Source organism: Cryptomeria japonica, chromosome 11 (genome assembly GCF_030272615.1).
Source record: "Cryptomeria japonica chromosome 11, Sugi_1.0, whole genome shotgun sequence".
Classification (NCBI taxonomy): domain Eukaryota; kingdom Viridiplantae; phylum Streptophyta; class Pinopsida; order Cupressales; family Cupressaceae; genus Cryptomeria; species Cryptomeria japonica.
The window spans coordinates 35,743,372-35,887,550 of NC_081415.1; positions in this window are offsets into that span (position 1 = coordinate 35,743,372).

The window sequence follows — 144,179 nt, forward strand, 5'->3', positions numbered from 1 at the left end:
CAATTTTGACAGTCCAATTCACTTGATGAATCCTCCTATTCCTATAGTTAATATCTTTTGGAAACTTCCTCCCTCGAGATGGGTGAAGATGAAATTTAATGGGGTAATGAAGTCTAATCAAGGTCTGGCTCGTTGTGGGAGAGTATTGAGGGATGAAAATGGTGGGATTGTTTTGGTGGTGGCACTCCCTTTGGGAAGTCAAACAAATCAACTAGCTCAGGTTGTTTCTTCCTACCATGGTCTTAGCCTAGCCTCTCAATTAAATTATTAAAAAGTATAGCTTTAATGGGATTCTAAGAATATAATTCAATTTCTTAAGGGGTATCAAAGTCCTTTTTGGACTATTGATACTTGGATAAGGCATCCTACAAATTTCATCCATTCATTTGAAAATTGTATCATTTCCCATGCTTTTAGGGAGGTTAATTGTGTTGATGATTATTTTGCTAACATGGGGATCCATAACAATGCTAGAAAATTATGGATTAAGGAGGATATGTTGTCATTGACTGTTATGGATTTGATGGTGTATGATGGGCTGCACGATTGTGTGGGAAGAATTTTTTAATTTTTATGGTGAACTCTTTACATTATGCTTTTTGTACCATGTTCCCTGCCTCCCATGCATTTTTGGTATTTTTCATGTTCTTGCTTGGACTTGGATTTTTTATTTTCCTTAGTCTCTAGGTGGTAGTGTAAAGTTCAAGGATTTTAGAAAGAGGGGTGAAAGGAACTGTATGGAGAAAGTTAACTATGAATTGGTGAATAAGAATACTACTATCTACCAAATTTTGCAAAAATGGGATTCTACCTCTTACTTGGAAAGGCTACATGGGTTTGACCATAAATATTTTAAAATTTTTGTCAAAGGTTTGAAGGAGACTTATGTCCTAGTGTGTGTCAAGAGGATTGACCTCATGAAATATCTCTCCTCTGAGATTACTAGCATATAAATCGATAGAAAGAAGGTCTCCAGACATAGAAAGGCCTCAAAAAAAGAAATGGAAAAATTTACCAAATGCAAACAAGGGAAATTTCGAGTTAGGAAGCCAAAGAGAGGCTTTAAAATGAGCTCCATTAAAATCCTTTGGGTTGTTGTTATAAAGGTACTCATAGATTATTTATCCCTTCGTGGTCATTTTATGAACATTTTTAGGCATCATTTTCAGCTATTAAATCATTTAAGATATAAGGAAAGGATATCTTTTCCCTTTTATCTCTTATCTTTCCTAAATGATGAAATCAACGATTTTAAAAATAACCCTAAAAACCTTATTCTACATGAAGGCCTCATTAATTTCATCATGTATTATATAAAATCTCTACCTTCCCATTTGAGGAGTAAGCCTAATATTTCTAAGGATTTGACCACCCAAAGGATGAGGAGTTAGATTTTGTTATTTTGAAGGATGAGTGGTGGGAAACTAAAGAGGACTTTGATGTTAGGGTGGTAACAAAAAGGGGGAATCCTAGTAGTAGTAAAGTTCATAAGAGGCACAAAACAATAAAGAACTCCCTTCTTTCCTCTAACTCTAAGGAACAAAGTGATTGTCATTCTTCTCCTTCAAGAGATTCTAAGGATAAATTCCTACTGATAGAGGTAGTAAATCTGCATTTCCACATTAGTTGAATTTTGATTCTCTTCAGCTTAATTTGGATAAGGAAAAAAATGATGATGTCTTGGGTCTTTCTAGGGATGTGATAGTGGACACCTTCAGGATGTGGTAGTGGACACCTTCAGGATGTGGTAGTGGACACCTTCAGGATGCACAAATGATACTTTCATGAGATCAAATAACTATGCTTTAATATCGGGTTTATTTAAGTAAGACTTGATGAGAGATTGGTGCATTGTTACTTGTGGGTTGATAAAGAAAGAAAAAATGTGTTTTCATCTCTACAAAAGGCTATAAAGGATCTAGCCAATTTGAAATTGGATAATGAAGGGAATATTGTGGCTCTGAAAGAAAAAACTTAGGATATCAATGCCAACATGGCAAAGCTAGTTAATTTTTGCCACAATGTAATTAAATTATTTGCAAGCAGCATGAGGATTTTGGTCAAAAAAATAGAAAGGTTGCAATAAGGTAACTCTTAGTTCATTGATCTAGAGGAGAAAATAAATTAGAATGGTGTTGAAGAGGACAAGGCCCCATCAAACCATACCATGGGTCATCTCAAGAAGGTTTTTGATTAGTCTCTGAAGAACTTGTAGGGTATCCAAAAAAATTATCAAGAGGAATCCCAACATGTGGCCAAACTAGTTGAGGCCTTGAAGAACCTTAAGTAACTTTTCATCTTTTACCTTTTCTAGTCTTGGCCTACTGCCTTATTGGTTATCTGGTCTATTTCCTCTATCTTTTAGTTAGTTTCCATTTTATTATTATTTTGTTTATGTTTCATTGAAGGCCAAATTTTGTATATAGGTTTTTAGGTCCTGTAAAACCTATTTGACCCTTTAATAAAAAATAAATAATTAATGTAAAATGATCTGGAGTTGATACTAGTCAGTACCAACTTAGAACTAGTTAGAAACCTTTGTTCCTCTATTTTCCTAGATCTATACACTAACTTCTTATTTCCTTTAGAGATACCCATTGTTGCATTGAACACTCTTCTATTCTCTATTTCTTCTACACATTCCTCTACTCAAAATATTGTTCATACCAAAAGAAATTCTTCATGTTCTGCCCACAAAAAAATTATAGTCGTGTACTTTATTTCCACTTTTTGTTAGTTGCTATCCCTTGTAAAATTTCATCTCAATTTTAAATTCAAAATCACCAAATTATATTTACTCTATTTATAAAATAATTTAAAATTATATTACATCTTAAAGATAAAGAGGGAATAAGATACAAAAATACCTCTGATGGGCCTAACTAGTCATAGGTGGGTTCTAATAGGAGGGGTTGAGATAAAAAATTAGTAAAAGGACACATATTGAATCTCTTCTAGACCACTTGCATTTTCAATCATTCTTTGAAATGGAATAACTATAGAATAGTGCCATCCTCCAATATTGAGTCTAGAAATAGCTACATTTGTAAGACTCATTTTCCATGTCTCACCAAAACTATATAAACTAATTGCTACAACTATTTTTGTTTCATTCTCCCTTTCAAATAGTTAAGTCACATGATTCACTTGATCATGTATTCAAACAACATGGTGAGGGAAATATGCACATGCACAAATTTTAATTTCTCTTATATCAATAGAAAACTATTAAAAAATAAAGTGACTACACCATTATTTTATACTTTCAAATAAAATTAATATATTGAATATTTATTCACTAGGAATCATCTTTGTTGCATTTAATTTTAGTTTATAAAGTTAAACTCTCTGAAGCTTGTAAAATACTTATTGAAATTATTTACACTCAACTTCCTATAAACAAATTAACAAAATAGTAAGGTATTTAAAAATTATAAAACTTTTCCTTCAATCTAATACTTGTCAAAAGTATTCATTTGAAAATTGTTAACGATTTTATATCTTAACTTATCTTATTTTATATCTTATCTTATATTAAAAATTGATGTTATGATTTATAGGAAGATTTGCAAGGCTCCATTCAAGGATTTCTTATTTGTAAATATATATTTTACTTGGTTGTGATGCCAAGCTATATTTAGGTAGTGAAATTTAATAAATATAAAATATTTTTCAAACAATTATTAATTAACAGATAATTATAATAAACTCTTAAAATCACGTTGTATTATCATTATACCATAATAAAAATGATATTTTCTAATAATATTTGTAAATGTTTTTGAATAAGGGAAAATAGGTTTTGATGGGCCCCTGAAACCCATTACAACTGAAAGATCATAAGATATACATTAAAGTGCAACAAACGCACAAGACAATAACCAAGAAAAGGACAATTGATGAGCAGAAAAGCCACCAAACTAGAGAGAACTAAAAACAAACAAGACCAACAGAGAAAGAGCCCAAGTTAGGTTAAGTTCTGAAGCATCTCAGCGGCTTCTAGCTCCATTTGTTCTATATTATCAGTCGCTTGCTTGATATCATCAATTTCCTTTCTTTGGCTTTGCATATTTCTAGTGCTCACACAAGTTCTTCTACCAAGCCTTGTCTCCTTATCATTAGGGGTATCTTTCTTCAAATCAATGATATCCGTAGAGGCCTTATCCCCATGGTCATTCACAAGATTACCAATAAGAGGCTTCATACTAGTAGAGGCGGCTTGAAGGATCTTATGACTTTGCTCCCCAATATTCATGAGTGTGTTCTCAACTCTTTCGAGTTCTTTTCAATAGCCCCTGCTCTGTTCTCAAAGATTTGGAAGCTATTCCGATAAGCATTAATGATCTCCTCACCATTACTAATAGCTTTGATAAGATCATTGAGATATTCAGAGAGGGAGTTAAATTTACCTAGGCCAATAGCTTCTAGGGTCTCAATTTTTTAGGCTTCATGGGCTTGCTTGTTTTTTATGCCAATAATTTCCTTTTGCAGGTAGAGGAACACCTTGTTGAAGTTATCCGTGCCATTTTTGATACAAAGGTCGATATCTAGATGATGTCCTTCCTAGGCCTTGTCTCTAGTAGGCTCTAAATTCACCTCAAGAGTCACCTCCCTGACATGAAAGCTCTGAGCTTCTCTCATAGCCATGTCTAGACCCTTATCCTTAGAACCAGTCATGAGAGGCAACCGATTGTTGGTTCCCACATCCTTATTTTTTGGAGTTTTCCTTTTCTTCTTTTGGCTCAAGAGGATTTGGACCTCCTCACTTTTAGTATCCATGTTGTCATCAGTCTCATTTTCCTCCTCATACTAGCTATCATCATCCTCCCCCCTCTGCTTCCCTTTTGCTGACCCTTTGTTCTGTAGCTCATGCCCTCATTTTCTATTTCTCTTGCTTGGCCCATCAGTTTGGTAGTCATCCTTTGCCTCATCTTCCATGTCATAGCCATCACCATCCTCATCATCAGAGTTGTCCAAATCCTCTTCCGACTCAAAAACCTCATCAATGTTCAGATGGATGGTAGTATTATTGATGTGATTATACAAAATCACCATCAGACCTTCATGCTTTGTTGGATTGGTATTGGGGTTGGAAATTGCATCTTTTAACCTAGCATTTAGGGTGCATAAAAGATAATATGGAATGAAAATTTTCTCTCTATACCAAAAATGATTAAGAATGACATAATGATAGTTGTAAACCCTAGTAAATATACCATCTAAAGTGATAAATTCCATAATAGAAAGAAAAACCCTTTGCCAAATTCACTTAGTTACCTTTGGCGAGTAGTAAGTATGGCTGCCCTTCACCAATCTAGCTTTCTCCTCCTCATCCATAGGAAATTTCTTCACAACCGCATTTGAAATCTTCCTATCCCTATAGAACTTGATGCCATCCATTGAAAGACCCATAGCCTCAACGATCATAGTTTCAATCACCTTGAGCTTCCTGTTGTCAAGGGTCAATGTACCTTTATTCCAACCCTTTTTAAAAATTCTTGTAATTTCAAGCTGTTTCTCTTGTATTCTCTCCATGAAATCAGTCATCTTGGCATCTTGAAGTACCGCCCAGACTTGAGGACAGTTCCTCTATTTATCAATATTGGTAGCCTTCATTCTCTTGTGATTTCCACCCTTATTGCTATTGATATTTGTCAAATGTGATTTCCTACAAATACCTTTGCTATGAACTTTCTGTGAGAAACCACTAAAAGCCTATAGAAATTTCTATTGCTTTTGCTTGATAGGGGAAAAAGCACCCATAAAGCATATGAAGTGATCCTGTAATTATTAATGTACCACCTTCTCAGCTACATACAAAAACCAACTCCTGCTGCCATGACCTCCCCTATAATCTCGGGAAATAATTTCAAATCCATCCTTGCTATTCCAGATCTTGATTTTCTCACTCTGTACTACGTTATTGGCAGCCCAATGAGCACACCTATTGGCTTCTTTGTAATCATGGGAAATGTGGCACTTATCAAACCCCTCAAGCAACTCCCTAGTAGAATCAATGATGTTTTTAATCATCCACAAGGGTTGGTGTTTACCAAGGAGGTAATTAATAATGTTTTTTGAGTCACCATATAACCATAATACTTTGACACCCAAATTATAAGCTAATTTAATAGTTTGGACGGTGCACATATCTTCAGCCAGATGATTAGTCTGAATGCCCAAGGGAAACACAACCACTTCAATACTAAAGCCAACACCATTCTGGATAACTCCATCACAACCACCAGACCTTGGGTTACCTTTAGTAGCCACACTTATTGCCTCCAAGTGGAAACCTAATCCTTTATGTGTTTACCCATGGGCTCATGATGAATCATAATATTAAAGTGACACTTGGATAATGATGTAATTGAGGATAAATATATTTACTTTTAAGTTACATGATATTATGGACTAACTATTGATCATGTCCCAGGTTGTGTGGGACCGATGTTACTTATATTTTAAGTGGTAGAAACCATTTGTATGGTATGCTATTACTACTATGTGGTTAGTGAATCACCATTATGATTTTTTGGATTGCGATCACGTGGTTCGAGAAATACCATTATATATTTATGAGTTCTATGTGGTGTAGGACCACCATTTCCCATCCTCCCCCTTTAGTGACTCGATTGAAGTCACAAAGTGATCATATTGTAAAATATTAATGATATTTTGACTTATATTCTTTCTAAATGATTGATGTAGCGAGTAGATTTGAATTTATTCAAGTTATTGACTAAATTCATTTTGGAATTCTCCTTACTACCTCAAGTTCTAATTATTGTGACATTTCATTTAAATTTTTTTAATTGTTTAATGGCCATGATTAAAATTTCATATTCATTTATGTATTTTCATTAATTGATTCTATTTTTGTTTAAACAAAGTTTCTTTTTTTGAAGCTTTATCCAATGTTTTTATCGGTATGGGTGTATTGATGTGAATAGAAACTATCATAATCATGAGGATCCATGGAAGGTTGTATGGAGGGGAGTAGATGGCATGCAGAATATTTATGTAGGGTAAATGAGACTAGAATGGGATGGTTACAGATTATGTCCACTAGATCTATGTGATATTTCATGCACATGTTCCTTGGGGAGGACTTGATGGCAGCTATTAATGTGATACTTAATCTTAGAAGAGAATTTGAGAATCAAATATTATTGTATCTCTTGTTGTTGGAATTATGGATGAATTGATTATGTGTTGCATTGATGTTTTATCATTTATGTTAACACTAGTTGTTATGGTTGGTTACCGACAGACAAGTTTTGGTTACTGATAGAATATCTAATGTTAGTGTTAGAAGAGACTATCTGTTGGAAACTTTCGGCATGTTTGGATCAGTAAAGTATATTTGATTTCATGTGTTATATGCTCCATGAGCATGTTTTATTCATCTAGTATTGGCTTGGTAATCAGATTCTATCATACACTCTAGTAAACCCTTACCGACACTGGTTTAAGGCTTTACAGGAAGAGATTTCATTGAGGAATCATGACAAGATGCACAATTGGTGTTGGTCCATCTTCTTCGAGGATTATAGGATGTTGAAGATTCTCTTTGATCACGTTTCAACTGATTGAAGACATTGCTTTGGCATGGTGGACCTAGAATAGGTTCGGTACCTATCTAGGTTATGGACCGGTATCAAACTAACTTGTACTCCATACATTATTGGGATTCTTCCAGATGATTTATGGATTTTTTATTATTATTTTAGTCTTAAGATGACATGGCATATCATTGTAATATGGAATTATGTAATGATCTTATTGTACTATATTTAGCTAGCCAACCTAATTGGCTTCAGTCTTAGGGTTTATGTAAATAAGAAGTAGAAACTCAAGTATCATGGTTATTGAAAAGGTCATGGTCAAGGAATGTAATGTGCGAATATTTTAATATCATTCAGGAAGAGGAGTTGATCAATCATTGGTGATCAAATTGGATTCATAAGAGGATTTAGTCCTCCGACATTGAGCTTAACTGGGACTATAATCAGGGATGGTAGATGCTATTTCTAGCAGTTCACTCTATTGGATTTTGTCCATTTATCTTGAGATGGTTTGAGCCTCTCTGTAGTCAATGAGAGTCTTTGGTAATGAGAAGCCTCTAGGCAATGTTCCTTCATGTAAGTGCAGGCCCCTCATTGTAACACATACTTTCTACAGAAGTATCATCTGACTATGGGTAGGCCTCCCACCATGGTTTTTCCATTTTGGGGTTTTCCACATACAAATCATGGTGTTATGTGGTATGGTTGCTTTACATTTATTATTTGTTTAATTTTTAAGTTATATTATTTACTGGTATTTATTCCTACTGGCATCTATCTACGGTTTACCGATACTTGATTTATTTAAGGTTTTATTGTGGATTAAAAGTTATAATCTATTAACAACTGATTCACCCCCCCCTCTCATTTGTTCACTGGTTATCCTAACAATTGGTATCAAAGCTTTGGTCCTCTTTTGCAAAAGATTAACCACTTGAGGTAGATCCTATGGCAACTAATCCACTGGCTATTATTTTTAGAAGAGAAATCCCTAAGCTTGATAAAAAAAAATTATGGGATATGGAAAATTCGAATAGAGACTCATCTTAGATGTCTTCACAGGGATATTTGGGAGATCAGTGAGAAAGGATACACACCTTATGATCCGGCATCTGTCAATCCTACTCCTGGAGACTTGGATAAGGATATTGAAAATGATTACAGAGCTAGAGAAGCCCTCTTGTGTGCACTTACTAGTCAATAGATTATGGGATTGACTGACAAATAATCGGCTAAGATTATGTGGGACAAATTGAAAACTCTGAACGAAGGTGGCCCTATTGTCAAAATTGCTAAACTTGATGGTTATCAGCTAAGATATGAAAACTTGAAGATGGAAGATAATAAAAGAATTGTTGTATTTATGAAAAAAGTAGATGAGATTGTTATGGGAATTCAATGTTGTGGAGGGTTTCTAAGTGAAGATGAAATAGTTTCCAAAGTCTTGAGAGCCCTTCCACCAGATTACAACATGAATACAACTACAATTAATGAGTTAAGGACAATGGAAAACACTTAAGTTAACAGAGACATTTTGATTGGGAAATTATCTTCTTTTGAGCTTCAAGAATTTGGATCTTCTGGAGCTATAAAGTCTAAACCTTCTTTTCATGCATCATCATCAATATCTACTGGAAATAGTGATTGGAAATCCCTATATGCAAAGGAATTGGAAGTCATGAGGAAAGAAGATTAGGAACTCGAGCAACTTGAAGCCTTATTTTCTAGAAGAGTACCTAAAGGACCAACTGGAAGTAAGTATGATGGAAAAGCACATTTTAAATGTTTTGCATGTAATAAGATTGGTCATTTTGCATCTAGATGTCTTGAAAGGAATGTAAGGTTTGAAGAAAGAGTTAAGAAATATTTTAAGCCTAAATAGAACAGATATAGATTGAAAAAAAGCAAACAATGCAACATAGTAGACGAGGAAGGAGAAACTAATGACTCTGGGGATGAACTGATAGAAGACTCTGCTAGTGGATCTAGGAATGGTAAGGAATGGGTGTTCTATGCTTTGAAGGAAGATCAACCGGACTCAACTCTCAAGAATGAAGAGAAGGCTCTGGAAGCTAAAGTTGAAGATAAGGATGAATGGGTGATTGATAGTGGATTCTCACATTATATGACTAGACATAAAGTGAAATTTTTGTTCCTACAAGAATATAATGGTGATCAAGTCAGATTTGGAGATGACAAGCCATGTATGATCAAAGGTAGAGGCATTATTTCTTTGGATGACAAGAATAACACTAATAATATCTATTTTGTAGAGGGTTTGAAGCATAATCTTTTGAGTCTTGGTCAATTGGTTGAAAAGGGTTTTCAACTTCAGTTTAAAGATAGAAAATGTGAAATTATTAACAAGATTGGTTTGAAGATTGCAACCGGTATTCAGATATGAAGTAACATCTTTCACTTGAACATTGGTAATAAGATGTGTTTGATTTCTCATAGTGATGAGATTTGGCTATGGCATGAGAGGTTGTAACATGTTAATTTTGATTGTATTGTTAAGATCAATTCAACTAAGTTAGTTAGAGATATACCTAAGGCTATGAAGCCTCATAATCTGGTATGCAAGGAATGTCAATTAGGTAAGCAACTTAGAAGTTACTTTAAGAGAATACATGATAAATATAATGATGTACTTAATTTGATTCATAATGACTTAAGTGGTCTAACAAGGACTAGAAGGTTTCAAGGTGATAGTTATTTCATGCTGATTATTGATGACTATTCTAGAATGATGTGGGTGACTTTTCTAAGGGAGAAGTCTGAAGTGTTTGAAAAATTCAAGATCTTTCAAGCGAAGGTTGAAATGGAAACTAGATTTAAAAGAAAATTTATAAGATCAGATCATGGTGGTGAGTTCACTTCTCATGAATTTAACAGTTATTGTGACACAAATGGAATCAGGAGACAACTATTTGCACCTAGGACTCCTTAGCAAAATGAAGTAGTTGAAACAAAGAAGAGAACCATTTTTGATGCTGCTAGATCTACGATGATGGTAATGAAGAATGATGAACAACAAATACCTTAACTGGTACTGAGAGGGGGGGTGAATCAGTACATAAAAATACTTCACAACAACTTATCAAGTTAAAACAATGATAACGCTTCTCTTCATTATTGGACTTAATGATGGAAATATCGATTAAACACAGTAATACTTCAGACAACATAAAATGGTAAAATTAAACACTTCAAATACATTCAATAATTGATAACTACTTCACCCATAAACATATGCATGTGGTGTATCAATAATACCATAACCATTAGCTCTGCATGCATAATCACTCAAACAAAGAATACTAAATCATCACATGAAAAATGTATAACACATGACACATAGATTTTTCACATGGAAACCCAAATGGGGAAAACCATGGTGGGGATGAATACCCACAAGCTTGTTTTGAAATCTTTTGAAGCTTGCTTTGTTAGGAGCTTAGTCCGGTTAAAGACTTTTACAATAAGGTTCTTCTAGGCACCGATCCTATTAAAGATCACCCGGTTAAGGGATCGCTATATACCCTATTAAAGGTTGAAACCTTATTAAAGGTTACCTTACTAGAGGATTTAAAGAACTCAATGAACTTGAGTCACCTGGTTAGAGGATTTATAGTAATCTTGTTAAAGCTACCTGAAAAAGGGATTTTCCTTCTATTGAAATGGTTAGAAGACAATAGGTAAAACTCTAATCTGATAACAATACTATATGCTAAGATAGATCCTTTTCAGTTCCTATACTCTGCAATCACAGTCTACAGTTTTTTCTCACTCATCTAGCAAGTATCTCATCATTCGGATATATACACAACTTTTTCCAACACTTACAATAACAAACATCATCGACCTTATAGACAACAATTAGGTCAGTAACGTAAACCCTAAACCCTAAGGATCTTAGGTTTATAATTACAAGCGGTCCAATCCTGACCGTACAAAACATTTAGCATATAATGAAACAATCTCAAACAAATCACAAGTCATTTTGCATCATCTATTCTTCACTACACATAGAAATCGGTTAACCCATCAAACTTTCTTCTCAGACTGCTAAGAAGAATGTTCATTCCTGAGGTAGACATTAAATGTAGTTGATCTTCACATGCAAGATCCTCAAGGAAATCCTTCACATGCACAAAACTAACATGGCATCTTGATCTCATCCTTATCCCTTAGCTAACTCATCATAGAATATCATCGGTTGCATCGCACAAGCCAGATTGCTAAACTGAAAACCCTAAAATTGAGACTACCAACCGGTAGTCATACTTAGTGAAACCCCGACAACAATTCACTACATCTCTTCATACTAGTTCTCCAACTTGATCACCAAAAATAACTTCTTCCAATCTTCATACCAATTAACCTGATCTTATTGACATCAATGACAACATACAATATTATCATATCATCATATGCCAACATATCGGTTCATCAAATGCCAACAATCTCCCCCTTTAGCATTGATGACAATACTCAGTGTAGCATTGCAACTAAAAACATCATAGACTAGTGCAACTATAATATATATCTTCTCCCATATCATATATCTTCATCAATAGATATCTTCTCCCCTATCATCATATATCTTCTCCCCCTTTGACAACAATGCCAAAGTGGAGGCATAAGCTTCCATACTCCACTATGCTACTCCCCCTATGGAGTAGCATCCTTCAACACATCAATCCTAAAAGATTTGTCTTTGTAATACCTAGCTGATGTGGAGAAAATATCTTTAGTTTACTTCATGAAGGGGAAAAACTGGTAGTTCACCTCTCAAATAGGTAAATGTAGTCTTCAGTAAGGGCTTAGTTAATATGTCTACTAGCTACTCCTTACTAGAAACATGTTGTAATATGGCCTCTATATTTTGAACCTTCTCTCTTAAGAAATGATACTTGATCTCAATGTGCTTAGTTCTAGCATTCAATATTAGATTCTTGGAAATATTGATTGCACTAGTATTATCACAAAATATACTCACTGAATTAGATATAGGTACTTTGAAACCATCTAATACATCTTTCATCTATATTGCATGATTGAAGTTCATAAATGTTGCCACATATTCTACTTTAGCTATAGACTGAGAAATACAGCTCTATTTTTTTGCTTGTCCAGGAGACTAGTCTTTCACCAAGAAAAAACGCTCCACTGGTTGTGCTCTTTTGATCATCCACATTACCTCCCCAATCTGCATTGGTAAAAACTTTGAGATTAAAATCACCATTGTTGAGATTAAAGACTTTTCTAAAAATGAGGAACTATACCTACTACATGAGCAATATTTGGTCTGTTGTGCACCACATAGTACAACTTATTGATCATTGACCAGTACTCCTTCTCATTCACCAATGCTGAACCATCTTCCCTAGTCAGTTTACAGCCTATCACCATCAATGTACCAGCTAGTTTGCTCTCCTCCATGCCAAAGGTCTTCAATAGTTCATTGACATACTTGGACTGGGTAATAAAGATACCCTCTTTCATCTGTTGAATCTGTAAACCAATGAATAACTTTATCTCTCCAATCAGAGACATTTCAAACTCTTTCTTCATTTCATCTACAAATTTATGGCTCATTTCATCATCTCCTCCAAAGATTATGTTATCTACAAATACTTCATAGATTAGAATCTGATCACCTTCAGATTTGAGGTATATGTTACTATCCTCACTTGTTCTCAAAAATCCTATTTTCACAAGATGAGAGTGTAACCATTCATACCATGCCCTTGGTTCTTGTTTCAATCCATACAAGGCCTTGTGTAATCTACACACCATGTTACTATCTTTTGATAAGGCAAACCCATCTGGCTACTCAATATACATTTCCTCTTCTAGGATTCCATTCAAGAATGTAGAATTTACATCCATTTGGTATACCTAAAATCCCTTGAGTGTTGCAAATGCAAGTAGCATTCAAACACCTTCCAGTCTAGCCACAAGAGCAAATGTTTCTCAATAGTCTTCTCCCTCTTCCCGAGCATATCCCTTGCATACAAGTCTTGCCTTGTTCCTCACAACTGTTCCTTCTTCATTTAGCTTATTCCTAGTGACCCATTTGTTACCTATACCATTTTTATGTTCTGGTCTGGGTACCAAGGACCATGTTGCATTCTTTTCTATCTAGTCTAGCTCTTCTTCCATTTCCTTAACGCATTCTTCATCTGTAAGTGCTTTTCTGGAAGTTTTGGGCTCCAATTTAGAAATCATGCAAAATCTTTCTTTCACCTTTCTTCTTTTTAGTATCCCTACATCTATATCTCCTATGATCTGCTTTAGATCATGATGTAATTTCACATATCTAGGAATGACTCTAGCCGGTTCTACTAGCTTTTCCTCTTCTTCTTCACTTACTTCTTCTTCTTCACCTACTCCAGCTTCTACCAGTATAGGAACACTGAGATCTTTTCTTGTTTCTTTCTTAACCATCTCCTAGAAGGCTATGCCCTGTTCATCAACCCTCACATTGATACTCTCAACAATTTTATGTGTTCTATTATTGTAGCACTTGAGAGCTTTACTCTTAGTGCAGTATCCAAGAAATATTTCTTCATCACATTTAGCATCAAAATTGCTTAGATGCTCACCTCTCTTGATGTAACACTTACTACCAAATACTTTAAAATAACTCATAGTGGGAGTCTTCCCAGTCCAATACTTGTAAGGGGTCTTAACTTTACCTTTCTTGATGAGTACTCAGTTCATAGTATAGACTACAGTGCTCACTGCTTCTCTCCAAAAAGTGTGAGCAACCTTTCCTTGGAACAAAATTGTTCTACCTACTTCAACTATAGTCTTGTTATTCCTTTTTGTTATGCCATTTTGTTGTGGTGTCCTTGGAGCAGACAACTACCTCTTGATACTACTATCTTCATAGTACTTGTTGAATTCATTAGAAGTGAATTCACCTCCTTGATTAGTTCCGAGGCATTTTATCTTTTGACCACTTTCCTTCTCTACTAATGCTCTAAAGGCTTTGAATTTTCTAAATGCCTCAGACTTGTCTTATAAGAATGTGACCCACATCATTCTTGAGCAGTCATTAATAAGAATCATGAAATACCTATTTATAGGACCACACAAATCAGTATGCACAAGATCAAGTAATTTTTCTATTGAAAAAGACTTACCTTTGAAAGTTGAGGAAGACATCTTCCCAAGTTGACATTCGCATAAATCATTCTCTAGTTTCTTAAGAAAAGGCAATCCTCTTACTAGCCTTTACAATATTACCAAAGTTGATATGAAAAAGTCTCCTATGCCATATCCAACTATCATCAAACTTCACCATCAGACACCAACTTATCTTGGCATTCAACTGGAACAAGTTACCTCTGGTCTGCTTATGGGTGGCAATAATTTCACGACTCTTTCCAATTATACTGGAGACTCCACCTTCAAACTCCAGGACGAGTCCTTTATCATTTAGCTGAGAAACACTCAACAAGTTATGCTTAAGACCTTCTACCCAGTAGACATCATATGCACCTCTCTTTCCATTCAGTGAGATGGATCCCTTTCCTTTTACCAAGCAAGGTGCATCATTGCCAAATCTGACAACACCTCCATCATATTCTTCTAGAGACAAAAACTTTCTCCGATCACTAGTCATGTGGTTAGAACAACCACTATTAATAATCCACTCATTAGAGTTGTCAATGTGAGAGAAGTGCTTTCTTGTTAGATACTTCTTCCTTTACAGCTACAAACACTATGTCCTCACTCTCTTCATCCTTAGATTCTTCATTAATAACACCTTCATCTGCTACAACAAGACAATTTCTTCTATTTCCTCCTTTATACTTTCTAAACCTCTACAGTTTATCATTATTATCACTATTAGGACACTTAACAGCTATATGTCCTATCTTATTGTAGGAAAAATATTTTAAAGGAAGCTTACCTCTGTATTTTCCATTGCCTTTTGGATGTTTCTTGGCAAGAAGAGCTTCAAACTCCATTATAATCTCTTTATCATCCATACCTCTTCTTTGCATGGATTCATAACTGGTACTTACTTCATTTCCTTTTTTGGTTAGTGCAAAATTTTTTCTAAAAGGTGACTCAGTCTTCTAAATACTGCCATCATAGCTATTCAACTCATATGCAATCAACTTTGCAATGATAGAATCTAAGGATACCTTGGTTTTGTCAATAGAACTTAGTTCTTGAATATCAACAACTTTGATTGCATAGACTGGTAAAAATGATCTCAAAACTTTACTGACAATAGTGGCATCTTTAATTGTTCCACCAGTGCTCTAGATATCTCCAACAACAGTCTTGATCATTATGCCATATTGTTGAATGGTTTCACCTTCAACCATCCTCATGTCTTCAGATTTTTCTCAAAGGCTCTCTTCCTTAGCTTGCTTGACATGCTCATCACTACCATAAATAGTTTCCAATGTGTCCCATACGTCCTTAGGAGTGTCCTTATCTTATACATCAATGAACTCAATATCAGACAAACTGCTAATAAGGGCTTCCATGACTTGCCCATTTTCTTGAATCTCTCTTTTCTAATAATCAGATAAAGTGCTAGTGGGGATTACATAGACATTCTCAACATATGTCTAGTGTTGAGCACCCAAACTCTTGATATAGATCTTCATTATGTCCATCCATATTTTGAAGTTTTCTCTATTGAACTTAGGACCTTCCCTCTTCATCATTAAGGCAGGATCTTTTACCTCAAGCGGTTAAGCTTATATCACCGAGGACCTGGAGTTGCTCTGATACCAATTGATGAATAATGATGAACAAAAAATACCCTAACTGGTACTGAGAGGGGGGATGAATCAGTACATATAAAGACTTCACAACAAATTATCAAGTTAAAATAATGATAACTGATTGTCTTCATTACTGGACTTAACCATGGAAATACCGGTTAAACATAGTAAGACTTCAGACAACATAAACTAGTAAAATTGATTGCTTCAAATACATTCAACACTTGATAACTACTTCACCCATAAACATATGCATGTGGTGTATCAGCAATACCATAACCATTAGCTTTGCATGCATAATCACTCAAACAAAGAATACTAAATCATCACATGAAAAATGAATAACTCATGACACACAAATTTTTCACGTGGAAACTCAAATGGGAAAACCCACAATGGGGATTAATACCCACAAGCTTTTTTGAATTCTTTTGAAGCTTGCTCTGTTAGGATCCTAGTTTGGTTAAAGACTTTTACAATAAGGTTCTACTAAGAACTGATCCTATTAAAGATCACCTAGTTAGGGGATGGCTATATACCCTGTTAAAGGTTGAAACCTTGTTAAAGGTTACCTTGCTAGAGGATTTAAAGAACTCAATGAACTTGAGTCACTTGGTTAGAGGATTTATAGTAAGCCTATTAAAGCTACCTGACAAAGGGATTTTCATTCTATTGAAATGGTTAGAAGACAATAGGTAAAACTCTGATCTGATAACAACACTATATGCTAAGGGAGATCCTTTTTAGTTCCTCTACTCTACAATCACACTATAGTTTTCTCTCACTGGTCAGGAAAGTATCTCATCACTTGGATACATACACAAATTTTCCCAACACTTACAATAACAAACACCATCAACCTTATAGACAACAATTAGGTCAGTAACAAAAACCCTAAACCCTAAGCATCTTAGGTTTACAATTACAAGCGGTCCAATCCTGACCATACAAAACACTTAGTATAGAATGAAACAATCTCAAATAGATCACAAGTCATTCTGTATTGTCCATTCTTCACCACATATAGAAATCAGTAACCCATTATGATTTCTTCTTAGACTGCTAAGAATAATGTTCATTCCTGAGATAGACATTAAATGCAGTCCATCTTCACATGCAAGATCCTCAAGGAAATCCTTCATGTGCACAAAACTGACATGGCATCTCAATCTCATCCTTATCTCTTATCTAACTCATCATAGAATATTATCAGTTGTATCGCACAAGATAGATTGCCAAAATGAAAACCCTAAAACTGAGACTACCAACTAGTAGTCACACTTAGTGAAACCCTGACACCGGTTCACTACATCTCTTCATACCAGTTCTCCAACTTGATCATCAAAAACAACTTCTTCCAATATTCACACTGGTTGACCTGAACTTAGTGACATCAATGACAACATACATTATTATGATATCATCATATGCCAACATGTCGGTTCATCAAATGCCAATAGATGGAAGCCAAATTGCCTCATATCTACTAGACAGAAGCAGTGAGTACAATAGTCTATACATTCAACAAAGTTTACATCAAAGTTGAAACTGATTAGACGCCTTATGAACTATGGTTTGGACATACACTTATTGTTAAGTATTTCATAATTTTTTGAAGTAAATGCTTTATCAAAAGAGATGATTCAATTGGAAATTTTGATCCTAGATGTGATGAAGGCATATGCTATAACAAAAGATTGCAAAAAATTATGGAGAGTGCTAATGTGAAAGGGGATGAATAGTACATAAATCATTTTATGTCATATGACACATAACCAATAGTATAAATGATCATTACTGAACCGACAATTCCTCAACCGGTACAAGAAGCTGAGATATTTACATTGGCACAATCAAAAAATTCAACTGTGACTCATGATCAGTGTAGTGAACCTGAAGTACAAAAGACACCTAGGTATGTAAGATTAAATCATTTTGAAGATGAAATTATTGGAGATAGAAACAAGGGAGTTATGACAAGAAGAAAACTGGCAAATGAAGAGGTATGTCTTATTTCTCAAGTTGAACCGGCAACTGTTATTCAAGCTTGTAAGGATAAACATTGGTTAAAGGCTATGGAAGATGAATTAAATCAAATAGAAAAGAATGAAACATGTTCTTTAGATCCCCAACCCAAAAATAAAAATGTTATTGGAACTAAATGGGATTTTAGGAATAAAATGAATGAGGATGGTCAAGTTGTAAGAAATGAGGCTAGATTGGTTTGTAAAGGATATTCTCAAATGGAAGAAGTTGATTATGAGACATTTGCGCCTATAGCTAGAATTGAATTTGTTAGACTATTTCTTGCCTATGCAGCTTATAAGAACTATAAGGTTTATCAAATGGATGTTAAATGTGCATTCTTGAATGGTAAGCTTCAGTAAGAAGTTTACTTTGAGAAACTTGATGGATTTTCACTGACAGATGATAAAGATATGTTTTGTAGATTGAAGAAAGCTTTATATGGTTTGAAACAGGATTGTAGAGCTTGGTATGGAAGGTTGGATAAATATCTTTTGAAGCTTGGTTTTACTAAAGGAAGTTTTGATAGTAATCTATATTATAAGATCATTGATAATGATATTCTAATTATTGAAGTTTTTGTTGATGATATCATTTTCGGAGGTGAAGATAAATTGTGCATGGAATTGACTAACAACATGAAAAATGAATTTGAAATGTCCATGATTGGTGAGATGAAATTTTTCTTAGGTTTGTAGATTACTCAAACTAACAAATGCATTTTTATCTATCAAACTAAGTATTTGAGGGAATTGTTGAAGAAGTTTGGTATGGAGAATTCTAAACCGGTAAGTACTCCTATGGATACAAGTAAGAAATTGTATATCAAGGATACTTCTACACCAATAAATCCGACAAGGTATAAATCTAGGATTGGTGGTGTATTATATCTAACTCAAACTAGACCTGATATTATGAATGTAGTAAGTATTGTTTAAAGATATCAAAGTATCCCTAAAGAAAATCATGAATGTGTAGTAAAGAGGATATTTTGGTATTTGCAAGGAACAATAGAATATGGTTTATGGTATTCTAGAAATGATGATTTCACTTTATGTGCATATACTGACTTAGATTGGGAAGGTGATAATGATGACAAGAAGAGCACTTTTGGTGGAGCTTTCTTTCTTGGAAAGAAACTGGTTTCATGGATCAACAAAAAATAGTCATGCATTTCTTTATCTACTGCAGAGGCTAAGTATGTTGGAGCAACAACTAATTGCACACAAGTCTTGTGGATGAAGAAAATGTTGAAGGATATCAGAGTAAATTATAGTGAACTGGTAGTTATCTACTGTGATAACTCTACAACTATTGACATGTCTAAGAATCTGGTACTTCACTCTAAGACTAAGAATATTTCAAAGTATAACTTTCTGAAGAACAAGGTTGAAGCAAAGGAAGTCAAATTCGTTTATGTGAACACTAAAGAATAGATTACAGACATATTCACTAAACCGTTGTCTAAGGAATCATTTGAGTATTTGAGAGACAGGTTAGGGGTTTCTACCCCTCTGATAGAGACTTGATTGATGAAGTTTGTCATTAGACCAACATACATTATCAGAGATATTATTCATTCTAGCAGTGATGAGTGGTGTTACTACTTAGGGGGAGTAGTCAACTTTGAGATTCAGAGGTTTATATCATTGCTTTGGTATTTTTGTCAGATTTATGGCATTGATGTCAAAGGGGGTGAGATATTCATGATGTGAAAACAAAGTTTTATACATTAGGGGAGTAACAGTAATGAGAAAAATCATTTAGAACCTTATAGGGATATCATTCTTAGGAGAGCTATTTTGGCATTTCTTGGTACTTAGATGTTTTTCACATCTAGTGTTGCCATCAATGCCAAAGGAAGAGATTGTTGGCATTATGGATGAACTGATTATGTGTTGCATTGATTTTTTGTCATTGATATCAACACTAGCTGTTATGATTGGTTACCGACAGACAAATTTTGGTTACCGATAGAAGATCTAGTGTTACCGACAGAAGAGACTATATGTTCGACACTTCTGAAATGTTTGGATTAGTGAAGCATACTTGATTTCATGTGTTATATGTTCCATGAGCATGTTTTGGTTGGTTGGTATTAGCTTGGTAATCATATTCTATCATACACTCTGGTAAACCCTTACCGACACTGGTTTAAGGCTTTACCAGTATAGATTTCATTCAGGAATCATGATAGGATGTACAATTGGTGTTGGTGTAACTTCTTCAAGGATTTCAAGATGCTGAAGATGTTCTTTGATTGTGCTTCAACTACTTGAAGATATTTCTTTTGCCTGGTGGACTTAGAATAGGTCTGGTACATATCTAGGTTATGGATCGGTATCATGCTAACGTGTACTCCACACATTACCAGGAAGCTTCAAGATGATTTATTGATTTGTTATTATTATTTTGGTCTTAAGCTGATATGGCATATCATTGTAATATGGAATTATGTAATGATCTTATTGTAATATCTTTAGGTGGTCGACCTAATTGGTTCAAGCCTTAGGGTTCATATAAATAAGAGGTAGAAACTCTTTGTAAAGTATCATGGTTATTGAAAAGGTCATCGTCAAGGAATGTAATGTACGAATATTGTAATATCATTCAAGTAGAGGAGTTGATCAATAATTGGTGATTGAATCAGATTCAAATGAGGATTTAGTCCTCCAGTATTGAGCTTAATCAAGATTGTAATTAGACACGGTAGATGCTATTTCTGGCAGTTTACTCTATTGTTTTGTTGTCCATTTATCTTGAGATGGTTGTAGGATATCTGTAGTTAGTGAGACTCTTTTGTAAGGAGCAATACGCTCTATGTAGTGTGCCTTCTTGCAAGTGCAGGTGCCTCATTGTAACACATACTTTCTATAGAAGTATCATCTGACTATGGGTAGGCTTCCCACCATGGTTTTTCCCTTTTCGAGTTTTCCATGTATAAATCATGGTGTTATGTGGTATGTTTTCTTTACATTGATGATCCGGTTGATTTTTAAGTTGTATTGTTTACTGGTATCTGTTCCTACCAGTATTTGTCTGTGCTTTACCGGTACTTGATTCACACCCCCCCCTCTAAGTTGTTCACCAATTATCCTAACAGTTTTGTGAGTCTTGTGTTGTGCTAGTGTATTGTAAATCCATTGTGTGATCTTGTTTGGAATTATTGCATAAACATTGTGATATTATCAATACAATATGGAATAACTACAAACAAGAACTAAACCAAAGCAACACATATTATACAACTTAACTATAAATTTAAACATTGAAATTGAAATTTTAGAGGCACGAACATATTGATTCTTTGGGGTACAATTAAGTTATGTTAGTGAACTAAAATGAGCCATGTATTAGTATACTTCCATACAAATTTATTTTAAACATACATAGTTTGGGATGATTTTACAATCCATGATTACATTGCAAATAGAATAATTATGTGAATGATGCAAGCATAAGATACATTGTGACTATTAGAAAAATGTGTTTCACTATATGAGGTTTTATTCCTAAATTTGTGATGTTCCTAAAAAATAGAAGTATATCTTTAACAATTATTATTGTTTGGGTTCTATATTTCTTAAAGTTAAGGAAAATGAGTATAAGTGTATAGTATATTTTTGTATGTGCATGTGTTTCTATAATTTAAGTTTCTGATCCATAATATTAATGTTTAAAATGTTCAATAATTAAAGTAAGATCTTAAAATGAGAATTGTGCCTCTATCTTAGGTCACTTTTGGGAGGAAGTCAAAGACAAGGAAAGGGGGGTGTAAGACCTCACCTTATTAAAGACTAATTTAGACTTAATTTCTAAATACATCTAAACTTCGTAGGGTTTGTGGTGGCAGGAAAGCAAGGTTGGGTGACTAGGACCTAATCCAAGTTTTGACAACACATTGGGAATATGAAAGAGCCTAGGTAGATAGATCACTTTGGATTCTTCTTTTGAGAAAGAGAGATCCAAGGATTACCTCTTAGTGTTTCTATTCCTCTTGTTGCCAATGATGAGAAAAAATAGGGTTTGAATAATCAACTAGGCTAGGAGGTAAAGATTGAAGCATAAATGAACTCGAAATTGAACAAACTTGTAGATCTAAAACTGAGATACTAAAATAATGAAAGTGGGGGGATTTTGGATGTGTACTTGATACTACAAATTGAACAAAATTGACCTAGACTAGGGTGCCAAGCCACTATCCTAATTCTACAAACATGAGGCTCCAACTAAAACACTGCAAACTGGAGGTCCTAAAGCTGCAACCTGCTAAAAATAACTAGAAAGAAGAGGCAACATGGCATCACACAACTCTCTTGGGTAGGACTAGGGTTCCATGCCCCCATCCTAGGTAGATTTTGGAAGATCTGATGATTCTTGGTAATTCATGTGCCTTTTACTAAGCTGAAAATGCCTTCGGGTACCTATTTCTGCACTTGTAACTAAAAAAGGAAGGTTTGGGTGGCTATACGGGGTTTTCCCCTCATCAAACCCCTATTTTGGTGATTTCCACCTTGACAAATAGACAATAATGTACTTAAAATGTGTTTTCTAGAAGCTTGTGTATGCAAGATCCTAAATGAAAGCAAACAATCTAGAGCAACCCTAAAGAGTAAACCCTAAATGCTTGTAATTGACAAAGTAAATACTCTAATTCAATGATACAAATTTATCTAAAGCATGAATTTAAATATGAAAATTTATGTAAATAATCTCATGCAAAGACATAAAATAATATGAAATCATACCAATCCCCAAGGGAGAGATATTGCCACTAGATCTCCTATTACTCTTCAATGTCATCAAGACTCCTAATTGATGATGAATTCTTCACAAATGCTTGATGAATGTTGTTTAATATTGTTGAATACTTCACATAAGCTTCTCTTTCACTACATATAAGGCTCCTAATGCTTTCTCCAATAGTCTTTTCCTATATTTTATGAGATGCCTTCAAATGAAGAAAGAGAGCTCTTATATATGAAACCCTAGATCTTAATTTTGATAAAATTTCTCCTTTAGGCCAACCTAGGAATTGAATTTCCCTCCAACATTTTGGTATTAAGCATTATAATATCATAATATTATGCTCCCAAAATTTTGGGAAAAAATCCGAGGACCGTAGCAGTAACACACATGGTCCCACCAACTTTTCACCCAATTTTTAGGACCATTAGATATGATGATATAAGAGTGAATCCCAAAGTTACAGCTGATTTTGAGGTGTTTTGATATGAGAAATTGAGCCTTAAAGGTCAAAATAGGACATAATTAGGGTTTATGATTAAATGATTTATTGGAGGAATAAAATAAAAAGGTGCACACTTAGGCTAAAGTGCCCAATTTTATGATGTATGAAGTGATGAAATATGACATTATATTTAATTACATTAATTAATTAAATGCTTAAAGGGAAATGATAATGCAACATGCAAACACACTAAGGTGGGTGCTAACCTAAGTGTGAAATTATACCACCTTAGCAAGGGTGTACAATTTATGACAATACATTTATCCAACACTTTAGTGGTCATATGACACTACATGCATATGAAAGTTAAAGTACAAAAAAGTAAACATTCATGAAAAAGGATATATCTACAAGTTGACGAATGAAGCCTCCAGTGGTATCTGAAGTACACACTTCGGATCCGCATCCTACGAAAACATATGTTAGATAAAATCACAAAATCACCTAAATTCTTACTAAGGAAGGTGATAAAAATTTGAGGGTAGCTATATGCTCCCCTGTTTCGGCCTGCTAATTTTAGTGAGTTGAAATAGGGTATGATATTTACCACATCAAATATGATAGAAGATTAATGACAAATACTCACAAGAAGATTTGATGCAGGATCAAAAACTAATGGAGAATCATTTAGTAAGAAAGAGAACTTAGCCTCAATTCCAACACATGAAAGAGTGTGAGGATTTGAGAGCTCTCTAACACAAGATGAAAGATTTAAATGGAAACAAATGGAAAAAGAAGTAAGAAGAGATAGAAAGCATGACTACACACTTTTGTGATCCATGAGAAGAAAAAAAAATGAACCATGGACATATCATCCCGAAAACTAGCTGATCCATGAGGAGAATGACATGGAAAACTATCCCCCGAAGTCTATCTAGGTGATCCATGTAAGGGAGGAGAGTGAGAAATCCATTATTTCCACTCAACATCGTGCATGTGTGTGCAAGTAGAATAAGGATACCTACCTTTGACACCAAGAAGATATCCATCATTCAATAATGTAATAAATCCAAGAAAGAGAAAGAATACTCTTCAAGCAAGGATAACCTACTTGAAAAGAGATATCTTGTTGTATAAGTGTAAAGGATATCTTTGGAGAAGAGGAGATCTTTGTTCAAAAGACATCTACCTTCAAGAGGAGTTGTCTTAGACAAATATAACATCTTCTCGAATGAATGAATGCAAGAGTTTTGAAAAGAATAGAGGATTGAGATAACCTCAAAGAGAGATTATTTATAACAACACTCTTCTAAAAGAAGGTAAGAGATCTGCTTCAAGTATATGCACATGCACAAAATAGAAGGGTTTATTATAAAATATACTACTCAATGAAGAAAAGAAATTTATGAATGATTAAAGACTTCCAACACCAAGGAGGTCTTAATTAAGAATATGTAATTAAGATCCCCACTAGGGATGCATGTTACAATATGAGAGAAGGAACTCAAGTATGAATACACCTCTACAATCAATTAAAAAAATCACTATAGAAGACACTACTTCACAAAGGGGAAATGTTAATCTTAAAAAGGAGAGATGTTTGAAATCACTCTTGCACCCATATATATAGGGAGCAGAGATGAGATAAAAATAGACTATTACGTTGCTTCCAAAAGGTATGATTGCATGTGAAATTGTACCATCATGAATGAGAATGAGCCCCCAGTAAGTGAACTACCAATGTCACATAATGATGAGCAACATAATATCCATTAATTTTATTTAAAGAAACGATAGATTAATTGAGGTATTTGAATTTGACATGTTAAATGCTCTACTATAAGTGAGATTAAAAACATGTATAAGATGATGAATGTTAAAAAGTCTTTTGAAAGAGAAAATCTTATAGGAGAAGAATAAGCCACTAAGTCATACTTCTCTTGCACAAAATAAATTTTGGGAAAGGGATAAGTATTGTTCATCAGAGCCTTATTCCTAGAAGAAGGGATTTTAGAATGAATAGAAATAAAGTCTCATAAGTAGGATTAGAAATCTCTTGAGGAGATTCATAAAGAGATTTATTCATCACCAAGATTTCTTTATGAGGGGGATGAAAGTTGGAAGATGTAGAAGACAATTTAATTGAGGTGAGCTAATCATCACTACTTGTGATATTTTTCCAAGATCTAGAGGCAATGTACATCACAAATAAGAAAGACAAAATAGATGATAGGAATAAACTGTATTCTGTCAAGATGAAAATACTGATCAATTGGATCATCAAAAGTTGTCCTTACAAACAATGTAGATGAGTCTGCTTATATAGGCAAGGCTAGGGATATGTGAGCACACAAGCATGACATGTGGCTCAATAAGAAACAAGGGCAGGTAGTAAATAGGTGTGGGTAGGTAGGACAAACAATAAAATATTCCACATGAGGTCGAATGTAAAAACAAGATAAGATCAATATCATAAAATGTGGAAATTCTCCTACACACACTATCCCAATGTAGCACAAACACCAAAGTGTCTCATACCCAAACTACTATTAAATGTATGTACCTAATTAAAGTGTAATAATATCCATGATGAATAATTATTTACACCAAAACTACTAAATATAGTATTCACATTGAGAGATGGTCTTTTAGATGCTTTGGTGGGCTTAGAAGGATTATATCCAAGTCGAAATGAAGCTTCATGTGGATCATGTTCTAAAGAAACTTTAATTCCTTGTTCATTTATGCGAAAACCATTTCCATCATAGCCACTCTTAGTTAAAATGTCAAAACCAGGACCATAAAGTGATTCCAAATTAGAAGGATATGGTGATTCCCCATAGGCCTCAGTGCTATATGAATTAGATGAAGGATTTGAAGAATCATTTGAATTAGAAGCAGACTCAAAGTGGTTACTTAGGTTTTTAGACAAATTAGGTTTCTCTTTGGGTTCCTCCTTATATTTCTCCTTCTTAGTGTTAGATCCTTTCCAAGATACTCTATACTCTCCTAAAAATGTAGGGTTAAAGTCTAGAGATCCTCAATCATCATCTATGAGAACTTCTTCGAGACAAAAGCTATCCTTGGGAGAAAGTTCTGATTGAGTAGAAGAATCAGGAGTACTAGAAGGAATAACATCATTGAGGGGAATGGATGTTTTTGAAGAAATAGGGGGATTAGTAGAACAATGGGAAGTTGTTGAACAAGAAGATTCAAATTTTAATTATTCCTAAAATTTGGTATCAGCTAATAAGGTGTATGTCATATTATTATAAATGAATTTGACTTGCCCATGCAAAGTTGAGGGGACAACTTCCATGCTATGAATACAAGGTCTCCCTAATAGAAGGTTACATGTCAAATTAATAGGCATAACATGGATAGGTGTATTTAACACAATAGGACCTACCTTAACAGGGAAGGTTATGACACCTAGACATTGTTTAGCAACATTATCAATGCCCCAAATAGTAAGAAAAGAAATTTTGATGAGAGCATGATCCATTTTAATCTTATCCAATAAGTCCACACCACAAACATTAAGTCTAGATCCATTATCGACAAGGGTTCATCTTATAGCACTATCATGGATAATAGCCACAATCATAAGAGGATCATATTGATTTTAAATTTTAGGAGAAGGTAACTCATCTTGTGTGAAAACAATTTGAGGTTTGGATTTGTTTGTAGGATCAATCAAAGAAGACATGTTAGTAGGTGTCACTACACTTGTGGGACATCTAAATTTTTTAAAGCATATTGTAACATCCCATGATAAGAAGGTGAAGTTTGAACCAAATCCCGAATAGAAATATTAGTAGGAGTGGCCTTAAGTTGTTCAATGAGATCATACTCCTTGCTAAGATTTTATATGTGAGGTCCTTGAGGAAGGGTATGTTGAGAGGGAGGAAATGAAGCTTGGATAACTAGAGGAGGACTAGGTTGCCTATTGTTTCTTGTGTTGTAGATATGAGCAACCGCATGATAAATCTCTCCAGTAGTTTTCTTAGTGTACTCATAAGGTCTCATAGTAGGATAACATCCTTGTACAGTAATAAAAGGTTTCTTAGGAGTGGAAAAATAATCATTAGCATAACCACCTTGAACTGCTAAGATAGGCTTACATGGGGAATTTTGAGAAGGACAAGCACCTTGAACTGTGAAGAGGTGTTTATTAGGTGTTTCATTCACATGTATCAAATTGATTAAAGATCATTTAGGACTATCAAAGGTGTTCTTAGAAGAAGAACGAACAAGATTGTTCGCAGAATTGTTGGTAGTCTCTTCTTGCACTAAAATGATATCATGGATAAGACCAATTTTAGGAGGGAGACTAGGGGTAGGCATAGATATTTTAGAAGAACGTGTATTACTAGGAAGGGTCATGTCATCCTCTATCATCAAAGGATCTATATTGGGAATAAAATCTCTAGGAGAAGGATCAACATTACTCTTTAAAGTCTTAACTTTGAGAGGGAGATCTTTGAAAAAGATGTTAACCATCTTATCTTGAACTAGGGTATCTTTATTATTAGAACCAAGTTCAGGAGAGGGAGATGCTTTACCTTTAGCGGGAGAATGATTGAGATTCATGGAAGGTGAGATGTTATCAAGGGAGTCATAAATCATGATTTTATCCCCTTTGGCTAGGATTCTCTCATTGGGTAGAGAATAATCAACAGCTTCTTCTAATGGTTCATCCCAAATAGTGAGGTCATTGAAGAAAGTAATATCATGCACAATTTTTATTTCCAATTATGGGACAAGGGATAACATTGTTTATTAATTCTCCATCCTTAGGAAGGAGAGAATCACTACACGTATTTAAATCATCCTCTTTCCTCAAAAATTTTTCAATAGGATCTTTATGGGATACAACATTAAGGAAGTTGGTCATGGTTTCATCTTGTTTCTCTAAGGAATCTTTAGGGGTAAGACAAACTTCAAGAGAAGGGAAAGAATTTCTCATTAATGCACCATCTCTAGTGGGAATTTTGTTGGAATCAAAAGAGGAAATGCCATCACCAGGAAAAGTAGGGAAAATAATATCTTCTTGCACAAAACTAACCTCATGAGGGGAGTATTCTTTAGGAGGGAGATGAACATCTTTCTCCAAAGATTCATGCTTAGGAAAGAGATCTTTGGAAGAAGTGTTCATAACCTCTTGTTGTACTAACATGCCCCCATTGGTAAGACCAAATTTAGGAGAAGATAAGTCAATGTCCATAAATACCTTTTCACTTAGGGAGGCATCATGTAGGGAAGGTAAGGTAACATTAAGAAAAGTGTTTATGGTGTCATCCTCTTCCTCTAAGATAACTAGATGGGAAGGGCAGATTTTAGGAGAATTGTCAAGATCACTCTTCAAATATTCATCCTTAGAGAATGGGATAGTTTTGAAGGGGTTGGTATCAAATATTTTAGGAACTAAAATGTTGTCATAGATAGTAAGAGGTTCTTTAATAGATGAAAAAAATGAAACAAGGGAATGAAACATCGTGACAAAAAAAATTCTATTTCAAATGATAACATATTAAAAATAGAAAAAAATGTTCAATTTTAACCAATGCAAGAACTCTAAATGTTGATTTAGAAAATGAAATTTATGTCTGGAATGTGTTCCAAAATTAGATCTGAAATTAGTGATCCAAATTAATCTATCCGCAAGTTCAATTTTGAAATGAAAAATTATGGTTTTAGCGAAATTAACCTTTAAATTATTAATTTTGCAAGGAATTGAAACTTGTAAATGTAAATTTGAATTTAAAATAAAAAACAAACTCAGATCAAAGAACATAAATCATAATTAAAGAAGGTTGGATTCACGTTGGGTTCACCAAAATGTGGTGGCGGGAAAGTGAGATCGGGTGACTAGGACCTAATCCTAGTTTTGCCAACACATTGGGAATACCAAAGAGCCTAGGGAGATAAATCACTTTGGCTACTTCTTGTGATAAAGAGAGATCCAAGGATTACCTCTTAGGGTTTGAATGATCAACTAGGCTAGGAGATAAAGAATGAAGCATAAATGAACTTAGAATTGAACACATTTGCAGATCTAAAAGTGAGATACTAAAAGATTTAAAGGGGGAGGATTATATATGTGTACCTTATGCTAAAAATTTAACAAAAATTACCTTGACCAAGGTTCCATGCCACTTTCCTATTTCTAAAGACAAGAGGCTGCAACTGAAACGTTGCAAACTGGAGGTCCTAAAGTTGTAACTTGTTAAAAATAATTGAAAATGAAAAGGGACCATAGCACTGCGCCACTTTCTTGGGTAGGACCAGAGTGCCACACCCCTTTCCTAGATATATTAGGGAATATATGATGATTCTAGGTGATTCCTATGCCTTTTGCTAAAGTGAAAGTACCTCAGGGTACCTATTTCTGCACCTGCAACTGAAAAGGGAAGGTTTGGCTAGCTATATAGGGTTTTGCCTTATTCAAACCCCTATGTGGGTGATTTATAGCTCCACAAATAGCTCATAATGTACAAAAAATGTGTGTGCTAGAACCTAAATGAAAACAACAAACAATCTAGAGAAACCCTAAAGAGTAGACCCTAAATGCTTGTAATTGACGAAGTAAATGCTCTAAATCAATGATGCAAAGTGATCTAAAGCATGAATGTAAATATCAAAATTGATGTAAATAAGCTCATAGAAAGACATGAAAATTACATGAAATCATACCAATCCCCAAGGGAGAGATATTGCCACTAGATCTCCTATTACTCTTCAATGTCTTCAAGAGTCCCAATTGATGATGAATGCCTCAGAAATGCTTGAGGAATGTTTTTGAATGTTGTTGAATACTTCACATAGGCTTCTCTTTCAATACATAGAAGGCTCCTTATGCTTTCTCCAACAACCTTTTCCTATATATTATGAGATGCCTTCAAATGAAGAAAGAGGGTTCTTATGCATGAAACCCTGGATCTTAATTTTGATGTAATTCCACATTTAGGCCAACCTAGGAATTGAATTTAATGCCAATATTTTGGGGTTAAGTGTTATAATATCATAAAATTGTGCTCCCAAAATTTTGGCAAAAAATCCAAGGACCATGGCGGGAATGCACATGGTCCAACCAACTTTTCACCCAAAATTCAAGGTCATATGATATGATCATATTAGAGTGAATCCCAAAATAAGAACTGATTTAGATGTGTTTTGATATACAAAATCAGGCCTTAAAGGTCAAAATAGGACATAATTAGGGTTTATAATTAAATAATTTATTGGAGGAATAAAATAAAAAGGGGCACACTTAGGGTAAAGGGCCCAATTTTATGATATATGAAGTGCTGAAATATGATTTTATATTTTTAATTAAATTAATTAATTAAATTCTTAAATGGAAATAATAATGCAAGATGCAAACACACTAAGGCGGGTTCTAACCTAAGTGTGAAGTTGTACCACCCTAGCAAGGGTGTACGATTTATGACACTATAGGTTTAAATATGTGGTTATGTAATTATTTCAAAGGTTAAGTCCTTATGTGTGTTCTCTCTCATCTAATCTAGGATGATAATTGAATAATCCTTATGACTAATTAGTATAAGAGGATTGATCTCTTGCATTGGATTTCTTTTAAATAGCTAGAAGGGTTAGCTCCTATTAGATTGATATAAAGAAATTTAACAAAGTCCATGAAATATTAAAAATATCTAAGATTACAACAGAATAACACAGACAGTAAGTGAACTTTTTCCAAATCAAAAGGATCCAAGCTAGCCAAAAATAGATCATCTATCAACCTAGACCTTGACATAAATAAACCAAAGAGAAAATAATAGCATTACCATAGACTATAGAAAATGTACCAAATATTGTTTGACCACTAACCAACCCATAAAGTTGTTCACTCTTTATCATTCCTCACCTTATTTGGATGAATATCCTCGACCTACATACTCCATTCAAGCCCCTCCAGATGAACATAGGATTTAAACCACTTGAGATCTTTATTGGTCTTGATCCTTGTCTAATTTAGCAAGAATTTTAAACTCCTAGTAGCCACATGTTGGTTGTCCTAGTATTCTTCCTCACCATCAAACAAAAAAAAGGGAATTTAGGAAAGGGAATGCATTTAAATTCATCAATGAATGTGTTTAAATCCTTGCATTGAACTTATTTAAAATATTATTGGATTATTATAAGATGCATGGACATTAGAATTGTTTGATATGATAATAATTATAAGATGGAATCAGCATGCCATACTAATGGTTCACAAGATTGTGAGAATTCATGTAATAATTAGAATAGATTATTATTGTGCTAGAGAGGAAGTGCGTAAAAGGATGAATTTATAGACACCAAGACTAAACTAAATCCCCTTTTGTAGTTCCCAAGTGTAGGCTTTACTAGGGAGTTGAGAGTATTATTGTTAAGATGATTTTGTTTTGGCCTTAATAATATGGGTCTACTTTAAACATGTTTTGGGGAATAGTTGATTGGTGATACTTATATTAGGTTAGCGTATGGAGAACCTTGGTTAATTCAAAACTCATATGAATCTCTATATGGGTCCTTAATGGGTGTTGTTTGGTCATTTTTTTTAATCTTTATGTAAAAATAGGCCTATAGGGTCAATACCTTGGATTTGGAAATGTCTAAGATATGTGATATTATCCTTTGGGATTGATAGGATCCTTCAAAAGATCACTTTTTTTAATGTGACATGTTTCAGTTTGGAAGAGAGTGTTTAGGGTTGATATCTCTATATATCTTGAAAATGTTGAAGAGAATAACCATTACCCACTTCACCACTTGGGGAATGAGAAGATATTAGAAAATAAATATGGTTCAAGAAGGAGGGGGATTTCATAGATGGTGAAGGAGATCAACTTGGAAGCTTGGAGAGAGAGATACATATGCTTAACTTTTGTTGCTTAGTCTTTTGTAGAGGCAATGTTATAGATTACTAGAGGAAACACACATTAATGTGGATACAAGAGAGATGGGTGTATAATGAGAGATTAAACTATGTCCATAAGTTATCACCATAGATTTTAATGGTAAAAAATGTCTCTTACTTTCTTGATGGTATGGCTAGGACCTTAGAGGTCTCATGATTCCATTAAGGATGGGAGGAGAGCAATATGTAATTTGTGTGTGTTTTGACTTAGACATTTCATTTATAAGAAGGTTAAGATAAATAATTTATAAATTATTTTTCATTGGAATACATTTAATGATAATTATATGTGTTTTTTTTAAAAAAAAATTTAGAGACACCCTATAATGTTTTGTTTGAGAAAAATATTAAGTAACAAAATAGCAAGATCCTTTCCTTGAGATATTACTTACACATTGTTAGTTAATTTTAGAAAAGGACACAAGAAAACATTAGCTTCATGACATGCATTTTTTTAGGAAGCATATTTTAGAAAATATAGGGAGAAGAGTTCAAACTTGTGTTTATAACTTTCCTTTATTAACAAATATGTGTGGAAGAAATTAAAAAAAATGAGCTAATATCTTGTTGTGGTGGTAAAATATGTTATTACAATACATACCATAATGTTACCTAGTTCTAACGACTGGAAATCAAACTGAGTTTCTCAACCTCCTTTTTATTTTTTTTATTTAATTAATGAAAGATGTACACTTATATTGAACTAACTAGTTATTGAAGGCAATAACAATACTTGATTGTTTTTGTTTTACAAATAAAGAAAAATAATAATATAGAAATAAATTCCACTACAAATATGAAAGATATGGTGTTACACGCTATGTTCTTCCAAACAAAGATTGAATCTTTATTACTTTAGTTGGCACAACTATTGCAGTTATTAGAAGAACCCTTAGTTTTATTCTTGTTCTATTATATGTCAAGTAAGGGATTAAAATACCACCATCTAAATCTATATAGACAACCTCACTTTAAATATTGAATATAGGGTGATTATAAAGAAAAGAAAATAAATTTAGGTTTACAAGGAAAATAACCACTCAATTAAATATAAGTCTTAGAGAAATAAAATATTGTTACCTCAAAATAGGTCATCTATTATATTAAGAAATAGGTTTACAAAATAACAATCTTGATTTGTCTCCTTACAGTCTTTGTCCACACACTTGGTACTAAAATCTAAGAATTTTTTTTTTTTAAATTTGTTTTCCTAACTAAGGTCTTAAATGATAGGAGTAGAAGGCTTCTCATTTAAATGAATTTATCTAGATTTGTTCCAACATAAGAGGAGTTATATTATTATACTTAATAGACAAAACATACTTAGGTGTTCAAAATTTATGCCCAATCAAATTATTCAAATATACATATGTCTTATCCAATAAAGTATATATGGAAATGCTATAACCACACAAAAGACATGTCTCATTCCTTACAGTTAAATTTGAAACCAAGCTGACAAGTATTGTGATCCAGTAAATAAATGTGTTATGCATTCAGAAATGAGTTTTTAAATTAAAAAAGGTTAATATGAAGTGATTTTATCTCTCACACATGACAATCTCTCAGATATTTGAATAGTTCTAGACTACATAGCCATGTGGTAATTATTATAGATAGTGATTCCATTAATCTTGATCGATACTTGTCAAACAGGATTGACCTATCACACCTTTTGGAAAGAACATAACAACTCAATAAATTTGTACAATTAAAATACAAGTATAATAAAAAGAAATAATTGATTCAGTTTGAGATTTGGACTATGCTAGGGTTTTTCCATGTTTCTTGTATTAGTTTCCCTTGCATCTTTGTATTGTCACACCACATTTACTATAGGATTTTTGTAGCTTAATATGGCCTGAGGAAGCCTCATCCCAATAGTTGATATTGGTGTTAGAGATTTGGTTTTGGGCTACTATAGCACCCTAGAACAAATGACCCAAGAAATTTTTTCCCAAGGTTTTTCACAAGGTATGTTTACCCTTAATGTTGTTCTTCTTGTTGAGGATTTTGATAAAACTTGTCATTGGCTTGAGAAGTTTACTTTAATTGGTTACTTTGTTGGGAGGGTTCTCCTTGAAAGAATGCTTTATGAGTGAGTTGTCAATGTCTACGCCTATCATGAGGTCCACCTAGATGGTGTCCAAACCCTCACAAAAGGTTTTTTCTTTTTTCATTTTGCTGAGTCTAATCATGTCCAAGTCATTTTTCAACATGGGCCCTAGTTTGTGTGGTCGTCGCTTTTGGTTTTACAACCATGGTCATGAGACTTTTTTAGTCTCTAATGACAAAAATCTTAATGTTCTCATCTAGGTTGATTCCTACTTTACCTTTTCCATGTTGGCCATTTTTGTAAAACATGGCCAAATATCTTGTCAAGGTCATTTGTATTGGGCTCGATCATTTTTATCAGGCTCATCCATAGAACCAAGTTTATGTTGAGATCTATTTGTCTATGATTACCCATTGATATTCAAATTGGTGAAATTTGTCACACCCAGAAGATCCTATATTTGAACCTTCCAAATACTTGCTTTTGTTGCCAATCCTTGGAGAATAAGATTAAGGATTATCCTCTAGTGGCCCCCAAAACTCGTTATCCTTCAAAGGAGACATAGTAATCATCCTCTTTGAAGCTCCTAAAGCTGAAGAAGTTTGACAACCATTAATGAAAAATAAAAAAATATGGGGCTTCTCAGAAGTCTTCAACTTCTAGTTGTTCTCAACCATTGCCACTACTCCAATCGCAACCACAATCATAGAATGAGCAATCTTCTCACCCATTTTTCCATTAGCTTTAAACCCTAAATTATAGGATAAGGATAAACATGGACAAGGTGGTGTATGCTTGGATTGGGTGCACACTCCTCTCCCTTCTTCCATAGTTACAACATAGTTGACTTCTCTTTATTGCACTCACAATTATTCTAGGCATGGTGAGGAAGATGGGTAAGCATTGAAAAAATGCTAGGTTTCTCAACCACATAATATCTTCTTGTAGAACTGCTTGTCCTCTCTTGAGGATGAGGATGGAATCCATAAATTTATTCCATGGATTTTTTTCTGGAATGCTTGAGATCTTATAGACCTCTCCAGAAATTAATTTATAAGGAATACTATATAGAAGGTTGTTGGTTCAAAAGTTCTTTGTTTGCAAGAGGTTACAATTTTTGTATTTATGTTGCATGTTTCTTGTCGTTTTATTTGGCTAGGTGGCTAGATTTTTATTTCAGAACATGAAGTGTGTTGTGGAGGTGTTCTCTCCATTTTGGTGCCACATTGGTAGGCTTTCATCATGGCTAATGGTTCAAATCCACTAACCCAATGGTTTTCGTTCTCTTGTCAACTAACAATCATTCCTATTGGGATCATTAATGTTTATGCTTTTAATGATGTTGTTGAAAGATATTATTTTTGGTGGTGGGTTGTTGACTCATTGCCTCCCCAAAGTTGGCTTATGTGCAGGGATTTTAATATGATATAAGATGCCTCTAACAACAAGGGTTTAATTCCTTTCCATTGAACATTCATTCCTTGAGATGCGTACATTTATATCTATGATAAATTTGACATTTCTGACCTCAATAAACCTAGTACAATTAAAATATGAACCACCAAGATAAGTATTTCCACATTGAAATTATAATTGAGGATTAAAAGGGGACCTCTATGGGTAAGGACATGGGTTCCTTGTATTGGAATCAATGAACACTAAGAGTCAAAGTGAATTAGTGTTCTACAATTTTTAACTTTCTCGAACTGATTCGTAACCACTTGATGCAAATGAATAAAAGAAAAGTGTATAAACTCTATACAAACAAGCAAAAAACCATAACACCATAATTTTGTATATGGAAATCTAGGAAGGGAAAAACCATAGTGGGATCAGGACTCATGATATTAAAATACTATGATCAAGAGTATACTAATAATATTACAAGGGGAACGCATATGCATTCAGGCACACTACTTAGAGCTCACTGCTCAGTTAAGAGAGAGGGATGAAACCCTTAGAGGACTCACCATCCTATAGATATTTACAAATAATCACTTGAATGTTTGAACTAGTGAATAGCATCTATAAATGCCAAAGTACAGTTCCAATTAAGCATAGACTATCTTACTTTCACTTTTTGATGCACCACTCTGTTCTACTATTTTGTCATACACTAGAGCATAGATCCAAAGATTGTGCACATGAAAATACACACAAAAAGTCATATAATATTTGCACACCAACATTGATCACCAAAATGCTCAAATAGATCGGTCTTATATATCCGAATCACTTATTTTAGGTCACCATCACATTGACTCCAAAAAAATTTACAAAACATGAAATGTGTAGAAACAAGTAAGCTCAATCTGATTACAAATGGACATGCAAATGAAAACAAATTGATTATATGCTTCACATATATAGACTTGACAATCTTGAACTCAAAACTAATCAATAAAATCATCCCAAAGATTTTGCATGAAAGACAACACCACTAAACACCCAAATAACCTTGTTCTTCCTAAAATATCAAATGCTAAATCTTCAATCTTGCATGAGAATCAATACCGAAGGCTAGGATTGGAAACTAAGATATTCCAATCATCAAATCAACTACCTCTTCCTGCATAATGAAAATTGTGAATCCAAAATTGAGCTCTACTCAATGTACTCTTACTCTAACGAATACTATGTTCCACCTTCAAGACCTAAGCAAAGTAGACTTGACACTTCAGTAGAATGATTCTACACATAATAGATAAAGCTTCGGATTTGAGTTGTCATCAATTTCAACTCCCAAATTCTCCTCAAACACTTATCTCTTTTGGTATAGTGTCTCTTCCCAACAATCTCCCCCTTTGGAATTGATGGCAACACTTGGTGAAAAATGACACTACAAAATTTCAAAACTTCAAAAATACAAGAGTCCAACAAGCTCCCTCTAAGAATATACAAAATTTTTAACTTCTCTCTCCCCCTTTGACATCAATGGAAAAGGTAGGTATTTAATCAAAATTCTATGTACAATGATATACACAACAACTTACAAAAATTTGAAGATGTCTACAAAAACTATCCTTAGTGACTATAAGTTGTCATCCCAACCTCTCTTAAGGATCTCCAAAATGTTGATGAGAGCACTAAAAAGATATGCATGAATTTATACTCCTCTGAGATCTAAAGTAACACTCTTATTTAGTGCATTCATGGCATCATGTTGACTGCTATGTAGAGTATCCAATCGATGAGTGATTAGGTTCCTCAGCTTTGCCACTCTATCAACTATTTTATCTTTCTCTTGATTCAGGAAGTTGATTTTATCTAGTATATTAATCACCTGAGATTCATAATGACTAGAAAAAGTGGCCTTGGGGGTATAGGACTGAGATATATTGGTTTGTTGTCCTTCAGACTCCTTGATCTTCTTATCAATCTCTATAGTGAACTTCAGCAATAGAAGACATGTCTTGTATAATTTGTATCCTTTATCCAATGCCTCCTAAATACCCTTCACAATGGTAATTAGACTGATCATATTTCCTTCAACATTCTCAAAACTATCCTTAACCTCATGGCATTGAAATGGCTCAATACTATTACATAAGTAGTTTTCACTAGGGATTCAAACTAGGAGTGCACTGACTTAAGCATACTCCTCATCTTCTCAGAGGGTGAGTCAACTATGTTTTGCTTGAAATATGACACAATTTTCTTAAGACCACTTGTAGATAAAGACATAATCTCTATGTCCTCAATGTAGGACTTCAATCAGTCTTCACTGACTTTTGCTTGGGCAATTGTTACAAACTTGAGTGCTTGAACAAGATATAAGGAATTAAGATTGATAGGTCCTTGGATAATATTTATGTCGCTTATTATTTGGTTGTCCTTTTTAGATTCTATGGTGTCTATTACCATTGGAACCTATTCATGTTGGCATTGGCATGAAGATTGCATTGATAATATGTTATGTTGTCATTGATGTCAAATAACTAGTAATGTTATTATTGTAATAATGTTTTGTAACCGGTAGGAAGAGCTAAGTGAAAGGAAACTGTAATTGGTAGGTAATTTTGTGGAGTGAACTGCAATTTCTAGTTATTGTAGAGTTGAACCGGTAAACCCTACCTATTGTTTTGATAAACCCTAACCGATTAAGTTTGGTGAATTGGTTATATTGTTTTATGATCTGATAATGAGTGGTAATGATTATGACACATATGTATATTGTATAAAGAGAGTTTCAAAGAGTTTTTAGCCCATTGAGTTAATGTTTTTGTCTAGAGAATGAGCAAGTATATTGCATGTAATGCAAAGCGCGTGATGAGTTACTAAGTTCGATGAAGTGCTGATCAAGGAGCAGTCGAGGATTTCTTGTATGATGTTTAGATATTATTATGTAATCTAATGGTTATACCTAAACCGACTTGTTTTGTAATCTCAATGAGATAATTAGGCTTTTGTTGTCTTACCGACCTAATTGATTTGTTTATAAGGTCGATGAGTTCCTTTAGTTTAAGTGTTGGAAAATTTGAATTGAGTGTGTGGTTGCCGAACACAATGATGTATCTATAGTTTGAGTAAAGGCAGATAGGAGCATGAAAAGGATTTGAACAAGCAAGTGAAGTGCTATTCAAACAGATTAGCAAACTCCTATTGTTTTCTAACAATTACAATAGTTAAATCCCCTAACAGGGTAAGCTCTAACAAGCTTCGTGTTATTCAAATCCTCTAACTACGTGATCCATTATCTTAGATTCTAAATCTCTTACAAAGGTTACTCCTATTCAAATGTGACTTCTGATCAACAAAGTACTATACACTCAACACGTATCCTCACCGAGATCTTTTTTTGATGAAAACCAACATTGTAATAAAACCCTAAAAAGGCCGACTTTGTTTTTGCCCTAAAAACACATGTTATAAGCGACTGGGATGCTTAAGGCATTGTAAGGTTGATGTACTATTTGTGCTGGATAATAAGAAAGATTGGATAGCTGTGTATGGTGGATGTAACCCATTCTGGGTGAACCACGTTAAATCTCTATGTTATTCGTGTCCTATTTTATTTCTTTATCTTTTGTATTTAAATCTACATATAATTGTTAGTTCATATTTGCTTCGGATCTACTTGAAACCCTAGAAATTGGTATTAGAGCAAGGTTTTCTATAAATTGGCAGGACTTTCAGATTTGAGTGGGAGCAATGGAGGATTCCAAATTCAAGGTCAAAAAGTTTAACGGCTAGAATTATCAGTTATGGAAAATGCAAATGGATGATTACCTGTATCAAAAGGATTTGTGGTGGCCATTGGAAGGAAAGGAAAAGAAACCGACCACAATGTCAGATGAAGAGTGGGACATTTTAGATAGAAAGGCACTGGGATCCATTCAATTGTACCTTGCACCATCTGTAGCATTCAATATAACAGAAGTAAAAATGATTGTAGATTTGATGGTGACATTGGCTAAGTTGTATGAGAAACCCTTGGCTTCGAATAAGGTATTTCTTATGAAGCGTTTGTTTAATTTGACAATGAGTGAGGGAGGATCTGTACCGGAGCACTTAAATGAATTTAATACAATTCCTAGTCAATAGTCTTTGGTAAAAATTACTTTTGCAGAAGAGGTTAGGGCTCTCTTGATTTTATGTTCTTTGCCAAAAAGCTAGAATAGCTTGGTTATGGTTGTAAGTAACTCTGTCTTTGGTAAAAATACTTTGGTATTTGATGATATTGTTGGTGTTATCCTAAGCGAGGAAATGCAAAGGAAAAGCATAGGTGAGATTCCAACATCATCGGGTAGTGTTTTGAATGTGGAGAACAGAGGAAGATCAAAGGAAAGAGGAAAAGGCCCTAGGAATAAGAAGTCAGAAGGGAATTCAAAGAAAGGATGCTCTCAATCTAGAGGAAAGAAAGATTTCTGGTACTGTGGAAAGCCTAGTCATCTAAAGAAAGATTGTTGGTCTTGAAAAAACAAAGAAGGAGACAAAAATGAAAATGACAATAAGGAAGCTAATTGTAGCGTCCTAAAATTGCGACACTTGCAATTTCGACTACATTTCGGTCTTCACGATGGCGACGCAACATGCAACCTGAATGGAGACCCCGAAACCTGATTATGACACTGAAAACTGCATTTTTCAAGCGCCCTGGTCCCTGGGTCCTATTTTAGGCCCGGTCTCCTTTGGACTTCGGGTCTTTTTGTTTGCAATTTGGAAATTATCTTTCCTGGTCGGCCTCAGGTCGAGAAAATCAGTCTATCAGCCCTAAATGACAAGTATATAAACTACATTTTCCTCTTTCATTTGATATGATGGAAAAGGCATGGAAACTATACTCAAGCATTCAAGCATTCAAGCATTCCTTCAAGCAATTGATCATTTCAAGTCTCCATTCAAGGCTAAGTGTTGCATTCAAAACAAGGATTCAACCATTGAAGAGGAGATCACATACTACTACAACATACAACATACAACATCTAAACCTTCGCACATAAGGATACAAACATCCTTAGAACAAGGTATTAGTACTTGTTTTACAGTCATTTACATTTACAGCTCTTGCTCATTTCTTGGTTAATTCCAAAACCGGGGTTTGACCTAAAGGCAAACCCCTAATCCCTAACCCCCCAATCGTCTTCACTTTTCTGTGTGTAGGTTGCAGGTACACGGCTGAAATTGAAGATCTGGAATCCTTGGGCAGAGACGAACAGATCCCCCTTCGTTTCGCGGATTTTTCGGAGGACCGTGGCGCCGGGCGCCATCATCCCGACAACTTTTGCTCAAATTTGCAGGACAGCGCCGTATCGACATTTTACTGCTAATTCCAGGTCCGCAGCTTCATACTATATCCCTAACTCAGTTTATAAGCGAATCTTTATCATTTTCTATGCATTTCTAGCTCAATTCCTCTATGCACATTCTTTACAAAAGAGGGTAGCCTTGCTGTCTTAACCCTTGAAACTCATTTAGCATCCAATCTTGTATTGTGTGGGATTGGATCTTGTGGGTTTCAACCCCTCTTCTGAATGTAAAGTCTCTCCCCTAAGTGAAAACCATCAACACTAGTGAACCTCCCTTCTCTCTCCTTGGAGTTGGAAGAGGGGAGATCAACTAGGGTTCGATCGCGATTTTCCGCTTTACATTTTGGTGAACCCGACGTGAACATCCTTTCTGATTTTTCATGCTTAGATCTGAAAAAATTGATTACATTTCCATGTTTGATCTTTTGCAAAATTTTAGAGGTGATTGCATAAAAACCCTAAAATTTCTTTTTAGTAATTAAGCTTGTGAAATGTTTAAATGTTAATGCTTGTTTCAGATCTGCCCTGCTATTACAAATTATCAATTCATATTTGTGCTTTAATTTTGAAAATTAAGTGGTTAAGTGTCAAAACCCTAATTTTTGAAACCCTCTTGATTCAACCTTTGTTCGACAATTTCACTGATCAAAACATCTCCAAATCAGCTGTAACTTTGGATTCCGCAATAAAATCACAATATCTTTCATCCCTGAAAATTTGGAAAAAAGTTGCGAGGACCGTGTGCACTCCGAGCGCCATTGTCCCTGACATTTTTTCTAAAATTTCAGGAGCGAGATCTTACTGTATTTTCCTGCTAAAATCCAGAATTTTGGCTGATTTTATCAATTTTAACACCTTCAAAATTACAGTCAAAGTTGGTCTTGTAATTGCTTGGATTAAGGCTTTTAAACATTCAAAAATCATTGAAACTGAAATTTTGTGTCAAAATTGTGTTCTTACTGTCCTAAATCTGAAAAGTGCGTTAACATTCATTAAAAATTTCAGTGCTTTATTCAAATTCTTGCATTTTGTGACTTTTGAAATTAAGTGCTTAATTACAACAACTTTGATTTCTGCTTTCAAAATTGAATTTTGCGTGAAATTGAGTCAATTTTTGAATTTCAAAACTTGCATTGCTTTTGACATTCCCTCTAAAATCATAAAATTCAAAATTTCAGTTTCCCTCTCTTTTTCAAAATTCAAATTTTGCATTTTTCGACAATCTGGGTAGGGTTCAATTTTGAGATTGCAACTTTAATTTGGTCTATCTACAGATCGTAAAATCACTCAATTTTTTCAGATTAGCTTTAAAATCATCATACCTTTCATCCCTACAAATTTCAAAAAAAGTTGCAAGGACCGTGTTGCACTCCGAGCGCCACGGTCCCAGACATTTTTTCCAAAATTTCAGGAGACTGTCGTGATTGCATTTAATAGCTTAAATCCAGAAGATTGGCTGATTTTACTGAAAATTGCTACCTCTAAAATCAAAATTTTCTCTCCCTCTCTAGTGCATGAGTTTTACAACAATAAGCCCTACTTACACTATTCCCGTTAGACGAAGCCGTAGAATTAAGTCTTTCCGAGGTTTAATTACCGAGGAGATGGAACCTAATTTGAATAGCCTTTTTAACGAGGACATGGGTAATTCCTCTAATCCTCCTAATGATGAAGAAGCTCTCCATGAGGTTTCTGAAGAACAAATTTCGAAATTGGATAACCAATTTGATGATTTTCGACAATGGATGTCTCATGAATACCCCGATAGTCAAGCTCTTCCTTTAATTGAGGGTCTAAAACATATGCTTCAAAGTGATAAGAATGGAATTGATATTTTGTGTGGTATTGCACACATTGTGGATTCGAATGTGATGCCTATGAAGAATTGTGCTGAAAATTTGGGTTATACACAACCTCCTACTCAAGTCAATCATTCTATTCCTTTGATGACTTCTATTGCTAGCATACCTACCTTTACATCAAACATAATGGCTACTTCTATACAAGATATTCCTCCTATGATCACCAGTCATGGGGGCAATCCTCCTTCTTCTTCAATTAACCCTCTTCCTTCATTCAATCCAACTTCTTCATTCATTCCTTCAGTGAGTGTCCCTATTATATCTCCACAAATGGACGTGATGCAAGGGGGCAATTCATTTAACTATTCCATTCCTCCTTGTAGTGTTCCTCCTGTCCAATCATCTCCTATGACTAATTATCATAGGGTCCCACCACCTTACTCTTTGCCTTCTTTCAATAACATAACACCTCCATCTCAATCTAACACACCTAATATGAACCCTTTGACTGAAGCAACCATTAACAATCTTGCACAAATTGTCTCTTCTTTATAGCAACAAATTGCCTCTATGAACCAATCTCAGTTTAGTGTGCCCACATTTGATGCTGCGAGCCCACTTTCTCTTGACATTGTTCGAGCTATTCCTCCTAAACATGTTGAAATTCCGCATTTGGAGTTTTATAATGGTAAGGGTGATCCTCTAACACATGTTAAGACCTTTCAAACAATCTGTACTAATTTTGCTTATGACCAAAGGTTGCTTGCAAAACTGTTCACTAGAACATTAAGAGACAAAGCCCTACAATTGTATTGCTCGTTGCCTTCTTATTCTATTACTTCTTTTGAACAACTTGCAAATGCTTTCATTCAACAATTTCAAAACAATATAAGTCCTAAAGTTACTTTGATTGATTTAATGCATTGTAAACAAGGTGTTAAAGAAAAAGTGACTGATTTCATTGGTAGATATAAGCATTTGTATGCTCAAATTTCTTTTCTAGTGCCTGACAATGACATTCAAAGAATCTTTATTTCTAATTTACAAAAAGATATTCGAGACAAACTTCTGTTTTCTGAGTTTACTTCTTTCCAACAGTTGTGTGCAACTCTTCACAATTATCAACTGACTGTGAGTCAAATGGAACAATCACATCCTATGGCTCCGAGTGATAAGGGTGATAGCAGTATACTCCTTTGAATGAATCATTGCATAGTATTATGAATAAGTTATTGGAACAAAATGTGCTTACTCTTCCTCCTATAAGGCAAATTGATCCTGCAAAGATTACTTCACCTTATTTTGATAACAAAGCCTTTTGTCAATTTCATCGTCAGCCTGGGCATGATACTGAAAAATGTTTTTCTTTAAAGGGTAAAATTCAAGATTTGATTGATAATAATACTATTTCTGTTTCTGGAGTGAATGATAAAGGCAATACATCTGTAGCTCCTCCTCATCAAAATCTTCAGATTTTCACTGATCCATTACCTTCTCATACCTCTAATGCAATTGAGGCTAATGATTCCTCTCTTTCATCTGATGGTCTTGTGTCTATGGCTCCGAATGTGATTAACTTCGTAGAGCAGCAAGAAAACCCTAAAGAACCTTCCATCACATTTGATTACAGTGAAACTATTAGGGCACCTGATGGTCCTTTATACATAGTTGCAAAAGTCAAGAATACACCTTGCCGTGGAGTGCTTATTGATCCTTCGTGCATGGTTAATGTTATTACTGAAGAATTTCTTTTTACTTTGCAATTGAATCAAGTGATCTATGAAAAAACAGATGTGATTGTGAAACTATTTGATGCATTTTCTTCTCCTGCAATTGGTTCTATTACATTTCCTATTGAGGTCCATAACAAATCCCTTGATGTGAACTTTGCTATTATTCCATCTTCCGAACAATTTCGTGTGAAGCTTGGCTATCCTTGGCTATCTTCCATGAAAGCTATTGCTTCTCCTATTCACAAGTGTTTGAAATTTCCCCATAATGATGAAGTTGTTACTGTCAATCATAGTCTCTTTAAACCAGCTGAAAGAACCTCTAGCATTCCTATTGATTACTTTTGGCCTAAACAATTCCAATCCCTTCCTTCGCGAAGTGATCATCTTTTCAAATCTTATCAAAAGTGGAAAACAGATATGATCCTATCTTTAAGTGAACCTAGAACACCTAAACTTGACATTCCTATCATTCTTGAGAAGGAAGTTCTTCCTTTGAAAGATAAAACTAATGTCTTTCCTCAAGAAGATTCCCAACTCATCCCTATGGATGTGACTATGTCTATATCTAATAAACTTCCTAAAAGTAGACCTATCCCTCCTTGTCATGATGGACTTGGTCTCCTTCCTAAACCAAAAATACATCCTTTATATGGAGCAGTTCCTGCTCCTTCCTTTTATAGAGAGAAGAGACCTTCTTCTTCTCCTATTATCCAGCCTAAGAGACCACAACCTAAACACCCAAGTGATAGGGATGAGAACATTCCTCCTCCTCTATCTTCTTCACTTCCTACTAAGACTAGACAAAATCATTCTGCATGTGAATGCCGACGAAAGCGTCGTCTTAGAGCTCAAGCAGCTGCTTCTCAAACTTTGCAATCTCCAAAAACACCTTCAACAAGCATTATTCCATTTTCTCCTCAGCCGAACATTGAACCTAAATCTCCTAAACATAAGATGCATGATGGTCTTGATCCTGTGCGAGTTAAAAATCCTATTTTTATAAATCTTGATGATGATATAGATGAAAATGTTATTCATGATGAAAATGTTATTTCTCTTGCTTCTGATAGTGAATATGAACTTGTTGATATTGATAACCATTTATCTAATGAATTTTCTAAAGCACTTATCCTAGCTCCTAGACAAGAACAATGTGGCTCGAAACATGAACATAGCCCTTGTTTGGATCTTGTGATAGCTCCATCTGCTATGTTGAATGTTCCTCCTCTAGCGTGTTCCCTGCCTTGCCGAAACATTGATCAGCAAGATCGGGGGGTAGATGACGTGCTAGACTAGTTACATTAGCATAGCAGATTCTCTCCTCCTCTCTTGTGTTACTTCTTCTATATGTTATTCTCATTCTTCTATTTGTTGTCCTTAGTGTTGTCTACTTGAGGATGATGCAAAGCATTGAGATCTCTCGATCTCTCTCATGTTGACTCAAAAGACACATGTGTTCCCTTCTTCTAGGTGACCTTCCTTGATTGGGGAATGAAGAACAATTATGCATACATACATATGATATATACATGACTTATCATACAGCATACTGACCCCAAGGAAAGCAAAGTCACCTCGTGCTTTGTGTTTTGTGTCTATTATCCTTGGGCTTATCTCACACTTGGGGGCTAAATCCTTGCGATAACGTGCTCCTTTCCTTTCTCATTCTTATGTGTATCACTACGTTAAAACAATCACCCCCGGTGAGGCGTGTGCAATCGCTTTAATGTAGGGGGGCATACATCCCATTCATATCTTTTCAAGATACTTGAGAATTTCTTGGCAAATTTAGCTTTGCCTTGAAAATTTTTGATATCTTTCTTGCATGACTCATAGTGAGGGAACCTTACTACTAACAGTCATGGTTCTCCCTCGTGATCTTCCCTTTTACTTTTTCAATCGAAGTCGTAAGATCCTTAGTCCACTGGGGGCTTGGTGTGTCTTGCCTCCTTGACGTGGTGAAAGTCTTTCAATGTTGTTTCCTTGTACTTTATCGAAAGTATGAGCATACATACTCCCGCTAAAGTGGGGGCTAAATGTAGCGTCCTAAAATTGCGACACTTGCAATTTCAACTGCATTTTGGTCTTCACGATGGTGACGCAACACGCAACCTGAATGGAGACCCCGAAACCTGACTATGACATTGAAAACTGCATTTTTCAAGCACCCTGGCCTGAACCTCCTTGCACCCTGCTGTCCCTGGGTCCTATTTTGGGCCCGGTCTCCTTTGGACTTCGGGTCTTTTTGTTTGCAATTTGGAAATTATCTTTCCTGGTCGGCCTAAGGTCGGGAAAATCAGTCTATCAGCCCTAAATGACAAGTATATAAACTACATTTTCCTCTTTCATTTGATATGATGGAAAAGGCGTGGAAACTATACTCAAGCATTCAAGCATTCAAGCATTGCTTCAAGCAATTGATCATTTCAAATCTCCATTCAAGGCTAAGTGTTGCATTCAAGACAAGGATTCAACCATTGAAGAGGAGATCACATACTACTACAACATACAACATACAACATCTAAACCTTCACACATAAGGATACAAACATCCTTAGAACAAGGTATTAGTACTTGTTTTATAGTCATTTACATTTACAGCTCTTGCTCATTTCTTGGTTAATTCCAAAACTGGGGTTTGACCTAAAGGCAAACCCCTAATCCCTAACCCCCCAATCATCTTTACTTTTTTGTGTGTAGGTTGCAGGTACGCAGCTGAAATTGAAGATCTGGAATCCTTGGGTAGAGACCAACAGATCCCCCTTCGTTTCACGGATTTTTCGGAGGACCGTGGCGCCGGGCGCCATCGTCCTGACAACTTTTGCTCAAATTTGCAGGATAGCGCCGTATCAACATTTTACTGCTAATTCCAGGTCCGCAGCTTCATACTATATCCCTAACTCAATTTATAAGCGAATCTTTATCATTTTCTATGCATTTCTAGCTCAATTCCTCTATGCACATTCTTTACAAAAGAGGGTAGCCTTGCTGTCTTAACCCTTGAAACTCATTTAGCATCCAATCTTGCATTGTGTGGGATTGGATCTTGTGGGTTTCAACCCCTCTTTTGAATGTAAAGTCTCTCCCCTAAGTGAAAACCATCAACCCTAGTGAACCTCCCTTCTCTCTCCTTGGAGTTGGAAGAGGGGAGAGCAACTAGGGTTCGATCGCGATTTTCCGCTTTACACTAATATTGCAAGTAATACTTTACAAGATGCTTTAACCTTATGTTTGGATTATGTTAATGATTCCTAGGTAATAGATTATGGGGCTTCATTTCATGCTACACCCCATAGAAAATATTTTCTAGATTATGTTCAAGGTGATTTTGGATAGGGATATTTGGGTGATGATGAGCCCTGTCAAATTATTGGAAAAGGAAAGATAAAGATCAAGTTGCAGAATGGAAATGACTGGTTTCTATAGGAAGTAAGACATGTTCCTAACTTAAGAAGAAATTTAATTTCTGCAGGGCAACTCGGTAGTGAAGGTTGCATAGTTACCTTCTCAGACAGTATCTAGAAGGTCACTAAAGGATCATTAGTAGTAGCTAAAGGTGCGAAGGTAGGCACATTATATCTATGTACTGGTAACACTTAATCTACCTTAGCTACTATAAATAAAGTTACTGCAAGGACAACAACAATAGATGTTGCAAGAACAGATTCGATAATGTGGCACCATAGGCTTGGGCACATGAGTGAGAAAGGGATGAAAATCCTTCACTACAAAAATCTATTGCTAGGACTAAAGAAGATTGATTTAGAGTTTTGTGAAAACTGTGTTTATGGCAAATAGAAAAGAGTCAGATTTCTCAAGGTTGGGAAAGAGAAGAAGAGTGAGAAGTTAGAGCTTGTGCATTCAGATGTATGGGGACTGGCTTAGGTATCATCTCTTGGTGGCTCTTGTTATTATGTTATTTTTATTGATGAATCAACCAGAAAAACATGGGTATATTTCTTAAAACAAAAATCAGATGTTTTTGAAACTTATAAGAAATGGAAAGCTTTGGTTGAGAATGAGACAGGAAAAAAGTTGAAGTGTCTCAGATTGGATAATGGAGGTGAGTATTGCAGCAAAGCATTTGAAGATTACTGCTCCTTAAATGGGATTTGAAAGCAGAAGACAGTTCTAGGAACTCCATAGGAAAATGGTGTGTTAGAGAGAATGAATATGACTATGATGGAATGCACGAGGAGCATGAGATTGCATTCTGGATTGCCCTTACATTTTGGGGCAGATGTTGTACATACTTCTATCTATTTGATAAATAGAGGACCTTCAACCCCTTTGGATGGTGGTATTCCAGAGGAGGCATGGACTAGTAAAAAGGTAAATTATTCTCTACTAAAAACTTTTGGTTGCGAAGCTTTTGTCCATTTTGGTAAAGAAAATAGAATCAAGCTTGATGCTAAATCTCATAAATGTACCTTCATTGGATATAGGATAGATGAATATGGCTATCGGTTATGGGATTTTGAAAATAAGAAAATAATTAGAAGTAGAGATGTTATATTCAATGAGAAGGCCATGTATAAAGAGCAAATGTATGAAAAGAAGCATGAACAGGACAAACAAGAATATGTGGTGTTGGATGAGATTCCTGAAAAATGAAACGCCACAGGTACCTGATGCTCAGCAACAACAGATTGTCCCACAAACTCTTGCAAGTGTTAGATGTTCTACGAGGAAAAGTAGACCCCCTAAAAGATTTTATCCTTCTTTGTATTCTATTTTATTAACGGATTCTTGTGAACCAGAAGAATATGAAGAAGCAATGTAGGTAGATGCCAAACAATAGTGGGAGCTAGGCATGAAAGAGGAGATGGACTCCTTGATGAAAAATAAGACTTGGGACTTAGTCCCTTTACTTGCAGAAAAAAGAGCCTTTCCTAGCAAATGGGTTTATCAGCTAAAGGAGGAGGAAGGAGGTCAGAAAAGATATAGGGCCAGACTTGTGGTAAAAGGTTTTGCACAGAAAAAGGGTATAGATTATGATGACATATTTTCTCCAGTTGTAAAAATGACTTCAATTAGAATTGTACTTAGTCTTGTGGCTGCAGATGATTTACATCTTGAACAATTAGATGTCAAAATAGCTTTTCTCCATGGAGATTTGGAGGATGAAATTTACATGTTGTAACCACAGGGATATGAGGTCAAAGGTAAGGAGAACTTGGTGTGTAGGTTGAAGAAAAGTCTATACGGCCTAAAGAAAGCACCCCAACAATGGTATTTAAAATTTGATATTTTCATGGCTAAACACGGTTATCATAGATGTCATTCTGATCATTGTGTATATTTTAAGAGGTATGATAATGGCAGTTATATTATCCTGTTGCTTTAAGTTGATGACATGCTTGTTGCTGGGTCTAACATGCAACATATAAATGATCTTAAACAAAAATTAGCTAGGTCATTTGCTATGAAGGATTTGGGTATAGCTAAGAAAATTCTTGGTATGAGGATTACACGGGATAGGAAAAATAGAACCTTGAATTTGTCCCAAAGTGAGTATATAAAGAAGGTGTTGAAAAGATTTAACATGCAGGATGTAAAAGCAATTAGTACAACTTTGGCTAGTCATTTCAAATTGACTAAGGAGATGTGCCCAAAGGCACAGGAAGAGGTTAATAAAATGTCTAACATCCCATATTCATCAGCTGTTGGTAGTCTAATGTATGCAATGGTATCCACAAGGCCAGATATTTCACATGCAGTGGGAGTTGTGAGCAGGTTTATAAGTAATCTGGTTATGGAACATTGGAATGCTATGAAATGGATTCTTTGGTATTTGAAAGGAACTACTATGAAGGCATTATATTTCAAAGGATCTAATGCTTCTCTAAGTGGATTTGTTGACTCTGATCTGGCGGGTGATATTGATTCATAGAGGAGTACTACAGGGTATGTTTTTACTATAGGGGGAACTGCAGTCAGTTAGATTTCTAGGCTGCAAAAGGTTGTTGCACTTTCAACCACTGAAGCTGAGTATTTTGTTGCTATAGAAGCCAGCAAGGAGATGATTTGGTTGCAATGTTTTCTAGAGGAATTGGGTCAGACACAACAGAATAGCCCATTGTATACTAATAGCCAGAGTGCCATTCATCTTGCGAAGAACTCTGATTTTCATTCAAGGACAAAGCACACTCAGCTCAGGTACCACTTCATCCGGACTATTTTGGAGGAGGGTCAGTTATGGCTTGAGAAGATTCACACAAGTGAGAATCTTGTCAATATGTTCATGAAGGCACTTCCACAAGAGAAGCTGATTTCTTCATTAGTTTATGTTGGTCTTCTTGATTGATAATTGTGGAATTTATACTAGTCAAGTCCTAGTGTTTTATCCAGTGTATGTTGCATGTACAGTGGTGTCATGTAGTATTAGTCTCCAAGTGGGAGATTGTTGAAATGTGGTGACTTATCAGCAAAGTACTGTACACTCAGCACGTATCCTCGTTGGGGTTATCTTGTGAGTTTTATCTCACCATGGTTTTTCCCATTTGGGTTTCCATGTCAAAAATATTGTGTCAAGTTGTGAATATTTTTGTGGTTATGTTTTATTATGGTTGAATTTCTTAACTACTTATTTCACTTTGATAAGTCATGATAACTGACAGCAATATGAAATGAAGTTTTACTTATGTTAGTAAAAGTATTTGGATGTTTGTGAGTTTCAAGTTGTTTACTGTTATCTGTTGTAATAGTCAACCGGTTTAACTTGACAGTTTTATTCTGGCAGAGATATTGGACTAATAGTTATAAGTTTAGTTGAGAGGTTATTTCTAAGAAAGTTGAAAGTTTATCTTCTTTTCTATCTACTGATTCACATTGCCCTCTCAATAGCTAACTGGATCCTTTTTCTTTCATCATACCATCAATTGGTATCAGAGAATTAAAGGTCCTCTAAGGTCTAAGCCTAATAGCTTAAGGTAAAGATCTTGTAGAACATGATGAAGAAGGAATGCCCAAATTTTAAGAGAGAGAACTATAGAATATGGAGTCATAGAATAAAAAATTATATCAAGAGTCTTGGAAATCAATACTGGGAATATGTTAATACTCAATATGTTGCACCTAGTGGGATTATGACTGATGATCAAAAGGAGCAACAAAAAAACAATCAAGCACTCGAGGCTATTATCAGTTCTTTTTCTGATGCAGAATATGTTGATGTCCATGGTTTGGAGACTGCATATGAGGTATGGAAGAAACATGAAGATATTTATATCGGTCATGAACATGTGAAGATTGCCAATGAAGAGAGTCTAAGAGGAAAGTTTGATGACATGCAGATGGATATATGTGAGAATATCCAATAGTATGATCAAAGGATAAAAGAGATAGTTGGTGAGAACAAGAGTGCTACTGGTAAAATGGATGATGCCACAGTGATTAGTAAGGTGTTGAGAATGTTGCTACCAGTTTACGCTATCCAAGTTATGGCCATTTAGGAGCTGAAATCTATTGACAAAACCAAGGTAACCCTTGACTCCATCATTAGGAAGCTTACTACTTTTGAATTGAATGGTTATGATTGTAGTACTCAGAAATCCAAATCAACATTTAGAGCTTCTATTTCTAACCCATCTATTAGGAAAAGAAAAGATGTTAGTCACCGTCATGAATCAAGATACAACAGAGAAATTGATGATGAAGACAATTTTGTTGAGCTTGAAGGATTGTTGGCCAAGTGATTGTCCAGAGGTACTGGTCAATATAGAGGTAAATTACCTTTGAAATGTTTTGCATGCAAGAAGATTGGACACATAGATGCTAACTATCCTAATGGTGGTAATGAGCACAAGCGAGACAAGTTCAAGAAGTACAAGGGAAAAGGCAAAATATATTGTCTTATTGAAGTTGATGGTGGTATCAATGATGAAGAATCTGATGATAATGCTAATGAAAACATTATCTTTGTAGCCATTAAAGAGGGGACATCTGATGAGAAATATTTAGTTTCACCCATGGATAATTCTGATGATTGGATCATTGATAGTGGTTGTTCACATCACATGACTAGTGATCAGAGAAAATTTCTTTCTTTGAAGGAATTTGATGGCAAAGTAAGATTTGGTAATGACTCACCCTGCATTGTTAAAGGTAAAAGAACTATTTCTCATAATGGAAAGAGAAGTGTAGATGATGTCTACTAGGTTGAAAGTCTAAAGTACAATCTTTTGAGTGTTGCACAACTCAATGATAGAGGATATTCATTGGAGTTTAAAAATGGTATGTTTAAAATCTATGGGAGAAAAGGTGAATTGATTGCAATCATCAAACAGACTAAAGGTAACCTATTTCACCTGAATCCTAAAGTCAGCAACTATTCAATTACTAAAATAGATGATAGTTGGCTTTGACATAGGAGATTTTGTCATATAAAGTTTGACAACATTGTTAAAGTGAGTAAGTCCAAAACAGTGAGAGGTTTGTCTTAGTTGGACAAACCAGTTAATTCTCTATGTAAGGAATGTCAATTGGGAAATATGACATCCTCAAATTTCAAGAGCAAGTCTTTTTTAGTAGAGCATCTATTAGATTTGGTTCATATAGACCTATGTGGACCAAAAGTATTCAAGGTGATAGATATTTCATGATCTTCACTGATGATTGCTCAACAATAATGTGGGTCACATTCTTGAAAGATAAAACAAAGAAATTTAGTAAATTCAAGGCATTCGAGGTCTTAGCTAAAAAGGAGAGTTGAAAGAAGATAAAGTTTCTGAGGAGTGATCAAGGTAGATAATTCACTTATGAAGAATTCACTAGATATTGTGAAGAGAATGGTATCAAATGGAAACTTTATACACCAAGGAAACCATGGAACAATGGTATTGTAGGGAGAAACAACCGGTCAGTAGTTGAAGTTGCTAGAATGATGTTGATACAAGGAGGTGTAGCAAAGACTTTCTTGAGAGAAGCTATTAGCACAACTATGTTAGCAAGTTTGAGGCTAAAAGTGATGAAGGTATATTTCTTGGTTATTCCACCAAGAGTAAGGCCTACAAATGTTATAACAACCAGACACATAGAATCATTAAGAGTGCTGATGTTTGAGTGAATGAGTATCCTAAAGTCTCGAGGGAGACTAGTGTGGAGAAAAATGGTGAAGATCCTTGCATTTTATTTTTGGAACCAAAACCTATGAAGCCTTAAACTAGTAATGAAAATACTGATGTACTAGTTCAACTAGAACAAGTAGATTCAGAAGATGATGATAATCCAAAAGAAGAACCTGAAGATAATGATCATGTTATTCTGAGATATGTGAGATGCAAATATAATCCTAAACAAATTATTGGAGATAAGGATGTTGGAGTTCTAACCAGAAGAAGAATTAGAGAGAATTCTTGCATGATCTCCACTATTGAGCCGAGAAATGCTAAGGAGGCATTGGGAGATGATAATTGGGTTAAAACTATGGAGGAGGAGCTTGAAAAAATTGAAAAGAACAATATATGGACCCTAGTACCCCAACTAGTAAATAAAAATGTGATAGGTATTAAGTGGGTTTTTAGGAACAATTTTAATGAAGATGGTGTTGTAATTCACAACAAAGCTAGATTGGTTTGAAAAGGTTATGCACAAGGAGAAGGAGAATATTATGGAGATACTTTTGCACCAGTAGCTAGACTGGAAGGTGTCAGAACTTTACTGGCTTTTGCAGCTCATAAGGGATTCAAAGTATATCAGATGGATGTAAAGTCAACATTTTTGAATGGAATACTAGAAGAAGAAGTATACATTGAGTAGCCAGATGGTTATTCTTTAATTGATAAGAAGGACATGGTGTGTTAGTTTCCCAAAGAACTATATGGATTAAAGCAAGCACCGAGAGCATGGTATGAAAGGGTTTAGTCACACTTGATGGAGATAGGTTTTCGCAGAACCATTGAAGATAGTAACATATATCTCAAATTTGAAGGGGATTAAATACTGGTTAGTGAAGTATTTGTAGATAATATCATATTTGGAGGAAATGATGACATAAAAAATTACTTTGCAAATGAAATGAAAACTGAGTTTGAAATGTCTCTAGTTTAAGTATGTGAAGGAGGTATTAAAGACGTTTGGTATGAGTGACTGTAAACCAATTGGGACAACAATGGTTATAGGTTATAAATTGTCTAAGGAAGATGAAGTCACATCTATTGATGAGAAAGAGTATAGGTCAATGATTGGAAAATTGCAATATATTGTTCACAGCAGACCATATATAGCTCATGTAGTTGGTCTAGTTGCTAGATTCCAGAAGAATCTGAAGGAAACACATTTGATAGCAACCAACAGCATATTCAGATATTTGAAAGGTATTGTTGACTTTGGATTATGATATCCATATGAATGAAACTTTGACTTGAAGGTGTACATGGATGCAGATTGGGTAGGTAATGTTGATGATAGGTAAATCACAACCAGTGGAGCATTCTTTCTAGGAGGAAGACTTATTTCATGAAGTCAAAAAAATGAGAGTTGTATTTCACAGTCTACTGTTGAAGCTAAGTATGTTTCTTCTTATATGAATTGTACCTAGGCTATCTGGATGAGGCACATTTTGGAAGGTTTTAAGATGAAGTTTAAAGAACCTATAAAGATCTTATGCGACAACACCAATGCCATAAATATTTCAAAGAAACATGTCTTGCACACACGAACAAAGAACATTGAATTGAAGTATCATTTCTTGAAGGAAAAAGTGCAGAGTAAAGACGTGATCTTGGAGAATATTTCTACCAAGGAGAAACTTGCAAATATCTTTACTAAACCTCTGCCTAAGACTACTTTTGAGTATCTTAGAAGTCAGCTAGGGGTTGTACCATTCATGAGGTAAACTGAGCATGATGTAGATTACATCAGTCCTAGAGGTACTTGCGGAATTTTATAGCATGATTGATGTAGGAGTGGAGTTATTCTAGAGGGGGAGCACAAAGTTGTAGGTTGTTGATGCTAAAGAGTAAAATTTTATATTGCATGTTTTACTTTCAATTTGGTATTGTTGTCAAAGGGAGAGAAAAACTATGTGATTATGGGAAGAAGCACCAATGACAAGCTGAAGACAAGGAGAGTAATGGTAAAATGTAAACTAGGATTCCTATTCACAATCACAACAATCAATGGTACTAATATTTGTATTGCCATCAATGCCAAAGGGGGAGATTGTTGGCATTTGGATGAAGATTGCATTGATGATATGTTATGTTGTCATTGATGTCAATTATGCGGTAATGGTATTGTTGTAATAATGTTTTGTAATCAGTAGGAAGAGCTAAGGGAAAGGAAACTATAACTGGTAGGTAAGTTTGTGGAGTGAACCGGTATTCCTAGGTATTGGAGAGTTGAACTGGTAAACCCTACTTGTTGTTTTGATAAACCCTAACTGATTAAGTTTGGTAAATTGGTTATATTGGTTTATGATATGATAATGAGTGTTAATGATTATAACACATATGCATATTGTATAAAGAGATTTTCAAAGAGTTTTTGGCACGTTGAGTTAATATTTTTGTCTAGGGAATGAGCAAGTATATTGCATGTAATGCAAAGGGGTAAAAGTACAAAGCTGTGTCACACTTTTGTAAAGGAAATGGCCAATGCTGATTCAAATTTTTAAATTAAATCAATAGAAAGTGAAATATATGTTTTGAATTTTGAAATGAAGTAAACTAATCAAATCTATATTCTTATGTCTATTTTCAGTTTTTAATTTTAACAAAAATTAAAAAAATTATTCGAATATAGTTTTTTATAAAATAAATACTATAATTTAGTTGCTGAAAAAATGTTGAAATTCAAGTTATACAAGCCACCACACTTTATTTAGTAAATTTTTTTTTTTTTGTATATTGATAACTTGAAACTTTAGTGCATGGATGTATTGTTTACTATTTTATATAAATATATACTTTTCATTAAATTTGAAAAGTTGCGTGTGCTGAAATATAACTATTTCCAATTCCCACCAATTTTTTTCTTAATTATTTATCTAAATCATAAAAGAATTATATCATCTTGACATAGATTCTTTTCTCTACTACATCATATTTTTTTCAATTATTTTTAATAAATTTTAGTATTTTTCCTTGACAAGATAATCAACCTTATATTTTAGTGTTGATGACCTACTTTCACAAAAAATAAAATATAAAACATGAAAACTAGTTAAAATATTAAAAGATATATATTTTGGAAAATTCACTTATAGATTTATAAAAGGGTATTTTATATTTCAAAAAAAAAATAATTTATAAGAGTAGGAGTTGTTGAAGCATCGAGTTTTTTTTTTTCTTGTAATTAGACCAAAAGTAGTATAAAATATACATTTAGTAGACACTTCCAATTGGAAAAGTTGTGGCCCATATATAAGTTAGCTATAATGAATGTATATAGACTGTTGGTGTAAATAATTATTCATCATGGATATTATTACACTTACTTAAGTTTACTTAGGATAATGCATTTCATAGTAGTTAGGATATGAGACACTTGGGTGTTTGTGCCACATTGGGATAGTGTGTGTAGGAGAAATTCCACCTCTTATGGTGTTGATCTTGTTATTACACTATCATATCCACTTATTATGGAGTGATAATTCCACCTTCGGTGGGTGATCCACCTCATGTGGAATATTATATTATTTCTCCTACCTACCCACACCTATTTCCTACCTACCCTTGTTTCTTATTGAGCCACATGTCATATTTGTGTGCTCATACATCCATATGGCCTTGCCTATATAAGCAAGCCTTTATTCATTGTATTAGTGATAATCCAGTTGATTGTTGATCATTTTCTATTGATGAGAATACAGTTTATTCTTGTCTTATATTGTGTCTCTATCTTGTACATTTCATTGACCTCTTGATCTTGGAAAAATCCAACATGGTATCAGAGCTATTGGGGCTTCATTGATTCGTCTTGAAGAGGCATTATTGCGACATCAAGAGGCAGATCTGAGGAGCAACATCTTTTGGAGGCGTCCTAGACCAGATCCAACCTCTCCATTGCGTCCGAAAGGCTGTTTCCATGAATTTTGGTTATAAATTCGGCCTATTTTGGTGAGAAAATTTTTTTCCCCAATTTCGCTATAATCGTACGGATTTTCGGAATATTCCTATATTTTATCGGAAAAAAAAAATATTTTTGTTTTTCTGAAAATTGTTTTCAAAAAATTGAAAAATCAAAAATCGAAAAAAAAAAAATTCGAAAAAAATCAAAAAAAAATTGAAAAAGCAAAAAGGGAAAAATAAAAAAAAATCAAAGTTTTTGGGGGGTCTGCAGACCCCCCCCCCATGACGCCCGTACCTTGCAGGTCCGCCGTCGCCGACTGCAGAGTACGTCACCGGCAGCCTGCACCTCGTTCCACCCACGCCACGACCTGCAGGTACCCGCCGGTCGAGATTCCGACGCCCAAGTCCTCCGCCAGTTCACAGACATACCTGCAGACTCCGGCAACCGCGCGTCCTCCCTGGGCCCTCGTTCTGCAGCGTCCTGTACCCGCCGCAGTCGACCCATACTCGCAGACACCTACCTGATGTCGACGTAGACCCGTACCTGACGTCGGCCACCATGACACCACCGACGATGCATACTTCCCGCCGGCCTCCGACAACCGTGCTCCCGCCGGCGAAAGCCCTCTGGCGCTGCTCAGTCATTCTGACCTTGACACGTGGACAAAAACAACCATCCGTACACCATGTACAGAGCCACGTAGACCGTACAGTCGGCCACATCAGTGCGCCATGCAGTCACCCTACCACATCAGCATCCGTATATTACGGATCACACAGTCAGCTTACACGGTCATCCCGTCCGTACGGTACGAATGCCCAGTCAACAGAGGGCGAAGTTTTGCTATGGTCATACGGCCATCAAATTTAACCCAGTGAATTGCTAACATCAGCGCCACATCAGCAGGGTTTGAAAATTTTTGGACCCCCTCTCATTTGCATTTTTGATTTTGCAGTTCACCTTCAAATGGCCATAACTTGCTCATTTTTGCTGCTTTTTTGGTGCAATTTTTTTTGAAATGGGCTATAATTTTGTGCTCTCCACAGTGGTGAAAGAATTTTTGATTTTGATGCACGGATTTTTCAAAAAATGCAGTTTTTGGTGACTGTCCTTGAGTAATCCCAGTTTTTGCAACTTTAGAGGCTTCGTTTGGGGTCATCCGACCTCCTTTTTAGGTGCCTTTTTTTTGAAAGTGCATATTTTTTTGTCTACTTTCACATGATGCTATCAGATTGATGTCATTGTAAGCAGAAATTGTACTTTCAGATCTTGGCCATTTTTGGCTCTCTTGGTACTTGTATATTTGCTTGAATCTTAGTTAGATTCATTGCACTATTGATTGAAGTCTCTTGTATCTCATTTGAGAAGTTGTAAAATTTGCATCATAAGCCCACTTTGCCTTGTTTTGCAAGTGGCTCATTGTAATCGCACTAAGTATAAAGTGCTAAAATCATCACTTTTGGGGGGGTACTTTGATTGATTGAATTTGGGGGGTGTCTCTTGTGCTTTTGTGCTCTTGTTTTCTTTCCTTTTTGCTGCTATGGGTTCTTCTAAGTTTCCTCTCTTAACTCCACATAATTATGCTACTTGGAAAACTGATGCATGGAGTAAACTTATGGAAAAAGGACTCACTCATTACATTGATGGAACTATTGTTGCTCCAGCTGATCCTAAGGCTGATCCAGTTGGTCACTTAGATTGGCTCACTAAAAATATCATGGCAGTTGGTACCTTAAGAAAGTATGTATCAAAGGATCTCATTTTTCATATTGAGAAATGTACTCTAATCAAGGATGCTTGGCAAAAGTTTCAAGACTTGTATGGTCAAGTTGATGAGATTAGGGGATACCAAATTGATAGTGATCTCACCATGTTAGATCCCAAGAACTTTGATACTATACAAGATTATGTCACTAAGGCAAATGAGTTGAGGGCACAACTCAAAGATTGTGGCATTGATAAGAAGGATACTCAATTGATATTCAACTTGATAGGGAAGCTTCCACAAGAATATGCAACATTTGTTTCTAGTTTCCAAACTCATAGGATGACAATGGGTTCAAGCTACAAAATGCCTAAATTTGATGCTTTCAATGAAATGTTAATGATGGAACAAACTAAGTTGATAAGCATGGGCATTCTTAAGGCTTCTTCTAAGTCTCAAGCATTAGTGGCAAATCAAGGGAACAAAGGAAATCAAGGAAAGGACAACTCAAACAAGAAGAAATGGCAATCAACGCCTAAAGAAAAAGCACCATCTTCTCCAAAACAAGGAGATTCATCCTCTTCCAAGAGAGATAATTCACCAAAGAGAGAGAGACCTACTTGTGCTTATTGTAAAAAGATTGGTCATGAGGAGCATCGTTGCCATACTAAGAAGATTGATGAGCTTACACATATCATCAAAAAGCATAACATTGATTTGCCTAAAGTCTACAAGAAGGATGATTCATCAACTTCCACTTCCTCACATTCAAAAGGAAAAGGGAAAGCATTCATGGCTTCTACAAGTGGAAAGACTCACTCTTTTGGAACAAGAAAAGGAAAAGCTCTATGTGCTACTATTAGTCATGATTTAGAGAGATGGCTTCTAGATTCAGGGGGTTCTCATCATATGGCATCTTCACAGTCTATGTTCTCTACATTTGAGCCTTGCACCATGCCATAGATTTTGATGGGCAATCATACATACATGGATGTGATTGGGAAAGGATCTATTGACATTGGGGATAACTCCATCAATGATGTGTTGTGTGTACCCCACTTGACAAACAATCTCCTTTCTATCTATCAAATCACACATGGCGCAACTAAGAGAGTTGTGGAGTTCACACCTGACTCAGTTTTTATTAGAGACATGGAGACTAGAGCTATCATTGTGACTGGGGTGGTCGATCATGCATCTCGGTTATACTCCTTTTCAGATTTTGTTGATGATGATGATTTCACATTTGATGATTCTACACATGATGATCACACTTATTGTGATGGTTCAGATTTTGAGGAGAACTTTGGACACTTGAACATGGGGATTCTTACATGTGACTCAGTTCTTGAGTTTTGTATTTCATCTCCTCATATTGATATCACATCACCTATTGCACCTGATGATGCAGATAGTGCGATAGTTTTGCCTTCATGTGATTTAGTGCAGCAGGATATTCATTGTCTTCCAGCTTCAGATTCATGGGATGATTACTTGATAGACATTGCAGGTTTGTTTGTGGAATCCTACATTGCAGATTTGGGAGACATCATTGATGACATACATCTTCTCTTTGATGAAGATGATCCTTCTTTGATTGTTGCGAGGGCACACTCTGACCCTCTTGTTCATTCTCTACATGATCATTCTTTTGAGGTTGACATGATTGTGGATACTTATGTACAACAGTTGGAGGAGGTCTCTTTATGCTTTGAGGAGACACATGAGTCTTTGGATATTGTTCTACATCCATCTCCACTAGATCTTGGAGTGCCTTTTTCAGCAGTGTGGCACAGTTTACCACCTTTGGAAGGGGTATCTTTTAGCATCGACATGGGGACACTTGAGCAGTTTTCAGAGATTCCTTTCATCATGAGTTTTCTTCATACATCTTCCCTTCATGATTGGGGAGACTTCATGGATACACCTTTGGTTTTGTTTCTTCCTAAGGGGAGGAATGTTGTTCGACGTTCGTGGAGCAGTTTCTTCATACATCGAGCTTCTATCATTGGTGCAAATTCTTCATTGAGGGAGGATCACAGTTTGACTTCTCTTCTTCTCTCATATGGGGGGGACCTTTTCCTCGCATGGGGTTTTGTTCCTCACATTCTTCTATGAGAGTTCTCTTGTATAGCTTTCATCTCTCTTTTTGGGGGAGGGTTTTTTCCCATTGGATTTTTCTCTCTTTCCCCACTTTGTGAGAGATTTCATTGCATTGGTTTGCATGCATTTGCATTTGTTCATGGGTACCTAACATGGCCTCGTAGCCAGGACCCATCTTGCATTGCTTAGTTGCATTGTAGACTTAAGTGCATTCCCCTAAGTTGCACTTTAGGGGGGGTGTTGGTGTAAATAATTATTCATCATAGATATTATTACACTTACTTAAGTTTACTTAGGATAATGCATTTCATAGTAGTTAGGATATGAGATACTTGGGTGTTTGTGCCACATTGGGATAGTGTGTGTAGGAGAAATTCCACCTCTTATGGTGTTGATCTTGTTATTACACTATCATATCCACTTATTGTGGAGTGATAATTCCACCTTCGGTGGGTGATCCACCTCATGTGGAATATTATATTATTTCTCCTACCTACCCACACCTATTTCCTACCTACCCTTGTTTCTTATTGAGCCACATGTCATATTTGTGTGCTCATACATCCATATGGCCTTGCCTATATAAGCAAGCCTTTATTCATTGTATTAGTGATAATCCAGTTGATTGTTGATCATTTTCTATTGATGAGAATACAGTTTATTCTTGTCTTATATTGTGTCTCTATCTTGTACATTTCATTGACCTCTTGATCTTGGCAAAATCCAACATAGATCATATGTTTGACTAGAATTACTTAAATTCACTTGTGCTGATAAGTTAGCCTAAAACGTAACACACCTTTGTGCTTTTACCGAAAGAACGTGATGAGTTACTAAGTTCAATGAAGCAGTGATCAAGGAGAGGTCGAGGATTTCTTGAATGATGTGCAGAGATTGTTATGTAATCTAATGGTCACATCCGAATTGACTTGTTTTGTAATCTCTATGAGAGAATTGGGATTTTGTTGTGTTACTGACCTAATTTATTTATTTATAAGCTCGATGAGTTGTTTTAGTTTAGTGTTCGCAAAGTTGAATTGAGTGTGTGGTTGCTGAACTAGATTATGTATCTATAGTTTGAGTAAAGGAAGATATGAGTATGAAAAGGATTTGAAGAAGCAAGTGAAGTGCTATTCAAACAGATTAGAAAACTCTTGTTGTTTTCTAACAATTGCAGTAGTTAAATCCCTTAACCGGGTAAGCTCTAACAAACTTGGTGTTATTCAAATCCTCCAACCAGGTGATCCATTAGCTTGGATTCTAAATCTTTTACAAAGGTTACTCCTAATAGGGTATTGCTTCTAACAAGGCATTATAGCCATTCCCTTAATTGGGTGGTCCCTAATAGGATCAGTTCTTAACAGGACATTTAAAAGCTTTAACAGGCTTCACTCCTAATAGGGCGAACTTCAGAAAGAGTTAAGATAGTTATCTTGTGAGTTTCATCTCATAGTGGTATCTCCCATTTTGGTTTCCATGTAAAAAATATTGTGTTAAGTGGTGAATTTTTTTGTGGTTATATTTTATTATGATTGAATTTCTTAACTACTTATTTCACTTTGATAAGTCATGATAACCGACAACAATATGAAATGAAGTTTTACTTATGTCAGTAAAAGTATTTGGATTTTTGTGAGTTTCAAGTTGTTTACTGTTATTTATTGTAACAATCAACCAGTCTAGCTTGAGAATTTTAATCTGATAGAGATATTGCATTGATAGTTATAAGTTTACTTGAGAGGTTATTTCTAAGAAAGGTGAAAGTTAATTAGTATTTCTATCTACTGATTCACCCCCACTCTAAGTAGCTCACTGGATCCTTGTTATTTCATCATACCATCAATTCATCCTTGTCCTTATCTTCTTTCTCTATATACTCTCCCTTCTCATTATCAACCTTTTCCATTTTCTTCTTTGATTCAACATTCATCACTAGAGGATTAGAAGTTGCTTCACGAGAGTCTACAATCTTTTGACTATCATCAATATCATCTATAGCAATAACTTTCTCAATTGTCTATTCATCCAGTTTTGCAATTTTTGGCTCATCTCATATGGGTGGCATCCCAAGGACTTCCAGAATAGACTTTTGAACAGTTTCCTGAGATTTATGAGAAACTACATCATACTTACTTTTTAAGTATTTCCCTCAAAATTTCTTATGTCTCCTTATGTACATCCTCATTCTATACAATCATTATTTTATGTACTCTAGTTTTACTTCTAAATATTCTTTTTATTTTCATTAAAAAATTTGTCAACTTCAGTCTTGGCAACTACTAGATAGAGTTGCACTAGCTCATGTTCCCTTATTATCTCCTCTTCTATCTTAGCTTTTCTTTTTCTCAAATCCAAAATATCATACAAACTTTTAGGAAATTTAGATGAAATTTCTGTAAGTGCCCCACTATATTTATTTAAATACACAATCATGGCATGTTCAAATGATCTCTTCCCTTTCTCATCCAATCGATCATAAAATTGAGAAAAAAAAATTATGATTACCTTGTTCTGTTATTGCTTCCTTCACATCCTTAAGAGTTATGCCAGATTGTTCAACTTCAACTCTTAGCTTCTTGCTAGGTTAACCTTCTCTAGAAGGTTGCATCTTGACAAACTTGACAAAAATTGAAATCTTTTTGACCTCTCTCACTACTTCATTTGATTCAATCTCCTTTCTACAGTGGCTACCACATAAACTCTTTTGGATGTTCTATATCTCAATAATATTATTACAAAGTCTTAAATTGATATGAAGTCTTCTAGAGATCTTTTAGGATCGACTACACAATCATTCACCATCATCTACAACTAGTTGGAGATCTTAGATAGGGAGGGGGGATTTAGAATATGCATAGAAAACTTCCTCCTAAGGCCAAGTGCCTTAGTTACTGAATGAGGTTCCATCACCCGAATCAAGTGTGAACACATTAATTGCATTTGAATCACCCTTTTTGACCCATTTCTTCTTGTATTGCACTCTGATCTCTTGAACCTTCACTTTTCCCTTGTCATATAACTTGTTCTTGTGTACCAAACAATTCTTGTTCATATTTTTGCTTTCATAGAATTTTACAATGTGATCGGATTTGTTGCAAGCATAGAAAACAATGTTGTTTCTTCGATTAGAACTACAATTACCTTGATTAGCAATATGTCGAAATCCTCCACAAGCATAGAATCTCATATTTTTCCTATTCACCATACTTTTGTATTTATTTGACTTATGACAATATTTATTGCAATTGAAACATTGTCCAAAGAATGATGAACTATTCTGATTCACCCTATTTCTACATTGACTTGTCATATGACCAAATTTATTATAGACTAAGCATTTACCATTAAATTTGTAAGCTTTGGGTTGTCTTACCATAGATCTCTTGTTTTTTTTATGATGAGGTTTAGCATTGCTTTGACTAGATTCGGAGCTCTCTCCTTTCTCATATCCAAGTCCTCGCTTATCATCTTTACTCTTCTAACTTTGTAGAATCTCATCTATCTTAGCTAAGCTAACATTGAATTTTTTTTTATACTTATTAGTAGAGGTAAGTTCATCTCTAAAAATTATGATCTTCCTTCCAAGTTCTTGCTCATTATTCTTGGACTGTATCAATTCAGCCTTACCTAGTCATTTTTACAATTTAATCTGCAACATTCATTAGATCTATCCTTTAATGACTGACTACTCATTCCGCTTCCTATCTTCAATCTCCTTTGTTAGCTTCATCAAAATGGATTACATTTCATTTTTCAATATAACATTATCGATAGAAAGCTTTTCACATTCATCTATCTAGTCATTTATAATGTCTATGAATTTTACTACTTGTTGTAGATTGGCAAATTGGATCATGGATCTGGATGTTTGAGTCTATGTTTGAGTCTTTTAAGTTTACAAATTATCTAAATGGATAATTAGGGTGTTGTCATGCCCAAACTTTTGGGCACAAACAGAATAATGTCATGCCCAAAATTTAGGGCAAAAACGGAACAATTTTTTTTTTTAAAAGATACTAATTTAATTAACAAGTCCACTCTTGCGACAAGCGCTAATGAAATTTCCATTATTAAATTCGAACTAATTCCGAAACGGACTAAGCATCAATTAATTTTTAAATTTTAATTGCGGAAAAACTCCTGGTTTAAATTCTATCTCCGAGACATACTTAGTCAATAGTTTTATTAAATTAATCAAACTAAAGGAAATAGAAGACATATTTTAATTTATCCTCCAATATGACTATATAGTCTTTTCAATTCTTTTATATTTCTCTTTATAATTTATCCCAACATTAAAATCAGGATTATATAAATATATACATATATACATATTTGTATATGCATATATATATATATATTTATAATTTAATTACTTATTCAAAATACTTAAAAATTCATATATATATATATATATATATATATATATATATATATATATATATATATATATATATATATATATATATATATATATATATACCCATATATATATATGGATATTTATATATATATAAATTATCTATTTGGCATAAATGACAATATTTTAATTCAAAATTTAAAAACCATTATATCTTCCTAAATATTGTTTCATATTTCCCCCCAACCCTAATTAGGGTTTTAATCTCCCCACTTAAATGTTATCTAATCTACTTATCTTATTTATTTTTTTAATAACAACTTTCCCTAGCCCCATTCGGCTATGGTTTTAAACCATTTATATTTTTTTTAACAGTCGATAATTTTGGCTAGGCCGAAGCCCTTGGTAGCCATGAAACCATTTTATCGCAGGTCACAGAGGAAGGGAAAATGAACTTGGCCGCTCGCGCCACTGTGTGAGCGCACAGTGGGCGCCACGGCACCACTGTGTGCCCACACAGTGGGCGCCGCTAGCGGCTCCCCACTGTGTGGCCACATAGTGGCGGCCGTGGGCGTCCACTGTGTGCCCACACAGTGGGAACCGCAAGCAGTTCCACTGTGTGTGCACACAGTGGGTGCCATGCGGTCGTCCACTGTGCGTACACACAGTGGAGTCCGCGGGGACCCAAAGCATTATTTTTTTTTAAATTTAAAAAAACAAAATATAATATATAAATATATATATATATATATATATATATATTGACATTTACATAACTTAAATAAGCATAGTTAAAAAGATGAAATTTATTTCCAAGTAAATTTATATATATTTTTAAAAAAAAGGGTATTTACATGCAAAATTTTAAACTCATATAATAAAGGAAAAAATGTTAAGTTAAATCAGATTTATAAGTATATATATATTTATATAAAATCAATAAGCTTTTAAATCAATGCTAACTACAATACAATTTAAAATACTCTTAAAAAAGATACAAAATACTTTTTCTAGAATAAAAGGAATTTTTCATTGATTTTTCTCCTCTAATCTAATATTTACATAAAACTACTTTTTCATTAAAAATATATAAATTCTTTCAACATCAATAAACTTCTATTTGCCACAAGTGAAATATAAATAAAATCTAAATGAAAACAATTCTATTATTTCTTTCCATAATACAAGAAGCTTTTGCATGCAACACAATTTAACTTTTCTTTTTCTAATAAACCAGAAGTAGAAATAACAAGCTTTTCTTTTTTAAAACATCTCTAAGATATTCTACCAATTTACAGAATGTTTTCTCTGAATAGTCACAACAATAAGACTTCAAGTCTACTTTCACAAATTACAACTTGCTTCTCTTTTCTATGAATGAGGCGTATTTCTATAACAACTTTAAACAAACAACTGCAACTGAACTCAAGTATCTTCAAATACAATCTTCTGTATCTCTTTCATGGTTCCTATTCTCTTTCCTTTGAATTTCCTGCATAATAGAAAACACAAAAATGACCACGGAGTGCTCACCTCCCAGCCTAGGCTAACTGGTAGCCACCCCTGAGCTCGAAGAACCAATTCTTAGACGGGTAACAAATAGGCAAACACATAGAAAGCAATGCATACAGATATTCCAGACACATTCCCAACCTGGCTTTCACAGCACCACACTTTGGTGATGATCATTTTCAAAGGGTGGTAGTGGACCAAATACCCTGAGGAGAATCTGCAAATATGAAATAAACAAGAAGCCACCTCATGGCACAATAAAAATATCAAGAATCTCAACCCCTTATTCCTTATGCCCCCCAAAGACATTCTAGCCTTATATCCCTCCTTATGACCCCCATTGCACAAACAGGCCATGCAACAAGGGTCACACAAAGATCCCTTGTGATCGCTCTCAAAAGAGAGTCTCTCACTCAAGGGCTGTCACTGCTACCACCCTCAAGATCCTCTTCTCTCCCAAGAGTAAGAGATCTTGAGAAAACTCCCAAAACAAAGCAATTCATAAAACAAAATACTAAAGCTTTTCAAACATAAAATTTCAAGAATACAGAATTCTTATTCTAACAACTTTCAGACATAAACAAGAAGAAGACATTAAAAGTAAAAATTGAAACCAACCTTAATCTGCCCAAAGGTTATTATGATATCTGAAGAAAAGCTGCCCAATCCACAAATCTTTTTCTTCTAACCTTATTCCTTTTCTCTATTCCATAACCTTATTTTCTTTTACAAATTTTCTTCTGTCTCCAAAAATGGAGAGTGGGTGATTACCCTGCTATTCCCAAAAATCTTCCTTAAGAAGCTCACTCTTTGAGTTCTCACAGGATTCTAAAAAAAACCAAAAAGAAGGAAAGAAAGCAAACTGAAAAAAGACTCCCCTTCCAAAAGGAAAAATCTTGATTTGATTTAACTTCAATTTTCAATTTTCGCTCAACTCAAAAAAACCAATTTTTAAAGCGTTAAAAAGATCATTATAAAGTAGAAACTTGCCTAAAATTACCCCTAACCCCTAGGTATACCTTATGGGCTTTAGGAAACCCTATTAAACTACCCCTAGGTGTTCATTTAACCCACGTTAAACCCCTCTGAAGTTTATTTTCGGGTCAAACATAAGTTGACCACTCCAAATATGATATTCCCAAAATATTTTTTGACAACACATTAATTTATTCAAGAAAATTATAATTAAACACTTTCCCACCAAGAGACAAAATAAAATATTTAAATTTAAATCCACACATGTGTCAAGTGACACTAATAAAATACTTTTACAAAAATAAAACATGAAATTGTCTCTTGAGGTTTTTTACACATTAAAATTTAATTAACACTTAACACTCATGTAGCATATACTGTTACGAATAAAATACAACACAAACGGGGTGTTGTCTCTCCAAATAGACAAACCCTGGCTTTACGAACATACATAAGTCTAGGTTTGATTCTCCGTAATTTTCCATGGTCACATGGTAAATTTCCTGCGCATCTCAATTTACACATTAGTACTTCCAAATATCCAAATATAATATAATTCAATAATATAACAATGCACATCATCACTTGCATACAATTTTCATCTGCACAGATTGATTACATCTTTTATCAACCAAATTCACATAAGCAATTTCATCCCAATTCACATAAACTAAACATAAATCATAGTTCTATATTCAGAGTAAAGTCCTGCAAATTCAATAACGACATCTATCATTGCAATATCATTCTATCTAATAATCATGTAGTGTTCTATCTCATAAAGCATGTAAGTAAATCATCAAATCATAGCAATGTTATCCAATATCCTGAAATCATATAAGTTCTAAGTCTCAAAATGCATCAAAATAAACTATCCATAATAGTCTAAAATAAAAAAATCCACTGAATGTCAGACTGAGTTGAGGTGAGACCTCACAAATAATTTTTTTTTTAAAATACTTAACTTAGTATGACTAACCTAATTAAAATAATGCAATCTAGTTTGGTCTTAACTATGTTTTGAATGTATCAAACAATTAAATTAATTGGGCGATAAAATTATCTAAGTTATCAGCGAGCTAATATTTCTCCAAAAGAGTTATCACTAATCTTTCATTAATAAATTATTAGACTCCCTTAGCAATTAATCTCAAACTTAATATATAATCTCTAAAATTAATTGTCTAATAATCTCTTATAGTTCTTTAATTACCTAGGGTCTAAATAAATGGACCTAGTTATTAAAATTAACAACCCTATTAAATAAAAACTCCATAAATTAAAATACTTTATAATTTAAAATTTAAATGGGCAACTTGACCCTACAAATATCGCTATATTTTTTTTTAAGGGTCTATTCTACCCAAGAATTTAAAATCTTCTTATCACAATGTTTCTACATTTATTTACTAATTTAAAGAAGCATTAATTAATTTTACAAATAACTACTTGATTCCATATAAATATAGAATTTTAATTCCATATATATATATATATACTCCCAAGAAGGGGGGGGGGGTTTCTTTTCTTTATGATATTAATATGTTTTTAAATAAATTCTAAAAGCTCACAACTAACCCTAACTATCTTTTTAAATACCCATCCCCACACATATATCTTATTTTAAAGCCTATGGGTGCTTGCCCTAACCTGAAATTAGGGTTAGGGCATGAGTGTGATAACATTAATATTTTCTTTTGTGTGATGTGTGTGTGTGTAATGATTCTCTTTTAAAGTTTTTTTTTTAATTTGTGAATGCGTGTGTGTGTAGGTGTGGACGCAACGGCCCGAGCTTTTTCACTCAGTGGAGCCGAAGGGGAATGGTGGAGAGAGAGAGAGCTGAGTGGTTTTTTTTTTTGTTCGCGAGAGTGGGAGGAGGCATGGCAGGAGTGTCGCGGGCTGCGGACAGCGCCGCCCATAGCTGCGGCTCCTGCAGTCTATAGACGTCGCCGCCCATAGCTGCGGGTTTTGCAACCTGTGGATGGTGCCACCCATAGCTGCGGGTTTTGCAACCTGTGGATGGTGCCACCCATAGCTGCGGCTCCCGGAGCCTGTAGACATCGCCGCCCACAACTGTGGGTGTCACCGCCCAAGGCTGCGACGACCCACCTTCCATTTGCCAATGTTTTTTTTTATTTTTTTAAAACCCTTTTTTTTTGTGTAAAAAAAATGCGTATTACTTTTTTTTTTTTTCTATATATATATATATATAAAGGTAAGAAAATATATAGTTTTCTTTTTGGAATAAGCAGATTTCACATATAATGAATAATTTATATATATATATATATATATATATATATATATATATATATATATATATATATATATATATATATATATATATATATATATATATATATATATATATATATATATATATATATATATATATTTTTGAATGACTTATTTAACAAGTTTATTAGTTTTCTCTTTTTTTTTTTGTATTATTAAATCTGTAAATACATCACTTTTTTTTTTTTATAAACAGATTTTCAGAATAGCATTTAAAGGAATAATATATGTATATATATAGCTACCTTTTTAAACTATAACTATTTTAGGTAATTTTTGAGTTTATTAATTTTGTATATCTTTAAAATGCATGCAGAGATTTTCCTAATGTTATTTGTAGTTTGTATAATGCGAAAAATATTCTTTTTTTTCTCTAAGTATTGAAGAAATATATGCTTAATATTCTGTTTTCTTTTTGTTTAAAAACTATCAATCTGCAACTAATATCTACAATGCATTCTAACAGCAATCTTAAAATATAATCCTTTTTGTAACAAGACAAAACTGAAACTAAATGCTAATCTTTTTCCTTTGATAAATAAGCTACTAAAATAAGATTCATTTTCTGCTTTAAATGGGAAAATAAATGACAAATTTATTTTTATTGCAGCAACATAAATAACATAAAGGAATATGTAGTAACAACAAATTTTATTTTCAGAATACACAAAAATGCATCTACTTCATTTCTTTTTTTTTTTTAAAAACATGAAGATTTAAATGCAAGCTAATATATTTCATCTTTCTTTTTGCAAAACTAACCAAAGTAGGAGAAATATATTTCTTTAGCAAATTTAAATACAAGGTAAATAAGAATACAAATGGGTTTGAAAACCCAACCAATATTTCTCTTCCATAGGAAGATGAATAACATAAATACACTTCTTTTCTTTTGGAAGATAAATACAACAATGGCTCTCTTTTCCTTTACAAGCTACAATATTAAATACATTTGTCTTTAAAACTTTTCTGCAACATAAAATAGCAACAAAGCTCTTTATTCTTTCTTTTCCTATCCCAAGCAACCTGCAATAAAAACAAAACTTGACCATGGAGATCTCACCTCCCAGCCTAGGCTTACTAGAAGCTACCCCCGAGCTTGGAGAACCAAGCACTAGACGGGTTACAAACAAACAAACAACTCAACAACAAAGACAAACACTCAACATGCATCTTCCCATCCCAAGCTACACTTTCACCACACTTTACGATGATCATTCCATGGGTGGAAGTGGACCAAGTACCATTGGAGAGATTGCTAGCATAATACAAATCAAGCCACCTCATGGCAAAACAAAATAGAACAACTTTCACCTCCACACCTTATGCCCCCTCAAAGGCATAAAAGCCATATTTCCTCCCCTTATGACCCCCAAATGCATACACAAGGCTATACAACAAGGGCCACAAAGGAAACCCTTGAGATCACTCTCCATAAGGAGAGCCTCTCACCCAAAGCTATCATACTCCTTCCACCCCAAGACCATCCTACTCTCCCAAGAGTAGGAGGTCTTGGACACTCCCAAAACAAGAACACATAAACAAGAAAGCTTACATTTTCATCCTACAACAATTACATATACACATCACTTTCAACAAGCATTTCTTTCTTTAAAAAAAAACAACATAAACAACATAAACAAAAGGGAAAGTAAAACCAACCTTAATCTACCAATAGGTATGTTAGACTTAGTTGGGGATGAGCTGTCCAAATCCACACAAACTTTTCACCAACCCTTCACCAAAATTATATTCTTCCACTAATTTTTTAAAACAAATGCATAATCTCCAACAATGGAGAGTGGGTGATTACTCACTAAGTCCCTAATCCTTGCCTAAGAAGGCCTCTCACACACTTCGCAACCCCTTGGGTGAGGTGAGAGTTCCCATTGGTTGCTCTTCCCAACCTCTTCCATATTACTAAAACTGGAAAGGGAAAAGGTGAGGGAGAATGGGGAAGAGAGTTTGACATCAAAAGAGAAGGTTGTCTATCCTATGAGGAACCTTCTAAGTTGAATTTTCGCTCACCTTGGAAAAACCACTTTTTGGGGTGACTAAACAGTCACATGGGAGTAGTCACATGTTTCAAAATACCCCTAACCCATAGGTATACCCTTTGGACCTTTGGAAAAGCCCTAAAACTAACCCTAGGAGTCCATTTGACCCCTTAGAAACCCAACTGAAGTTAACCTACGGGTCAAACCTGAGTTGACCACTCCCAAGACTCCCTACCCAAGGCAATTTTGGGACCACACTCTTGTGTTTGAATGGCTTTGGTAGAAACAAAACTCCCTCCAAGAGACAAGTCAAAATCAATGACACCAATCATCACATGTGTCAAGTGACACAATAAAATACAATATAAAAATCACACATGGAATTTGTCTCTTGTAGGTTTACACAATTACATAAATCAAATTAACACACATGCATCATTTACTTTCACAAATAAAATACATTACAAACGGGGTGTTGTCTCTCCAAATAGACAACCCCTGGCTTAACAAACGTACATTGGTCTAGGTTTGGTTCTCCATATAAATTCCATGGTCACATGGCTAATCTTTCTGCACATCTCAATTAACATATTAGTAATTCCAAATAATCACAATTATACGTAATTACATACATGGATTTCATTGCACATCAAACACTCATACATTTGGCAACAATAATTCAATATCTCATTCATTCAAATTCGATTCCACATAAGCAATTAATATAATTCTCAAAATTGAACCATTTATAAAATAAGCATCATTTTTTCTATCATCAAAATGAAGTCCTGCAATTCCAATAATGACATTCACCATTTCAAAGTAATTCTATTCTACCAGCATATAAAGTTTCATAATCATCATGCATAAAATAAAGCATCAACATATGTCAATGTGATCCAAATCAGGGAATCATATAGGTTCTAAATCCATAAAGCACAAAATAAAGCATCCATAATAGTCTCAATATGCAAATAACTGAAAATGTCAAACTGAGTCGAGGTAGAGCCTCACAGGTGTGTCCACTGGACTTGTATCCATGTATTTTTAAGGAATGTAGGGGCGATCTGTGAGGGACATCGATCCATACATTTTTCATCGTTTCTGTTCTGTTTTCCATTTTACTCCTATGACTTTCAACAGTCACTGTCACTGCAAATTTCACATAATTCATCCATCAACTCATTGATAATAAAACTGACGGTTAAGTTCCAATTTCAATTTCAAATATGTGTCTCTCTCCCAAGCTACAATAGGAGGATTTCTCATGCTCAGAATATTCCTTCTTCATTCGTCTCTATGAAATATTCACTCCCAAAAATCTCTCCAGCAGTGAATATGGCGGGGTGAATGCTAATCAGAATTGTGATATAAACATTTCAAGTTGTGTACAACTCACAATCTTCTACCAATTCCGCAAGCCATATTCTAGACCCTAAGTGCTGCAAACAATAAATCATTGTTGTATACGGATGCCTGTCATTCAGACTCATATTTAAAATAGCAATGATGTTCAGATCCAACAACCCAATTCATATTCTTTTGCTAGCGAAACTGAATGTTCTTTTTATTAATGTGATCTTGTGTAATCTGCAGCGATAAAAGAGAGGGAAAAAACACCAATCCCTTCGAATGTCCCTCTTATGTTTCACAACTCAAATCTCCATCGCCTTGGTATATTATAGTAAAATTTATTGATATGGTGTTTGAATAAATTTTCGCAAATGTATTGTAACGAGTTTGCTTTAGAATATAGTGTTTTGTATCCCCAAATTAGTCGATTGGTGAAAGTTTGCACATGTAATGAAAGATGTGAAATACATTGATATCCAATTTAGCATGTTGTCTCATGCAAATCAAACTAGTGAGCTCTTTTACAATTTATCATTCTTAACTTCACATAAGTTTAAAGTTACTTACTTGAAATCAAAACCTAACTCAATATAAAAAAATAAAGATAAAATATTTAAAATATAATATAAATGAAATTATGAATGATTAAATTCGTTAAAATTAAAGTCAATCTTATTGAAAAATAAGATATATTTGAATTTGTATGAATAAGGAATTTAAAAAATATATATTTTCAATATAAAAAGGAGAAACAATAGATGACATTGCACTTAGCCACCCACAACACACCTCTTTATTTTCTAGTCTTCATTCAATGCAAAAGTGGAGCTCATTTAAAAAAAATAGTTAAATAGAAACAAATTTGATTTATCATATAATATAAGGACATTCTTAAATCATCTACAATAATCATAACTCTACACATAACATGACTAATAGGTTTATTCATATCGTTTTCATATGGAAAACCTCATGCATAAGGCAACATGTAAAATTTAGTTTGGCTATCTAAGGCTACAAAACATCAACTCAATGAAATTTACGTTAACATCCAAGAATTTTTTTGGGCCCAAAATACATAATCATAGCCCCAAGTATCAATTTTCATACATGTATTTCTTATTGCTTTTCATTTGTGTAGCACAAACCCTGAATGTAATGTGCACCTTTGTAAAATCCACTAGCATAAGCTTTGGTAACTTCTTTAAATGTTTAGTGAGACTAATGGTGGGTGATAAGAGGACATTAAGATTAATAGAGGGTGTATTCTAGAAATATTAAAATTGTCCATAATATTTTTTTCTACCAAGCTTACATTAGTTTCCAACTAATGATAAATTTTATTTTATCTCACACAATTCCTTCTTTACACAATATTTCAATCATACTAACCTCCATTTTGAAAAGACAATCCCTTGGTTAACTAAAAATATCGAATCTTTACACTTGAGTACTAGCTAGAGACATATTGTATGATTTCCTTCATTCCACATGAGGGATCTCTTTGACTTAATTGTCCACTAGTGCAACTCAAGGTAATATTAATCTCTCACATGACTCATATGAGAAGCACGTGTAATGTATAATCTATCACTAACAACACATGATCCATTGAAGAATGCTCAAAGGAACCCCTAAAATGGAAATGGGCTCCAAAACCAACAACATTAAACTATATAACAAGAAATATTCTTGGAAGTAAATGGCCATTAAGGTTTTCTATATAAGTTCTTTCAAACAATTGATCTCTAATTGATCTCTCCATATATATATATATTGTCGTGGTGGCAAAAGTGAGACTTGGTGACTAGGACCTAATCCCACTTTTGCCAACACATTGGGAATATGAAGGAGCCTAGGGAGATAGCTCACTTTACTTACTTCTTGTGAGAAAGAGAGAGCCAGGGATTACCTCTTAGGGATTCTATTCCTCTTGTTGCAAATGATAAGAAAAAACTAGTGTTTGGATGATCACCTAGACTAGGAGATACAAAATGAAGGACAAAAGAAATTGAAATTGAACAAACTTGCAGATCTAAAATTGAAATACTAAAATCATGAAACTATAAATCTGAGTTACTCAATCTACAACCTATCAAATTTTACTGCAAAGTGGAGGGACTACGGTGCCATGCTAGTGTCCTTGATAGTTTTCTGTACTTTTGAGACTTCTGGGTGGTTCCAGTTCATTTTCGGGATCTGGAACTGCCTTCAGGTACCTATTTTTGAACCTGCAATTGAAAAGGGAAGGTTTGGGTGGCTATATAGGGTTATTCTTTAGTCAAACCCCTATGTTAGTGATTTTCACCTCCACAAATAGCCGATAATGTACTGAAAATGTGTGTGGTAGAACCTTGTGTGTATGCAAGACTCTAAAATGAAAGAAAAGAATCTAGAGCAAACCTAAAGAGTAAACCCTAATTGCTTATAATTGACAAAGTAAATTCTCTAAATCAATGATGCAAAGTGATCTAAAGAATGAATGTAAATATGCAAGTTGATGTAAAGAAGCTCTCCAGATAGCCTTCTCTTTCACTACATAGAAGGCTCCTTGTGCTTGCTCCAATAGCTTTTTCTTCAATTCCATTCAATAGATCTTAGTTTCCTTCAAATGGACAAATAGAGTTCTTATGTATGAAACCCTAGATCTTAATTTCAACTTAATTCTACCTTTAGGATGACCTAGGAATTGAATTTCTTGCCAATATTTTGGGGTTGAGCATTATAATATCATAGAATTATACTCCCAAAATTTCGGGAACAAAGCCAAGGACCATGTGCACTTCCACCATGATCTGACCAATTTTTAGATCTATTAGATATGATGATATTAGAGAAAATCCCAAAGTTACAACTAATTTTGAGGTGTTTTGATATGCAAAATCGGGCACACTTAGGGTTTATGATTAAATGATTTATTGGAGACATAAAATAAAAAGAGGCACACTTAGGCTAAAGGGCCCTATTTTATAATGTGGGGAGTGATCAAATATGACTTTATATTTAATTAAATTAATTAATTAAATGCTTAAAGGAAAATAATAATGCAAGATGCAAACACACTAAGGCAGGTGCTAAACGAAGTGTGAAATTGTACCACGCTACTAAGGGTGTACAACTTACAACACTATATATATATTTTGATAAGTCACAACTGAAGTGATATTTTTAGCTTTTCCTAGGAACTAAGAACTAGATGAGTAGAACTGAACCCAAAACCTCCCATGTAGGAGGCTCATAGCTAACTATTGTGTTGTCAGGTCATCCTCTATTTAAGATATTTATATTAATACAACTATTTATAACATAAATTTTAAAATATAAATGAATTAATAAAAATCTTTTATTAAGTCAGGTATTGCATTGACAAATCTTTTTCAGGATTGGTGTGTTGAAGGATGCTACTCCTCAGGGGGAGCAACATAGTGGAACATATCTGTTTGTGCCTCCACTTTGGCATTGTTGTCAAAGGGGGATAAGATATGTATAGTATTGGGGAGAAGATGTGAAGTGGAGAGATATCTTTGTATATTTCCATCAATGCCAAAGGGGGAGATTATTGGCATATGAACAGATTTGAATGACATGATGATATTGTATATTGTCATTGATGTCAATATGCTGAAGGGTGAAGCGGTATACTGATGAAAGCATACTGACATATGAACTGGTATATGTGAAAGAGTGAAGTGGTATGTTGCTGGCAAGTGAACTAGTATATGATATGTGAACTGATATATGTGAAAAAGTGAAGTGGTATGCTGGAATGAGAACTGGTATATGGGAAGCTTTGTATTGGGGTTTCATTTGTTATGACTACCAGTTGGTAGTCTCTGCTTCAAGGTTTCTGGTTGATGCATTCCAAGCCTATGTGATTCAGCCAATGACATCTTGTGATGAGTTAGCATAGTTATGAAGATCAAATCATGTTGCCACATCAGCCTTGTGAGCATGAAGGATCTTGCATGATGAAGATTGATCCTATCTACCTCGGGAATGCCCAAAGTCTCTATAAACGGTGGAGAGTGTGTGATGGGCTATCAGCTTCTTGAACTGGCAAAGAATGAACGTTGGAGAACATCTTGAGATTTGTTCAAAGACTATTATATTCAATGCAATGTGATTAATGGTCAGGATTAAACTAACTAAATTGATAAAACTAAATGTTTAGGGTTTAGGGTTTATGCTACCAATCTATCTATTTTCTATAAGGTTGATGATGTTTTTCATTTCATAGTTGTTGGCAAATGCTATGTGTGTATCCAATATAAGAGATACCTAATTCTTGCTAGACCAGAGTAGTGTGTGTATACCTGTAGAGTATGATTGCAAAAGAAAAGTAATAAAAGAGGATTTACCTTGGCATTGTGTGCTATTTTTTAGATCAATGATTTACCTATTGACTTCTAATCATTTCAGCAGTTGGAAATCCCTTAACCGGGTAGCTTTAATAGGCTTTTGTGTAAATCCTTTAAGAGGGTGACTCAAGTCAATGAGTTGTTCAAATCCTTTTGCGAGGTAACCTTTAACAAGGTTCTAACCTTTAACCGAGTATTTAGGCATTCCTTAATCAGGTGATCCCTAGTAGGATCAGTTTCTAGCAGAACCTATTGTAAAAGTCTTTAACCGGACTAGGCTCGTAATAGAGGAGAACTCAAAAGAGTTCAAAGAACAGCTTGTGGGTATTCATCCCCAGCATGGTTTTTCTTGGTTAGGTTTCCACATGAAAAATCTGTGTGTCATGTGTGATGCTTTTTCATGTGATGATTAGTGTTTTCTATTAAGTGGTAATGCATGTTGGTCTAGTGATTATTATATGTCTGACGATGTATTACCTGTCTATGCATATGAGTGTAGTGAAAAGGATATTTTTGGTGAGGTAAAGATCTAAGTATTAACCATTTTTTATGCTTGTCATAGTCATTTTGTGTTTTATTGGTTGTATCCGGTCTTAGATCGGTGATACTGTTTTCTAGTTAGTGTTGTTTCTACTGTTTAAGTTGATGAAATTTTTTTTTGCTTGTACTGATTCACCACCTCCCTCTTAGTACTGGTTTGGTACTAACTATTTATCATTATTCATCAACTGACCCTTTCCCATGATTTAAACTTCAACCTTTGGATTTTTTGGAGGAATCTCTTGGTGGAGGCCGACCTTGTTGCTTTTACATGTTAGGTCTTTTTCTTTGAGCTTTGATTCCTTTTTAGGCCGACTAGATCCTCTGGGATCATATACATTATTGTAATTGAACATTAGAATGTAGAAGGAAGTAATTAGACTGAGCATACAAGATAGATATTAAGATTTAAGGTCCTGGTTGTGACCTATTCTGCATATTCTAGTAGGCCTATGTGTCAGTTTATGTAACCCACATGATTATCGATTGATTGTATTCAAATTTCATGTTATAATTAAAGTTGTTCTACATTGCCTCCATCATATCCTTGTGTTTTTGTTGTGTTTACTCTTGCTAATAGGTCTGGATTGATCTCTTTAAGGTTCCTCCTTACCGGTGACTTATTCAAGTGATATCAAAGTGAGTTTTTGTTGTGTTGTCCTGCAAATTTTGTTATTGCCTGGCAGACTATGAATCCAACTTGCAGTTGTAGAGGACTAGCGAAGTATGGTGCAGAGAGTAACTAGGAATGGTGGAGCACATGGGAATGTAGACCTTGCTATGATGAAAATGTTATGGAGGATAGCAGATTAGTTGGAAGTCATGGACACAACATAGAGAAGAGGGCAACATATTGAAGATGTAAGGGAAGATAAAGGAGAAGAAGCCCCAGTTTAATAAGTAAACCTATCAGTGGTTGATTTTGATGAGGAGAGGTTTTTAAGGGTTTTGAGTAGAGATAATACTAAACCACATTTTACCCCACTAAAATATGATGGAAAGTTGGATTCTAATGAATCGATGGATTGGATCTCAAAGATTGAAAATTATTTCTTGATTTTTAGAACACCACAGAGGGAACAAAGGTGAAATATGCATGTACCTAGTTAAAAGTTCATGCATCTCTTTGGGGGAAACATTTGTAGGTTGATAGATAAAGGAGAGGTAAAAAGGAGATTAAGACATGGGATTAGATGGTTGCTAAGTTGAAATCAAAGTTTATATTGGTTGATTATCAAGTGATTCTATTGCAAAAGTTACAAAATTTGAGACAGAAGGAATCTAGTGTGAAGGAATACATTGAAGAATTTTATAAGTTGCCTATCAGATATGGACATGTTGATAATGAAGTGAAAGAAGTTGCAATATATTTGAATGGATTGTAGATGTCTATACAAGATGACCTCAGTTTGATCAAATTCCAGAATTTTGAAGAGGCTTACCAGTATGCCCTAAAAGAAGAAGAGAAGTTAAACTAAAGACATGAGCAAAGATAGAGAGGGAGAGGTGAAAGATTTACTAGAGGTACATTTCAAGGAAAAAAAGGATACACCAGAGGTAGAGGAACCTGTATAGATTAGACCAAGGACAAGGAAGTAAATAAATAAGGTAATTAATACCAGAAAGATGATAGAAATTTATACTGGAGGAGAGAACGAGATGGCTGCCAGAGTGTGAATTTTAGAAGACAAGACAAAAGAACATTTAGAGGAACTTTCTATAATTGTGGAGGAGGAGGACATCATACATTTCAATGCAAAAAGAAGGAGAATACCGAAAGAGTAGTAGTGGTGGAAGAAAACCCCACCGGTTTAGCTAGAAAACTAGAAGATGGAGAACTGTTGATGATGAGGAGAGTTTTGTGTCATACTAGAGAAGACAAAGAACCCTTGGAGAGGAGAAATTTGTTAAAGAACAAATGGAAGGTATCTGGTAATTTTTGCAAAGTTGTTATTGATAGTGGTAGTTTAGATAATCTTGTTTCAGAAGAGATGGTGAATAAATTGAACTTGGAAAGGTTGAAACACCCTAAGCCTTATCAGATAGCATGGATTCAGGATGAACATAGGTTGTTGGTAAGTGAGCAATATTTGGTGAAATAAAAAATTGGGAATTATCATGATGAAGTCTTGTGTGATATTATGCCTATGGATATTTGTCACCTCTTGTTAGGTTGAACTTGGTAGTTTGATAGACATGAAATACATGATGGGACCTAAAGATCATGTTGGTTCCCCAAAATGGACGGGTTTACATTGCCACTGGACAGAGACTAAGCCGATTCCTCCAAATATCTATGGAGAGCCATCTCTAACTCTCAATATCCATCAGGCTTGGACCAACATTAACAAAGACATAAAGTCCTTGTACACTTTGGGCTTTGTAGGACCCGGGAGAGTGATCCCTTCAGTGAATCTCTTGCTCTCTGCAATGATACTTTGGAATTAACTGAAAACAAAGCATATTGTCTCATGAAAGAAGTCAAAAAAAAGAGAGAATGTTCAAGGATGGAAAGTCCTTCAGTGATCCTCAACCTTAAGCTAGAGTGTGAGAAAGGGAGGGACAACTTTTAGAAAATACATAAAACTTTAACAAGTGATATCCCATTTTCTTAAAAGAAGATAAAATCATGCATAGGAGAGTAAAGATTAGGAAATATATTTGCATTAATATCATAAGTTATATTTTATCAGATAATAGTCAACAAATTCAAGTATAGAATAACCAATTTGAAAAGGAAACTCACAACTGTTCTATTACTTTTTGCTCTGCAAAGTTACATTATAGTCCCTACTATTTCCTAGGACTCTCTAGAACTACATGGAACCTAACATTGCAGAATAGACCTATCTTTACAGAGAACCTTCTTGGAAAATTTAGAACACTAACTAATGGCCTTGATTTCCCTTTTATAGAAATCAAGGAAGCAACAAGCTTCAGGCCAAAAGACACTTGTTATCAAAATCAAGAATTATAGGTTGCATATAATTTTGTTACAAAATATTTTTTATCCACATGCTGGTGCTCATGATGAGGTGGAACTAAAATCTTTAACCGATTATTGGTAGAAACAAAAACACTTGAGTTGCATCGATATCACCTAGACACTTCCAGATGGACCCTTAGATGCTCACTCTTCTCTATAGCATTTTTCTTCCTCAAAAGGAAAATAGATCCCAACATGAAACAATAATTTTCCACTGAAATAGAGGAAAATCTCCATCCCTTATGCCCTGAATTAGAGAAAATGGAAAGAGTAGCTTGGGGGTAAACATGATTTATTGAGAACGTATTGCAACTTCCATGTTGCTGCAGAGATGATTGGCTGCCAATCCTCCCTGGAACAAATCCTTCTTTCAAATTCTTGTGAGCTCCTTCTTCGAACACGCTGCCAATGAAATGTAGAGTAAGAGAAGAGGATATGCCCTGGGTGGCTTTTCCTAATAAGAAAATTCTTTCACGCCCCCTCTAAAAATCCTTTGATCTTTTGCAACCGGTATGATAATGAGCAACATAATACTAGAGAAAAAACATCCATCCAGTGTCACAAAATATGCAACAACTCTATTCATAATTTTGTTCAAACACCATCCTCTCATGATGAAGAATTCTTCTCAGAAAAATGAAGAACCCTGTATTTGTTTCTACCCATTCTATCATCTTCCTAGTGAATTTATAATCAGAAATCCTTTCAATGGGAAGCAGTGCTAATGCACATGAAGAATTATCATCTTGATATCTTCTGCTCACTTTGTCAGCTATGGATTTCAGTAATCATGCCTACAACTCAAGACATCACCATTTTATAGGCCATCACTTCATTTCCATCTACATGTGTTCATCTTATGTAAATGATTTTATTCTGATCTTATTTCTTTCGCATTGTATAGTTTCCTGCTTCAGGATTCCTATCAGCAAGCAAATCTTTGAGTTTATCAGAGAACTCGTAATCCATCATATCAAAATGTGAAGCTTTTCTTGATCCTTTCATATCTCTAAGCTATCATCTTGGACTATCTAATCAATCATGAGTCGACAAGTGTGTATCCATGTTAATCTTACTTCTTCCCCATGGGCTACGACCAGTGCCTCTGAAATCCCTCCTAATTTCACATTTGAAACTGAACTACAGATCTCACCCAACATGGCAAATCTAATGGTCTTTTTTTATCGACTTAGCATTTGTCCTTCCATCTGTATTCGTGGACCCACAAAATCTTGACTACATAGTTCCATATCATCTTTCAATCTAACTCTATCAGTGATCTTACCATAGGTCTTCCTGGTGTGTCTGGCACATGTGTCATCATCTCATGATTCCATGGTCCATAACCTCCTTGCAACTTCCACCCCTGGGATATGGGGGTCGTTAGCTCTGTTCAAACTTTACTTCTTTGCACAATGCCCATTAATTCTTCCAGAATTTATAAATCGAGCACCTTTTACCTCAGGATAAAATATCTCCTTTCATTTTAAACACGTACAAATTGATGGGACTGTTAGTAGACCAACCTTTACTTCTTGAGAATTGATAACACAATGCTTCAACTACTTATACTGCCAACCTTATTGGTTTCCACTGATAACACATGGCACAATCTCGCGATGTCATGGTCTTTATAATCCTCTCATCTTTGATCACGAGAAAGCACAAACCATTGGATCCATTCTATCTTTAGAAACCTGCCAAAATACTTAGGAACTTTGGACTCAAATAAATCATGGGTACAAATATTTAAAAGGAGACCGATCATATGGAAATTTTTGCAACTTTAGGAAAAATCATATTTCACAAACCGGTTAACCACTCCTTAACACTTACGAAATAAAATGGCCTCGCCCATGGTAAATAACCCTTGGCTTTAAAGTCGGATAAAGTAACAACAACATTTATCATTGCTAGGGTTTTCTTCACAAAACATAAGGAATCTTGATAAATCGTAAACCCTAGACCTTGGATCATTTAGAGAGAATACAAATAAAACTAGAAAATTTAATGTTTGAGCTCAAAATTGAAAATTTCATGCAATCCATTTTCAGAGCTATCAGATCATATACACCATTATGCTAAATGGGATGTCGCAAAGTTTGTTACCTTTGGCAGAGCCTTTGAAGAGTGAAGTCTGTACAAATGCTAGGATTTATTTGGTGGATGGAACAAAATTCCTGGGTGGAATGAGGCATGAGAATGTATGTTTTTCCTTGGTTCCTAATAAGACTAAGAGATCAGAACCAGAAGAGGAACAATCAGAGGAGGTAACGAGTTGCTGACAAAATATGAAGACATCATTTCAGATAATATTCCTAATGGATTACCACTAGTAAGAAATGTCAGTCATTGCGTGGATTTGATTCGCGGATCTAGTTTTCCTAACAAAGCTATACATCGGTTGACACTGACAAAGAATGAAGAGGTAAAGAGGAAATTGCATGAACTATTGAAGAAAGGTTTGATTAGAGAAAGTTTGAGCCCTTGTGTAGTTTTAGTAGTTTTAGCACCTAAGAAGAATGGAGAGTGGAGGATGTGTACCAATTCAAGAGCAATAAACAAGATCACTGTGAAATACCAGTTTTCTTTGCCTAGGATAGATGACATAATGGACTATTTGAGTGGAGCAAAACTTTTTACAAGGATAGATTTGAAGAGTGGATATCATCAAATTAGGATCAGAGAAGGAGATGAGTGGAAGACAACATTCAAGACAAATGAATCACTATATGAATGGTTGGTAATGCCTTTTGGGTTAACTAATGCACCAAGTAATTTCATGAGGTTGATGAATGAGGTATTGAAGAAATTATTAGGTAAGTGTTTTATTTTTTATTTGGATGATATTATGATTTTGAACAAGACAAAGGAGGAGCATTTGTTGCATTTGAGACAAGTTTTGTAGAGGTTGAGAGAAGAGAAGTTGCTGATAAATCTTAAGAAATGTACTTTCATGAAGGAAGAGTTAGATTATTTGGGATTTTTGACATTTGCTAATGGATTGAAGATGGAACCTAAGAAAGTAAAAGCAATTGTTGAGTGGCCTACACCAGAAAGAATTGGAGAGGTAAGATCATTTCATGAATTGCCTAGTTTCTACCAAAACTTTATTAGAAATTTCAATTCAGTTTGTAACCCTATGACTGAGACCATGAGAGGAGACAAGAAACAATTCAGGTGGACCACTGGAGCAAACAAAAGTTTTGAGCTATTGAAGTAGAAAGTGACTGAGCAGCCTGTGTTAGCCTTACCGGATTTTAGCAAAGTATTTCAAGTTGATTGTGATGCAAGTGGGATAGCAATAGAAGCTGTCTTGAGTCAAGAAAGGAGAGAAGTAGCTTATTTTAGTGAGAAGTTGAATGATTCTAGGAGAAGATATTTAATGTATGATTAGGAATCCTATACCATAGTTCAAGCCTTGAAGAAGTGCAGACATTACTTGTTCCCTAAGGAGTTTGTGTTGTATACAGATCATCAGGCTTTGCAATATTTGAACAGTGACGGTAAGTTGAATCAGAGACATATGAGATGGGTAGAATTTTAATAGAGTTATACCTTTGTGTTGAAGCATAGAAGTGGGAAATCTAACAAAGTTGTTGATCCATTAAGTAGGAGAAGGAATTTTCTGACAAAGATGAGGGTGATAGTATTAGGATTTGAAGAGTTGAATACCATGTATGATGATGACCTGGATTTTGGAGAACCTTGGAAAGCATGTAAATAATAGGTTATGGAAGATAGGAGTAAGTGGTTGGATTATTTCATTCAAAATGAGATTTTATAAAATGGAGTTCAATTGTGCATACCTAAGAGTTCTATGAGGGAGAATCTGATTAAGGAGAAACATAATGGAGGATTATCTGGACACTTTGATGTTAACAAAAATGTAACATTGGTGAGTAAGCAATACTTTTAGCCCCGGATTCATAAGGATGTTAGGAAATATGTGCAAAGTCGTAAAGTTTGTCAAGTTGCAAAAGCGAGCAATCAGAATGTGGGATTGTGTAAACCTTTGACAATACCGATAAGACCTTGGGAGGATATAAGCATGGATTTCATACTAGGATTGCCCAAAACATAGAGAGGGAATGATTATATATTTGTGGTGGTGGATAGATTCTCTAAGATGGCTCATTTAATATCTTGTAGGAAGATATCAGATGCAGTGCATCTACTAGACCTATTTTTCAAGGAAATAGTGAGATTACATGGGTTACCTAAAAGCATAGTTTGGAATAGAGATACTAAGTTTGTTGGTTACTTTTGTAGAACACTTTGGAACAAGATGAAGATAGATTTAGGATTCACTTCTACTTTTCACCCACAGACTGATGTATAGATAGAGGTAGTAAACCAGAGCTTGGAAAATTTGCTGAGATGTTTAGTTAGAGATAAAACCCAAAGTTGGGATTTGATTTTAGCACAACCAAAGTTTTCCTATGATAATTAAATGAGTAGGAGTACCAAAAAATACCTTTTGAGATTGTTACTGGAGTGCATCCTCAAGGTATATCAGAATTAAGGGATATTAACAGTGAAGACAACAGAACTTCAGAAGCAGAAGACTTTGCAGATCACATGGCAGCCTTGCATATTTAGGTTAAGCAGTATTTTGAAGACATGAACAACATGTATAAGGAAAGGGAAAATGAGTAGAGGAAACATAAGGAATTTGAAGTTGGTGATGAAGTGATGGTGAATTTGAAAAAAAAAAGAGATTCCCAGTTGGAACCTATAAAAAGTTGTAGATGAAGAAGCTTGGACCTTGTAAGATCTTGAGGAAATTCAGTTCTAGAAATGCATATGAAGTGGAGATACCACATGAATTAAACATATCACCTCTATTCAATATTGCAGACCTTCATAAGTATCATGAACTAGAATTCAGTGAAGATAGTGTAGCAGCCTTCGAGAAATAGTTGCCCCAAAAGGAACCAGATCAGATTGAGGACATTTTGGATAGTAGGATTAGGCGTAGCACCCAAAGTAGTCAGTATAAGGAATACCTGGTGAAGTGGAAGAGCAAACCAATGGAAGATTCATCCTAGATTTCTTAGGCAGAGGTAGACCACCTTGGTTTTCTTCTGACCCCAACAAAGTGAAAGAGTCACTTTTTCAACGACCTTGGATGTCTGATGCAGGAGCATCTCGGGTTCATGGCAATCTTGCATCAACCAAAAATATTTTCCTTTTGTTTGCATTTTCAGCATTTCTTTCTTTGTGTACCGGGTTGACTCACCGGATCGTGTGGATTTGGATTCTACTTGAAGACTTCATCATGCTTCTTATTTCTAGACCGCATCACATTTGGATTGTTTTTTGACAAGTTATCGCTATCAGTTTCCAGGATAGTTTCATGTTACCAATTGATAGTTTTTTGTTACCAGTTGCTTGGACCTATTTTGGTGATCTACCAAAACCCCTTCCAAAGCTTGTAGATCCTTTGGCATTGGTTTTGATGTTTCTTGGTATGTGACCGATCTTTTTTCATGATTCAACCTTTGTATTTTCTAAAGGAATCTCTTGGTGAAGGCTGACCTTGTTGGTTTTACACGTTAGGTCTTGTTCTTTTGGTTTTCATTCCTTTTTTCACCAAACAAATCCTCTTGGATGATAAATATCATTGTAATTGCACATTAGAATATAGATAGAAGTGACTAGACTAAGCATAGAAGATAGATCTTGAGATTTAAGGTCCTGGTTGTGACATATTTTGAATGTTCTAGTAGGCATGTGTGATGGTTTATATAACCTAGATGATTACGCGTTGATTGTATTCATATTTCATGTTATAATTAAACTTGTTTTGCATTTCCTCCATCATATCCTTGTGTTTCTATTGTGTTTACTCTTGCTAGCCAGTTTGGACTGATCTCTTTGAGGTTCCTCCTTACAGGTGACTACTTCAGTATCACATGAAATATTACATAATGTAGGCTTCATGTTTAGACTCTAATTTTCTTTTATGTATGCTTCAAGGAATTGACTAAAAAGATTAGCTTCCCTCAATTTTAATTTTTCTTCCCTATGTAACATGTTTTCCTCTTTTAAGTCTTTATTTTGTTCGCTGTTTTTCTCTAATTAATTTTCCAAAGTATCTTTCACACTTATTAAGTTTTCATTCTCTTTCTTAGTTTTCTACCCACTCTTTCCCATTAAAATAAATGATTAAAACTTACCTTGTTTAAATAGTTGAAAAAGAAATTCTTGCAAGCTTCAACCATTGCAAAATTTGTTGTCCTTGATAGTTATTTCCCTTATCTTTTGTTACCTCTTCTTTCAAGAATGCAACTTCTCTCAAATAATAAGACTATGATTATATCTTGTCACAAAATTTTAGCATTTCTGTTCAATTTTTTCAATAATGATCATGACAATTATTCTTAGAGCACATTGATAATTATCACAAATTTGCACATATCTACCTCTTTGAATTCATGGAAATCATCTTTTTTAAAATCCTCTTTTTATTGATCTCAATCTTTATCTAATCAATGACACTTTCTCTTGTGGCTTACTTGAATTCTTAAAGAAATTTTAATCTTTCTTATATGTTTCAATAAAAAACTTTTGCCCCATGATATCCTTTCACTGATAATGTGATCTCACTTAAAATGGTGGCAAGAAATACCACAACTTTCTTGTTTGAAGACTCCAATCACATTTTAACAATTTCCTTTGCATTTTTTATGACTCTTGGTAGCAAAGGTATAGCTTTAGTCCTTCCATGTCTTAATAGGCTTCAATTGTCCTTTAGCAACTAGTGACTTTTGTAGGTTTGGTATGCATAGAAAAATGTAGAATCTAGATTTGATGCATTCATATTTGGCTAGTTGACATTTGTCCACACACCTAACGACTATTGTCAAAATATGTAACATCACTATATTTCCTTCACTCAATGAATTTCTTTCAGTTACCCAACAAATTGCCTAACTTGCAATGCCTTCTTAAAATCACTTTTTCTGGTTTTGAATTTCTCTTCACAACATAGGTTCAATCATTAGCTTTCATACCATGATAAAGATTAGAGAGCATGAATAATACTTTTAGTGTATCAAAAAGTTGGATCCAAAGATCCTTAAATAGGTACCTTAGTGGAGAGTTGTGTCTCTTACAAGAGACTTGTCTCTAGATGACAAATATATTGAAAATATAGATTATATTTTAACACTTATCACATGCCAACTCAAAATCAAAGTTAGAAAGCACTATATGCTTAGGGTTTCTAAAGAATAAAATATTTGTAATCATGATGCATCTAGTGTATGTCTAAACATTATCCGTTTTCATATTTTAAATTTTATTTTACATATTGTAGAGAAAAAAAAAAGTAATACACGATTTCAATTTAAATTCAACTTTAAGAAGAAATAAATTGTAAAACACTTTGAATTTTAAGATAAATGTATAATGGATACAAGCTTTTATTAATGAAAACATGCAGTATTAAATATATTTTATTTTAACATAAATATTATTATTTATTTTAAATTTAAGATGTAATAGCCTAATTCTAATTAAGTTATTCTAATATGCCGACCTGGCGAGCATCAAATAAGTTCTTGAAAACTTGAATTAGGGTCTAACGAATAGAGTAGAAAGGCCCAAAATATTTATCAGATTCAGTTCTCACTTGACTTCCTCATTTTGTCGCTCTGATGTGGGAAAGTTGGAAGGACTATGAGAGAACGAAGAGTGCACAAAAGTGTATAGATGCCTCTTTAATATTTTCTGCCAAACCGTCAGTACCATGTTTTACATAAACTCCAAAACCAGCATCATTATCGTTATTCTATTTCCATTGCTCATTAAACCAGATCAGAAACCTAGTGGAGAGGTTACTTACCTCTTCCAAACACCTCAGACAAAACCGGACCTGCCAACCTGAACAACCAAACACTACTGTAGTTTATGCCTTGCAGCCACAAACAAGATGAGATTTTTCCTCTTCGAAGCACCTCAAACAAAACGGCACCTGCCAACCTGAACTATCAAACACTGCCGGTAGTTCAATCACTCCTCAAACAAGATGAGATTATTAATTCAAATATTTTTCCCACCTACTCTTGACCACAACGCCCCAATCCTCTTATTTAAGCACAGCATACACGGTTATTCAATCACTCGTCAAACAAGAATGGATCCAAAGAAATTAGGAGTCATGCAGTTTGCGAAGAAGTTTTTAATACTATTAATTTTGGTGTTTATATTTGAAGGGGTGAGAATGGTTTCAGCGCAGTGCGACACTGACAACGAGTGTTTTAGCCACGATGAATGTCCTCCCGCCCACTTTTGCTGCCCTTGGGAGATTGCACGCTGCGCTGATGGTGGAGGCGTCTGTGCAAGAAATTGTGCCTGACCACCATATCATATTTCCCTACGTTTGTTGCCCGGATGCTCCTTGTCAGTTGCTGTTTTGTTGGTAAGTAGCTGTAGAAATAAAAGCTATCTTCATGGCTTATAATCAAGTATCAGTCCTAAATAGCATGTATTAGTCCTAAATAAAGAGAGCCATGTAATACACACAGTCTTCATGGCTTGAAACTTATGTATTCTTTTTGTAGGCTTGTGAGTGGAGAGGGATTATATGTAATCAAGTATGTAGCATGTATTAGTCATAAATAAAGAAGAGCCATGTAATACACTCAGTCTTCATGGCTTTTGAATATTGCAGAAACATATGTTTTCCTTTGTGGGCGTTTGAAGTGCATTTGTGTTGAATGACTGCGCTGCATCAAGGAAAATTTGTTAGTGAAATTCTGCGTGTTTAAAATTTATTTCTCTCTAAAATATGTTTTATTGAATGGTCAAATGCCAACAAATAATCTCTTACATTCATGTAAAAATAAACTATTTATAATCATACATTCAAACTTCGTACAAAAGAAAATAATTAACTTTCAAACTTAATGCAAATCAACATAAAGCAGTTCAGAACCCATCTGAATGCATCTAATTCCCTTTCTCTATTGCAAATATTAATATAAACCTTCAATACGTTCGGCGAATCAAAATCTCACAATAACCTTTAAGCCGCGAATATCTTTTATTTCAATAAGGCAAAACTTAAGGAGAGCAGCAAATATAAGGTATTCGGGCACTACAATGAACTCGTTGAGAGAACATTATTTAAAAATATTTTTACTTTAAAGAAGATTTCTATTATTTTTGAAATATTATATATGTAAAATGTTTATAATTTTTTGTGAAATTAAATGATATATAGAGTTCCATGAGGATCAAATTTTATTGGGTAAGTTTGTGATATTTTATATGGATAAGATTGAGATTGCATTTCAAATAGCTTTGGCAGAATGGAAAATTTTCAATCCTTATGTTTAAGATGAAAGAGGTGATTTCAACATACAGCAGTGTGGTTTGAACTCTTGATTCTAGCGGGTTGTTAAAGTTATTTAAAAAATTTTATCCTCGTATTAAAATATATATTTTTTCATCATTTAAATACTAAAATACATTAGTAAAATACCTATGCTATTTCTTATCAAGTTTATGCTTACATTGATGTGAATCCTTTAATATGATAACATATCAACAAGTGATTAACTCTTTATTAGGTTAATCTCATGGTTGTATCCTTAAGTATCTTCGATTCACCTTGTTTGTGTTAATAACCATTTCACCTTTGTAGGCATTAATTCATAGAAATTGATTGTGGTCAACCTTTAAGAGTGCAATAATTATATGTTAATCCTAAGACGTCAAATTATACTTCTAACTTTCCCATCCTTTCTATTAGTTGCTATTATCTAACTAAACAATATTCCATGTGACATATTTCTATTTTATAGTGTTCATAGACATTCATTTAGCACTCAAACACATTATGATGGAATTGAAGAATCATTAGAGTCATTTACTTTCAAATTAAAAGTGTTTAAGGAAACAAATCTACATCGTCGTCATCATATTTCCACTTCCTTCATTTTATTTATCCCACAATTAATGTAATGAACCCTAATTAAGCTCACGCGCAAACCATTTATCAGTTGCATACATTCCAACTTCCCATAAAAATATAATATTCACATCAATTTTATTACTAAATAAGATTTAGATGTCAGAATCTTTATTTCTAATACAAACTCCAACATTTCAAATTTATTTCCAATGTCCAGGCTTCACTGTTCCTAATTTGGAGACTTAAAATCTCCCAGAAGCATCTCAAGATGACCAATCCAGCCTTATCACTTTACTTGTTACTAGTTTGGATGATTTTCTAAGCCTCCTTTATGTAGCTAGCTACTATTTTTTTAGGGAATGTTACCTATGTGAATATTTTCTCTTTGAGATATTTTACATGTTTTCTCATATCTCCTTCAACTAGGATTGGAGGTAGATTTGTTTTGAGGAAAGATCTCCTCTCCTCCAAGAATCTTCTTTACACGTGTTGCAAGATAACTCTTTTTCAACTATCTTATCCTTTCTTGTAAGAGTATTTCCTCTTTGGCTTGGATTTATTAACATTGTTGCCTAAAGGATATCTCCTTGTTTCTAGCTTCCTTAAGACATTAACTTGGGGCTATGTTGACATCTTAAGAGGGTGGAATACATATCACCCCCTTTGTACTACATTGTACTATATTTTTGCATGTCTTAAATGAGGTGTTCATTCTTGAAAGCAAAGAAAACAAAACCTTACACAAGATACTTCATACCCGAAACTAGATGCAACATTGATATATGTCTTCTACAAGGTGTACATTCTTGAAAACAGAGAAAATAAAATCTTACACGAGATGTCTTCAAAGAGAGGAATATATTTTTCTTGCACAGGGTCACACATTCTCGAAACTAGAGCAAATAAAATCTTATATGAGATGTTCCCAATACCAGGCCCACATTGCATTTAGTATCTTACATATGTGGTTGCATGCTCAAATCTAAATAAACTATGGGTCACCTAGAAAAATACATGTATAATATGTAGCCATGTCCTCTCTCATTCTTCTTCTCATAGATCACCTAAAAAAAAACATGTAGAATGTGTATCCCCGATTTCTCTCTTTCTTCTCATGAGCTCATAGATTTTCTATTTGTAGTTAATGGATGATGCATTCTTTTTCTATTTTATGTGATCACTTGTGTTATTCAAATGGCATTTTTTAAGAATGATATTAGTGCTTGAGACATTTTGATATCAAGGTCTCTTTGGCTAGTTGACTAGAGGTCTTGATTTTTGTTTTTTATCTTTTTTGTGTTGTGTATCTTTTGTCTTTTACCTTTTTCTACTTTATTGGCCTTTTTCTTATTATTTTGTGTGCCCTTTTATGAATTTAAATGATTTAATATCCTAAGATTGTGAGCTTGGTTCACCAAAATTAGTGATTCCTTATGCTCCTAATTTCTCCTCTCTATCATCTACTTTACCATGAGTATTTTCATAGGCTCATACACTTTTTAAATTGGGGGCTAATGTAGTATCATAAATGGCTATCAGACCAATTTACATATCATGTTTGTGTCCCTACTTTCTCAGGTCTCCTCCTCATCTCCTATTTAGGACCATTTAGTGTCTTATCTCAAGTTTTGATGCTATATCGACCCACCAATTGCTTTCCTGGAGGGGTACCCTTCTCCTTGGGATTACACCTATTAATAATATTCTTATCTAGGTTGCATCATCTTTTGCCATCTTTTATACTTCCTCTTCTTTCACCCTCCTGAATTCTATGGCTTAGCCTCCTCCATTTTGGGTTGGGTTTTGAACTCCAAACTAATTACTTGAATTAATATCTTTTTTTGGATTCTCCTTCATAAAAAAAATCCTTACTTTGGACAAATATTGTAAAAGTGCCCTCTCTACAACTTATAGAAATTTTTATTTTGTGATAACTATGAGAGTTCTCTTCATATCATCCTAGACTACTCTTTTCTTCAAATGAAATTTTTGGTCTCACTTTTCTGGTTTATGTAGTATATTCCAGGTCTTCCCCAACTCCCTTGCTGATATGTGGTTGTAATGGAAATCTCCCACTTCTAACTCTACCTTCCTCACATGGCATGGAGGATTTAGACAAAGATAAATAATTGTCCTCAGAAACACCTCTCTCCTTATTGAGGTTGTGGCCTCTAAAAGTAGTTGGCAATTATGGACAATGTTATTGTGGGGTTGTTCATGTGCTAGTTCATCCTAGAGTTGTTCTTTCAAATTATGATATTCAAGTTGATTTTAATTGGAGACTCAATTTTGACAGTCCAATTCACTTGATGAATCCTCCTATTCCTATAGTTAATATCTTTTGGAAACTTCCTCCCTCGAGATGGGTGAAGATGAAATTTAATGGGGTAATGAAGTCTAATCAAGGTCTGGCTCGTTGTGGGAGAGTATTGAGGGATGAAAATGGTGGGATTGTTTTGGTGGTGGCACTCCCTTTGGGAAGTCAAACAAATCAACTAGCTCAGGTTGTTTCTTCCTACCATGGTCTTAGCCTAGCCTCTCAATTAAATTATTAAAAAGTATAGCTTTAATGGGATTCTAAGAATATAATTCAATTTCTTAAGGGGTATCAAAGTCCTTTTTGGACTATCGATACTTGGATAAGGCATCCTTCAAATTTCATCCATTCATTTGAAAATTGTATCATTTCCCATGCTTTTAGGGAGGTTAATTGTGTTGATGATTATTTTGCTAACATGGGGATCCATAACAATGCTAGAAAATTATGGATTAAGGAGGATATGTTGTCATTGACTGTTATGGATTTGATGGTGTATGATGGGCTGCATGATTTTGTGGGAAGAATTTATTAATCTTCATGGTGAACTCTTTACATTATGCTTTTTGTACCATGTTCCCTACCTCCCATGCATTTTTGGTATTTTTCATGTTCTTGCTTGGACTTGGATTTTTTATTTTCCTTAGTCTCTAGGTGGTAGTGTAGAGTTCAGGGATTTTAAAAAGAGGGGTGAAAGGAACTGTATGGAGAAAGTTAACTATGAATTGGTGAATAAGAATACTACTATCTACCAAATTTTGCAAAAATGGGATTCTACCTCTTACTTGGAAAGGCTACATGGGTTTGACCATAAATATTTTAAAATTTTTGTCAAAGGCTTGAAGGAGACTTATGTCCTAGTGTGTGTCAAGAGGATTGACCTCATGAAATATCTCTCCTCTGAGATTACTAGCATATAAATCGATAGAAAGAAGGTCTCCAGACATAGAAAGGCCTCAAAAAAAGCAATGGAAAAATTTACCAAATGCAAACAAGGGAAATTTCTAGTTAGGAAGCCAAAGAGAGGCTTTAAAATGAGCTCCATTAAAATCCTTTGGGTTGTTGTTATAAAGGTACTCATAGATTATTTATCCCTTCGTGGTCATTTTATGAACATTTTTAGGCATCATTTTCAGCTATTAAATCATTTAAGATATAAGGAAAGGATATCTTTTCCCTTTTATCTCTTATCTTTCCTAAATGATGAAATCAACGATTTTAAAAAGAACCCTAAAAACCTTATTCTACGTGAAGGCCTCATTAATTTCATCATGTATTATATAAAATCTCTACCTTTCCATTTGAGGAGTAAGCCTAATATTTCTAAGGATTTGACCACCCAGAGGATGAGGAGTTAGATTTTGTTATTTTGAAGGATGAGTGGTGGGAAACTAAAGAGGACTTTGATGTTAGGGTGGGAACAAAAAGGGGGAATCCTAGTAGTAGTAAAGTTCATAAGAGGCACAAAACAATGAAGAACTCCCTTCTTTCCTCTAACTCTAAGGAACAAAGTGATTGTCATTCTTCTCCTTCAAGAGATTCTAAGGATAAATTCCTACTGATAGAGGTAGTAAATCTGCATTTCCACATTAGTTGAATTTTGATTCTCTTCAGCTTAATTTGGATAAGGAAAAAAATGATGATGTCTTGGGTCTTTCTAGGGATGTGGTAGTGGACACCTTCAGGATGTGGTAGTGGACACCTTCAGGATGCACAAATGATACTTTCATGAGATCAAATAACTATGCTTTAATATCGGGTTTATTTAAGTAAGACTTGATGAGAGATTGGTGCATTGTTACTTGTGGGTTGATAAAGAAAGAAAAAATGTGTTTTCATCTCTACAAAAGGCTATAAAGGATCTAGCCAATTTGAAATTGGATAATGAAGGGAATATTGTGGCTCTGAAAGAAAAAACTTAGGATATCAATGCCAACATGGCAAAGCTAGTTAATTTTAGCCACAATGTAATTAAATGATTTGCAAGTAGCATGAGGATTTTGGTCAAAAAAATAGAAAGGTTGCAATAAGGTAACTCTTAGTTCATTGATCTAGAGGAGAAAATAAATTAGAATGGTGTTGAAGAGGACAAGGGCCCATCAAACCATACCATGGGTCATCTCAAGAAGGTTTTTGATTAGTCTCTGAAGAACTTGTAGGGTATCCAAAAAAATTATCAAGAGGAATCCCAACATGTGGCCAAACTAGTTGAGGCCTTGAAGAACCTTAAGTAACTTTTCATCTTTTACCTTTTCTAGTCTTGGCCTACTGCCTTATTGGTTATCTGGTCTATTTCCTCTATCTTTTAGTTAGTTTCCATTTTATTATTAATTTGTTTATGTTTCATTGAAGGCCAAATTTTGTATATAGGTTTTTAGGTCCTGTAAAACCTATTTGACCCTTTAATAAAAAATAAATAATTAATGTAAAATGATCTGGAGTTGATACTAGTCAGTACCAACTTAGAGCCAGTTAGAAACCTTTGTTCCTCTATTTTCTTAGATCTATACACTAACTTCTTATTTCCTTTAGAGATACCTATTGTTGCATTGAACACTCTTCTATTCTCTATTTCTTCTACACATTCCTCTACTCAAAATATTGTTCATACCAAAAGAAATTCTTCATGTTCTGCCCACAAAAAAATTATAGTCATGAACTTTATTTCCACTTTTTGTTAGTTGCTATCCCTTGTAAAATTTCATCTCAATTTTAAATTCAAAATCACCAAATTATATTTACTCTATTTATAAAATAATTTAAAATTATATTACATCTTAAAGATAAAGAGGGAATAAGATACAAAAATACCTCTGATGGGCCTAACTAGTCATAGGTGGGTTCTAATAGGAGGGGTTTTGATAAAAAATTAGTAAAAGGACACGTATTGAATCTCTTCTAGACCACCTGCATTTTCAATCATTCTTTGAAATGGAATAACTATAGAATAGTGCCATCCTCCAATATTGAGTCTAGAAATAGCTACATTTGTAAGACTCATTTTCCATGTCTCACCAAAACTATATAAACTAATTGCTACAACTATTTTTGTTTCATTCTCCCTTTCAAATAGTTAAGTCACATGATTCACTTGATCATGTATTCAAACAACATGGTGAGGGAAATATGCACATGCACAAATTTTAATTTCTCTTATATCAATAGAAAACTATTAAAAAATAAAGTGACTAAACCATTATTTTATACATTCAAATAAAATTAATATATTGAATATTTATTCACTAGGAATCATCTTTGTTGCATTTAATTTTAGTTTATAAAGTTAAACTCTCTGAAGCTTGTAAAATACTTGTTGAAATTATTTACACTCAACTTCCTATAAACAAATTAACAAAATAGTAAGGTATTTAAAAATTATAAAACTTTTCCTTCAATCTAATACTTGTCAAACATATTCATTTCAAAATTGTTAACGATTTTATATCTTATCTTATATTAAAAATTGATGTTATGATTTATAGGAAGATTTGCAAGGCTCCATTCAAGGATTTCTTATTTGTAAATATATATTTTACTTGGTTGTGATGCCAAGCTATATTTAGGTAGTGAAATTTAATAAATATAAAATATTTTTCAAACAATTATTAATTAACAGATAATTATAATAAACTCTTAAAATCACGTTGTATTATCATTATACCATAATAAAAATGATATTTTCTAATAATATTTGTAAATGTTTTTGAATAAGGGAAAACAGGTTTTGATGGGCCCTTGAAACCCATTACAACTGAAAGATCATAAGATATTCATTAAAGTGCAACAAACGCACAAGACAACAACCAAGAAAAGGACAATTGATGAGCAGAAAAGCCACCAAACTAGAGAGAACTAACAACAAACAAGACCAACAGAGAAAGAGCCCAAGTTAGGTTAAGTTTTGAAGCATCTCAGCGGCTTCTAGCTCCATTTGTTCTATATTATCAGTCACTTGCTTGATATCATCAATTTCCTTTCTTTGGCTTTGCATATTTCTAGTGCTCACACAAGTTCTTCTACCAAGCCTTGTCTCCTTATCATCAGGGGTATCTTTCTTCAAATCAATGATATCCGTAGAGGTCTTATCCCCATGGTCATTCACAAGATTACCAATAAGAGCCTTCATACTAGTAGAGGCGGCTTGAAGGATCTTATGACTTTGCTCCCCAATATTCATGAGTGTGTTCTCAACTCTTTCGAGTTCTTTTCAATAGCCCCTGCTCTATTCTCAAAGATTTGGAAGCTATTCCGATAAGCATTAATGATCTCCTCACCATTACTAATAGCTTTGATAAGATCACTAAGATATTTAGAGAGGGAGTTAAATTTACCTAGGCCAATAGCTTCTAAGGTCTCAATTTTTCAGGCTTCATGGGTTTGCTTGTTTTTTATGCCAATAATTTCCTTTTGGAGGTAGAGGAACACCTTGTTGAAGTTATCCGTGCCATTTTTGATACAATGGTCAATATCCAGATGATGTCCTTCCTAGGCCTTGTCTCTAGTAGGCTCTAAATTCACCTCAAGAGTCACCTCCCTAACATGAAAGCTCTAAGCTTCTCTCATAGCCATGTCCAGACCCTTATCCTTAGAACCAGTCATGAGAGGCAACCGATTGTTGGTTCCCACATCCTTATTTTTTGGAGTTTTCCTTTTCTTCTTTTGGCTCAAGAGGATTTGGACCTCCTCACTTTTAGTATCCATGTTGTCATCAGTCTCATTTTCCTCCTCATACTAGCTATCATCATCCTCCCCCCTCTGCTTCCTTTTTGCTGACCCTTTGTTCTGTAGCTCATGCCCTCATTTTCTATTTCTCTTGCTTGGCCCATCAGTTTGGTAGTCATCCTTTGCCTCATGTTCCATGTCATTGCCATCACCATCCTCATCATTAGAGTTGTCCAAATCCTCTTCCGACTCAGAAACCTCATCAATGTTTAGATGGATGGTAGTATTATTGATGTGATTATACAAAATCACCATCAGACCTTCATGCTTTGTTGGATTGGTATTGGGGTTGGAAATTGCATAAAAGATAATATGGAATGAAAATTTTCTCTCTATACCAAAAATGATTAAGAATGACATAATGATAGTTGTAAACCCTAGTAAATATACCATCTAAAGTGATAAATTCCATAATAGAAAGAAAAACCCTTTGCCAAATTCACTTAGTTACCTTTGGCGAGTAGTAAGTATGGCTGCCCTTCACCAATCTAGCTTTCTCCTCCTCATCCATAGGAAATTTCTTCACAACCACATTTGAAATCTTCCTATCCCTATAGAACTTGATGCCATCCATTGAAAGACCCATAGCCTCAACGATCATAGTTTCAATCACCTTGAGCTTCCTGTTGTCAATGGTCAATGTACCTTTATTCCAACCCTTTTTTAAAATTCTTGTAATTTCAAGCTATTTCTTTTGTATTCTCTCCATGAAATCAGTCATCTTGGCATCTTGAAGTACCGCCCAGACTTGAGGACAGTTCCTCTATTTATCAATATTGGTAGCCTTCATTCTCTTGTGATTTCCACCCTTATTGTTATTGATATTTGTCAACTATGATTTCCTACAAATACCTTTGCTATGAACTTTCTGTGAGAAACCACTAAAAGCCTATAGAAATTTCTATTGCTTTTGCTTGACAGGGGAAAAAGTACCCATAAAGTATATGAAGTGATCTTGTAATTATTAATGTACCACCTTCTCAGCTACATAAAAAAACCAACTCCTGCTGCCATGACCTCCCCTATAATCTCGGGAAATAATTTCAAATCCATCCTTGCTATTCCAGATCTTGATTTTCTCACTCAGTACTACGTTATTGGCAGCCCAATGAGCACACCTATTGGGTTCTCTTTAATCATGGGAAATGTGGCACTTATCAAACCCCTCAAGCAACTCCCTAGCAGAATCAATGATGTTTTTAATCATCCACAAGGGTTGGTGTTTACCAAGGAGGCAATTAATAATGTTTTTTGAGTCACCATATAACCATAATACTTTGACACCCAAATTATAAGCTAATTTAATAGTTTGGATGGTGCACATATCTTCAGCTAGATGATTAGTCTAAATGCCCAAGAGAAACACAACCACTTCAATACTAAAGACAACACCATTCTCGATACCTCCATCACAACCACCAGACCTTGGGTTACCTTTAGTAGCCACACTTATTGCCTCCAAGTGGAAACCTAATCCTTTATGTGTTTACCCATGGGCTCATGATGAATCATAATATTAAAGTGACACTTGGATAATGAGGTAATTGAGGATAAATATATTTACTTTTAAGTTACATGATATTATGGACTAACTATTGATCATGTCCTAGGTTGTGTGGGACTGATGTTACTTATATTTTAAGTGGTAGAAACCATTTGTATGGTATGCTATTACTACTATGTGGTTAGTGAATCACCATTATGATTTTTTAGATTGTGATCACGTGGTTCGAGAAATACCATTATATATTTATGAGTTCTATGTGGTGTAGGACCACCATTTCCCATCCTCCCCCTTTAGTGACTCAATTGAAGTCACAAAGTGATCATATTGTAAAATATTAATGATATTTTGACTTATATTCTTTCTAAATGATTGATGTAGCGAGTAGATTTGAATTTATTCAAGTTATTGACTAAATTCATTTTGGAATTCTCCTTACTACCTCAAGTTCTAATTATTGTGACATTTCATTTAAATTTTTTTAATTGTTTAATAGCCATGATTAAAATTTCATCTTCATTTATGTATTTTCATTAATTGATTCTATTTTTGTTTAAACAAAGTTTCTTTTTTTGAAGCTTTATCCAATGTTTTTATCGGTATGGGTGTATTGATGTGAAATATAGAAACTATCATAATCATGAGGATCCATGGAAGGTTGTATGGGGGGGAGTAGATGGCATGCAGAATATTTATGTAGGGTAAATGAGACTAGAATGGGATGGTTACAAATTATGTCCACTAGATCTATGTGATATTTCATGCACATGTTCCTTGGGGAGGACTTGGTGGCAGCTATTAATGTGATACTTAATCTTAGAAGAGAATTTGAGAATCAAATATTATTGTATCTCTTGTTGTTGGCATTATGGATGAATTGATTATGTGTTACATTGATGTTTAATCATTGATGTTAACACTAGTTGTTATGATTGGTTACTGACAGACAATTTTTGGTTACTGATAGAATATCTAATGTTAGTGTTAGAAGAGACTATCTGTTGGAAACTTTCGGCATGTTTGGATCAGTAAAGTATATTTGATTTCATGTGTTATATGCTCCATGAGCATGTTTTATTCAGCTAGTATTGGCTTGGTAATCAGGAAGAGCTTTCATTGAGGAATCATGACAAGATGCACAATTGGTGTTGGTCCATCTTCTTCGAGGATTTTAGGATGTTGAAGATTCTCTTTGATCACGTTTCAACTGATTGAAGACATTGCTTTGGCGTGGTGGACCTAGAATAGGTTCAATACCTATCTAGGTTATGGACCGGTATCAAACTAACTTGTACTCCATACATTATTGGGATGCTTCCAGATGATTTATGGATTTTTTATTATTATTTTAGTCTTAAGATGACATGGCATATCATTGTAATATGGAATTATGTAATGATCTTATTGTACTATATTTAGCTGGCCAACCTAATTGGCTTTAGTCTTAGGGTTTATGTAAATAAGAAGTAGAAACTCTTTAAAGTATCATGGTTATTGAAAAGGTCATGGTCAAGGAATGTAATGTGCGAATATTTTAATATCATTCAGGAAGAGGAGTTGATCGATAATCAGGCATGGTAGATGCTATTTCTAGCAGTTCACTCTATTGGATTTTGTCCATTTATCTTGAGATGGTTTGAGCCTCTTTGTAGTCAATGAGAGTCTTTGGTAATGAGAAGTACGCTCTAGGCAATGTTCCTTCCTGTAAGTGCAGGCCCCTCATTGTGACACATACTTTCTACAGAAGTATCATCTGACTATGGGTAGGCCTCCCACCATGGTTTTTCCATTTTTGGGTTTTCCACATACAAATGATGGTGTTATGTGGTATGGTTGCTTTACATTTATTATTTGTTTAATTTTTAAGTTATATTATTTACTGGTATTTATTCCTACTGGCATCTATCTACGGTTTATCGATACTTGATTTATTTAAGGTTTTATTGTGGATTAAAAGTTATAATCTATTAACAACTAATTCACCCCCCCCTCTCATTTGTTCACTGCTTATCCTAACAATTGGTATCAAAGCTTTGGTCCTCTTTTGCAGAAGCTTAACCACTTGAGGTAGATCCTATGGCAACTAATCCACTGGCTATTATTTTTAGAAGAGAAATCCCTAAGCTTGATAAAAAAAAATTATGGGATATGGAAAATTCAAATAGAGACTCATCTTAGATGTCTTCACAAGGATATTTGGTAGGTCAGTGAGAAAGGATACACACCTTATGATCCGGCATCTGTCAATCCTACTCCTGGAGACTTGGATAAGGATATTGAAAATGACTGCAGAGCTAGAGAAGCCCTCTTGTGTGCACTTACTAGTCAATAGATTATGGGGTTGATTGACAAATCATTGGCTAAGATTATGTGGGACAAATTGAAAACTCTGAACGACGGTGGCCCTACTGTCAAAATTGCTAAACTTGATGGTTATCAGCTAAGATATGAAAACTTGAAGATGGAAGATAATAAAAGAATTGTTGTATTTATGAAAAAAGTAAATGAGATTGTTATGAGAATTCAATGTTGTGGAGGGTTTCTAAGTGAAGATGAAATAGTTTCCAAAGTCTTGAGAGCCCTTCCACCAGATTACAACATGAATACAACTACAATTAATGAGTTAAGGACAATGGAAAACACTTAAGTTAACAGAGACATTTTGATTGGGAAATTATCTTCTTTTGAGCTTGAAGAATTTGGATCTTCTGGAGCTATAAAGTCTAAACCTTCTTTTCATGCATCATCATCAACATCTACTGGAAATAGTGATTGAAAATCCCTATATGCAAAGGAATTGGAAGTCATGAGGAAAGAAGATTAGGAACTCGAGCAACTTGAAGCCTTATTTTCTAGAAGAGTACCTAAAGGACCAACTGGAAGTAAGTATGATGGAAAAGCACATTTTAAATGTTTTGCATGTAATAAGATTGGTCATTTTGCATCTAGATGTCCTAAAAGGAATGCAAGGTTTGAAGAAAGAGTTAAGAAATATTTTAAGCCTAAATAGAACAGATATAGATTGAAGAAAAGCAAACAATGCAACATAGTAGACGAGGAAGGAGTAACTAATCACTCTTGGGATGAACTGATAGAAGACTCTGCTAGTGGATCTAGCAATGGTAAGGAATGGGTGTTCTATGCTTTGAAGGAAGATCAACCGGACTCGACTCTCAAGAATGAAGAGAAGGTTCTGGAAGCTAAAGTTGAAGATAAGGATGAATGGGTGATTGATAGTGGATTCTCACATTATATGACTAGAGATAAAGTGAAATTTTTGTTCCTACAAGAATATAATGGCGATCAAGTCAGATTTGGAGATGACAAGCCATGTATGATCAAAGGTAGAGGCATTATTTCTTTGGATGACAAGAATAACACTAATAATATCTATTTTGTAGAGCATTTGAAGCATAATCTTTTGAGTGTTGGTCAATTGGTTGAAAAGGGTTTTCAACTTCAGTTTAAAGATAGAAAATGTGAAATTATTAACAAGATTGGTTTGAAGATTGCAACCGGTATTCAGATATGAAGTAACATCTTTCACTTGAACATTGGTAATAAGATGTGTTTGATTTCTCATAGTGATGAGATTTGGCTATGGCATGAGAGGTTGTGACATGTTAATTTTGATTGTATTGTTAAGATCAATTCAACTAAGGTAGTTAGAGATATACCTAAGGCTATGAAGCCTCATAATCTGGTATGTAAGGAATGTCAATTAGGTAAGCAAGTTAGAAGTTACTTTAAGAGAATACATGATAAATATAATGATGTACTTAATTTGATTCATAATGACTTAAGTGGTCTAACAAGGACTAGAAGGTTTCAAGGTGATAGTTATTTCATGCTGATTATTGATGACTATTCTAGAATGATGTGGGCGACTTTTCTAAGGGAGAAGTCTGAAGTGTTTGAGAAATTCAAGATCTTTCAAGCGAAGGTTGAAATGGAAACTAGATTTAAAAGAAAATGTATAAGATCAGATCATGGTGGTGAGTTCACTTCTCATGAATTTAACAGTTATTGTGACACAAATGGAATCAGGAGACAACTATTTGCACCTAGGACTCCTTAGCAAAATGGAGTAGTTGAAACAAAGAAGAGAACCATTTTTGATGCTGCTAGATCTACGATGATGGTAATGAAGAATGATGAACAACAAATACCTTAACTGGTATTGAGAGGGGGGGTGAATCAGTACATAAAAATACTTCACAACAACTTATCAAGTTAAAACAATGATAACCGCTTCTCTTCATTATTGGACTTAATGATGGAAATATCGATTAAACACAGTAATACTTCAGACAACATAAAATGGTAAAATTAAACACTTCAAATACATTCAATAATTGATAACTACTTCACCCATAAACATATGCATGTGGTGTATCAATAATACCATAACCATTAGCTCTGCATGCATAATCACTCAAACAAAGAATACTAAATCATCACATGAAAAATGTATAACACATGACACATAGATTTTTCACGTGGAAACCCAAATGGGGAAAACCATGGTGGGGATGAATACCCACAAGCTTGTTTTGAAATCTTTTGAAGCTCACTTTGTTAGGAGCTTAGTCCAGTTAAAGACTTTTACAATAAGGTTCTTCTAGGCACCGATCCTGTTAAAGATCACCCGGTTAAGGGATCGCTATATACCCTATTAAAGGTTGAAACCTTATTAAAGGTTACCTTACTAGAGGATTTAAAGAACTCAATGAACTTGAGTTACTTGGTTAGAGGATTTATAGTAATCTTGTTAAAGCTACCCGAAAAAGGGATTTTCCTTCTATTGAAATGGTTAGAAGACAATAGGTAAAACTCTGATCTGATAACAACACTATATGCTAAGATAGATCCTTTTCAGTTCCTCTACTCTGCAATCACAGTCTACAGTTTTTCCTCACTCATCTAGCAAGTATCTCATCACTCGGATATATAAACAACTTTTTCCAACACTTACAATAACAAACATCATCGACCTTATAGACAACAATTAGGTCAGTAACGTAAACCCTAAACCCTAAGGATCTTAGGTTTATAATTACAAGCGGTCCAATCCTGACCATACAAAACATTTAGCATAGAATGAAACAATCTCAAACAAATCACAAGTCATTTTGCATCATCTATTCTTCACTGCACATAGAAATCAGTTAACCCATCAAACTTTCTTCTCAGACCGCTAAGAAGAATGTTCATTGCCAAGGTAGACATTAAATTTAGATGATATTCACATGTAAGATCCTCAAGGAAATCCTTCACATGCACAAAACTGACGTGGCATCTTGATCTCATCCGTATCTCTTAGCTAACTCATCATAGAATATCATCGGTTGCATCGCACAAGCCAGATTGCTAAACCGAAAACCCTAAAACTGAGACTACCAACTGGTAGTCATACTTAGTGAAACCCCGACAACAGTTCACTACATCTCTTCATACCAGTTCTCCAACTTGATCACCAAAAATAACTTCTTCCAATCTTCATACCGATTAACCTGAACTTATTGACATCAATGACAACATACACTATTATCATATCATCATATGCCAACATACCGGTTCATCAAATGCCGACAATCTCCCCCTTTAGCATTGATGACAATACTCAGTGTAGCATTGCAACTAAAAACATCATAGACTAGTGCAACTATAATATATATCTTCTCCCATATCATATATCTTCATCAATAGATATCTTCTCCCCTATCATCATATATCTTCTCCCCCTTTGACAACAATGCCAAAGTGGAGGCATAAGCTTCCATACTCCACTATGCTACTCCCCCTATGGAGTAGCATCCTTCAACACATCAATCCTGAAAGATTTGTCATTGTAGTACCTAGCCGATGTGGAGAAAACATCTTTAGTTTACTTCATGAAGGGGAAAAACTGGTAGTTCACCTCTCAAATAGGTAAATGTAGTCTTCAGTAAGGGCTTAGTTAATATGTCTACTAGCTGCTCCTTACTAGAAACATGCTGTAATATGGCCTCTATATTTTGAACCTTCTCTCTTAAGAAATGATACTTGATCTCAATGTGCTTAGTTCTAGCATTCAATATTAGATTCTTGGAAATATTGATTGCACTAGTATTATCACAAAATATACTCACTGAATTAGATATAGGTACTTTGAAACCATCTAATACATATTTCATCTATATTGCATGATTGAAGTTCATAAATGTTGCCACATATTCTACTTTAGCTATAGACTGAGAAATACAGCTCTATTTTTTTGCTTGTCTAGGAGACTAGTCTTTCACCAAGAAAAAACGCTCCACTGGTTGTGCTCTTTCGATCATCCACACTACCTCCCCAATCTGCATTGGTAAAAACTTTGAGATTAAAATCACCATTGTTTGGATACCACAATCCATAGTCAACAGTCCCTTTTAGGTACCTAAGAATCCTCTTGAATTCTACAAAGTGGGATGCTCTCAGACTTTTCTAAAAATGAGCAACTATACCTACTACATGAGCAATATTTGGTCTGTTGTGCACCACATAGTACAACTTACTGATCATTGACTAGTACTCCTTCTCATTCACCAATGTTGAACCATCTTCCCTAGTCAGTTTACAGCCTATCACCATCGATGTACCAGCCAGTTTGCTCTCCTCCATGCCAAAGGTCTTCAATAGTTCTTTGACATACTTGGACGGGGTAATAAAGATACCCTCTTTCATCTGTTGAATCTATAAACCAATGAATAACTTTATCTCTCCAATCAGAGACATTTCAAACTCTTTCTTCATTTCATCTGCAAATTTATGGCTCATTTCATCATCTCCTCCAAAGATTATGTCATCTAGAAATACTTCATAGATTAGAATCTGATCACCTTCAGATTTGAGGTATATATTACTATCCTCACTTGTTCTCAAAAATCCTATTTTCACAAGATGAGAGTGTAACCATTCATACCATGCCCTTGGTTCTTGTTTCAATCCATACAAGGCCTTGTGTAATCTACACACCATGTTACTATCTTTTGATAAGGCAAACCCATCCGGCTGCTCAATATACACTTCCTCTTCTAGGATTCCATTCAAGAATGTAGAATTTACATCCATTTGGTATACCTAAAATCCCTTGAGTGTTGCAAATGCAAGTAGCATTCAAACACCTTCCAGTCTAGCCACAAGAGTAAATGTTTCTCAATAGTCTTCTCCATCTTCCCGAGCATATCCCTTGCATACAAGTCTTGCCTTGTTCCTCACAACTGTTCCTTCTTCATTTAGCTTATTCCTGGTGACCCATTTGTTACCTATACCATTTTTATGTTCTGGTCTGGGTACCAAGGACCATGTTGCATTCTTTTCTATTTGGTCTAGCTCTTCTTCCATTTCCTTAACCCAATCTTCATCTGTAAGTGCTTTTCTAGAAGTTTTGGGCTCCAATTTAGAAATCATGCAAGATCTTTCTTTCACCTTTCTTCTTTTGAGTATCCCTACATCTATATCTCCTATGATCTGCTTTAGATCATGATGTAATTTCACATATCTAGGAATGACTCTAGCCGGTTCTGCTAGCTTTTCCTCTTCTTCTTCACTTACTTCTTCTTTTTCACCTACTCCAGCTTCTACCAGTATAGGAACACTGAGATCTTTTCTTGTTTCTTTCTTAACCATCTCCTAGAAGGCTATGCCATATTCATCAACCCTCACATTGATACTCTTGACAATTTTATGTTTTCTATTGTTGTAGCACTTGAGAGCTTTACTCTTAGTGGAGTATCCAAGAAATATTTCTTCATCACATTTAGCATCAAAATTTCTTAGATGCTCACCTCTCTTGATGTAACACTTACTACCAAATACTTTAAAATAACTCATAGTGGGAGTCTTCCCAGTCCAATACTTATAAGGGGTCTTAACTCTACCTTTCTTGATGAGTACTTAGTTCATAGTATAGACTACAGTGCTCAGTGCTTCTCTCCAAAAAGTGTGAGCAACCTTTCCTTGGATCAAAATTGTTCTAGCTACTTCAACTATAGTCTTGTTATTCCTTTCTGTTATGCCATTTTGTTGTGGTGTCCTTGGAGCAGACAACTACCTCTTGATACTACTATCTTCATAGTAATTGTTGAATTCATTAGAAGTGAATTCACCTCCTTGATTAGTTCTGAGGAATTTTATCTTTTGACCACTTTCCTTCTCTACTAATACTCTAAACGCTTTGAATTTTCTAAATGCCTTAGACTTGTCTTATAAGAATGTGACCCACATCATTCTTGAGCAGTCATTAATAAGAATCATGAAATACCTATTTATAGGACCACACAAATCAGTATGCACAAGATCAAGTAAGTTTTCTATTGAAAAAGACTTACCTTTGAAAGTTGAGGAAGACATCTTCCCAAGTTGACATTCGCATAAATCATTCTCTAGTTTCTTAAGAAAAGGCAATCCTCTTACTAGCCTTTACAATATTACCAAAGTTGATATGAAAAAGTCTCCTATGCCATATCCAACTATCATCAAACTTCACCATCAGACACCAACTTATCTTGGCATTCAACTGGAACAAGTTACCTCTGGTCTGCTTATGGGTGAAAATAATTTCACGACTCTTTCCAATTATACTGGAGACTCCACCTTCAAACTCCAGGATGAGTCCTTTATCATTTAGCTGAGAAACACTCAACAAGTTATGCTTAAGACCTTCTACCCAGTAGACATCATCTGCACTTCTCTTTCCATTCAGTGAGATGGATCCTTTTCCTTTTACCAAGCAAGGTGCATCATTCCCAAATCTGACAACACCTCCATCATATTCTTCTAGAGACAAAAACTTTCTCCAATCACTAGTCATGTGGTTAGAACAACCACTATTAATAATCCACTCATTAGAGTTGTCAATGCGAGAGACAAGTGCTTTCTTGTTAGATACTTCTTCCTTTACAGCTACAAACACTATGTCCTCACTCTCTTCATCCTTAGATTCTTCATTAGTAACACCTTCATCCGCTACAACAAGACAATTTCTTCTATTTCCTCCTTTATACTTTCTAAACCTCTTCAGTTTATCGTTATTATCACTATTAGGACACTTAACAGCTATATGTCCTATCTTATTGTAGGAAAAATATTTTAAAGGAAGCTTACCTCTGTATTTTCCATTGCCTTTTGGATGTTTCTTGGCAAGAAGAGCTTCAAACTCCATTATAATCTCTTCATCATCCATACCTCTTCTTTGCATGGATTCATAACTGGTACTTACTTCATTTCCTTTTTTGGTTAGTGCAAAAATTTTTCTAAAAGGTGACAGAGTCTTCTAAATACTACCATCATAGCTATTCAACTCATATGCAATCAACTTTGTAATGATAGAATCTAAGGATACCTTGGTTTTGTCAATAGAACTTAGTTCTTGAATATCAACAACTTTGATTGCATAGACTGGTAACAATGATCTCAAAACTTTACTGACAACAGTGGCATCTTTAATTGTTCCACCAGTGCTCTAGATATCTCCAACAACAGTCTTGATCATTATGCCATATTGTTGAATGGTTTCACCTTCAACCATCCTCATGTCTTCAAATTTTTCTCAAAGGCTCTCTTCCTTAGCTTGCTTGACATGCTCATCACAACCATAAATAGTTTCCAATGTGTCCCATACATCCTTAGGAGTGTCCTTATCTTATACATCAATGAACTCAATATCAGACAAACTGCTAATAAGGGCTTCCATGACTTGCCCATTTTCTTGAATCTCTCTTTTCTAATCATCAGATAAAGTGCCAGTGGGGATTACATAGACATACTCAACATATGTCTAGTGTTGAGCACCCAAACTCTTCATATAGATCTTCATTATGTCCCTCCATATTTTGAAGTTTTCTCTATTGAACTTAGGACCTTCCCTCTTCATCATTAAGGCAGGATCTTTTACCTCAAGCGGTTAAGCTTATATCACCGAGGACCTGGAGTTGCTCTGATACCAATTGATGAATAATGATGAACAAAAAATACCCAAACTGGTACTGAGAGGGGGGATGAATCAGTACATACAAAGACTTCACAACAAATTATCAAGTTAAAATAATGATAACTGATTGTCTTTATTACTGGACTTAACCATGGAAATACCGATTAAACATAGTAAGACTTCAGACAACATAAACTAGTAAAATTGATTGCTTCAAATACATTCAACACTTGATAACTACTTCACCCATAAACATATGCATGTGGTGTATCAGCAATACCATAACCATTAGCTTTGCATGCATAATCACTCAAACAAAGAATACTAAATCATCACATGAAAAATGAATAACTCATGACACACAATTTTTTCACGTGGAAACTCAAATGGGGAAACCCACAATGGGGATTAATACCCACAAGCTTTTTTTGAACTCTTTTGAAGCTTGCTCTGTTAGGATCCTAGTTTGGTTAAAGACTTTTACAATAAGGTTCTACTAGGAACTGATCCTATTAAAGATCACCTAGTTAAGGGATGGCTATATACCCTGTTAAAGGTTGAAACCTTGTTAAAGGTTACCTTGCTAGAGGATTTAAAGAACTCAATGAACTTGAGTCACTTGGTTAGAGGATTTACAGTAAGCCTATTAAAGCTACCTGACAAAGGGATTTTCATTCTATTGAAATGGTTAGAAGACAATAGGTAAAACTCTGATCTGATAACAACACTATATGCTAAGGGAGATCCTTTTCAGTTCCTCTACTCTACAATCACACTATAGTTTTCTCTCACTGGTCAGGAAAGTATCTCATCACTTGGATACATACACAAAATTTCACAAGACTTACAATAACAAACACCATCGACCTTATAGACAACAATTAGGTCAGTAACAAAAACCCTAAACCCTAAGCATCTTAGGTTTACAATTACAAGCAGTCCAATCCTGACCATACAAAACACTTAGTATAGAATGAAACAATCTCAAACAGAACACAAGTCATTCTGTATTGTCCATTCTTCACCACATATAGAAATCAGTAACCCATTATGATTTCTTCTTAGACTACTAAGAATAATGTTCATTCCTGAGATAGACATTAAATGCAGTCCATCTTCACATGCAAGATCCTCAAGGAAATCCTTCATGTGCACAAAACTGACATGGCGTCTCAATCTCATCCTTATCTCTTATCTAACTCATCATAGAATATTATCAGTTGTATTGCACAAGATAGATTGCCAAAATGAAAACCCTAAAACTGAGACTACCAACTTGTAGTCACACTTAGTGAAACCCTGACACCGGTTCACTACATCTCTTCATACCGGTTCTCCAACTTGATCATCAAAAACAACTTCTTCCAATATTCCAACTAGTTGACCTAAACTTAGTGACATCAATGACAACATACATTATTATGATATCATCATATGCCAACATGTCGGTTCATCAAATGCCAATAGATGGAAGCCAAATTGCCTCATATCTACTGGATAGAAGCAGTGAGTACAATAGTCTATACATTCAACAAAGTTTACATCAAAGTTGAAACCGATTAGACCCCTTATGAACTATGGTTTGGACATACACTTATTGTTAAGTATTTCATAATTTTTGGAAGTAAATGCTTTATCAAAAGAGATGATTCAATTGGAAATTTTGATCCTAGATGTGATGAAGGCATATGCTATAACAAAAGATTGCAAAAAATTATGGAGAGTGCTAATGTGAAAGGGGATGAATAGTACATAAATCATTTTATGTCATATGACACATAACCAATAGTATAAATGATCATTACTGAACCGATAATTCCTCAACCGGTACAAGAAGCTGAGATAGTTACATTGGCACAATCAAAAAATTCAACTTTGACTCATGATCAGTGCAGTGAACCTGAAGTACAAAAGACACCTAGGTATGTAAGATTAAATCATTTTGAAGATGAAATTATTGGAGATAGAAACAAGGGAGTTATGACAAGAAGAAAACTGGCAAATGAAGAGGTATGTCTTATTTCTCAAGTTGAACCAGCAACTGTTATTCAAGCTTGTAAGGATAAACATTGGTTAAAGGCTATGGAAGATGAATTAGATCAAATAGAAAAGAATGAAACATGTTCTTTAGTTCCCCAACCCAAAAATAAAAATGTTATTGGAACTAAATGGGATTTTAGGAATAAAATGAATGAGGATGGTCAAGTTGTAAGAAATGAGGCTAGATTGGTTTGTAAAGGATATTCTCAAATGGAAGAAATTGATTATGAGACATTTGCGCCTGTAGCTAGAATTGAATTTGTTAGACTATTTCTTGCCTATGCAGCTTATAAGAACTATAAGGTTTATCAAATGGATGTTAAATGTGCATTCTTGAATGGTAAGCTTGAGTAAGAAGTTTACATTGAGAAACTTGATGGATTTTCACTGACAGATGATAAAGATATGTTTTGTAGATTGAAGAAAGCTTTATATGGTTTGAAACAGGATTGTAGAGCTTGGCATGGAAGGTTGGATAAATATCTTTTGAAGCTTGGTTTTACTAAAGGAAGTTTTGATAGTAATCTATATTATAAGATCATTGATAATGATATTCTAATTAATGAAGTTTTTGTTGATGATATCATTTTTGGAGGTGAAGATAAATTGTGCATGGAATTGACTAACAACATGAAAAATGAATTTGAAATGTCCATGATTGGTGAGATGAAATTTTTCTTAGGTTTGTAGATTAGTCAAACTAACAAATGCATTTTTATCTATCAAACTAAGTATTTGAGGGAATTCTTGAAGAAGTTTGGTATGGAGAATTCTAAACCAGTAAGTACTCCTATGGATACAAGTAAGAAATTGTATATCAAGAATACTTCTACACCAATAAATCTGACAAGGTATAAATCTAGGATTGGTGGTGTATTCTATCTAACTCAAACTAGACTTGATATTATGAATGCAGTAAGTATTGTTTAAAGATATCAAAGTATCCCTAAAGAAAATAATGAATGTGTAGTAAAGAGGATATTTTGGTATTTGCAAGGAACAATAGAATATGGTTTATGGTATTCTAGAAATGATGATTTCACTTTATGTGCATATACTGACTTAGATTGGGAAGGTGATAATGATGACAAGAAGAGCACTTTTGGTGGAGCTTTCTTTCTTGGAAAGAAACTGGTTTCATGGATCAACAAAAAATAGTCATGCATTTCTTTATCTACTGCAGAGGCTAAGTATGTTGGAGCAACAACTAATTGCACACCAGTCTTGTGGATGAAGAAAATGTTGAAGGATATCAGAGTAAATTATAGTGAACTGGTAGTTATCTACTGTGATAACTCTACAACTATTGACATGTCTAAGAATCTGGTATTTCACTCTAAGACTAAGAATATTTCAAAGTATAACTTTCTGAAGAACAAGGTTGAAGCAAAGGAAGTCAAACTCGTTTATGTGAACACTAAAGAACATATTATAGACATATTCACTAAACCGTTGTCTAAGGAATCATTTGAGTATTTGAGAAATAGGTTAGGGGTTTCTACCCCTCTGATAGACACTTGATTGATGAAGTTTGTCATCAGACCAACATACATTATCAGAGATATTATTCATTCTACCAGTGATGAGTGGTGCTACTACTCAGGGGGAGTAGTCAACTTTGAGATTCATAGGTTTATATCATTGCTTTGGTATTTTTGTCAGATTTATGGCATTGATGTCAAAGGGGGTGAGATATTCATGATGTGAAAACAAAGTTTTATACATTAGGGGAGTAACAGTAATGAGAAAAATCATTTAGAACCTTATAGGGATATCATTCTTAGGAGAGCTATTTTGGCATTTCTTGGTACTTAGATGTTTTTCACATCTAGTGTTGCCATCAATGCCAAAGGGGGAGATTGTTGGCATTATGGATGAACTGATTATGTTTTGCATTGATTTTTTGTCATTGATGTCAACACTAGCTGTTATGATTGGTTACCAACAGACAATTTTTGGTTATCGATAGAAGATCTAGTGTTACCGACAGAGGAGACTATATGTTCGACACTTCTGAAATGTTTGGATTAGTGAAGTATACTTGATTTCATGTGTTATATCTTCCATGAGCATTTTTTGGTTAGTTGGTATTGGCTTGGTAATCATATTCTATCATACACTCTGGTAAACCCTTACCGACACTGGTTTAAGGCTTTACCAGTATAGATTTCATTGAGGAATCATGACAGGATGCACAATTGGTGTTGGTGTAAATTCTTCAAGGATTTCAAGATGCTGAAGATGTTCTTTGATTGTGCTTCAACTGCTTGAAGATATTTCTTTTGCATGGTGGACTTAGAATAGGTCTGGTACATATCTAGGTTATGGATCGGTATCATGCTAACATGTACTCCACACATTACCAGGAAGCTTCAAGATGATTTATTGATTTGTTATTATTATTTTGGTCTTAAGTTGATATGGCATATCATTGTAATATGGAATTATGTAATGATCTTATTGTAATATCTTTAGGTGGTCGACCTAATTGGTTCAAGCCTTAGGGTTCATATAAATAAGAGGTAGAAACTCTTTGTAAAGTATCATGGTTATTGAAAAGGTCATCTTCAAGGAATGCAATGTACAAATATTGTAATATCATTCAAGTAGAGGAGTTGATCAATAATTGGTGATTGAATCAGATTCAAAAGAGGATTTAGTCCTCCAATATTGAGCTTAATCGGGATTGTAATTAGACACGGTAGATGCTATTTCTGGTAGTTTACTCTATTGTTTTGTTGTCCATTTATCTTGAGATGGTTGTAGGATATCTGTAGTTAGTGAGACTCTTTTGTAAGGAGCAATATGCTCTATGCAGTGTGCCTTCTTGCAAGTGCAGGCGCCTCATTGTAACACATACTTTCTGCAGAAGTATCATCTGACTATGGGTAGGCTTCCCACCATGGTTTTTCCCTTTTCGAGTTTTCCATGTATAAATCATGGTGTTATGTGGTATGTTTTCTTTACATTGATGATCGGGTTGATTGTTAAGTTGTATTGTTTACTGGTATCTGTTCCTACCGGTATTTGTCTGTGCTTTACCGGTACTTGATTCACACCCCCCCCTCTCAGTTGTTCACCAATTATCCTAACAGTTTTGTGAGTCTTGTGTTGTGCTAGTGTATTGTAAATCCATTGTGTGATCTTGTTTGGAATTATTGCATAAACATTGTGATATTATCAATACAATATGGAATAACTACAAACAAGAACTAAACCAAAGCAACACATATTATACAACTTAACTATAAATTTAAACATTGAAATTGAAATTTTAGAGGCACGAACATATTGATTCATTTTTGGGGTACAATTAAGTTATGTTAGTGAACTAAAATGAGCCATGTATTAGTATACTTCCATACAAATTTATTTTAAACATACATAGTTTGGGATGATTTTACAATCCATGATTACATTGCAAATAGAATAATTATGTGAATGATGCAAGCATAAGATACATTGTGACTATTAGAAAAATGTGTTTCACTATATGATGTTTTATTCCTAAGTTTGTGATGTTCCTAAAAAATAGAAGTATATCTTTAACAATTATTATTGTTTGGGTTCTATATTTCTTAAAGTTAAGGAAAATGAGTATAAGTGTATAGTATATTTTTGTATGTGCATGTGTTTCTATAATTTAAGTTTCTGATGCATAATATTAATGTTTAAAATGTTCAATAATTAAAGTAAGATCTTAAAATGAGAATTGTGCCTCTATCTTAGGTCACTTTTGGGAGGAATTTAAAGACAAGGAAAGGGGGGTGTAAGACCTCACCTTATTAAAGACTAATGTAGACTTAATTTCTAAATACATCTAAACTTCGTAGGGTTTGTGGTGGCAGGAAAGCAAGGTTGGGTGACTAGGACCTAATCCAAGTTTTGACAACACATTGGGAATATGAAAGAGCCTAGGTAGATAGATCACTTTGGATTCTTCTTTTGAGAAAGAGAGAGCCAAGGATTACCTCTTAGTGTTTCTATTCCTCTTGTTTCCAATGATGGGAAAAAATAGGGTTTGAATAATCAACTAGGCTAGGAGATAAAGATTGAAGCATAAATGAACTCATAATTGAACAAACTTGTAGATCTAAAACTAAGATACTAAAATAATGAAAGTGGGGGGATTTTGGATGTGTACCTGATACTACAAATTGAACAAAATTGACCTAGACTAGGGTGCCAACCACTATCCTAATTCTACAAACATGAGGCTCCAACTAAAACACTGCAAACTGGAGGTCCTAAAGCTAAAACCTGCTAAAAATAACTAGAAAGAAGAGGCAACATGGCATCACGCAACTCTGTTGGGTAGGACCAGGCTTCCATGCCCCCATCCCAGGTAGATTTTGGAAGATCTGATGATTCTTGGTAATTCATGTGCCATTTACTGAGCTGAAAATGCCTTCGGGTACCTATTTCTGCACCTGCAACTAAAAAAGGAAGGTTTGGGTGGCTATACGGGGTTTTCCCTTCGTCAAACCCCTATTTTGGGGATTTCCACCTTGACAAATAGACAATAATGTACTTAAAATGTTTTTCCTAGAAGCTTGTGTATGCAAGATCCTAAATGAAAGCAAACAATCTAGAGCAACCCTAAAGAGTAAACCCTAAATGCTTGTAATTGACAAAGTAAATACTCTAATTCAATGATACAAATTTATCTAAAGCATGAATTTAAATATGAAAATTGATGTAAATAATCTCATGCAAAGACATAAAATAATATGAAATCATACCAATCCCCAAGGGAGAGATATTGCCACTAGATCTCCTATTACTCTTCAATGTCATCAAGACTCCTAATTGATGATGAATTCTTCAGAAATGCTTGATGAATGTTGTTTAATATTGTTGAATACTTCACATAAGCTTCTCTTTCACTACATATAAGGCTCCTAATTCTTTCTCCAATAGTCTTTTCGTATATTTTATGAGATGCCTTCAAATGAAGAAAGAGAGCTCTTATATATGAAACCCTAGATCTTAATTTTGACAAAATTTCTCCTTTAGGCCAACCTAGGAATTGAATTTCCCTCCAACATTTTGGTATTAATCATTATAATATCATAATATTATGCTCCCAAAAATTTTGGGAAAAAATCTGAGGACCGTAGCGGTAACACACATGGTCCCACCAACTTTTCACCCAGTTTTTAGGACCATTAGATATGATGATATAAGAGTGAGTCCCAAAGTTACAGCTGATTTTGAGGTGTTTTGATATGTGAAATTGAGCGTTAAAGGTCAAAATAGGACATAATTAGGGTTTATGATTAAATGATTTATTGGAGGAATAAAATAAAAAGGTGCACACTTAGTCTAAAGGGCCCAATTTTATGATGTATGAAGTGATGAAATATGACATTATATTTAATTACATTAATTAATTAAATGCTTAAAGGGAAATGATAATGCAACATGCAAACACACTAAGGTGGGTGCTAACCTAAGTGTGAAATTATACCACCCTAGCAAGGGTGTACAATTTATGACAATACATTTATCCCCCACTTTAGTGGTCATATGACACTACATGCATATGAAAGCTAAAGTACAAAAAAGTAAACATTCACGAAAAAGGATATATCTACAAGTTGATGGATGAAGCCTCCAGTGGTATCTGAAGTACACACTTTGGATCCGCATCCTACGAAAACATATGTTAGATAAAATCACAAAATCACCTAAATTCTTACTAAGGAAGGTGATAAAAATTTGAGGGTAGCTATATGCCCCCCTGTTTCGGCCTGCTAATTTTAGTGAGTTGAAATAGGGTATGATATTTACCACATCAAATTATGATAGAAGATTCATGACAAATACTCACAAGAAGATTTGATGCAGGATCAAAAACTAATGGAGAATCATTTAGTAAGAAAGAGAACTTAGCCTCAATTCCAACACATGAAAGAGTGTGAGGATTTGAGAGCTCTCTAACACAAGATGAAAGATTTAAATGGAAACAAATGGAAAAAGAAGTAAGAAGAGATAGAAAGCATGACTACACACTTTGGTGATCCATGAGAAGAAAAAAAAATGAACCATGGACATATCATCCCGAAAACTAGCTGATCCATGAGGAGAACGACATTGAAAACTATCCCCCGAAGTCTATCTAGGTGATCCATGTAAGGGAGGAGAGTGAGAAAACCATTATTTCCACTCAACATCATGCATGTGTGTGCAAGTAGAACAAGGATACCTACCTTTGACACCAAGAAGATATCCATCATTCAACAATGTAATAAATCCAAGCAAGAGAAAGAATACTCTTCAAGCAAGGATAACCTACTTGAAAAGAGATATCTTGTTGTATAAGTGTAAAGGATATCTTTGGAGAAGAGGAGATCTTTGTTCAAAAGACATCTACCTTCAAGAGGAGTTGTCTTAGACAAATATAACATCTTCTCGAATGAATGAATGCAAGAGTTTTGAAAAGAATAGAGGATTGAGATAACCTCAAAGAGAGATTATTTATAACAACACTCTTCTAAAAGAAGGTAAGAGATCTGCTTCAAGTATATGCACATGCACAAAATAGAAGGGTTTATTATAAAATATACTACTCAATGAAGAAAAGAAATTTATGAATGATTAAAGACTTCCAACACCAAGGAGGTCTTAATTAAGAATATGTACTTAAGATCCCCACTAGGGATGCATGTTACAATATGAGAGAAGGAACTCAAGTATGAATACACCTCTACAATCAATTAAAAAAATCACTATAGAAGACACTACTTCACAAAGGGGAAATTTTAATCTTAAAAAGGAGAGATGTTTGAAATCACTCTTGCGCCCATATATATAGGGAGAAGAGATGAGATAAAAATAGACTATTACGTTGCTTCCAAAAGGTATGATTGCATGTGAAATTGTACCATCATGAATGAGAATGAGCCCCCATTAAGTGAGCTACCAATGTCACATAATGATGAGCGACATAATATCCATTAATTTTATTTAAAGAAATGATAGATTGATTGAGGTATTTGAATTTTACATGTTAAATGTTCTACTATAAGTGAGATTAAAAACATGTATAAGATGATGAATGTTAAAAAGTCTTTTGAAAGAGAAAATCTTATAGGAGAAGAATAAGCCACTAAGTCATACTTCTCTTGCACAAAAATAAATTTTGGGAAAGGGCTAAGTATTATTCATCAGAGCCTTATTCCTAGAAGAAGGGATTTTAGAATGAATAGAAATAAAGTCTCATAAGTAGGATTATAAATCTCTTGAGGAGATTCATAAAGAGATTTATTCATCACCAAGATTTCTTTATGAGGGGGATGAAAGTTGGAAGATGTAGAAGACAATTTAATTGAGGTGAGCTAATCATCACTACTTGTGATATTTTTCCAAGATCTAGAGGCAATGTACATCACAAATAAGAGAGACAAAATAGATGATAGGAATAAACTGTATTCTGTCAAGATGAAAATACTGATCAATTGGATCATCAAAAGTTGTCCTTACAAACAATGTAGATGAGTCGGCTTATATAGGCAAGGCTAGGGATATGTGAGCACACAAGCATCACATGTGGCTCAATAAGAAACAAGGGCAGGTAGTAAATAGGTGTGGGTAGGTAGGACAAACAATAAAATATTCCACATGAGGTGGAATGTAAAAACAATATAAGATCAACATCATAAAATGTGGAAATTCTCCTACACACACTATCCCAATGTAGCACAAACACCAAAGTGTCTCATACCCAAACTACTATTAAATGTATGTACCTAATTAAAGTGTAATAATATCCATGATGAATTATTATTTATACCAAAACTACTAAATATAGTATTCACATTGAGAGATGGTCTTTTAGATGCTTTGGTGGGCTTAGAAGGATTATATCCAAGTTGAAATGAAGCTTCATGTGGATCATGTTCTAAAGAAACTTTAATTCCTTGTTCATTTACGCGACAACCATTTCCATCATAGCCACTCTTAGTTAAAATGTCAAAACCAGGACCATAAAGTGATTCCAAATTAGAAGGATATGGTGATTCCCCATAGGCCTCAGTGCTATATGAATTAGATGAAGGATTTGAAGAATCATTTGAATTAGAAGCAGACTCAAAGTGGTTACTTAGTTGTTTAGACAAATTAGGTTTCTCTTTGGGTTCCTCCTTATATTTCTCCTTCTTAGTGTTAGATCCTTTCCAAGATACTCTATACTCTCCTAAAAATGTAGGGTTCAAGTCTAGAGATCCTCAATCATCATCTGTGAGCACTTCTTCGAGAGAAAAGCTATCCTTGGGAGAAAGTTCTGATTGAGTAGAAGAATCAGGAGTACTAGAAGGAATAACATCATTGAAGGGAATGGATATTTTTGAAGAAATAGGGGGATTAGGAGAACAATGGGAAGTTGTTGAACAAGAAGATTCAAATTTTAATTATTCCTAAAATTTGGTATCAGCTAATAAGGTGTATGTCATATTATTATAAATGAATTTGACTTGCCCATGCAAAGTTGAGGGGACAACTTCCATGCTATGAATACAACGTCTCCCTAATAGAAGGTTACATGTCAAATTAATAGGCATAACATGGATAGGTGTATTTAACACAATAGGACCTACCTTAACAGGGAAGGTTATGACACCTAGACATTGTTTAGCAACATTATCAATGCCCCAAATAGTAAGAAAAGAAAGTTTGATGAGAGCATGATCCATTTTAATCTTATCCAATAAGTCCACACCACAAACATTAAGTCTAGATCCATTATCGACAAGGGTTCATCTTATAGCACTATCATGGATAATAGCCACAATCATAAGAGGATCATATTGACTTTAAATTTTAGGAGAAGGTAACTCATCTTGTGTGAAAACAATTTGAGGTTTGGATTTGTTTGTAGGATCAATCAAAGAAGACATGTTAGTAGGTGTCACTACACTTGTGGGACATCTAAATTTTTTAAAGCATATTGTAACATCCCATGGTAAGAAGGTGAAGTTTGAACCAAATCCCGAATAGAAATATTAGTAGGAGTGGCCTTAAGTTGTTCAATGAGATCATACTCCTTGCTAAGATTTTATATGTGAGGTCCTTGAGGAAGGGTATGTTGAGAGGGAGGAAATGAAGCTTGGATAACTAGAGGAGGACTAGGTTGCCTATTGTTTCTTGTGTTGTAGATATGAGCAACCGCATGATAAATCTCTCTAGTAGTTTTCTTAGCGTACTCATAAGGTCTCATAGTAGGATAACATCCTTGTATAGTAATAAAAGGTTTCTTAGGAGTGGAAAAATAATCATTAGCATAACCACCTTGAACTACTAAGATAGGCTTACATGGGGAATTTTGAGAAGGACAAGCACCTTGAACTGTGAAGAGGGGTTTATTAGGTGTTTCATTCACATGTATCAAATTGATTAAAGATCATTTAGGACTATCAAAGGTGTTCTTAGAAGAAGAATGAACAAGATTGTTTGCAGAATTGTTGTAGTCTCTTCTAGCACTAAAATGATATCATGGATAAGACCAATTTTAGGAGGGAGACTAGGGGTAGGCATAGATATTTTAGAACAACGTGTATTACTAGGAAGGGTCATGTCATCCTCTATCATCAAAGGATCTATATTGGGAATAAAATCTCTAGGAGAAGGATCAACATTACTCTTTAAAGTCTTAACTTTGAGAGGGAGATCTTTGAAAAAGATGATAACCATCTTATCTTGAACTAGGGTATCTTTATTATTAGAACCAAATTCAGGAGAGGGAGATGCTTTACCTTTAGCGGGAGAATGATTGAGATTCATGGGAGGTGAGATGTTATCAAGGGAGTCATAAATCATGATTTTATCCCCTTTGGCTAGGATTCTCTCATTGGGTAGAGAATAATCAACACCTTCTTCTAATGGTTCATCCCAAATAGTGAGGTCATTGAAGAAAGTAATATCATGCACAAAGATTTCCTTATTTTTATTTCCAATTATGGGACAAGGGATAACATTGTTTATTAATTCTCCATCCTTAGGAAGGAGAGAATCACTACATGTATTTAAATCATCCTCTTTCCTCAAAATTTCTTCAATAGGATCTTTATGGGATACAACATTAAGGAAGTTGGTCATGGTTTCATCTTGCTTCTCTAAGGCATCTTTAGGGGTAAGACAAACTTCAAGAGAAGGGAAAGAATTTCTCATTAATGCACCATCTCTAGTGGGAATTTTGTTGGAATCAAAAGAGGAAATGCCATCACCAAGAAAAGTAGGGAAAATACTATCTTCTTGCACAAAACTAACCTCATGAGGGGAGTATTCTTTAGGAGGGAGATGAACATCTTTCTCCAAAGATTCATGCTTAGGAAAGAGATCTTTGGAAGAAGTGTTCATAACCTCGTGTTGTACTAACATGCCCCCATTGGTAAGACCAAATTTAGGAGAAGATACGTCAATGTCCATAAATACCTTTTCACTTAGGGAGGCATCATGTAGGGAAAGTAAGGTAACATTAAGAAAAGTGTTTATGGTATCATCCTCTTCCTCTAAGATAACTAGATGGGAAGGGCGGATTTTAGGAGAATTGTCAAGATCACTCTTCAAATATTCATCCTTAGAGAATGGGATAGTTTTGAAGGGGTTGGTATCAAATATTTTAGAACCTAAAATGTTGTCATAGATAGTAAGAGGTTCTTTAATAGATGAAAAAAATGAAACAAGGGAATGAAACATCGTGACAAAAAAAATTCTATTTCAAATGATAACATATGAAAAATAGAAAAAAATGTTCAATTTTAACCAATGAAAGAACTCTAAATGTTGGTTTAGAAAATGAAATTTATGTCTAGAATGTGTTCCAAAATTAGATCTGAAATTAGTGATCCAAATTAATCTATTTGCAAGTTCAATTTTGAAATGAAAAATTATGGTTTTAGTGAAATTAACCTCTAAATTTTTAATTTTGCAAGGAATTGAAACTTGTAAATGTAAATTTGAATTTAAAATAAAAAACAAACTCAGATCAAAGAACATAAATCATAATTAAAGAAGGTTGGATTCACGTTGGGTTCACCAAAATGTGGTGGCGGGAAAGTGAGATCGGGTGACTAGGACCTAATCCCAGTTTTTCCAACACATTGGGAATACCAAAGAGCCTAGGTAGATAAATCACTTTGGCTACTTCTTGTGATAAAGAGAGATCCAAGGATTACCTCTTAGGGTTTGAATGATCAACTAGGCTAGGAGATAAAGAATGAAGCATAAATGAACTTAGAATTGAACACATTTGCAGATCTAAAAGTGAGATACTAAAAGATTTAAATGGGGAGGATTATATATGTGTACCTTATGCTACAAATTTAACAAAACTTACCTTGACCAAGGTGCCATGCCACTTTCCTATTTCTAAAGACAAGAGGCTGCAAGTGAAATGCTGCAAACTAGAGGGCCTAGAGTTGTAACTTGTTAAAAATAATTTAAAATGAAAAGGGACCATAGAATTGTGCCACTTTCTTGGGTAGGAACAGAGTGCCACACCCCTTTCCTAGATATATTAGGTAATATATGATGATTCTAGGTGATTCCTATGCCTTTTGCTAAAGTGAAAGTACCTCAGGATACCTATTTCTGCACCTGCAACTGAAAAGGGAAGGTTTGGCTAGCTATATAGGGTTTTGCCTTATTCAAACCCCTATGTGGGTGATTTATAGCTCCACAAATAGCTCATAATGTAAAAAAAATGTGTGTGCTAGAACCTAAATGAAAACAACAAACAATCTAGAGAAACCCTAAAGAGTAGACCCTAAATGCTTGTAATTGACAAAGTAAATGCTCTAAATCAATGATGCAAAGTGATCTAAAGCATGAATGTAAATATTAAAATTGATGTAAATAAGCTCATACAAAGACATGAAAATTACATGAAATAATACCAATCCCCAAGGGAGAGATATTGCCACTAGATCTCCTATTACTCTTCAATGTCTTCAAGAGTCCCAATTGATGATGAATGCTTCAGAAATGCTTGAGGAATGTTTTTGAATGTTGTTGAATACTTCACATAGGCTTCTCTTTCAATACATAGAAGGCTCCTTATGCTTTCTCCAACAACCTTTTCCTATATATTATGAGATGCCTTCAAATGAAGAAAGAGGGTTCTTATGCATGAAACCCTGGATCTTAATTTTGATGTAATTCCACCTTTAGGCCAACCTAGGAATTGAATTTAATGCCAATATTTTGGGGTTAAGCATTATAATATCATAAAATTGTGCTCCCAAAATTTTGGCAAAAAATCCAAGGACCATGGCGGGAATGCACATGGTCCAACCAACTTTTCACCCAAAATTCAAGGTCATATGATATGATCATATTAGAGTGAATCCCAAAATAAGAACTGATTTAGATGTGTTTTGATATACAAAATCAGGCCTTAAAGGTCAAAATAGGACATAATTAGGGTTTATAATTAAATAATTTATTGGAGGAATAAAATAAAAAGGGGCACAATTAGGGTAAAGGGCCCAATTTTATGATATATGAAGTGCTGAAATATGATTTTATATTTTTAATTAAATTAATTAATTAAATTCTTAAATGGAAATAATAATGCAAGATGCAAACACACTAAGGTGGGTTCTAACCTAAGTGTGAAGTTGTACCACCCTAGCAAGGGTGTACAATTAATGACACTATAGGTTTAAATATGTGGTTATGTAATTATTTCATTGGTTAAGTCCTTATGTGTGTTCTCTCTCATCTAATCTAGGATGATAATTGAATAATCCTTATGACTGATTAGTATAAGAGGATTGATCTCTTGCATTGAATTTATTTTAAATAGCTAGAAGGGTTAGCTCCTATTAGATTGATATAAAGAAATTTAACAAAGTCCATGAAATATTAAAAATGTCTAAGATTATAACAGAATAACATAGACCGTAAGTGAACTTTTTCCAAATCAAAAGGATCCAAGCTAGCCAAAAATAGATCATCTATCAACCTAGACCTTGACATAAATAAACCAAAGAGAAAATAATAGCATTACCATAGACTATAGAAAATGTACCAAATATTGTTTGACCACTAACCAACCCATAAAGTTGTTCACTCTTTATCATTCCTCACCTTATTTGGATGAATATCCTCGACCTACATACTCCATTCAAGCCCCTCCAGATGAACATAGGATTTAAACCACTTGAGATCTTTATTGGTCTTGATCCTTGTCTAATTTAGCAAGAATTTTAAACTCCTAGTAGCCACATGTTGGTTGTCCTAGTATTCTTCCTCACCATCAAACAAAAAAAAGGGAATTTAGGAAAGGGAATGCATTTAAATTCATCAATGAATGTGTTTAAATCCTTGCATTGAACTTATTTAAAATATTATTAGATTATTATAAGATGCATGGACATTAGAATTGTTTGATATGATAATAATTATAAGATGGAATCAGCATGCCATACTAATGGTTCACAAGATTGTGAGAATTCATGTAATAATTAGAATAGATTATTATTGTGCTAGAGAGGAAGTGCGTAAAAGGATGAATTTATAGACACCAAGACTAAACTAAATCCCCTTTGGTAGTTCCCAAGTGTAGGCTTTACTAGGGAGTTGAGAGTATTATTGTTAAGATGATTTTGTTTTGGCCTTAATAATATGGGTCTACTTTAAACATGTTTTGGGGAATAGTTGATTGGTGATACTTATATTAGGTTAGGGTATGGAGAACCTTGGTTAATTCAAAACTCATATGAATCTCTATATGGGTCCTTAATGGGTGTTGTTTGGTCATTTTTTTTAATCTTTATGTAAAAATAGGCGTATAGGGTCAATACCTTGGATTTGGAAATGTCTAAGATATGTGATATTATCCTTTGGGATTGATAGGACCCTTCAAAAGCTCACTTTTTTTAATGTGACATGTTTTAGTTTGGAAGAAAGTGTTTAGGGTTGATATCTCTATATATCTTGAAAATGTTGAAGAGAATAACCATTACCCACTTCACCACTTGGGGAATGAGAAGATATTAGAAAAAAAAATGGTTCAAGAAGGAGGGGGATTTCATAGATGGTGAAGGAGATCAACTTGGAAGCTTGGAGAGAGAGATACATATGCTTAACTTTTGTTGCTTAGTCTTTTGTAGAGGCAATGTTATAGATTACTAGAGGAAACACACATTAATGTGGATACAAGAGAGATGGGTGTATAATGAGAGATTAAACTATGTCCATAAGTTATCACCATAGATTTTAATGGTAAAAAATGTCTCTTACTTTCTTGATGGTATGGCTAGGACCTTAGAGGTCTCATGATTCCATTAAGGATGGGAGGAGAGCAATATGTAATTTGTGTGTGTTTTGACTTAGACATTTCATTTATAAGAAGGTTAAGATAAATAATTTATAAATTATTTTTCATTGGAATACATTTAATGATAATTATATGTGTTGTTTAAAAAAAAAAATGTAGAGACACCCTATAATGTTTTGTTTGAGAAAAATATTAAGTAACAAAATAGCAAGATCCTTTCCTTGAGATATTACTTACACATTGTTAGTTAATTTTAGAAAAGGACACAAGAAAACATTAGCTTCATGACATGCATTTTGTTAGGAAGCATATTTTAGAAAATATAGGGAGAAGAGTTCAAACTTGTGTTTATAACTTTCCTTTATTAACAAATATGTGTGGAAGAAATTAAAAAAAATGAGCTAATATCTTGTTGTGGTGGTAAAATATGTTATTACAATACATACCATAATGTTACCTAGTTCTAATGACTAGAAATCAAACTGAGTTTCTCAACCTCCTTTTTATTTTTTTTATTTAATTAATGAAAGATGTACACTTATATTACATTAACTAGTTATTAAAGGCAATAACAATACTTGATTGTTTTTGTTTTACAAATAAAGAAAAATAATAATATAGAAATAAATTCCACTACAAATATGAAAGATATGGTGTTACGCGCTATGTTCTTCCAAACAAAGATTGAATCTTTATTACTTTAGTTGGCACAACTATTGCAGTTATTAGAAGAACCCTTAGTTTTATTCTTGTTCTATTATATGTCAAGTAAGGGATTAAAATACCACCATCTAAATCTATATAGATAACCTCACTTTAAATATTGAATATAGGGTGATCATAAAGAAAAGAAAAAAATTTAGGTTTACAAGGAAAATAACCACTCAATTAAGTATAGGTCTTAGAGAAATAAAATATTGTTACCTCAAAATAGGTCATCTATTATATTAAGAAATAGGTTTACAAAATAACAATCTTGATTTGTCTCCTTACAGTCTTTGTCCACACACTTGGTACTAAAATCTAAGACTTTTTTTTTTTTAAATTTGTTTTCCTAACTAAGGTCTTAAATGATAGGAGTAGAAGGCTTCTCATTTAAATGAATTTATCTAGATTTGTTCCAACATAAGAGGAGTTATATTATTATACTTAATAGACAAAACATACTTAGGTGTTCAAAATTTATGCCCAATCAAATTATTCAAATATACATATGTCTTATCCAATAAAGTATATATGGAAATGCTATAACCACACAAAAGACATGCCTCATTCCTTACAGTTAAATTTGAAACCAAGCTGAAAAGTATTGTGATCCAGTAAATAAATGTGTTATGCAATCAAAAATGAGTTTTTAAATTAAAAAAGGTTAGTATGAAGTGATTTTATGTCTCACACATGACAATCTCTTAGATATTTGAATAGTTCTAGACTACATAGCCATGTGGTAATTATTATAGATAGTGATTCCATTAATCTTGATCGATACTTGTCAGACAGCATTGACCTATCACACCTTTTGGAAAGAACATAACAACTCAATAAATTTGTACAATTAAAATACAAGTATAATAAAAAGAAATAATCGATTCAGTTTGAGATTTGGACTATGCTAGGGTTTTTCCATGTTTCTTGTATTAGTTTCCCTTGCATCTTTGTATTGTCAAACCACATTTACTATAGGATTTTTGTAGCTTAATATGGCCTGAGGAAGCCTCATCCCAATAGTTGATATTGGTGTTAGAGATTTGGTTTTGGGTTACTATAGCACCCTAGAACAAATGACCCAAGAAATTTGTTCCCAAGGTTTTTCACAAGGTATGTTTACCCTTAATGTTGTTCTTCTTGTTGAGGATTTTGATAAAACTTGTCATTGGCTTGAGAAGTTTACTTTAATTGGTTACTTTGTTGGGAGGGTTCTCCTTGAAAGAATGCTTTATGAGTGAGTTGTCAATGTCTACGCCTATCATGAGGTCCACCTAGATGGTGTCCAAAACCTCACAAAAGGTTTTTTCTTTTTTCATTTTGCTGAGTCTAATCATGTCCAAGTCATTTTTCAACATGGGCCCTAGTTTGTGCGGTCATCGCTTTTGGTTTTACAACCATGGTCATGAGACTTTTTTGGTCTCTAATGACAAAAATCTTAATGTTCTCATCTAGGTTGATTCCTACTTTACCTTTTCCATGTTGGCCATTTTTGTAAAACATGGCCAAATCTCTTGTCAAGGTCATTTGTATTGGGCTCAATCATTTTTATCAGGCTCATCCATAGAACCAAGTTTATGTTGAGATCTATTTGTCTATGATTACCCATTGATATTCAAATTGGTGAAATTTGTCACACCCAGAAGATCCTATATTTGAACCTTCCAAATACTTGCTTTTGTTGCCAATCCTTGGAGAATAAGATTAAGGATTATCCTCTAGTGGCCCCCAAAACTCGTTATCCTTCAAAGGAGACATAGTAATCATCCTCTTTGAAGCTCCTAAAGCCAAAGAAGTTTGACAACCATTAATGAAAAATAAAAAAATATGGGGCTTCTCAGAAGTCTTCAACTTCTAGTTGTTCTCAACCATTGCCACTACTCCAACCGCAACCACAATCATAGAATGAGCAATCTTCTCACCCATTTTTCCATTAGCTTTAAACCCTAAATTATAGGATAAGGATAAACATGGACAAGGTGGTGTATGCTTGGATTGGGTGCACACTCCTCTCCCTTCTTCCATAGTTACAACATAGTTGACTTCTCTTTATTGCACTCACAATTATTCTAGGCATGGTGAGGAAGATGGGTAAGCATTGAAAAAATGCTAGGTTTCTCAACCACATAATATCTTCTTGTAGAACTGCTTGTCCTCTCTTGAGGATGAGGATGGAATCCATAAATTTATTCCATGGATTTTTTTCTGGAATGCTTGAGATCTTATAGACCTCTCCAGAAATTAATTTATAAGGAATACTATATAGAAGGTTGTTGGTTCAAAAGTTCTTTGTTTGCAAGAGGTTACAATTTTTGTATTTATGTTGCATGTTTCTTGTCATTTTATTTGGCTAGGTGGCTAGATTTTTATTTCAAAACATGAAGTGTGTTGTGGAGGTGTTCTCTCCATTTTGGTGCCACATTGGTAGGCTTGCATCATGGCTAATGGTTCAAATCCACTAACCAAATGGTTTTCATTCTCTTGTCAACTAACAATCATTCCTATTGGGATCATTAATGTTTATGCTTTTAATGATGTTGTTGAAAGATATTATTTTTGGTGGTGGGTTGTTGACTCATTGCCTCCCCAAAGTTGGCTTATGTGCAGGGATTTTAATATGATATAAGATGCCTCTAACAACAAGGGTTTAATTCCTTTCCATTGAACATTCATTGCTTGAGATGTGTACATTTATATCTATGATAAATTTGACATTTCTGATCTCAATATACCTAGTACAATTAAAATATGAACCACCAAGATAAGTATTTCCACATTGAAATTATAATTGAGGATTAAAAGGGGACCTCTATGGGTAAGGACATGGGTTCCTTGTATTGGAATCAATGAACACTAAGAGTCAAAGTGAATTAGTGTTCTACAATTTTTAACTTTCTTGAACTGATTCGTAACCACTTGATGCAAATGAATAAAAGAAAAGTGTATAAACTCTATACAAACAAGCAAAAAACCATAACACCATAATTTTGTATATGGAAATCTAGGAAGGGAAAAACCATAGTGGGATCAGGACTCATGATATTAAAATACTATGATCAAGAGTATAATAATAATATTACAAGGGGAACGCATATGCATTCAGGCACACTACTTAGAGCTCACTGCTCAGTTAAGAGAGACAGATGAAACCCTTAGAGGACTCACCATCCTATAGATATTTACAAATAATCACTTGAATGTTTGAACTAGTGAATAGCATCTATAAATGCCAAAGTGCAGTTCCAATTAAGCATAGACTATCTTACTTTCACTTTATGATGCACTACTCTATTCTACTATTTTGTCATACACCAGAGCATAGATCCAAAGATTGTGCACATGAAACTACACACAAAAAGTCATCTAATATTTGGACACCAACATTGATCACCAAAATGATCAAATAGATCGGTCTTATATATCCGAATCACTTATTTTAGGTCACCATCACGTTGACTCCAAAAAAATTTGCAAAACATGAAATGTGTAGAAACAAGTAAGCTCAATCTGATTACAAATGGACATGCAAATGAAAACAAATTGATTATATGCTTCACATATATCGACTTGACAACCTTGAACTCAAAACTAATCAATAAAATCATCCCAAAGATTTTGCATGAAAGACTACACCACTAATCACCCAAATAACCCTGTTCTTCCTAAAATATCAAATGCTAAATCTTCAATCTTGCATGAGAATCAATACCGAAGGCTATGATTGGAAACTAAGATATTCCAATCATTGAATCAACTACCTCTTCCTCCACAATGAAAATTGTGAATCCAAAATTGAGCTCTACTCAATGTACTCTTACTCTAATGAATACTATGTTCCACCTTCAAGACCTAAGCAAAGTAGACTTGACACTTCAGTAGAATGATTTTGCACATAATAGATAAAGCTTCGGATTTGAGTTGTCATCAATTTCAACTCCCAAATTCTCCTCAAACACTTATCTCTTTTGGTATAGTGTCTCTTCCCAACAATCTCCCCCTTTGGAATTGATGGCAACACTTGGTGAAAAATGACACTACAAAATTTCAAAACTTCGAAAATACAAGAGTCCAACAAGCTCCCTCAAAGAATATACAAAATTTTTAACTTCTCTCTCCCCCTTTGACATCAATGGAAAAGGTAGGTATCTAATCAAAATTCTATGTACAATGATATACACAACAACTTACAAAAATTTGAAGATGTCTACAAAAACTATCCTCAGTGATTGTAAATTGTCATCCCAACCTCTCTTAAGGATCTCCAAAATGTTGATGAGAGCACTAAAACGATATGCATGTATTTATACTCCTCTGAGATCTAAAATAACACTCTTATTCAGTGCATTCATGGCATCATGTTGACTGCTATGTAGAGTATCCAATCGATGAGTGATTAGGTTCCTCAGCTTTGCCACTCTATCAACTATTTTATCTTTCTCTTGATTCAGGAAGTTGATTTTATCTAGTATATTAATCACCTGAGATTCATAATGACTAGAAAAAGTGGCCTTGGGGGTATAGGACTGAGATATATTGGTTTGTTGTCCTTCAAACTCCCTGATCTTCTTATCAATCTCTATAGTGAACTTCAGCAATAGAAGACATGTCTTGTATAATTTGTATCCTTTATCCAATGCCTCCTAAATTCCCTTCACAATGGTAATTAGACTGATCATATTTCCTTCAACATTCTCAAAACTATCCTTAACCTCATGGCATTGAAATGGCTCAATACTATTACATAAGTAGTTTTCACTAGGGATTCAAACTAGGAGTGCACTAACTTAAGAATACTCCTCATCTTCTCAGAGGGTGAGTCAACTATGTCTTTCTTGAAATATGACACAATTTTCTTAAGACCACTTGTAGATAAAGACATAATCTCTATGTCCTCAATGTAGGACTTCAATCAGTCTTCACTGACTTTTGCTTGGGCAATTGTTACAAACTTGAGTGCTTGAACAAGATATAAGGAATTAAGATTGATAGGTCCTTGGATAATATTTATGTCGCTTATTATTTGGTTGTCCTTTTTAGATTCTATGGTGTCTATTACCATTGGAACCTATTCATGTTGGCATTGGCATGAAGATTGCATTGATAATATGTTATGTTGTCATTGATGTCAAATAACTAGTAATGTTATTATTGTAATAATGTTTTGTAACCGGTAGGAAGAGCTAAGTGAAAGGAAACCGTAATTGGTAGGTAATTTTGTGGAGTGAACTGCAATTTCTAGTTGTTGGAGAGTTGAACCGGTAAACCCTACCTATTGTTTTGATAAACCCTAACCGATTAAGTTTGATGAATTGGTTATATTGGTTTATGATATGATAATGAGTGGTAATGATTATGACACGTATGTATATTGTATAAAGAGAGTTTCAAAGAGTTTTTGGCCCATTGAGTTAACGTTTTTGTCTAGAGAATGAGCAAGTATATTGCATGTAATGCAAAGCGCGTGATGAGTTACTAAGTTCGATGAAGTGCTGATCAAGGAGCAGTCGAGGATTTATTGTATGATGTGTAGATATTATTATGTAATCTAATGGTTATACCTAAACCGACTTGTTTTGTAATCTCAATGAGATAATTAGGCTTTTGTTGTCTTACTGACCTAATTGATTTGTTTATAAGGTCGATGAGTTGCTTTAGTTTAAGTGTTGGAAAATTTGAATTGAGTGTGTGGTTGCCGAACAGGATGATGTATCTATAGTTTGAGTAAAGGCAGATAGGAGCATGAAAAGGATTTGAACAAGCAAGTGAAGTGCTATTCAAATAGATTAGCAAACTCCTATTGTTTTCTAACAATTACAACAGTTAAATCCCCTAACAGGGTAAGCTCTAACAAGATTGGTGTTATTCAAATCCTCTAACTAGGTGATCCATTATCTTAGATTCTAAATCTTTTACAAAGGTTACTCCTATTGAAATGTGGCTACTGATCAACAAAGTACTATACACTCAGCACGTATCCTCACTGGGATCTTTTTTTGATGAAAACCAACATTGTAATAAAACCCTAAAAAGGCCGACTTTGTTTTTGCCCTAAAAACACATGTTATAAGTGGCTAGGATGCTTAAGGCATTGTAAGGTTGATGTACTATTTGTGCTGGATAATAAGAAAGATTGGATAGATGTGTATGGTGGACGTAACCCATTCTGGGTGAACCACGTTAAATCTCTATGTTAATCGTGTCCTATTTTATTTCTTTATCTTTTGTATTTAAATCTGCATATAATTGTTAGTTCATATTTGCTTCGGATCTACTTGAAACCCTAGCAATTGGTATTAGAGCGAGGTTTTCTATAAATTGGTAGGACTTTCAGATTTGAGTGGGAGCAATGGAGGATTCCAAATTCAAGGTCAAAAAGTTTAACAACTAGAATTATCAGTTATGGAAAATGCAGATGGAGGATTACCTGTATCAAAAGGATTTGTGGCGGCCATTGGAAGGAAAGGAAAAGAAACCGACCACAATGTCAGATGAAGAGTGGGACATTTTAGATAGAAAGGCACTGGGATCCATTCAATTGTGCCTTGCACCATCTGTAGCATTCAATATAACAGAAGAAAAAACAACTATAGATTTGATGGTGACATTGGCTAAGTTGTATGAGAAACCCTTGGCTTCGAATAAGGTATTTCTTATGAAGCGTTTGTTTAATTTGAAAATGAGTGAGGGAGGATCTATAGTGGAGCACTTAAATGAATTTAATACAATTACTAGTCAATTGTCTTTGGTAAAAATTATTTTTGCAGAAGAGGTTAGGGCTCTCTTGATTTTATGTTCTTTGCCAGAAAGCTGGAATAGCTTGGTTATGGTTGTAAGTAACTCTGTCTTTGGTAAAAATACTTTGCTATTTGATGATATTGTTGGTGTTATCCTAAGCGAGGAAATGCAAAGGAAAAGCATAGGTGAGATTCCAACATCATCGGGTAGTGTTTTGAATGTGGAGAACAAAGGAAGATCAAAGGAAAGAGGAAAAGGCCCTAGGAATGAGAAGTCACAAGGGAATTCAATGAAAGGATGCTCTCAATCTAGAGGAAAGAAAGATTTCTGGTACTGTGGAAAGCCTAGTCATCTAAAGAAAGATTGTTGGTCTCGAAAAAACAAAGAAGGAGACAAAAATGAAAATGACAATGAGGAAGCTAATATTGCAAGTAATACTTTACAAGATGCTTTAACCTTATGTTTGGATAATGTTAATGATTCCTAGGTAATAGATTCTGGGGCTTCATTTCATGCTACACCCCATAGAAAATATTTTCTAGATTATGTTCAAGGTGATTTTGGATAGGGATATTTGGGTGATGATGAGCCCTGTCAAATTATTGGAAAAGGAAAGATAAAGATCAAGTTGCAGAATGGAAATGACTGGTTTCTGTAGGAAGTAAGACATGTTCCTAACTTAAGAAGAAATTTAATTTCTGCAGGGCAACTCGGTAGTGAAGGTTGGATAGTTACCTTCTCAGACAGTATCTAGAAGGTCAGTAAAGGATCATTAGTAGTAGCTAAAGGTGCGAAGGTAGGCACATTATATCTATGTACCGGTAACACTTAATCTACCTTAGCTACTACAGATAAAGTTACTGCAAGGACAACAACAATAGATGTTGCAAGAACAGATTCAATAATGTGGCACCATAGGCTTGGGCACATGAGTGAGAAAGGGATGAAAATCCTTCACTACAAAAATCTATTGCCAAGACTAAAGAAGATTGATTTAGAGTTTTGTGAAAACTGTGTTTATGGCAAATAGAAAAGAGTCAGATTTCTCAAGGTTGGGAAAGAGAAGAAGAGTGAGAAGTTAGAGCTTGTGCATTCAGATGTATGGGGACCGGCTTAGGTATCATCTCTTGATGGCTCTTGTTATTATGTTATTTTTATTGATGAATCAACTAGAAAAACATGGGTATATTTCCTAAAACAAAAATCAGATATTTTTGAAACTTTTAAGAAATAGAAAGTGATGCCCTCCTAAATGGCACAAGGTTAGTCTAAGATCAAAGAACACAAAACACACAAAACATTAGTGTTAGTCAATCGAAAACTAATCTAAAAAGGCATACCAAAAGAGAGACTACAAGCATGCAAGCATATTTAACTATCAAAGGAAACATGATGAGGCATCTCCAAATACCTCCTAACATACTCCTAGTTCCTTCTCCCTTGTTCCTCTCCTCTCCAAGTTCCAAAATAGTGTAGCTCTCATCAGCTTTTTGCACTATGGATGCTTATGGAGGATTGAGATTTGTAGTATAGCTCCAAATATGAAATGAAAAGCTATTTTTATGCTAAAATGAATTATTTTAACCAAAAAGACAAGATTTAGTTATGCTATGCTAAATGCTCTCTAAAAATGTCCATAGTCTAAATGCTTACAAGTTTTCAAGATCTGGATTATGAAGGAATGGGCTCTATTTATAGGAAAAATGGAGCAATGGATGGCCAGGATTGAATGGTTTAATCAAGGGTCAAGCTTGAAAGTTGGGGATCCATGTGCACAATTTGTACCAATGAAATGGTGACAAATGTCAACATAAGGTTAGGTTGAAAGAAGAGGTTGGAGGCATTAAAGGCCCGAGAAGATCTCATGGTTATCTAGAGGCTAAGGGTCAAGCCTAAATTAGGATTACCCACTGGATTAGGAGTTAATCCAAGGATAAACCTTTGTGCAAATGATTAAGAGATAATCATGGTCAAAGCATTAAAGGCTTGATGAGACCCTTGGGTTGGGTATAGGTTGACTCAAAACAAATGTTTTAACCATGTGGGAGGGTTGAATTAACCATTAATGGTTATTGGAGACTTTGGGGGATTAAGTGGTTGAAAGTTGGAAGCCTTTAATGGCTATCAAAGACTTTGAGGAATTAAGTTGTTGAAGGTTGAAAGCTTTTAATGGTTATCAAAGACTTTTAGACTTTGAGAAGTGACTCCATTTTGCTTAGGAATGTGACAATATTTAGGGGATGGATTAGGCTAATTAGGAAGGGGTTAGAAGAATCTAGAAGGGGATTAGATTTTTGCAAGTGGATTTGGTGGGTGAGGGAAAATAGGATTTTATTTAAAATAAAAATTCATTTATTTCAATAAATGTGTGCAAGTTGCATTTGTAGGAAAATGCAAGTGGAGTGGGGATAATGATTTAAATAAATGTTAATTTATTTAAAAGAGGAATAGGGGGATTTTAATTAAATAAATTGATTTTATTTATTTAATTAAATTGGAATTTGATTTTAATGAATTAATTAAATTAAATTGAATAATTTATTTAATTAATAGAAGAATGTTGGGAAATGAATTAATTAAATATTAATTTAATTAACTGATGGCTAGTGGATTTTTAATCAAATAAATACGAAATATTCATTTAATTAAAATGGACAGATTTATGTGACTGCATTTGCCCCTCTTTGAGACAGTGCAGTTTATCGCATCGTTTCAAAGAAAGAAAAACTAGTGTGAAGAAATGCCCCATAAAATGTAAATTTAATGGGTGGTATGCCCCCTCGAGAGATGGGCCGAAAAATTTCGAAAAATCGGGCGATCTCTCGAAAAAGAATGAAAATTGGCAGGGTGATAGAAGAGAAGAAGTTAGGTATACCGGTGAAAAATAGAAAAAATCGAGGGAAACATGGAGAAATGGGGGGCTCGGAAAGTTCACGAGGACCACGGTGATGAGTGGGGTGAAGTTACGGTGACGGCGGGGGGTATAAATGGGGTGAAAGGGGTGAAAATAGGATCATTTGTGACCACGACCAGTTGAAAACGAGAGCTCTGACAGTGACATTTGGAGGAGCAAGGAGGAGCGACTATGCCGATTCCGATCACTGAGCACAGATTCGAGCGAGTCCGCGGGTTCCAGAGCCCAGCCGACTATGGACCAGCGGTACGCAAATTCGAAAACTGACTTTTTATGCATTTTTGATAGGTTTTTAGCTGAGTCGAAGTCAAGTCGGAGCAAGAGCGCTAGAACTATGGTTTTAGCGCTTTTGCTCCATGAATTAGCGCTATTGTGCCGCAATAGCGCTATTGTGGTCTGGTTTGAGTGCTTTTGTATTCATTAGCGCTAATGTAAGCAAGTTTTAGCGCACTTGACTAAGTAGCGCTATGGTAGGCTGAATTGAGCGCTATTGATGTGTAATAGCTCTATTATATAGCGAGTTTAGTGCTTTTGTTTTTGTAGCGCTTTTGTAGAGCTTTTTGAGTGCTTTTGCTATGGGTGTAGTGCTATTGTTTAGAACTAGCGCTTTTGTCGATAAAATAGCGCTTTTATGTTAGGATAACGAGATGCCCCAGTTTTGGACAAAATAAATCTCCTGATGCCTAATGATTGATGGATGGCGATGTGAAGTGGGAGTTGTTTTGAACCATAGCAGCCTGATGAGACTTAGGTCATTTGTTAGGATAAATGCCTGTTGAAGTCTAGGTGGCCATGATTGCTTACCTATTGAGACCCGAAGATACTTGATCAAAGTATCTGATAATAGTCTAGGTTTAAACTTAAGAAAGTTTGATAACAAAACAACTGATGGTGATTTGATAAATGTCGATGTGCAGGAGGATCTGCGCGTGTTGCAGTTACGCAAGTGCCATCCTGCGACATAGGGGTTGCGGGATCGGTTGACGCAGATAGAGATTGACTGTATAGCAGCGACTGGGTTGTATGAGGTGATGCACATGCCTGTGATTCGGATGAATCACGGCCTGATTACAGCCTTGGCAGAGCAATGGCACAGTGAGACGTGTACGTTTCATCTAGCGCAGGGAGAGATGACGGTGACTTTGGAGGACATGTGGCATATCCTTCGGATTCCAATTCGGGTGGAGCTGGTGACATACGATAGATCCTGAGGGATGGTGTCTTGTCAGAGGATTTTTGATGAGGATGTATACATTGATGATGGCTCGATCACATGGGAGGATATAGCGGCACTATATGAGCCCCTTCCAGTAGTGTTGTCAGGGATTGTGGGAGGACTTCTGTGTCCAGACAGACGGTCACATGGATTGGCAGTGGGATGGGGACAGGTTATAGAGATGATGATGACTGAGGGGACCCGATTTGCCTGGGGGCTGTGCGTGCTAGCGCACATGTATCAGGAGCTACACAAGGTAGTGTACAGAGGGCGGGGTTCTCTAGCAGTGGGCATGACGTTGTTACATGTTTGGGCATGGGAGCACCTACCAGTGACTCGACCAGTGAGTCTCAGATTCTGAGCCGTGGACCAGCCATACATGTTTATGTACAGTGGCATGATGAGTCAGCCCCACTTGGGGAAGTTAGAGTGGTGGCGGTGAGCATTGGATGACTTGGATGCAGTGATCTGGCAGCCATACTTGGAGTGTGAGCCATGGGAGGATGATGCGGAGGCACTACCTTATGTCTTCATGACCCGATTCCTCATTGGGAGGACCTCTTATCATGTAGAGAGATAGGTGCCGGGACGAGTGATGAGGCAGTTCGGACGGCAGCAGGGACTGCCTAGCAGATTAGGGGAGTATGCACGAGTGATCCAAGAGCGGTATGCATGGGGTCCAGTGCTACCATATGATCAGGCACTGGCAGAGTTTCAGACACTATAGGCGAGGCCATGGTACCTATGACTGAGGGTCATTGATGCAGGCGTGATAGCAGAGTATACACAGTATCGGGCGGCGCACCTAATCCTACGGATATCAGACCCAGCTGAGCCGATCCCATCTTTTGAGGATGAGAGGGGATGAGGACGGAGAGCAGGAGGCCGAGGAGGAGGAGGAGGAGGAGGAGATGGAGGTGGAGGAGGAGGAGGAGGAGGAGGAGGTGGAGGAGGTTTGGGGATGCCGAGGCAACGGAGAGGGAGAGGTGGACTACCTCTTCAGATATCACAGGGACCTTTGACGCAAGGAGGAGTGCAGCTGAGTGGGAGGGGGATGGAGAGAGAGATCCTGATGGATACAGGTGCAGGGGAGGGTGGTGGAGGAGGTGATACAGGTGCGACAGCCATGGACATGGGGGAGGGAGCTATTGGGGATCTATGGGATCATATGATAGGTTATTTGTAGACCCGGGTAGAGAGATTAGAGGAGGAGGTAGCAGCTAGGGATGTGCAGCTATTTGCACGTGAGTCAGAGCTGACAGTGGTGCTGCAGGAGAGAGATACTGCGGTGGAGAGATTGGTGGAGCTGTAGGAGAGAGTGCGGGCTGGAGCACAGGGGCCTTCAGGGGAGATTATGAGGGAGATGCGGCGAGCTCAGGCGGAGATAGAGTACTGGCGGGGGTTATATGAGCAGGTGGTCAATTAGCCAGTGAGCTCTCAGCTACTCACAGATGTGGCAAGCCAGATCCGAGCGATGACAGAGGATGTAGAGCAGTGGGGGTGTGATGGGTCCTCTTTGGCAGGAGAGATCAGGGGATGCAGGAGGGAGTGGGGGTTCGATGAGGCCTCCATGGAGAGATGGATCAGGTGGTGCAGGTACTAGTGGTGGAGCAGGTAGGGGTGGTGGTGGTACAGCATCTGGCCAGAGCGGCATTTGAGAGAGCATTTTTGCATACATGTATTGTATCTTTGTCTATTTGTGGATTGTATCTTGGATGGCTCTTGGTAGCCAATTTTGTAGACTTCATTGTACTCTGATATATGAAATGATATATATGAGGAGATCCCATATTGTGATGATTATGCATGTGATTATGTATGGACGTTTATGCATGTTTATGATTTATTGCTTAGATGTATATGTGTACATGTATGCATTTGATGAGATGTTTCTTTTATGCATGATTTATGATTTTATGATGTTGGATACTGACATATGAATGCATTTTTAGATGTATATGATTTGTTTTTTGATTTTTGAGGTAATGCTTTATGTATGTAATGCCATGATGATATATGCTTATGCTTTGATGTATGAACAGGATTTATGGTATTTCCTATTGCGATGTAATGATAAGATAATGTTAATGCAATGGTCAAATGAATGATGTTATGTATGAGTATGCATCTAGATGTGTTTTTAGATGAATGTAATATGGATAAACAAAATGTAAAGTGCAAATGTTTATATGATGATGTGTTTTAAATGATTGCATACAGATAAACAAATGTAAAGTACAAATGTTTATATGATAATGTGTAGAATGAATGCATACGGATAAACAAATGTAAAGTACAAATGTTTATATGATAATGTGTAGAATGAATGCATTTATATAATGGATATGTAATATGAACCAATGTGTTGGAAACAAATGGTTTTTATGACTCTAAATGTTTAGATTTTTCTAAGTAAAAATGATGATATGATGATACTAGAACTTATGTTTTTAACAACTGCACCTTAATGCAAAAAAATGGAAATGTAATGGATCCTAAAATATGCCTAATAAGATATGTTAATAAATGGATGAATGAATGCACCTTGTAACTATAAATGAATGGATGCAATAATAAATGATAAAGGATAATAAAATGGATAACGGGCACTAAAGAAATGCATAGTAACTGGTTTAATACAATCAAAGACAATTTAATCCTATGAATGGATCCAATTATTTATGATTGATGCAATGATGCAAATGATTTTAATGAAAACTAACGTCAACAATGAACTATATGCAATGTTTTAAGTTTTAAAAAAAAAATGACATGAATGGATGTAATGCAAGGTGCACCTAAATGCAATGATGATATAACCATGAGGAATGCAAGGTTTGTAAGACTTTGCATGATGCCTTGATGAGGTATCAGAGTACTCGGTCGTGATTTGTATCCAAGACCAGCTTTATTTGTCATTTTTGCATGTAAAAGCCTACATATGAATGAATGAATGGAGGGGTGATATGCAACGAAATGCAATATATAAATAGATGAGATGAAAGGATGATCCATAGTGCTCTATTTTCATCATTGAGCTTTAAAATGTTGGAAGAGAATACAAGCATCTTGACACAATGATTCAAGATGACCTAAGTATTTCTTTCATGGATTTTAATATAGCAAGTTAATACAAACGACTTGATATAAGGGTCAAGTCGACTAGAGTATTGCTTGCGGAACAGACAAGGATTATCTCCTTTCATGCATGACTTGGATCGTCCTCCTTGATCTTAGGCTGATCAGATCCTGAGACAAGTACATACCGTACTAAGAAAATAAAACCTTTATCCAATTTGGAGGGGGAGGAACCAAGGGATGAGCATTGTACTTGTAAACAAACAGTAGATATATAAAGAATAAAGAATATGGATCCTTGGTAATGGTTCATGCTCATATGGTTGAGGTATATGCTGTAGTCAGCAAGCCGTAGTGATCTATGACTGCATTTTGCATAAGATCACGTAGCTTAGTGAACTTCCTACGTAGACACCATTAGTACATGCCCCAGAACTTCATCAGAAATAATGCGCAAACGATACAAAACAATGCTAAAAAGATGCTGATACAGATACACAAACGATTGTACTCATAAATCAACCAAGTATTTGATAGCCTAACAGAATTTTCTTGTCAAAGAAAATGTCATCTTGTCTTTGTTTTGGTAAGGAAGGATGCATCCTTGTTGAAGACAGTTTTGAGTGTTGATGTTGATTGTGTGGTTTGATTTGATAAATGGTCATCGTGTGAGTATTTTGTCAATGTTTGTTTTGCATCTATGCGAATGAGTATGTACAATGTGTTGCCATGTTTGTGTGGGATTTTCGATGGTTTTTTCGATGTTTTTTGGATTTTGTGAAACAATTTTGAATGTTTTTGGTATTTTGAGAGTCATTTTTGAATGTTTTTGGATTTTCTGAGGATTGCCTGAATGAAGAGCGTAATGACACATAAGACAATGTAGAATCCACTTCCATCACTAGGATAAGGGTATTGCCCCCAGTTTGTAGACTTGATTATGAAAAAGGTGGGATGCTAGACGCATGGAGTACTTTCTTAATTGCAGATCAAATAACAAGCCATGGTTGGGATGGATGGATGTGTGTGTATGAATGTGATCGCAATGAGCCGGAAATATACTAGAGCCATTGCCTTTATGAGCAGTGCCTGTTTGCCAGGTTTTCACCATCGCACTTACCCAAGGTGCCACCAGAGTGTTTGTTCACCGTTTGGATGTATGATTTTTCTTGAATTTTTGAATGTTTTTGTATTTTCTTCAGGACATTTTCTAAATGTTTTTGGTATTTTCTGATATGCAGGGGAGCCTGATGCTCTGTACACCTTAGGTATAAAACCATTTGAGGTGCATGCTATTGATTGGATCTACAAGCGGTTCTCCAGCTGAAGTAGCCAACTGATATGCCCCGGACCCGAATACAGCAGTGACAACATATGGGCCGAGCCAGTTTGATTCAAACTTGCCCTGATGTTCTCTATTTGGTTGGTTGCGAGGATTCTTTCAAAGAACAAGATCACCTACCTCAAATGTATGAGATCGAACTCGGTGATTGTAGCTTCTACTCATGCACTGCTGATAGGCTTTTAGGTGATTTTATGCAGCTTGTCGCTTCTCATCTAGTAACTCTAAGTCCTGAAGACGGGATACTCTATATGCTTCATCATCGATGAGATTGTGCAATGAAACCCGTAAGGATGGTATCTCGACCTCAATAGGTAAGATAGCTTCAGCACCATAGACCAATGAGTAGGGAGTTGTGCCTGTAGGGGTCCGAATGCTAGTTCGATATGCCCATAGCGCTGGATTTAATTGAACATGCCAATCACGACTGGCATCATTGACTGTCTTCTTTAGGATCCTCAATATGTTTTTATTGGATGCTTCAGCCTGACCATTGCCTTGTGGGTAATAGGGAGTGGAAAAGCGGTGTTGGATATGAAACTTCTCACAAAGCTCACGGACATCCTGATTTTTGAAAGGAAGACCGTTATCTGTGACAATGGACATGGGCACACCATATCGGCAGATGATGTAATTGAGGATGAATGAGGCGATCTGCTTGCTGGTGACTTGGGTAAGTGGAACAGCTTCGATCCACTTTGTGAAATATTCAGTGGTGGTAATAATGAATTTATGGCCATTGGATGAAGATGGGTAAATATTACCCACAAGGTCAAGGCCCCATTGACAAAAAGGCCATGGTGTTGTGATTGGTTGTAGTTCCTGTGCTGGTGCATGTATCAGGTCGCCATGAACTTGACATTTCTTGCATTTCCTGACAAAGTAGTAGGAATCCTTTTCCATAGATGGCCAATAGTATCTAGCTCGCATGAGTTTCTTGGCTAGTGATGGACCACTTGAGTGAGTCCCGCAAATTCCTTTATGTACTGCTTCCAAAGCCTTTGCTATCTCATCTTGTTCCAGACATCGAAGGAGAGTACCATCAAGACTACATCGGTATAGGGTTTCGGTAATAATGGTATATCGAGCAATTTGGCGAATGAAGGTTTTACGTTGGTTATTTGATTGGTTGGGAGGAAGGGTGTGATCGCGGAGATAGGTGTAGAAATCACCGTACAATGGGGATTCAGAACCGATAAGGCAACATATCATTTTGGATTCGGGGATATCATAAGCGGGAATCCAAAGCTGTTCTACCAAGAATTCGTAGCGTGTTGAATTCTACGAAAGATCTAGTAGAGATGCGATAGTAGCCATAGCGTCAGCAGCTCGATTCTAATCTCTTGGTATCTGCTCAAAAGTGATAGTAGTAAATGATGTCTTTAGAGTGTCCACCATTTGTTTGTATGGCATGAGTTTATCATCCTTGGTCTGA